At 37.7% G+C, this 144,179-nt stretch overlaps 2 protein-coding genes across 6 annotated transcripts; one reads left to right on the top strand and one right to left on the bottom strand.

Moving 5' to 3' along the window:
• Window positions 1–23,412: 23,412 nt before the first annotated feature.
• Window positions 23,413–120,877, top strand: KCTD8 (potassium channel tetramerization domain containing 8). 2 transcript variants are annotated; one of them, XM_063401858.1, is made up of 2 exons: window positions 23,413–24,309; window positions 119,563–120,877. In XM_063401858.1, the coding sequence occupies exons 1-2, from the start codon at window positions 23,466–23,468 to the stop codon at window positions 120,021–120,023; spliced, it is 1,305 nt and encodes a 434-aa protein (XP_063257928.1). In that variant the 5' UTR covers window positions 23,413–23,465; the 3' UTR covers window positions 120,024–120,877. The 2 variants fall into 2 exon arrangements, with proteins under 2 accessions (XP_063257928.1, XP_063257929.1); XM_063401859.1 differs by lacking the exon at window positions 119,563–120,877 and adding an exon at window positions 24,823–26,787.
• On the bottom strand, window positions 33,552–59,422 carry LOC134552829 (uncharacterized). 4 transcript variants are annotated; one of them, XR_010080953.1, is made up of 3 exons: window positions 57,888–59,422; window positions 45,007–45,151; window positions 33,552–39,784 (listed from the first exon to the last, which is right to left on the bottom strand). XR_010080953.1 is itself a non-coding variant. In XM_063401860.1 (2 exons), the coding sequence occupies exons 1-2, from the start codon at window positions 58,724–58,726 to the stop codon at window positions 45,133–45,135; spliced, it is 858 nt and encodes a 285-aa protein (XP_063257930.1). In that variant the 5' UTR covers window positions 58,727–59,422; the 3' UTR covers window positions 43,818–45,132. The 4 variants fall into 4 exon arrangements, 1 of the variants encoding a protein (XP_063257930.1); XR_010080952.1 differs by having other exon boundaries at window positions 45,022–45,151; XR_010080954.1 differs by lacking the exon at window positions 33,552–39,784 and adding an exon at window positions 41,008–43,801.
• Window positions 120,878–144,179: the final 23,302 nt, after the last annotated feature.

Genomic DNA, 144,179 nt, shown 5'->3' with positions numbered 1-144,179 from the left:
CTTATTTTAAATATCTTGACTGGTTTTTTTTAATCTTTGCAGTAATTATATGAACTAAATGACAAACTGATATAAAAAATAATGCTTAAGGCAGAACTAAATAACCAACTAAATCTAGTTCAAGGAGTGAAAATATGTTTACAAAACATAACTGTTTTCTAATTCAAAATTATTTTGCTATCTATTCTTCCCTCCAGCAAAGAAGTACTGGGCATTGAATCTAGGTATTGAATTCTGCTCTGTTTCTGTTGCTTTCACAATTGTTCTTTAATGCAAAGCCTATGAAAGTACACACTTATCTTTCAGGAGATTAACAAAAAAAATATAACAAAAGGCAAAACCCAGTAATTGTGTAGCCATTTTGTTTTGCTGAGCAGAGCAGAATGGATTTGCTCCAAAGTGCTTTATAATTTGTGGTGTGTTTCACAAGAGTAGTATGTATCACCTTAACTACATAATAGGTAATGCTGTTGTATTGTGATGTTGTAGCTGTCAGCTTTTACATAACACCTGGCTTGTTGAGCACGTTGCTCCAAGTCATAAATTATTGGTGCTAAAAGAAATTAACAAATTAATTTTTGAATATTAGCAGAGCAGAACACATACCAAAATTGCTTTTTCTTTTTTCTTTTTTTCTTTCCTTCTACTGAGGAAATGGCATAGCAGGAACCAATCTAATGCTTATGCAGAACAGCATCTATTTTTAGTAAAGCAGTTTTCACTAGATATAATTTGGGCATTCTGAATAGAATATTTGAACCATTTAAAATTTAACTCCTCCCAGTTATGGAATAAAGCCCATTCTGTATTTGACAAAGGTGACTTTCTAACTTTAGGATATGATCTTGGTTTTGATCTGTTTTGCAACACCACAAATTATAAGTGACTCTTGCATAAGTAAACAAACAGGATATTACTTTCTGTATCCTATACAGCAAGAATACACAAAGAGAAGTCAAGTGACCCAAATGAATGCAGAATCATGTAACTTGTTTCATTAGGGTACAGTGGCCTCAAATATCTATGCATGGAGGAGGCATCCCAGCAAAGCATAGATATTTTCATGTTGCATTGTGTTATTGTTCTATGTATTCCACACCTGTTTTTTCCACACCAAAATTTAGTACACAGATAGTACAAAAGGAGTGATTAATGTTTGTCCACTGCAGGTTCAGCCTATTAACTTACCTATTTATTTGCCTGTATACACAGATTTTTTCATATGAAGCATGTGAAAGTAGTATCTAAGCAACAGACTGAACATTTCAGCTTTGTCCTGAGGACTCTATTCAGCATTTAGAATGGAACATAAATGCAGGCAAGATGTAATAGCTACGGGGAATTTAACCACTGTGTTATCTTACCTGGTTTGTGCTAAGCAGCTGTAAGCAGTGTGTTATTTAAATGGCTACTATTTCCACCCTGAGACAGCACTCTCCCTGTTGTTACCACTAAACTACCCCAGAGATACCTAAAGAAATGTTTGGAGAAAGATAATGCTGGAAGCAAAATAACCCAGGAGGGAAAAAAATTTGAAAAATCAGTGTTATACTTTGTTATAGTCCCTGCATGTGGTTGCAGGCATATGTGAGATTTAGCAGGATTTACTTTTCAGATATTCAAAGAAGGTAATAAGTTTTGAGAGCTTTGGATGTTATTTGAATCACTTTATATATTTCAAAGAGTTGCAGTATTTTTTCACCTGTAACTCAGTGCTTTTTGGAAGTGTTCTCACAATTTCTGTTTATTTGTGCCATTCCCCACCAAAACCTGAGAGAGTGGTCCTCAGCACCATTGCAGATTTGATTTTCTCACCTAGAAGGGTTATGTAGGAAAAAATGAGCACTTTCAGCAAGCCATCTATAGTGAGAAAGTAATTTGGATGACCCATCTTCAAAATGGAAGATTTATCTATGAGAGGACTCTAAAAGACTTGATGTGATGTGTTTGTCTGTATTTGCAAGCAAGAGTAATTGATGTCCTGGAAATTTTCACCTGATAAATTCCAATATGACTCTGGGACACTGGTAATTGTCTGGATTCTGTTTTAGCCACTAAGATACAAATTCTTCATTTCTACATATACTGTGAAGGACAGTACAGAAGTACACATACACTTCTGAATAGAATGTAGTTTGTTCAAAGGTTTCTGAGAGAAAAAGAATGACCAAAATTTTCATGGCCACAGTGTCACTCTTGTGTACAGGATTATACATAGAAATATATTTCAGCAAAGCATAGAATACTTGAAGATAGCTAAGAGAAATAAGATGTGGAAATTTAATCTTGAATATCTTGGCAAAGGTCTGCATATTTACTCTTCCTAATAATATCTTTGTTTATATTGACAAAGTTGGATTATAGCTATACCCTCTTGCAGTAATTAATACTTTTAAAAAAAGGTTTGATTCAGAGTTATTGCTGATCCTTGGCCATTCTCATATTCTCAGGTCAATGAAAACTGTGTTGTAGTTTCAGATATGCAAAATTAAGTGTGTTACTAGTAATTCTCATTTTATTTGAAATACAGATTACAATTGCTTTTGTCTTTTGAGTCCCTGTTACTATTTTCCATTTTTTTGATCAGAAAGAAGAAATCACTTAAAAGAGAGGTATTAAAACTGAAAAAAAACCAGAAAAAAGTAGAAATGAGAGGATGTCGCAAAAATCTTTAAACAAAAGCTTAAGATACCTGGCTAAAAAGTAAAAATAATAGGTTATTTGGGGGGGAAGGGGAGGGGGGGAGGGGGAGAAGTGTGGCAAAAAATATTATTGGTACAGGGCAAGAAAATACCAAGGAACTGATAAAAGAAAAAAAAAGGAGAACTAAATTGACTACATTTTCTTATCTTTTTGTTTTTTCTGGCAACTATATGCCAACATAACACTATTTTAGGATTTATATACAATTATTTTCCCATTTTTTTCACCTATAATTACATTTTAAGAATTTTAGTTTTGGATATTTGCTATAGTTCCTGCTAGTTGTGTTTGCTTCTTAAAGTCTTTTCTAATCTCCTGTGCTGTTGCCATATTTCTTTCTTTCTTTTCTATTTCATTATTTTCTCCAGTGTCTTTTTTTTTTTGGCTGGCCTCCACAGAAAATACTGCAGTATTTTTTTCATATTATTCTTGCCAGTATAACACTATCCTTGACTAAGACAAAAAAAACCAAGCTGCTGCTCAGGAGGTGGCTAGAAAACTGGCATAATACCAGTGGACATAATCCTGGCATGGGACAGACTAGACTAACCATAAACTTTTCTTAATATTGAACATCAAGTTTTTTTCTGGAAGTAGTAAGAGAAAGTGAGAGATTCCAAAATACTAAAATCTCTCACAATATTTTAATTGTGAAGGGCTTAAGAAATCCAGAGATATTCTATTCTAAACCACATGCTTCACTCTGTTCATTTTGCTTCTCATGTTGTTTTTATAAATAAGATAATGGCTTTAACTACTTCAGCTTAACCTTTCACTTTTTCTAGGTGGAGGAGAAGAGTTTCTGTGCCAGGGGCAAAGACAGCCTCTCTTAAGTAGGCTTTCTTCTGGAGAAAAAGCAGTGTGAGTCCTGGATCAGCACTAGAGTGCAGTGCACAAGGGGAAGCCTTCTGGCAGTACAGGTAAGGTAGAAGAAGGGCAGAGAAACTAATACCTTGGGGATTGGAGCATATTCATATATTTTCTTTTGTTTCTTGCTTTCCTGTCAAGATCAGCTGCTTTTTCTAAGCACTGACTTCAATACTGTATACCTGTGTGGAGGAGTCTGAGGGTTTTCTTCTTGCCCTTGTTTTATGAATCCATGGTATGTTTAGCCTTCAAGAAAAAGTATCTATGTATGTTTGGGTATGAATATTTAATTATTTCAATTATTGCTTCCAGTATTTTGAAACACACATTTCTGAAAGACTGCAGAGCTATCCTATATTTATTAGAAAGAAAAAATCCACTCTTATCCAAGGTCATGCTGTGTCAATCCCTCAGGAGACATCAAGCTCATTTGTTACTACAGAAGCCAGAAGAATACATGCTAGAACCCAGCACTGGCCCTGACACATTAAACAGTCTTAAAAAAAGTTCAACAAACCTTCAGACAGAGTAATCTGACACCTTAGATTTCTTCCTCCTTGGTCAGCTATCTATTCCTATGTAATTTAAATATAAACCAGCCATTTGATTAAAGACACTTATTAATTCAAGACTAGAAATTGTGGGAAAAAAACACAAATGGCCAACAAGCTAAGAGCGTTTGAAAAAGTGAAGCATTCATTCCAGACATGGAGCTAGTTTGCATTGCCATTTCTAACAAATAGTACTGAGCCTTTTATTTTCATATCTTGCTGCAAGTCTTTGCCAGCCTGCTTCTATTTCCCAAATAGCTTCTGCTTCCCTACATTTCCATCTGTACAGAAAGGGCATGGGCATAAACACTGATAAACAGTGAATGAAATCTTCCTTACCTCCCAGCTAAGGCAGAATACTGGCAGGCTGTATTTTTCTTTTCAGAAAGTATTATGCTAGGGATTTAGTTTTTTATTGTGATTTAAAAGGGATTTTTACCAGGAAGCTGGCAGCATCAAGCCTTTTCTGCTAGATGTGGCTCTGCTTTTTGATATATAGGCATGTGTCTTTTGGCTGCTGTAACAACCTTTCTCAGAATCAACGAAGAACCATTATGTATGGTTTCACCTTTTAATCACTGCAGTAGTGATTAAATAGATAATTAGCCTTGCAATTTTTTGCCTGAATTTTCTTCTGATTAAGAACAAGATGGAATATTGCCATTCATGTGCCTGTATGAAAGAGGGAACAAAAGAGCTGGACTTTCCTCCATGGAGCAGAGAAATACCTGACAGTAGTTACAAAATGGATTTCATGAGGGTGTTATTTCTGGTATTAAATAATCAAGAAACACTTGAATAGTTAGGATTTGGTGCAATCCTGAGTTCTTTTTCCCCTATACCATTACTATGCTGGTAACAACAGGTAGAAATTTATCTAAGTCTGCTGCAGAATTAACACAGTTATCCATTTACAGAAGAAATGAAGATTCTAAACTAGCAGAACTTCAGGACAACATAGGTATAAGGTGTGGATAAGGAATTATAGCTCTAGATAATAACAAATGGACAGTTTTAGAAATCAGTAGCAATAGATGAGTCACTGAAAACAACCACTTTGCATCTGTAGTTCTGTTTTCCATAGAAGGAAGTCTTCAATATGAGAACATTTTAATGAGGTATAGGTGTATCACATAATCAGAATTAAGTTGTTCCACATGATGAAAATACTAAGGAAAAAAAATTTTCCACATTGTATGTTAAATAAATACTATACAGTATTTAGCTAGTGTTCCTCTAAACCACAAGAGTATCTATTGATGAAAAAGGGTACATGTATATACTAGAAAACCTCCATTACATTACTGGGAACAAGGTTTTTCTATAACTAAATAATGTCATCACAACTAAGTTTACATAATTCTCATTAATGTCAATAGGAAGCTGATGCCTAGGGAGTAGACAATAGAATCCTTACACACTTATAAAAAACAGATTTGCAGCTGATTAATTAATAAAAAAGATTAAACTTGCTTTTATCCTCTGATCCTATGCAACATACTTGCAAATGCATATCCAATCTGTGCCTTGCATTCTCACGGGTCAGCATCTATTCCTGAGTCCTGAACCCTTTTGTAATGTAATATGTATGATGGCAGAAATCTAGGAAGAAGGGTAAATAAAGTTCTCCTCCATTTAACTGTTTGCCTTTCACTCTGTTTATCAGAGCTGCTCGAGTCTGGAGGTGCTTCCCCACATGTTCTTCAGCCACATTCATCCTCCAGGAGTCCCACGTTGAGCAGTGGAGGCACTCCAGAATGTTCAGTGAGTACCCACAAGAAAAGGAAGATGGGGCAGAACTGAAGTTAAAAAATTTAAGAAAATTATTTTCTCAGTAACTGCACCAAAGGAAAAACACACTGGGAAGCAGACTGCAAGAAAAAATTGTATGCTTTAATAATAGCAGCACAAATTAACAAGTACCTGGACTTTAACTCTGATTTGGAATGAAAACAAAATTGTGCTTGTAGCAAAGGGTTTAAATTGTCTGAAAGACAGATGCCTAAACTTTTGCTGTTGTTTGCCATGATCTTACAATATAACATGAACGAGAACAACATCAGCACTTCAAAGATACTATCATAGTGCTGTCCATTTTTCAAAACCATGGTGACTATAAATCTCCACACCAAAAATCCATGTGATTTTTGTGAATCAAGCTATCCTTTGGATGTGATTTGTAGTTATTGGGGATATACGAAAGTCACTTAAACAGAACTCTGGCATGCAAACTTTACCTTAGTTTGTCTGAATGGGACATTCTTCTGCAGCTGCCCAAGAGCAGAATGCATGAAGAGCATGTGAAGTTTGACAGTGTGGGCGATGGCACTTCATGAATTCTTACAAGATTTCAGCCTTTTACTGGTGAACCATCTGACTGCTGGGGTCAAAGAACCCAGAAGTGATCAAAATGCTCCAAAAGACAAAGAAAGAAGAAAACTCCTTCCACACAATTTTGCATGCCTCACTGTATGATGAAATACCAGACAAAGTAATCCCAAAGAGCATTAAAAGGTATCTGAGAAAGCTTTTGGCTTTTCAGACTTCCTGAGCATATGTTGGGCAGTTATCAGTCTGTTCTAAGAAAAGCAAATCTAACTTTCCTCTTATGGGGCAACTGTCCTTTCCATGCAGGTGCAAAAGGAAATGCCAAGACAGAGGAAGGATTTCCTTTCTTACAACAGCTTGCTCCAGTTTTTTAAGCAAAGAGGCAAGAGAAAGCATTTTCACCTGGTGCTTCTAAAGAATGCCTCCAGACACTTCCATAGAAAAGTGGGAGGACCCTGAAATTTAAAGAAGGGAAGACAGTAAGGGGACAAGGCAGGGAGTGACAGCAGATAAACTTGCAGAATGGGAGAACAGGTAAGATACTACAGAAGAAATGCAGAAAGGATCTTGCACATTATTTCAGACATCCTCCTGTTGTGTCACCATCTTACACCATTCAATTGTCACTTGATTGATGAATTTTATATTTGAACTTGATTGATAAATTGATATTTATCAATATTTTAAGAATGCATACAGGATCTGCTCTTTGGACAAAATATATTCAGTTCAGATTACTAAGTGACATATTTGGATTTTAATTAGTTTGCCCACTCTTTTGTACAGTACAATATATCTACAATAATGAAATTTTCATTTTTAAGTGTTTATGAAAAACAATATGGTAAACTAGGATTTTTTTTTAAGAAATTATCAGAAAAAGAAAATATAAAATGATTTAATCACCAAATCTGGAAGACAAATTTTATCTAAAATACATATTTATTTCCAGATATTAAGCCCCATGTCAAAATATTATGATGCACACAAAGCAAAGTTTTGCAGACATTATAGTTGGGGTCCTCCCATTAGAACAGCTGGTCCACAATTCTCAGTAACTCACTAGACACTAATTAAATCCAGTTTTTAATTTTTATTAAGTCCTTTTCCTGTACTATCTTAAAATCTTCCAAAATGCAGGAAACTGTGGTGAAATTACAATAATATCTAAATATGGTAAAGACAGTTTTGCTTCCTAGTTCACCATATGTCATGGGTTGGCACTGGTCAGATGTTAATGCACCTATGAATATATGTTTTCTCTCTAACAACTCCCGTGGGATGTGATCAGGAACAGAGCAGAGCAGGCTTAAATCTTGAAAACAAAAAAAACCCACCAAAACTTTATTAATTACATAAGAACAGGGACAGAAATACTCTTAAACACACACAGAGACAGAAATAAAAACTTCTTAGAACATTTCTTCTCCCAGTTTTTTACCTCCCCACCCATCACTTTTCACAGACTAACCTTTGGGTTTTAAATCAAACAATCACCACTCAAAAAAAACTAATCTTCAATTCAGCAAGGGAGAGAGGAGTCTCTCTCGCACCACAAACTGTTCTTCAGAAAACAGGGGTCTACCCCTTATGTGTTTCTATGTCACCCATAGCACCGCCCGGAGAAGTCTGCTAGGGTGACTCTCTTTTTTTCCTATGTCCAGCGCTCTCACCGCTGTCTCATAGGCCAAAACTACATACAGGGCTTTTTAAGGATGCTGCATGCCGAGCTCTCCCCTTTTTACCCAGGGGCCGGGGTTCCAGGAGCAGGTTTCCCCTGAGGGCAGAGGGCGCCACCTCACCCTCCCCCTCTCTTCTCTGCTCGCTCTACTCTTCAAGTGCCAGTCACTGTAGCAAAAGCAAGGGCAGCTGCATCCACCCAAAAATGCAGTTTATGTTCAAAAGAGACTCAAGTTCAGTCCATGGCTGACATTATGCAAGAAAAGTCCAGCTCTAAGGCTACTCCTCTCATTCTTTGCCCATCAGGTTCCTTCTAATCGTGCTTTATCACCTCGGTCCCAGGCCGCTTCCTTCTCTTTTTTTTTCTAAAATCACCAGTCATGAGAATCAATGTCTAAGAAAAGTTTCTTTCTGCCAAGCAAGGGTTAACAGTTTCTAGCTTTCGGCAGGGCTGCAGGCTCAAGGCACTCCCAGGCTGGGCAAATCCCACGTGGCTGGGCACCTTCTCCCGGGGGGGGAGGTGGAGGGGTGTGAGCACACACAGAAGGCACTTCCACAGTTTTCTACCCCTCTATCCTGGACGGGGCAGCTCAGTTCTAGTCCTGTCCATTCTCTTCTCCCCCTGGGCCCCAGCTTACTTTAGTTCCACCGCGTGGTTGTCCTGAGCCTGGCTACGTGGCTTCCCCCTCCCCCACTCAGCCCAGAGCTGAGCAGGGGAGAGGAGATGTTTCCACTGCTGAAACTGGAACCCAAAAGAGGCCGAACCCCCTAGACTCCTGCTTTTAACTCTTTGTGTCCTCAGAGGCGTGTCCAAACCTCTGAGTGACCAATCCAGGTGCTAGCAGAAAAGCTGATCACTGATTGGACTGCCCACATCCCCCTGGAAAAAATTCACCTCCCCCCTAACCACGACACCATAACATTGGTTTATACAGCAAGAATAAAGAAGATGGACCCATACATTGTATTTTCTATCTGATTTTCTAGAACTTCATTTAATGAGATGTGCTAAATAAATTGGACTGAAAAGGGCATTTTTTCTGTTTACGCGTTGGACTTCCACTTTGAAGAAGAACCTGTGGGTTGGCTTGGTGTGCTTTTTCTTTTTTCTTTTTGTTTTTTTTTCCAAATGGTGTTGTAAAAGCAGATCGGGCAAACTGGGTCAGTTAGGACTTTGAAGTTAAATACTCCAGGAAGTACTTTATTTTCATTTAACAGCCCTTCGGATCTGTATAAATATCCCCACTTAGTGACATGATGTTGTTTTAGATGTCTTACCTTGATAGTATTCCAGAATATGCTTAAATTAATCCTGACCACGTGTTTGTAGTTTTCAAAGCCAGTCTAGTTGGGTTTTGTAATTAGACCCTCCAAGGTAGCAGGAAGATTGTTCTTTGGCTCCTTGGTTAGCAGCTGTGCACCCAGCTGGGCGTGTTTGTTGTAAATGAGGACAACTCCTCCAATTTCCATTCTCGGCATGATCGTGCTTGGCTTCAGTCTCTGTTTCTGGACGTCACTGAAGATAAACATTCAAGGCAGTTTCATTGTTGCCTCATAAAGATTTGTTTGAAATAATGTACCATAATGATATATTTCTAATCAGGCTATTTAGCATTATCAAACAAACTTTTAAAATATGAATCATAATTTGTCATTTGAATATAAATGTAACCTAACTGTCTGTATAATGAGTCTATGCAGTATAGCAACTGAATATGAAATTCAATATTTGCCTAAAGCATGCAGGTGATAACAATACAATGGGACACAGTTGACCCATGGAGAAAGCATTTCACTGCTCATTTAAAGAAAAAAAAAATGCTTGCATTCAATCTCATTATAAAAACTGGGAAATGTGTTCTATGGCATTATTCACAAAATGCACAGCATTTTATTGTCTCACACCTAATTTGGAAGGTTTAAGTGAGATTTAAGGAGTACACAGGTCCAGTACTGCCTCTTAATATGAAAATGTCATCATTAATAGCAATAGATCAGATATAAACCTCTATTTTAAAAAAAGTTATAATTTACATTTAAAACTAGTTTTTCCTAAAGTCTCTGGAATATGTTTTTGTAGAAGTAGAGGTTTTTGTTTCAGATATTTTTACATGTACAAAAAAATGAGTCCTCTCTACTCTCCTTTCTGTTTGATTCTCTAACAGAAAATCTTGCCCTCTGCACCTCCTAGCACTTTCACTGGTTTTTTTTTTGTTTGTTTATTGTTTTGTTGTGGTTTTTTTTTTTGCATGATTCATTTAGCTTTTTGTCTCACATATTTCATCCAAGTATAACAAATCCCCTCAAGCCAGCGATGGTCTAGAAAATGCTGAGGATGGGAAAGCAAGTTATTTCATATCAGGTTAGAGCCTTTGGATTATTGGTTTGTATTATAATATTGATTTTGCCTACTTAGACTTTTTTTTAATTTACATCTACTTAGATTTCTTTTAAATTAGAGTTCTAGTTGATATAAACTCTAGATTTCTCAGGCAAAATCCCATCAGCGTAAATGAGAATTCTGGAGCTGATTTCAGGGAAGCTAGGCTTTCACTTGATTTCTTTGCTTTTTAAGTTTCTAAGGTATAAATTTCTGTTCTCTTGATCTAATTTGCTCCTTTTCTGTTTCTACACAGTCATACAGATCAGTGGAATACAAAGGTGCTTTCTTCCAAGGTGATTTCCATGCTACTGAAAGCAATCACTTTCTTCCCTCCAAATATACCTCCAAATGATCAGGTAGTCTCAATCAATTATTTAGGAAGTTTTACCACTCATCAATATGAAAATATATTGGTGTACTGCTCTGTTAGGAACATATCTGATCCAACACATAATTTATTATGTCTCCTCAAGAGTCAGCTCTGGATAGTGTCCATTAAGTTGTATGTCCTGAGCCCATTATCATCACTGAGCTAATACAGGTAACACTAAACATAACCATAAGAAAACTAAACTAAAAAGCTTTCAAGGAAAAAAAAAAAAAGGTATTTTGTTTCTACCACTTTCTAAGTTTAAAGGTGTTGGTCCTTTGGATAAAATCGTTAAAATGTAGTGCTGTGTGCTCTTAGGAAGGACACTCTCAACTACAGAAAATAGGAATTTAGCACTATCATCAAATTTTCTTTTAATGTAGTAAAAATCCTTGGATGGCAGCCAGCCTCTTTACCTGATACAAAACCAGCCTCTACGATTACCTATGTAGTAGAAATCTAATAATATGTTACAACATAGTGCCTAAAAGATGAGCAAACTGGCTAAGAACAAACCCTCCACACATACAAAGTTGGGTCCCACTCATTTCTTGTTTGTTATTACTGATGAAGTTGTGCTTTTTCTCCCAGAGATAAACATGGTCCCATAGGCCAAATTCTCCTATGATTTACAGGCAATGCAGACTCTGAGCTAACTAATTAGAGTATGCTCCTTTACCTTATTGTGCCTTAGAAAAATTCCCTTTTTCTATCATGCATCTTAGGATATATTCCACTTTGGGAAGGCAATGTTGCTCTTGTGCATGCCAGCAAAACCTGTCATCAGGTAGGCAGATACAAATTAAACCAAGAAAAAACATGGAAATATTCATGTAGGTCACTATTGATGTAGGTCACTGTCTGAAAAAATAATCCACAAAACTGTACTGATTTTTTTTTCTGCCTCCATCCCCAATTCAGTTACTGCAACAGAACTGAGGGCCTTAGCTGATAATTTCTCATTATAAAAAGCTCTGAGATTATAAAACTAGATGACTGTTGTGAGGAAGATAGATCTTATATTCAGCTAAGGTGGTGATTTCAAACTTTTCTGATTAGCATCACCTGCAAGGGGTTATGTCCTAATATTTAGTAAACTTCAACCTCATAACAGTAATTTTGCTGTGTTGACCCCAGGAGCTGAGAGCACACAGGCTGTCAGTGACAGGTCTAAGATGCATTTGCAATATACACAAAGAATAAATAAATTAAGTATTAAAAAAAGAGTAAGACTTCAGAAATATGATCCTTCAAATCCCAATTTCCAGCAGATGAAAAAGGAGCAACATAATGTTTCATGATTTATAATGTGAAGTGTGCTTCATAAAACTGGAACCAATGTTAAGACAAAGTTCATTAGTCAAATCTAAAATTAGTTGGCCATGTTTTAAATTCTGTGTTAATGCTTTATTAGTGCTGATATTTATATTACATTTATTACCTGCTTGAAGCACTAAGTCTCTTTAGTATGTTCAATAATTGAAATATCTTTGTATTCCTTAGTACCTCAAGCCATTGAATTTTAATTATTAGCTCCTCAAACACATTGGTTTGATGCTTAATAGGACTCATCTCTGTTTCACCTCAATTTTTACTTTTAATTTCACTTTTATGCTTGACATCTTCCATGCTTTCTCTCTCCATATTTGTGGGATTTCTCATTCTCAGCAGTATTTATGTTAAAACTATTTTGAAACTTATGATGTAGGAAAATAGTGGCTGTGTTATATTGCATATATATACATATATACTACCAGCTTCATTTCTTCCACTTGAGTCTCTCAAATCTATGACTAGGTTAAGAAAATCTCTCGTTACTCCTACAGCTCTCTTGACCTTTCCATATGCATTTTAATTTACTCAGTCGTTTCACACTTGAGCTCTTGTTTTGGGAGAAGGCAAAATATGACACATTGGTGTAACCAGTTTATTGTCTGAGAGCAATTGAGATTCAATAGTTAATGACACTTCAGCCTTAGGAATGACCAGGTCACAACTGTTTTTCAGTCAAGTAACAAGCAAGTCAATGACTATACAAAAACCAGCCATGGGAGAGAATCCATAAGGGAATGTTTTGACTCCTCTCTGCCTTTTCTCATAGCATGGATTGGACCAGCTGGAAGAAAACCCCAAACTTTTCCTCTACACATTGAATTTTCTGGCTCATTTAAGTTGGTATTACAACATTTTTTTACCCTTCTCCTTGGCTCCAAAGTAAAAAGGGATGAAGTGGTCTCATTCCTTATGGCTGCTGCTCATAAGAAAGGCAAAGGTTTCCCATTTCACAAACTTTTCATTTCACATTTCTGCTGATTTCATCTAATCTGTGTCTGTTATTTTTAACAGCCCAGATAATGTAATCTTCAAGCCAGATTTAAGTTGTGCCCATAATAGTCTACTTCTTCTCATATGACTGGCTCTTTCACTCTCCTATCTACTTGGTTAAACATATTTCCATTTTTATATATTCATTTTAACATACTTTTATTACTGAGCTTACATTATTGTATATTAATGTCCATCAATTCCCCATTAATCTGCTATATAGCACACTTCCACCACAAAAAGCCCACCTAAACCCTTGCTAACATTTACTTTTTTTGTTTTCATCCTCTCTATGTGCGTATTTGTTAGAGGCCACATTAAGGTAAGACTTCAGTTTGCTTGGATAGGGTCAGCTGACTATAAGATATTATTCTAGCATTACAATACCTAAGAAATTAAGAGTTACTGATGCACTCAGTTTCTAGAAGTCTTTCCTCCCCATTTGATATATTAAATGACAAGGGGTCAGCAGCTATTGAGTCTCACAAGTCTCACAAGAGACAGAGAAGTTGAATCACATGGAATGGTTTGGGCTGGAAGAGACCTTAAATATAATCTATTTCCTCATAAGTCTGTCAAGGTCCCTTTCCTCCAGCATGTGGACTGCATGACTCAGCTTAGTGCTGTCATGAGGATGCACTCAATCCCACTGTCCATGTAACCAACAAAGATGTTAAGTAGTGCTAGTCCCAGTGCTGACCCCTGAGGAACTCACATCACTGGCTCCCACTTGGATTTTGAGCCTTTTAATGCAACCCTTTGAGCGTGACCATCCAACCAATTCCTAATCAGTCAAGTGCTCCACCCATCAAATCCACATATCTCCAGTTTAAAGACAGGAATGTTGTGCAGGACAGTGTCAAATGCTTTGCAAAAGTCCAGGAAGATGATGCCAGTTGCACTTTCCTTATACACCAACACTGTTACCCTGCTTTAGGAAGCCATCAGATTTGCCAGGAACAATTTGCCCTTACTGAAGCCATGCTGGCTGTGACCAATCCCTCATTATTTCCAAGTGCCTTAGCACAGTTTCCAGGAGGATCTGCTCCATGATCTTGCAGGGCAAGAGAGGGTGTCACACTCTCTGTCAATAACCAGCTGGAGTGCATGGTGCTTCACCTGGGGGTGGATGAGGAGCCAGGCAAAAGCTTATGCGTCAGGATGAACTACAGAGCAGGGACAGGTGACTTCCTAGTGGGAGTCTGCTACAGCCAAGACGGCTGCACAGCAAAGGGTGTAAGCAAGGACAGGTAGCCTTGGAGGGATACAGAGACTGCCCACCCAGCCAGCAATGAGGCTAGGAAAGATAATGCCCCGACAATATTAAATGTGACCAGGGCATCAAGGGCAACAAGAAAAGTTCCTATACTTATAGAAGTATTTACTTATACTTATGTCAGTGATAAAAGTAAGACTAGAGACCCATCACTACAATGATGGGTCTCAGCCACTGTTCCAGCCCTGATAGTTCTTTCTTGCTCTTACATCCAGGACAGCATCACCCCAGGCTAGCCCTTCCAGTACCTGTGTCATCCCTGACACCCTTCAGAAAACTCCCCAACGTCCTGTCCTTTGCAGCAGGTGCCAGGAGAACCAGTGCCCGTGACCAGAAATCCGGCTGTGCCAGGAACATTGCAGTTCTGTATCCACATATGGCGCTCTAATTCAAACAGAGAAACCAGGAATATGAGACTGGGCTAGCAAATCAAATATATTATTTCATTATTTCCTAGAAACATCGTGAAACAAACTAAGGCTGCTTTGTTGAGGCTTTTTTTTTTTTTTCCTTTTAATCCAGCAATAAAATGCAAGTGTCAGAAACCTCCTCTTCTGAAACTGACCTCCTTCCTGTCTGCAGCATAAATGTATTTAGGATCAGTTTCAGCTTATTTGGCATTGGGCCAGCCTGGCCATTCAGGATTTCAGAACTCATATGGTAGTCATGTACAGTAACTGTACTCCTCTCAGCTTTCATTTTGTGCAACCAAGTATGCCAAGCTTCTGCAGTATTGACTTCTTTCCATTTAAGATATAGTTATATCTTTAAAAAAGTCTGCCAATTACAACAGAGAATAGTTTCAAACTATCAACATGACAGTAAGGGAAAAAAATATGGTACAGCATTTGAACCAAAATGTCTTTAACTGTGTTTTGTGTCTATTTCTTGTCTATTTTCCTGATTTTTTTATTGTCTTCTAAAGTGTGGGAGGCAGACACCTCTATGAATTTTACTTTATTATTTTTTCCTTATGGCCTAATACTATTTTGATAATGATAACAATTTGGTTGGCTGTAAAATCAAATGCACCTTGTTATTAGTACTACTGACATTTTCATTCTCATATGTTAATTTACTGTGCTATTCTTTGGAGCTTTGTCACTTCCATATTTTTCCTTTTAAAGCTATCTTTAATTTATCATTATAACACCTTCTGCAGCCCTCTTTTGTGAATGCAGCCCCCTGCATGACAAAGAAATTCTACCTTTGTATTCTGATTTGGTTTTACAACAGAACATCAGGAAGAAAATATCAAGAACACAAAGAAAGAATAAAAATATATGGAAATGACAATCATATTTTATTATGCTATTTTGTCTCTTGAAAAGACAAACAAATAATCATATTTCATTATGCTATTTTGTCTCATGTGAATGACACGAGTAGACAGTAAGTTCTAAAACATTATGAATTATTGTTTTAAGCTTTATAGAAATACTATTATATACTAACAAAACAGCAGTATAACTGACACAGAAGCAAAGACTTAGTATAATCTCTTATCCTGCATTGCATGTGCATACTTTTTACATTAATCCTTATTCTCATCACAAGCAACAGGGCTCTTTATATACTGCAAAAGTGTTTATATGTCCACTGCCAAAATAGTACCTCCTGTTTAGACACCTCAGTCATATTAAATTTTGTGAGTCGGGAAAGGTTTTTGAATATTCTGTGATACATCTGGCCTTAAGTGTTTCACAGAATCAGAGCCTTGATGGACATGTCTTCTTCCTTTTGAACGTAGCCAACAGAAACATTGACATGCAATATAGAAAGATAGGATATTACCAGAATAATGACTTTTCTTGGTTTTGTGCATTTAGAAACTCAAGCATAAAATGAAACTGGAAAGCATTGTGTATTATATTTTCTTTGAAATTTTCCCCCTTAATGAAGAAGGAAAAGATTGTTATGATCATCTATTCCAAAATTAGACAACCTAGAGCAAACAGGAAAAATCTATACTGAATTTAGAGAAGCCATAATTCGCACTACTGTAGGGAGTTCCTGAAATAAACACTCTGCATTCATTTCTGTGTGCTAGACTGCAGATATATACCCACTCAGACACTAAGTGCCTACTTGTCAGAACTCCTGAACACTGCAAACACAAGCTGAAACCAAAAGGAGCTGTGATAGTGTAGACTCTATCAAAATACAGGAAAATCAAAATCTTTATTCACTAAACAGTTAGAGTCAGACTGTAGCTGCTCCAGCACAAGTGAATACCACTATACCTATGTCCTCACTACCTGAGGTTTCTGTATTTCATTTAACTTAGGTTCATAAAGAAGTGACAGCGAGAGAATATGAGATTCCCTGTTCTAATGACAGCAAAAAGGTGTGTAATTGCATAAAAACTGTTGCTATAGCAAGTGACCATATTATACATCTTAATATTGAGGAGCCAAATATGAAGGAAATACAGCCTAACTTCACTATAAGTAAACCATATGATACCATATATATATGTGTGTGTGTGTGTGTGTCTGTGTGTGTGTGCTTGTTCTGTCAAGCTGTTCATTTCAGCAGGCTCTGGTAAATTGCTGCTTGAGAACAGGAAAGAAATGAGCAACTGAGCAGAACATCAATAAGCAGTACTTCTATAGAAATGACTTCACATTGATCAACATTTAAAAGATGTTTTTTCAAAAAGATAAATGAATGAAGAAAGAAAAAAAAGCAGTACATTCAAATGCTAAATACAGCCTACAATGAGAAAAGTGAGAAAAATGTCATTGTCATACTTGGAATACACTTGCATAACTGTTCAGACTATTACACCTAATTAACAGCAAGTGAACAGATTCCTGCTATGGGGGTGTTTATAGGCAGAATATGTTAAATTCAGAGTTTGACACATTGAAGTTAGAATTTAGTCAGATTTAGGCTAGTGTAAATTTACATAGAAGACACATTTCTGCTCTAAAAAGGAACTACAAACTAAATATTTTTGGAAGGCTAATTCTGAATGCTAATCTTAATGATGAAAAAGAAATTGCACACTTTGCATGGAATAAATCTAAAGATATAAAATGTAAAATATAAGATATAAAATTATTCTTATGTAAAAAATACAGTTGAAATATTCTAACAAAGGTAGACTGGTTTATAATTCCTGGGGGTTGTTCTTTCTTTTAGTTTTGCTTTGGTATTGTTAGCATAGTGTAGGGAATACTCCAAAATGCTACAGTATGAAAGCACAGGCATCATTTTAACTTTCATAAGTGAAAAGTGACTCTATACCCATAGAACTTGTCAGGTAAAGCTAATGCAGCTCTTCTCATGAATAATTAAAACAAACCACTTCAGCCACAGTGTGATGGAGCTGACTTCACGGTGGTAACCTCTGTAAATACTGTGAGAAAACAGATAAATTAACTATTAGTGACTGAAACTTCCAGTCCTTCCAGTCCTTGGGAAGCTAAAGTTACTAAATTTTTTCTTGATTAACCTGGCTAACAAAACTTCTCACCAGGCCTTTTGTTTTTTGTTTTTTGTTTTTTTTTTCCTGAGAATGCATCATTTTTAAAACCTTAATAACTACTTGCTATGTTTCAAAGACAAATTAGAGCTATGAATTGCTATGGACTGTAAAATAAGTTCCCAGATTCACAGAATAAGGCCTGCAGGTTAATTTCTTCTGATTAAGGCCCAATATTGCAACTAAATAAGCTATAGTCCTTACCTAAATGTATACAATTCTGTTTAGGTCCTGAATGTACAAATTCCCACAGCACATCTACATGTATGAGCGCTTCTCTTTAACTCTGATAATTAACTATATAAATACAAACATTTCTAAATTCTTGTGGGACAGAACTCCAAACAGTTTGGAATAATAAAATGTTACATATTAATGCATCTAAGGTTTCAAAAGGATTGATCTTAGGACTGGAAGGAAAATGTGCTGAATGAGCTAATAAGGAACAAACATAACATATGTATTGAAGTGTTGACTGGTAGGTGGATGGAATAGACAGCTCAAAGTCTTAGAAAAATCAGTGCTTTGTGAAAAGAACAGGGCATATGCCTTTATTAATATTCAGCTCTTTATTAAAGTGATCAGCTCATTATTAAAATCATCAGCAGGATTGCAAAGTCCGAACGGAGTTTTCCACACTACTGCAGCCATCTGAAGGAGCAGGTGCTGTCCCAGTGGATGCTGAGTCCTTGTTCCCATAGAAACAGCTGGCAGTTCTCTCTGGTCAACCATCAGAAGGCAGAGCACTGGCAGTCAGCTCTTTGCCCTCAGGGAAAAGTTTCAAGAGTTTCCCATTCTCTGCATCAGTCAGCTCAGCTGGCCGGTTCCCATTCCATTCAGGCTCCTCACAGGTCATGGCCAATCTTCAAACCAGGCCAGGAGGTGCATCCACTCCCCGCTCAGCCAGGGCACTATCCAATTCTCTTCTGACGAATCCAGCTTCCTGTCCTGGGGTGCAGTTTCCCCAAAAAAGCCTCCCAGGATCCACGGGGGCGGCCCTGCCCTATCTGCATATCCAAATGCATATGCATTTGTCCTGGTCCTAGCCGAAGTTACTCTTGCTAAATGAGGTAGTTACAAAGGACAATAGGGCTATCTAGGTGTGGGCAGCTTCTTTTCACATTTCAATTAGGTAGGGAAAAGTTGCCAGGCAACTTTCCTTCAGGGCAGCTCTCCCTGCTCAGATTGTCTGGGGTGTGGGGGGGTGTTACTCTAGCCAGGAGAGGGTCAGTTGTGGGGTGGTTGTTTGTGGTTTTTTTTTTTTTTTTTTTTGTTTTTTTTTTTTTTTTCGTTCCTAACACTTTGGAACAATGTTTTGCTGCTAACAGAGAAACAAGTAAGATCTTAACAGGAAGAATTCTTAACAGGAAAATATTAATAACTGTGAAAATGACAGAAATTACAACCAAAAGGAAAGAAGGAATTGTGAAAGTGGCCAAGACTTGTAGGCTTATTGAGCTAGAGTACAGCAGTTTTGGAAATATGATTCTGCTAGCAGTTTTTCACACTATTGTCTACAATTTTAATATCATTTTTTGTGCTGATGATTGTTTGAAAGACAGCATAATGATCTTAAGTGCTTATTATGTGATTTCTGTAATTATTGCAGACCAGGTCATAGTAATAATCTGGGACTTCCTTTCAGGAACTCTTCCTTCCTTATCCTGCAACTCGGGACAAAGGACCAAAGGACTTCACCAGGAGCCTACCAGAAGAATTTTCTCCTTACATGAAAAGTTCATTTAATTTATTCCCTTACTGGCACTACAGAATTTTTTATAATTCTCTCTCTCTAAGGGAGTATCTGTTCTTTTACTACACATTATCCTTTACTTGGTTGTTCATTTTCATAGAGAAATAATATTTTTTCCAATTTAATTTGAAAAGTGGTTATGTATCCTTTATTTCATGTTATTCAATCACCTTGTATTGTATTAGTGAATGAGTTTTCTTTTTTTTAGATCATACCCAAGAGTGTCTTTAAAATAAGTCTCTCATGAAGAAAACTCTCAGCTCTCTCCTTCTCAGAAATGCTCTTTTATTTAACAACTTTACCAAATACAGTTTCAGAAGACATTAGTGTAGCATTTTTAAATGCAAAAAGTTACCTTTACCTGGGTAAATCAGTTCAAAACCTGATTTAGCTGTAAGCCAAGTAAATGTATTAATTCCTGATATCCTAATTTCCATTTCAGAACTGCCTGAGCAGCAGTAAATGCATACTTTTATCTACATGAATGTTTCATTAGAATGACCTTGTTGATCGACAAGATGATCTTCCTGACCCTCTTCTCTGTTTTCCCCCTCTCTCAGCATGGTCCTCTCAGGTTAGTCCAGATTCATCATGTGGAATGGTGGAACCAGCACACCAACTGACTCCAGGGCAGGAAGGACTACAGTGAAAGGAAGATTTTTATCTGAGGAACTTATCCTGACTGTGCCCCTCCAGGCTCCTTCCAAAAGGATTGTTGTTGCTGCTGCCTGCTGCTTGCACCAGTGTGCCTACCTAAGGGAATCTCCAACTAACATGAATTCTTCAGCCCAATCTCAAAACGCTCCAACAGATAAAGAAGCAAACCATGACAGATTTTCACTTGCATTTTTTTCCTTTGCTTTAAGCATCAAAAACCATTACATGTCTGAAGTTTAAGGATATTTTCTTATGTAGTTTAAGATATACTTTTTTCCATTGTACTGCCCTTAGACTTCACTCAAATAGCACTGCAGGATGCTGATTGTATACACAATGTAAGCCTGTAAGAAGATGGTTCCTACTCCACAGAGCACAAACAAGTTCTCTCTGTCTATTCTCACAAAAAATTACCTTTGGAGTTTACATAGGCTATTTTCATTAACTCAGACAAAGACATTGATGGGCCTAGCATATACTTATTCACAGAAGAAACCAGGAGCTGACCAAATAATAGGCAGCTTCAAGAGTTTAGTACAGAAGTGACTTTAACATTTTGTGTATGGATTTTTCAAGTCTCACAGTGGCTGTTGAGCCTAAGAAGAATTTAGCACAGATACTCCCTTCTTTCAATGATAATCCTGAGAAGAAATTCTTACTTCCATAAGTAATACATTAATATTTATTTTATGCATGACTTCTTTGCAAACTGACAAACTCTGGTAAATTCTGTGTGGCAAGTGATCTCACTCTATCTTGTCAAAGTATGTATTCTTAGATTAGACATCCCTGCAAACACAAGTCACTAAAGAGAATGTTTAAGACACAGTTCTGCTGCAGCTGTGGTCTTCTGGAGGCAATTATCCTCTTGCTAATGGCACCACTCTGACCATAGTTCAGAGTTCAGTGCTGCTCATAAGTGTGGTGCTACAGTGTCACAGCCATGCAATATTCTGGCATGAGTTGTCTTAGACATGGGCAAACTATTATTCCAAATTACACAGAAGACAGTGGACAGGAAATCTGTTCTCTTAGAAATCAGCAGAAATATTTCATCTGAGTCCTCAAGAGAAACAATATCCCCTGCAGAAATGAACAAGACAATGAAAACTGACTCCTCTCATATCCCAAGGAATTAAACTTACAGAACCTTATGGTAAAATTGTCAATAAACAATGATGCCCTGCTTTCTTGCCCAGCAGTTTGTATGTTTTTTCTGGCCTTTAAGACAATTTCAAACAAAATAAACAAGGAAAGGGACAAAATGTTACTTTGTTTCTTACAGTTATTTCTTTTCTCAAAACTATTAATTGGTTTCAGTAAGTGGTCAAGGAGGGGCACTGCAGAAATCTTTCCTGAAATCTTTCCTGCACATTTGTTTGCATTCCAGAATTCCTTTAAATTCCACAAAATTCTTATGTTTGAAGCACAACACATTTCGTTTTCTAGGAGTCTTTTCTCAGTTTAGCCATGTAAAAGCTAAAGGAGTTCTCTCTAGACACAGGTTTAGGGTTAGTCTACAGCAAACAAAGTGAGGAAAGTAGCACAATGGACAGATTCCTTCCACCCTGAAAGAGATATCTAAGACAAGCCAGATGAAGAGCTGCAGATCTGTATGTTACAGCTTTAAAGCAGAGAAGTCTTCACTAGTGGTTTAAAGACCCTGACGAAGCTTTGGATGACTAGTCATCCTGATCACAGCACACTAGTGAGGAAGTGACAGACCACAGCTATCTGCCTGCAAACTGGTGATTTTTACCCCCAGGCCTGAAGTCACTCCTGTTTAAGTGAAGAACACGTTGGGCTCCTGCCTATGTGGCACAATCAATGGTTGAACCCTTACCATTTATTGGATTATAAAAAAAACAAAGCTAAAATGTTCCCATGTATGAAACACTCAGCTTAAAAGTCACACTTAGATGTGGCACTGGTAGTCAGAGAAACACAGTCAGGTTTAGCCCTCGGTTTTTACTGGCAAATGCGATTGTACATTTCTCAGCCAATGCATGAGCACAAACCTGGGCTCTAACATATTCCGGCAGCACAGCCTGGAAATACATGCTTCAGAAATCTGGATGCAGGTGAGCTGTGGCTCTCACTAGAAACAAATAGAGAAAAATTAAAAGCTCTCCTGCTTAAATGGAGGTGCTTCACAACCAAGAATCCAGACACTAATGTTGCAAATTAGTGTCTGTTATCTGGATCCTAAAGGCAGCTGACTTTTTTTCTGCTCTGAATCACCCCAATCCCATTGTCAATCTAGAGAGCATGGTTAGCTTCTCTGAAAAATCAAGATCCCAGTGAGCCCTGCCACAGTGAAGCTTCTCAACATCAAACACAGCATTTGTGTCCCACCAGGACCCATTAGATTTGTGCCACCAGCACAGTTGAACGCTGCTTTCTTTTGTGCCCTCAATTAAATGCCCTCTTCACTCATATTAAAGGCATGCTGATAGAGGGAAAACGGGGAAAAATGCTGTCATAGGCATCCTGCTGGATGCTACTCTTGGAAGAAGACCATCATTACAGCACTGCAAGTGCCGACCGGAGCGACAAAGGCATTTGGTGGAAGCTGAGAGATTTTTAAGGGGGGGAGGGAAATAATTTCAAACCGAAGCCAGCCAGCCGAAGCGAGGGGAGGAGCCGGGCAGGGGCTTGGCTCTCCCCTGGGCCGAGCCTGGCAGCGCGGCAGCGCTTTGCCAAGTGGCAGCCGGCTCCGGCGGCCGCTCGGCCCCGAGGCCAGCGCGGCTGCGGCCCCGCGCCCCCGGGCGGAGCGGGCAGCGCCGAGGGCGCTCGGCTCGGCTCGGGTCGCGCCGGGCCAGCCCGCCCCGGAGCCCGGCCCAGGCCGTGCCACCGCCGGGGCAGCGAGCGGCGCCCGGGCCGGGGTCCTGCGCCGGAGGGCAGCGGAGCAGCGGCTCCGTCCAGGCGCTTCCGGGCGCGCCGGGCGGCGGGGGAAGGAGGAGGAGGAGGAGGAGGAGGAGGAAGGGAGGTGTGGGTGGAGGGGAGGGGAGGGAAGGAGGGGTGGAGGGAGGCCGGCTTTTTTAGGAGGGAGACCCTCCTTCGCGGCCGCCCGCTCGCAGCCATGGCTTTGAAGGAGGCGGGCGGCAGCATCCTGCCCATCAGCGACATGGTGTCGGGGCCGTCGGGCTCGCCGTTCCCCGAGGTGGTGGAGCTGAACGTGGGGGGCCAGGTGTACGTGACGAGGCACTCCACGCTGCTCAGCGTCCCGGACAGCACGCTGGCCACCATGTTCTCCCCGTGCCGGGGCGGCCCCGCGGCGGCCCGCCAGCTGCCCAGGGACAGCCGGGCGCGCTTCTTCATTGACCGCGACGGCTTCCTCTTCAGGTACGTGCTGGATTACCTGCGGGACAAGCAGCTGGCGCTGCCTGAGCACTTCCCCGAGAAGGAACGGCTCCTGCGGGAGGCCGAGTACTTCCAGCTGGGCGACCTGGTGAAGCTGCTGTCGCCCAAGGTCACCAAGCAGAGCTCGCTCAACGACGAGGGCTGCCAGAGCGACCTGGAGGATAGCAACTCGCAGGGCAGCAGCGACCGGCTTCAGCGGGCGGCGCTGGACAAGCGCTCGGGCTTCCTCACCGTGGGCTACCGCGGCTCCTACACCACGGTGCGGGACAACCAGGCGGACGCCAAGTTCCGCCGCGTCGCCCGCATCATGGTGTGCGGTAGGATCGCCCTGGCCAAGGAGGTCTTCGGAGAAACCCTCAACGAGAGCCGCGACCCCGACCGGCCCCCCGAGAAGTACACCTCCCGCTTCTACCTCAAATTCACCTACCTGGAGCAAGCCTTCGACCGGCTCTCCGAGGCGGGCTTCCACATGGTGGCTTGCAACTCCACCGGCACCGCCGCCTTCATCAACCAGTACAGGGACGACAAGATCTGGAGCAGCTACACGGAGTACATCTTCTTCAGTAAGTGCTGCCCGCGCCCCGCTCTCGGTCCCCGCCCTCGGCCCGGTGCGTGGCGGTGCTCCTAAAGCTCGGCTGCACCCCCAGAGCCCTCGCTGTCCCAAAGCAACACGTAGCTGGAGAGAAACGGGGGTGCCCCGTTCCCCTCGCTCCGCTCCGTCACCGCCACAGTTCAAATCTCATTCTGTGCGTTGTGGGGGCGGGACAGGAGTGCCCCGTCCGGAGCGCGGCGTGGGAGCGTTTCCCCGCACTCCGTGGGGCAGCCTGGGCTGATCCCGCCTTTCAGTGCCCGGAGGAGAGGCAGCCCCCGCGTGTCGGGGTGTCCCGGGGGAAGGGTCACTGGTCACGGGTCGGGGGCTGTGGCCTCGGGGGTGTCCCTGCCCCGCGGGGCGGGCGCGGTGCGCGGTGCGGGCGCGGCTCCGGCGCGGAGGTTGCGGTGCTCCCCGCCGGCGAGGCGGCGCAGAGGGCCCCGAGCAAGGAAGGGTTTTAATATTTTATCGCTGCATTTCCTTCAAGTGAGCGCACTGCGCCTGGGCACGGTCCCCGTGAGGATAGGGGCAGCGAGGGCACAGCCAACTTCCCAAGGAGCAAGAAAGAGTCTGGCTCCAAGGTGGACGAAAATTGGAAAAGAGAAAATAAACCACTCCATAGGCATTACACAGCTCCTAAGCAGCTTCGCTGGTTGGCTGTGGGTAGCCCTAAAGGTTTCGGGTCACTCGCAGATAGGAAAACCGGGCGATGACGAATGAGTTTCAATCTGGCAAAGTATGCTGTGCTATGTAGGGCACTGACTGAGCAGCGGGTTCGGGTAGTGAAACCGCAGCTGGATGGAGAACACCATCCCCTGGCAGAGCTTTGTCTTTGAAAGGCAGAGGCAGCCTTAAACATTACAGATGTGTTTGAGAGTCGAGCGAGCCGGCGGAAGAGAGAGGTGTTGTGCATTCACTTCTTGTCCTGCCCCTGTGTGGTCTCAAGCTCCCTGAGCAAAGAAGGGAGGAATTGGCAGAGCATCTGCCTGCCTCTGTGGTGAGGTGGGAAATGCAGCCTCTAACTTCACCAGTAAGGCGGCTGAACAGAAGCAACTTGTTTGCCCTGCAAAACTGGACTTAGGCACGGTATTTAATAGAGGAGGGAAATGTGAACGGTTTTCTACTGGGAGGAGAAATTTATTAGTTTATATTGCTCTATATTGTATAGGTGGTGACTTCCATTTGCTGAGCAGACTTGAGTACTCAGATCAATCTTTGAAACTGGATTAAAACAGATTTTGAAGATTCATTGCATAACTTACCAGTGGTCATATTTCAATAGGATATGCGAAAACTGAGCTCTAGAGGAGCTTCACATTCTCCTGGGTGGAATTCTGTCATGTATTTTATATGATTATTAAACCTTCTTTCTCAGAAAATTTGACATAATTATTTTCTAAATAGTAAAATTTTCTACTTGAAATAGTATGTACCATTTGCTTAGAAATAGATTTTTAGGTGCATAATTTTTTGTGTGCATTTGTGATGCTCATAGTGTCTTGGTTATTTTTTGTGTATATGTTAACATGAGGTTGCTGTATAGTACAGTCCTCTAATTCACATCAATGTTCCAAATTAATCCCCAGTGTAATACCACTGATTTATTTGGAATAATGCCAGGAATGAACTGAATGTTGTATGTCATGGTTTTTGTTTTGGTTTTTAGTCTTCAAGCTTCTGATGTTGTGAAAAATAAAATAGTTAATTACTTGAATCGATACAGTTAACTGAAAATTTATGATTTTGTTAAATTTTTAGGTGAGGGTTTTGTTTTTACTTCTAAATGCAAAAAAAAAAAATGGCTAAGATAAAAATGGGCTGGAAAGATGTTGAGCATATTTTAATTTTGGTTGCTTGTTATGCATTTAGAAACTTTTTTGTATAATGACTTTATACCTTATGACCAGACACATTTCTCTGAAATATTGCAAGGTGGAAACAACACTTAAGAAAATCACCAAAATTGGAAGAGAAACATGTGAAACAGTGCCTGAAGTAAATGCTTTAGGTTTTTTGCTGTCCTTTTTTTTTTCAGTCTGACTAAATGTCCAAGTGATGGAGACTGTTGATTAAACAACACTTTATTATAATAAATAATTATAATATGCCCTGAATGGATTGTGTATGTGCTGCTGCCTTGCCTGACAGCTGCACAAGGATCTAGCAAAGGGAGAGTGAACCTTGGAAGCGTTGTGCTCTGCACCAAGAGCAAGAAAAGGGATCAGGACTACTGGCTGTAAGCTCTCCAACAGCATTCACCAGGGCCCTGTTCCTTCCTTGCTCATCAGCAGAGCTGAATACACAAGGAGAAGAGCAGTCACTTTTCAATTTATTCCTTGCTGAATGTCCCCATGAACCCCAGGAAGGAAGCAGTTTTAGGTGGGAAGTTGCTCATTTCAAGAGCTCTCTTGTCCAACCCTGGACTGTGTTTTACATGCAAAAAAAAAAGTCAAGGAGAAAGACTTTAGGGAGCTTATTCCAGTTTTGGACAGTGCCTGAGACTTAATTTGGTGCAAGCGAAGAAGAAACCTAGTTTTATATCCCACTGGAAAAAGCTGTACCTGCATTTGCATTTGTTATTCACAGCATGAGCATCTGCAACCAGCAGCAACTGTATTATTTGTTGTTCTGTAAGTCCATAGCAGTCACATAAACTTCTTTTTCACCATTTCTCCTGAGGATTGTGGGCAATTCTGTTTCTTAGTAATAGTAGATAATAAAGGGATTGGAAACATACATGAGGATATATTCATTCTGTCCATTTTCTGAGGCCATTAGTAGTGAAATCAGTTTCTCCCCAAGAGCTACTAAAGAATGACAAAGATTTAATCTGTGGTTTGTGAAGCATATTTTAGGTCTGTTTCTAGGTTGTTTCAAACTTTGGTAGGTTTTTTGAGTTGAAATTATCATCTATCACTTTTCTAAAAAAAAATGAAATTACTTTATATTCTTAAACATTCTGGAAGATCAAATTCACCTGGGATAATGCATATATATTTAACTCATTTATGAACTGCTTAATATCTAAGGATAGAGGAGTAGTTGCAGACTAATTCTGATTGAGGAACCAGAGGTTGTTTGACACTGCTTAACAGGAAATAACACTTCAGCCTTTGGCAAGGTGTCATGACAAATCCAAAAGCAGATTTCCTTCTTAGTATGTATGAATCCTGTAAAGAAAAATTAAGTTCCTTGCCCCTAGTGGTGTTTTAACTATCATGTATGCAGTGACAGATTAATTTGTCTACACAGTTAGTACATGGCCAGAATTTAGCCTGTACCTTGCATTGGTGGCTCAGTTCTGAAAAGTGCTCATAAATCTGTTCCACATGTCCATTACAAATCCTGTCTGTCTCTTAATGGTCAGTTAAAGGAGCAAATTCCTACATGGTAGTGAAAAGGCTCTACTGGAGAGCACCACAAACTTTTTTTTTTGGTTCCATGTTATAAACACTGTCACCTTGGTACACATGAGGATGACTTGGGTCAGGTTAGTGTAATGTGAAATGCATATGCAGTTTGGGAAGGATGCTCAAACCCTTCTACTGCTTATTTTCACAATCCCACAGAGGATGACAGATTAATTAATTACCTGTTGATATGGAATAGGTTATGGCCTTCACAAAAGTTGCTTCTAAATAGGAGACCTTCCTTCTTGCTGTGGCTGCAAGCACTGAAACTTCTGTTAGCTGACATCTTTGTGAGAAAAGGGTGAAATTTACATGTGTAATGTTTTTGGGGGGGATTTTTTTTTTTTTTTTTGTGGCTCGTGGTATCTCTCAGTACTGTTGTGTAATGCAAGATTGCCTGTGCAGGCTATTACTAGTTTTTTTTCTTCTGTAGAATCTAATTAGTCCTAATGGATTTTACTTTTAACATCTGCTATGCAATGTGACTTAGGGGTCTTGAGAGTATTGTGCTCAGCTGAAAGCTTACTGTGCTGAAATGACATCTTTATTATAAGAAGAATACAGTAATATTTCCTGAGAACTTTGACATGCTTGCTATGTTGACACTCCTGTTTCACATATGACAGTTTATGTTTTCTTTTTCTTTGGTTTTTGTTTTGTAATGGGTGACATTAGCATGGATTTATGGTGCTTATTTTCCACTTGAAGTCACAGCACTCTGAGATTACATTGAATGTTGTGGAAATTGTCATAAACAAGTGATAATAATTTTGTAATCAGATGGGGAATAAGCAGTTGGAAGCAATGAAGTTTTAGGAGGCAATATGGTATTTTGAAAAAAAAAAACCTGAAAAGAAATGATACCAGCAACTCCCTCAAAAAAACCCACCCAACAACAGCAACGAAACCTAACCAACATTGATTGTGCCATTGCATGTAAAGTACTTTGAGGTGTTAGTTGCTCTGTAAGTGTCAAATCCAGTTCAGCATCCCAGTGGGATAGTGAGGGGTTGGTGTATTGGCAGATAACCCTGAACTGCTCTTTCTGGGGCAGGGTGGTGTGAGAGCCATCGTGCAGGTGGTTACTGTGACCATGTCAAGCTGTTCTCCATCCATCGCTGCATCTTTGGTAGAGTTTTTAATGTGTGAGGTGTATCTGTGCTACTCTTTCTAATCTGGAATAAATATATGTAAGACATTGAGGAGAAAGAGGAGACCAAGAAAAAAAAGAGAAGGGTATTACATCTCTGTGACACATGGAGATAAGTTTGGACAACTTTCTTTGAACCTGAACCAGAGCCTTGAAGATTAGAGTACAAATTTTTGGTGCTGCAAGATGATGTGAAGAATTAAATCAGTGTCATGAGCACAGTGTAGAAAAACTTCAGATTTCTAAAAGTTTCAAGATCTAGACATGTTGTTTCTGACAGGACTATTGAGCAAAGCCCTTTAAAGAGATTTTATAGGCAGTCCTTTGACTTTGGAAAACTGACACAGAACTTTAGGATGTTCTATCTTATGATTTCAGCTCAACTCTTAATGCAGCTTAAAATTGAATAATAGACTGCTCCTCATCTTGTCATTCTTCCAAAATATATGTTCCTGAATGCAATGGGATGAATCAATGTGTGCAGTCATAATTAATAATATAAGAATATTACTCTTATGCTGCCACTTGATATAACGTGTGATAATCTAGTCTACTGAAACTGGTATTCTGATGTTAGTCATCATTTCAACCAATAGACTTCATCTCAGAATTATTTTAAAACATGAGATTAAAAAGAACTTTGAACTGGTTTGACCTTTTAATAAAAAATCAAAATAACTGCATTCCTCTACAGCTGATATAAAGACACTGCTGAAGTGAAAAACTGTGCCAGGAACCTCTTGATTTTTTTTTTTATACTTCAATCAAAATATACATAACCCAATGATTTGTGATCACATTTTATCAATTGTGTCCAGTTTCTGGTCTTACTATGGTAAAATCATGTTTTTAAGTATTGTGGAGTCTTTTTAATATTTAGAGCTGAGTGTTGAAATGTTGTGTTTTATTTTAAAAATAGAATTAGAGATTAACTGAGAAAATCAACTATCCTGGATATTATAAACCAGGATCAATGCTAAATAAAGAATAAGCAAGAATTGATGGAAGCAGCTGTTATTTCTGATGTCAGGAAATGGAAACACAATGGTTTTGATATTATCCCAGACTGGTATTTCTTGTGGATTACTTGGGGAAAAAAGTGACAGTGTTAGAAAAGCTGACTTTGCTGGATCTGTAATATTTTGCAGGAGAACCACTTCTTGGTGTCAGATCATTTCATAGATTTTCAAGGATTTATGACAGTAGTTGCAGGGAAATGTTTATTTTTCCACAGTAAGATGAGCAAATCATATTTTATTTTTTCTTTAGTGTCAACATGAAATTCTAGTTATCTGCTGTTCAAGCACAGAAGTTATGCATACAAAAGCTTTCCTTTTAACATTGTTCCAAGCAGATGATTTAAAATTAAAGCATTACTGCTAATAAAATATATTTTGCAATGTTTGCTTTCTCGGTACAATATGGCTGGTATTTCACTATGGCTGGTCTTCTCCTTTGCTGCAAATACCACATTCATTACACTGGGGTGAGAATTTGTGTGGCTAACAAAAATTCACTGAGATTTGCACCAAAAGAGTGTTCATTAATTGTCACATTATCCCCTTTCTTGCCATAGTTCCACATCTAAACACAGGTCTCCAGAAATTAAGAACTGCTCAGGCAGCGCTGTTGGAGGTCCAAAGTAAGATCCTGTGGGTGTGAGAAGAGCAGAGGGGCAGGAAAAGCCCTCTTCTTGGTCCAGCTGAACACCAGCATTGCCTGGGCAAAGTGGCCAGAAGAAATTGGGCATGTTCTGGTGCATCACCAGCCTAAGGATGAGCTCAGAATACCCAGATGGGTCAAGAAGGACAGGGCCCAGGGTGGTGTGCATCCATCTCACCTGCTGGTGTCCTGAGCAGCTCGGGACTGGTGTGGTGCTTCGTGGAGCTTCAGCCAGCCCAGCCACTGCCCTGCGTTGTCTCAGCAGCTGGGCAGGTCCTGGGTGTCACACTCCACGGGAGCGGCAAAGCCCTGCTCTGCGTTTGCTCCCAGATTTTCCTTCAGATTTTCTATCTCCACTTTAGGAGTGCTTTACTGCTAGAGTCATGTAAGTAGTCTGTTACATAGTTCAGCTGGTGGGGTTGTGTTTGCAGGGCTTTTTCACACTACAGACTGCTTATTTGGTTGGTGGTTATTTGATTGTGATTGAAAAAAGGTTGGAGACACTATACCAGCTAAGATCCTAACCTAACAAACTGATGTTATTTTTATACCCAAGGGTAATTTTGTTTCACTTCTCTTTACAAGGCCTTTATTTCCTGAAGCATGTGGAGTACTAATGCCACTCAAATCACAGCTCTTTTATAAACCAAACCACTGGAAGTCCAGTGGAAAATCTTCAAGAAAAATTACTAGGCAAATTTCATTTTGCTTTAGCAAATCAAATGCTTCATGATAGATTTCCTGGGAGGTTGTTCGCTCCAGCTTGATCAAACTGCATGTTCTTTTTCAGAAGAAGTAATTTATACTCTACTTAGAATTCATATATTGAATAAATGCTAGGAGAAAAATGTCCTATGTGTAAAATACCATTCTCAGCAGAAATGAAGTACTTTCATTTAAATGTTTTGTATTATTTTTATTTTTTAGTTTTAAGCCAGTAATTGCACACTCTGCTTTTACCTCATATAAATTCAAGAATATCCAGTGAATTAATTACTTTTTTTTTTCCTTTAACCTAAATGGAACTAATCATATGTATAAGGACCAACAGTGTGTGAAACTCAGAATCAAGTTCCATTCAAAATTGCAGCTTCACTGGGACTGAAGCAACAAATAGCCTTGTGCTAGTCCCTTTCATAAAGGTGAAATTCAAACTACACAAGTGGTTATTTCATTTCATAACTGTTTTTAATAGACAAAATCCTGTCAGGAGTTAAGCAGTGATGATTTGTAATTTTTATGGCGACCTTAGAAACTAGTGCCTTTCCATTTTGGTTGCATTTTATTAGATTGTGATAGCTAAACTTATCATATTCATTACATTTTGACAGTGTAGCTTCAGAAGACAAACTAAAGGATGCATCTTTAAAGCTGCAAGGTGCTGCTCCATTCATATCATCACAGCTCTAAATACTTTGGAGACTTCACCAGCAAAATCACAGTGGTGTTAATGAGCTTCATGATTCTAGCAAGATGAACACAATGCTTTAAAATTTTTATGGAAATACTCTTTGTGAAATTACTTTTCTCTTGCCTTTCCTGGGGTTGCTCAGAAGAGGAGATAAGCCTTCGGAGATAAGGAGCAGTGTGTTTGCCCATTCTGTGTGCTATGGGGTCTGCCCGGCCTTAAGCAGCGTGAAGACTGCTCTGAGTTACGTTGCTGGTGCAATGATTCTTTGGCAGCTGGGTCAGAATAGTTGTGCCCTTTCTCATTGTTCCCAACACGCCTGAGCCCTGTGGCAGAGGCTCTGAGCAAGAGGTGCAGAGACAGGGGGACTCTGCCTCTGGGGACTGCCACCGCCTCTGGGTTGGCTTTGTACTGCTCCAGCCACATAAACTGTACCTGACCTGTTTTCTGTCCCAAAGACATGCACTTAGCAAATAAAGAAAACTAGACTGGCTTATAGAATAAAAAATAACAGGGCTTCCTTTTGAAGGGAGTGGTGCAACAGTTTTTAAAAAATTCTGTGAATATCTCAATCCAGAGACAGCAATTCAATTACAAGTGCAACTAGTCATGGCAACTGGTGCACTGAAATAGGTATTCTGCACCCTTCTTCAGGGATAGAAGGTGTGGGCTGGGAAACTGAGGGGAAAAATCAACATCATCATTGACTTTTATAAGTGAAAGTAAATATTCCAAGTCTTCACTTAGCATACATGCAGTTGTATTGTATTTAATACTTATAGAAATGTTGTCTTTGCATTAGCAGAAAGATATGATTCAGAAACGGAATCAGAGTATTTTTTTTCTTTTTTGTATAATCAAACAACACTAACCTTCAGATGCATTTGTATGTTTTCTCTATCATCCTTGCTGGGTTTTACCCTTTAGTAGTATTAACAAATATTCCCAAAGAGAGAAGTGCTACTGCTCAGGGACTCTTGTCACATATTGTTGTAAACATTCTCCTTCAACTTAAGTTAGTAGTGAAAATGTTCTATGTTTTATTGAATGTGGATGTTCAGAGGTTCTTTCAAGGGTTACAACTATGTCAGTGTATTCCATGGAAGTTACTGAAAGTGTACTATCATTCCAAAAGCTTTGTATCAGCGAATACTTTATATATGTCACAGGGATCTGTGAAACTGTTTATTTAATGATAGGAGCAAAAAGGCCCAGTATTGCATGTATTCATGATTATATAAATATTTTTCTGCAAAGGGGTTACTTTCATAGCCTCTTACTAACAGTTTAATTAAATGTGATTCCCCCTCTTTTGTTACTCAAATCATTGTTGAAACCACCATACCAGCAAAACTATGAAAGTAATGACAAATGTCTATTTGTATATACAGAAGTATTCTCTAACACTCTGGTTCTTAATCCAAGTTTTTTCATTCTTATTGAAACTCATGATACAAAATAATATGAAAATCAACTACAGAAGGGCTGGAAGGCAGATAAAATAAATCAGTAAAATTGAGTGCCAACAGTTTAATCAGTGTAATGTGTAGATAATACAGTGGAGAAAGATTAAAACTAAACAACACTTTTTGCCTTTTTTTTTTTTTTTTTTTAGTAAACACATTTTCTTTCCCTTTCTTCTTACAGTAACTCTTTTATAGGCAGTATTGTTCTTTTTGGACAGCTGTTACTATTTCTGTTGTTAATGGCTACTGTGGCTTTTGAGCAGTTCTGAAACAAAGCAAAGGCATGGCTACTCTTGCCTTTCCATCTATTTTTGTCTCTTTGCAGTGTTTGGTAATATAAATATCACTCATTCTGTCCTTCTAAAAATACCATTATACAGCTTTATACAAATGTGATCAATATTGCAGAAGCTACATGGACTTCAGGGAAGAAAAGAAAGAACAAAATAATTTAGCTATTTATGATGCAAGATGGAATGGGACTGTTGTTCAAGCAAGGTTGTTTCTGTCCTCTTTTAATTTCAAAATTTTGGCATCAAATCCCACACGTGCTTTTCTGCATGACTTACCCATTTGAAGTGCCACTTCTTTGCAGAAGGAATTTTCAGAATCTGTATGTGTAGTTAAACCTTATCATATTTAAAGAGTGAAACAAAAATCTTTACGGAATGGAGCTAAGACCACTGTAATTAGCAATCCAGCTTGGAATTTTTGCTTTCCCAAGAATTCAGTTTTCTGTTACCGATCCCTTAGAAAGCTGTGCTTGTTTACCTATCCTAATGTTGTCATAGCTTGCAAATACAAATTTATCATCTTCACACTGTCAGTTTGTTTCTGGGGATACAGGAAGTGAATATAACCTCTCTAAATCTTATGGACAGAGAGACACACAGTCTGTGTGGTTTTGTTCCCCCTAAAACATATGGAGTAGCAGATAATGACATCCTTTGCCCTCAAAATAACCCTATAAGTCGTTAGGATAGAAGGGACAAACTTTTCAGAATTGTTTGTTATTTAGATACTTGAAGATTATTGGAATTTTTTAAGTCATAACCTGCTAAGTTTATATCTTCATATGACTTTTATCTGTCTAGCAGTTCAGCCTCCAATCATAACAACACACATTTCTGCTCCTCTACTTTCAGTATTTATTTTTTCCACTTGTAGCTGAAGTAGTTTGGTGTCTAAATTGGTGGAATTATGCCCCTAAATAATTGCATCTGTGATCACATTTGATTACAGGAAGCAGAATGTGCTCATGGCAGAGGAGATTAGGTTAAATGCTGTCTGTCTAATCAGTTCCCCAGTGACTATCTCCTGGCAGTGCTTCCTTCCTAAATCCCATTTCTAGGGATGCCATGAATAAAAACTGCATGGCCTGTGCAAGTCCATGGCTTTACAAGATGGTTTTGCTTTTCTGATTTGAGGAGTCTGACGTGGACTTAGGAGCAAGGCTGAACATTGGTCACCCTTGCCAAAAGCATGTGTGGGGCTCGTGGTGCTTTTGGGTGGACTTGGCAAGGTGGCTGCAAGGCCACGGGGAGCTGGAGAGGGGGCTGGAGAGTGTCTGTTCTGCTGTCTTGGGGTCTGCCATCCCCAGGGGTACAGCTGGAATGTGTCCTGGGCAGCTGGGGAAACCCAGTGGGTCTGTCAGGGCTGGTGCAGCCCTGAGGGTGTCCCATGGGTATGTATATATATATGAGGCCATGTCTACCCTGTGTGAATACCAGCAAATAAGCCAAGAGCTGCATCCTCCAAGGACCTCTGGCCAGGTGCCATAATCACAGGTCTGCTTCAGTGCTAGAGCAATCAGTCAAGGTGGGGCATTCCACAGTTTAAAAACCTGTTATAGCACAAAATACATGACCAATAGCTCCTTGAGTTATTTCTATGCAGGAAAACCAAAGGGTTCTTGGTCAAAGGCACCAGTAAGAGCAGAGTTGCATCTAACTAATATTTATGCAATGGTATGGCACACCCTTTGTGTTCCTGCAACCATGCTGCTGAAGCAGCTTAAATTCAATAGTAAACTCAAACTTTGTGTAGTTAATCTAAATATTCTTTGTCTGCAAAGTACAGAGGGACAAGAGCAGTTGTTATAAGCAATAGGTAACTTGAAATTAAAAAAAAATGTGACAAGTTATTTGCTTTTTAGACTATGGCAAAATGTTTCATTTTTAATTAATATTAATGATGTATGCAAGACTTTTTGTATTGTCACGTGGGATGTATAAAGGTACAAAGGAGCCTGGCGTGGTTGCTTAGCTGTATTTTCTGAACACAGTAAAAATATTCTGAACATTGAGAAGATATCCTTTTTTTAAATATTTTAATACATGATTTTGAAATCAGGATTATCCTCTGTCATCATAGTGAGATTATTAGCAAAAATAGTTAACCTTTTTAATGAGCCATGTAATGAATCATGTTTGAGAATAATATGAGAGTAAAATTGGCCTCCAAATCAATGCTTTCAATCTTGAATGTATTTTCAGAAAATCCAGTCAAGTTCAGTGAAAATTTCCATCTGCATCTTGAGTACCAGGCAAGCAGCAGGGATAGAAAACCTTGAACTTAGACTGCTGATTTGGAAAATTTGGTTTTTCTTATCACCTCTGTGACTGGCACTAAACCTCACTTATTTCTTTCCTTCCTTATCCTGTGGTTATAGTGTAGGTTTAGCAATCCAAAAATTGATATTTTATCGAAGTTCACCTTGATTTCTAGCAGTGGTTAGCTCTCATTCATTAATTTGCTCAATTAAGTCAGTTTGTAACAGTGAAAGCAATGCTAGTAGAAGCTATTTGCTTCATTTTCAAGCAGTCACTTGATAATACTACTAGACAATTACTAGTGGTCCAGAGCATGTTGCCATAGCTTCTATTCAAAAAGGTATATGGTTTTAGGCTGTGGATCAGGAAATTGAGTGTTAAATGCTACATGTGGTAGGCATATAACACTCACCCTTCAAGCTTCCTAATAGATTTAAAAGTTCCTTGATAAAAGGCAAACCATTTCCTCCAGGAGGTGTTGGAACAGTGATGCTGTGCATGTTGTGCATCCTTTGAGGCTTTCAGGACTTGTCTGGATCAAGCCCTGCTAAGCTGATCCAACCTCATAACTGGCCGTGCTTTTGAGCAGGAGGTTGGACTACTCCAAAGTTATCTTGTGGTTCTCTTCTCTGATGTGATTTACATTGACATTGGCTATTTGAAAACACTTCTTGGAAAAGAAGTGAACTGCTGCAGGTAAGTAGAAGCTGGAAAGCTATAAATTCTGATTATTCTCAAAGTGAAAAACTTCAAACCTTTAGCTTTATGTTGTATTTTTACTTACATCAGTGTGTTGTATCAGAATGGAAAGAGTAGCTTCAGGATAATGTTTCTTACATGACTCTCTGACCCGAATTCAAGACCATAGAATGTTAAATAGGCCACAGTTAAGAACGTATCTGAAAAAGTAATCAAACTGCATATTGGATAGTACTCTGGTTGTTGATGATGTTGCTTGGAGAAAGAATTCTTACAAACTTAGAAAATCACCACTGTTTAAAACTTCAATCATTTTTGTTGTCATTCTTTAGAGAGATTCTGGTGCTCTCTCTCATAAAGGTGACAGACTGCCTTGCATTTCTTTGGGTTTCTCTCCATTTTGATGGTTTTAATCAGTGTTGAGTTCCTTTATTGTGACATATTTTTTTGCTGCTGTTTTTCAGCCTCTGTATTTTCCCCCTAGCACAGCTTGAATCAATTTATGTAGCAACTGCAAAAATGCTGAAGAGGATTATTTTGGTAGCCTTTTTCTTACTATTAAAAATAATAGTAAAGGAAATATGAGCAATGTGGAGTTACTTGTTAGCAATACACTGCGGAATGGGTGCATAGCATTAGTACAAGGTAGTTAATTATTAGGCTATTTCAACAGTTTAAATTTTTTTCCTTCTTGAAATTTTAATGTAAGAATAGAACATGAGGCACTAGTAACTAGGATTATTTAAAAAATGTTGGATATTCATCTTGCTTTTCTCACATTACTGAAAAGATGTCTGAAGTGATGTAACTGAAGGTTCTTTGTGCTGTTAAAAATTCCCTTATGACAACAAATTAAAACAGAAATATTGCTTGCTTTGACTGACACCTAATAGATAAATATAGATACGTGGTCATAGAGAAGCAGCATAATGAAAAAATCTTAAGTAGGTTCTTGTGTCAGTTGTAGATTGTCAAAATAACATCAATGTAATTGTGTCAGTTGTGCCCAGAGTAATATGTTTTCTTCTCAAAAGTTATTCCTTTAAGTGGGGCACATGTTGTTAAGGCATAGTGCATTTCCATCACTAGTTATTGCAATGGAGGGATTGGGCAGATTGGTACAGATACCCTTGTTATGAGCTCACCTACATCCACTTGGAGAACATCTGGATGTCTTGGTGGTGTCAGCTAGTCTGTCCCTCTACATCCACATTAAATATAAATCAAAACTCAAGTGACACGGTATTAAAGCCCCTTTGGCTTGTGTTGCGTGAACTTTCAGTCGTTGATGTAGCTTTGTATTCTATAGAGGGTTTTGTTCAGGATGATACAGAATATCTGTACCAGCCAAACATAAACCTGTCTTGCTACAGTTCTGGAAAGAAGTCGGCAACATTGTAACTCAAGTGTTTAAAATTCTCGATTGTAACAGGGGTAATACAGAGATTACTACAAACTGTAGAAATACTAAATAATATAAAGGTGTTTATAATCACTGGTCTTTATGAAGGCTCTACAGCTTTTGTAAATTTATCCTATCCATGCTCCATTGGCTCATGTCGTGTGTAGTTAACTTCATCCGTACAAAGCTGGTCCAAGTGAAACAGGTCAAATCCTTTGCACGTTCACTGAACAATTGTAGGTAATTCCACAGGACATAAAACAGAGGAAACTGGGACTGGAATGGACAGGAATGTTTAGGAGGCAAGAGAAAATCTTTGGCTAGTACACAAAATGACAAAATCCAAAAATTTCTGATTCTCTGGTCTTGCAGATTGCTATGTTGCAATTCTTTCCATATGACATGATTTAGAGAATCAAGTCTTGAAACTGTAAATTTGCAGTAAAATATGTGGCAATAAAGAAAAAGCTGTTTTCTACCAAGAGATTCCTACCATTAAATACTGTAGAATTTTAGTTTCACAGAGTTACTCCAAACGAGGTACTGGGACTAAGGGCTCTGCTGAGTTTGTCTGACATGACACAGTACCATCTAATGGAATCCACTGCAGCCTATCAGGTCAGGGATTTTCCTTAAAAGGGAGGGCTTCTGTGCTTTACCATGAAGTGGAATGATGAATGTTATGAATATCATGAGTGGGTATTCAAAATTGATGCAAGTCAATAGAATTTCATCTGCCTTTTTGTAAATACTCTCTTTTATTTATTTATTATTATTATTTTCTTTTTTTTTTCCTTTCTATTTTTCCTCTTTCTTTGTTATATTGATTTTCCACACTAGATGGCAGTGCCTTAGCACTAGTGCATGACAGGGGAATTGAATCAATTTATCCAGGGGGGAAGAAATCCTTCTGTTTCTTGTTTCCTTCTACATACATAGCTTAAAGAATTGCAGGTGGGAGACTGGATTTTGATGAGCTACATATGGATGGGCAAAGAAAAATGCAAATTTTTCCCCTTTTTCTTTGTACAAATGGAAGTCTATTCAAGCTGATCGATCCAGGCTTGCATTGGCTGGATGTGCGATGAACTGGGGTTGTCTTTCAGTGCTGTCCCCAAGGAATTGTATTCGTAGAAACTTTAAGTGAAAAGCTGTATTGAGTTAGAGCTGAGAGTGCAGCCAGACTCTGAGCAGATTGCCTCACAGTTTTGAGCCATATGTTGTCTATACTGAGAAGTCAGTGAGAGAAAACACAGCTTCCTTCTCTTTCCAAGAAAACCAGGTGCTGGAGGAGTGGTGGTGGAGAGCTGAGAGGTGCTGGGGTGCACCTAGATATTGCTGTGTTCGTGCTGGAATACTGCCTGGGCTCATAATTCCACCTATGAGCTGGGATACAATCCTGGATGTTAGTTGAAAGGTTGGGAGTTTGCTGACTTGAAGTATTTTAACTAAAAGGTGGTTGGAACGAGGATTGAGGGGACACCATGATTACAAACAAAAGGGCTCCGGAAGAGTAAATGTGGCAGTAAAAGGTGAAGGCTAAAAGCTGGAAGTTTGTAGCTGGAGTTCAATTTTAAATTAGGAAACAATGTTTAAAATTTATGGACGAGGTACTTGAAAACAAAGGGTTTTTAAAACAAGCAGGTGTCTCGATTGTTCATATTTTCGACCTTCTTGGAAGAAAACCTCCAGTAAATCCTCTGAAAAGAGAAGACAGGAGTTTTTAAAACAATAAATACTGAGATACTCTGCAGTGAAGACAGAAGAAATAGACATATCATTATCAGGAGAAATTAAATGCCTTAAAATACAGGAGTAAGGAAAAAAAAAAAAAAAGACACCTGACAGAGGATTGATTGTGTGAGAAATAGCTGAAAGAAAGAAAATATATAAGCACCTGAAAAAATCCCAAAAAATTAGAAGGTCAAAAGTTGTCAAAGGCACTTCTTCTTTGTAAAATTTATGAAGAGTATTCTCATTGTATGGTTTGTTCAAAAATAATATGGTTTCAAGTTTCAGTCCAATTTATACTTCACAAAGGTAAATTTAATGCAATACCTTACCCTTTTTCATTGGAGTTAAACATTTAAGAATGTGGAAGGCTCTTGCCTGAGGCTGGGAAGCATACTGCCATGAATAAATTTTCTTAAAGAAAATTTAACTTAACTTGGTGTCTTCTGGGACCTCACTGCATGCAGCTTCTGCTTTATTTATTCAGTTTTACTTTTTGCTACATCACTCCTGAATGAGCTGGATAAAACCAAATTGAAATACAGGAAAACAATTTTTCTCTTACTTTTTTACTGGCTCTGTCATAGCTGAAATTTCATTAATACTGCTGGAAGGAAGGCAGGCCACATAAATGTTTATCAGTCTTCTACTGCAGCATTCACAGAAACTGAATATTTTCCAAAATTTGCTGCTATTTGCTGTCACTTTTTGCATGTCACAGAAAGTGATAGTCCTGTCTATAATTTATTACAGAACTGCCACAGCAGAAGGTGCAGATGGCTAACTATCTAACTATAAAATGCAATTCAGATTATATTTGATAGTACTGCTTATATGATTCCTTGCTAGTTAAGGGAAGCAACAAATGGTTCTAAGTTGGAATTTGGTGTCTTGGGCAGTTATGTGAGAGGTAGAAGTTTCCAGTTCTTGAAATCAGAGAGAACAAATGATTGAATATAGACTTCCCATCTGCCAGATGAGTTTTCTAACTGCCAGGTTAGATTGTCAAGAGAGGTACCTATTAATTTTGCAGCAGGGATTTTTTTCTTTCTGAATTTGAATATAAATATCTTCCCTCAGAGGTTTTCATAAAACAGAAACTTGCCTTCCAATTAGGCTACTCCAAATCAGTAGAAAGAATGACACAGATTTGTTTGAGAAAAAAAATATTTATATGGACAGTATTATGAAGAAGTCTGAACTTGGGGATGTTAGTTGTTGATTGTTTTTGTGCTGTCGTGGTTGGTTCTCTTTCAGCTTGTGGTGGATGGTAAAACTGTGATTTTCCCTTCGTACAAGGAGTTTGTCTTCCAGAGCACAAAGTTTTCAGGACTGGATTACAGGGAGTAGGGAGGCCTGCTGGATACCTGTAGCCATTCTGTAGCCATTTTCCCCTTCTTTTTTTAATCAGCTGTGCCCAACACTTTGAAAAACAGAAGGAACCTTTTTGCTCATGCAAGCTGAGAGAGGTTCACTCCAATAGAAGATTTTTTATCTTGCTCATAACTTCTGATTGAATCTGAAGAACAAATGAATGCCAGGATACTTCAAACCACCCAAATGACTTGTCTTTACTCATATTCATGATTTAATTGAAAGCAGAAGGTTTGTCTTCCAGAATTGGATTTTGTAGGCATAAGGATTACCCTTGTTTGTTAAATGTAAACACCTCTGATTAAAACTTCTACTTCCTAAAAAAATCATCATGCTCCTCTAGATTGGTTTCTTGGGTTTACTCTGGTCATGTTCCTGAAAAACAAACCCAAACAGAATGCCAAATCTATCCAGTTTTGATAATCAGGCATTCATGAGGAAAACATTCAAGGTGTTCTCTTTAGCTAGTGTTGCTTATGGGTTTGTACCACTGCTTCCCCATCCCACTATTTTGTTGGCCTCCTTCTGATTGTAAAAGTGTAACTTCACAGGAACAAGAGAGCTGCCACTCTTGCCAAATGAATGTTAACACTTCTCATTGCAACTTTTATGCCATCATCTTGGTCAAGTTTTGTGGATTGCACTTGAATTATTCCAACCGTTGCCTGAAAGATATTCCTCTGACTCACTGGACTTCGGAGAAGCATCTTAATCATAAATTCAATTTTGAATGGCTTTTCTTGTCAGATACTCTTGCAAAGTGCTCATTAAGTACTCCTGCTGTCTTCCTGATTTTTTCCTCTCCGTTACTTGGGCCTGTACAGCTTCTTTTCTTCTCTTGCCATTGCAGAATGATTTGCATTGGAAGTGACCTTAATGAGCAGAGACACCTTTCACTCAAGCAGGTTTCTCAGTGTCCCATTCAGTCTAGTCTTGAACACTTGCAAGGGTGGCACATCCACAACTGCTCTGTGCAACCTGCTCGAGTGCCTCACCATCCACACAGTGAAAAAAATTCTCCTCAATATCTCATCCTCATCTAAACCTACCCTCTTTTAATTTAAGACCATCCCTCCTAGTCCTATTATTACATGTTCTTGTAGAAAGTCCCTCTCCAGCTCTCCTGCAGGTCCCCTTGATGCACTGGAAGGTGCTATAAGGTCTCCCTGGAGCCTTCTCTTTTCCAGGCTGAACAACCCAAACTTTCTCAGCCTGTTCTTCTAGGAGAAGTGCTCCAGCCCCGTGATCAACTTGGTTCTAGACTTGTTCCAACAGGCAGTAAGACCACTAAAACCTCACTTGATAGACACTTAAAAGGGCATACTTTACATATTCTGAGTTAGATGCATGGGAGCAACACCAATAAGATACTCTGAAGAGGCCAAAACAACAAAAAAAACCCCCGTTACTGGCAACTTAGAAAATCAGAGAACTTTGGCAAAAGTTTTTGAGCAACATTCAATCAACTTAAAACATTCCACAAAACATTAGATTAGCCCATTCAACTTAGTAAACTCCAAGCCCATCTGACTTTAGGTTTCTCAAAATGTTACTCAAAATTCTGAGATGTAAATAGAAAAAGAAAAAGACAGAAAATAACAAACACTAGCTACCACTCATGATTCCAGTTGTGTTCAGCTAATAGAAATTCCAAGAGGAGGGAGGATCAAGATGTACAGGATGGCTTTTTGGGTTGTGAATGCACATTGCTGGGTCATGTTGGTCATACTCCTCTTCAGAGGCTTATAAATTAATTCTTTGTGCTTTCCACTCTGGTGCTGTTTTTCTTTTACATCTATTTTCTCAGTTTTGGGGGGTTTTGTGTGCATTTTGGTGTTTTTGTTACTGGTAATTAAAAAACTCTGTTTCCTCATACAATTTTTTGTGACTGGAATACATTGTTCTACCAGCAGTTTGAGACTGGGATTTTTGTATTTAGTCCACTCAATCACTTTTTTTTTTTTCATTCGTAGCAGAGTTAAAATCTTTAGAAGACATCAGCTTTGGTTATTTCTTAATTCTCTGTGTTTTCTCATTTCCATCATGGCACACATATGGAAAACAGCTAGATCTCTTTTTGGCATTCCTTAAGTGTTGCTTCTCATAGTCACATGCTGGTCTAAATAAATGCAAGTTCTCTGGATGGCACAATAGAAACTAGAGACTGGTATTTTCTTTATAAAATGCTATGCTTCCTTTTTATTCTTTCAATTCATAGGGTTTTTTTTAAATTGGGGCTGAATTACATAATTTCACTGTTTATGTTTTCTTAATTTACTTCATTTATGAGTAAAATTCTGCAGCATACTCAAAATCATTTACTACTTTTGTTTGCTGCTGTAGATACAAATCCTCAGTCCAGCTAAAAAAAGTGAGTTGTTTGGTAGAGAGAAGGTCCAATGCAACTGGAGAAGTGAGAAACCTCTTGTGTAGTCTGCAGAGCTCTGTGACTACGTTCTGCTGGGGGGTCTACAACAGTGGCCAGATGAGCATTTTTCAGGCTGTCATTTCAGCTGCCCTGGCTTGGTCACAGCCAGTACCCTTGGTCAGCAGCTTGTGCAGGCCCCTCGCTGATGCAAAAGGACACTTTCCCACCAGATGCAGCCACTTCTCTAAAAAATTTAAAAGAGAGATTATGGGCAGCAAGATACCTTGGGATATCCAAGTTCCCACCAATCCAGCTCTCTGGTGAATGTTTTCCTGCTGCACAGGAAGATGCCTGCACCAGGCAAGTCAGGTTTGGCCCTCTAGTTTCCCATGCAGGCTGTGGCTACTATTGAAATCTATGTGTAGGGGTCATTTTTGTTTATTTAGCAAATGCCTATATCCGTGAGATGCGGGGAAGTTTTGTCACATTTTTAATGTGGAGACCTGAGGATTGACACAGCATGCTACTCAAAAGTTGGTGCATGTGGTAAACTGGCTAGAACTGGCTAGCCTTGCACTGCGCAATAAAGCTTTATGCATTTTTGTTTCTTAAGACAGACACACATACAAAAAATAGGCAAATGATTAAATAACAGCTAATAAGATGTTGGAGTCTATATTTTTGTCCACTTTCTTGTTTTTTGCAGTTTTTAAACATTCTGCCTTATTTCAGAAAGTCAGCAGAATTTATGAAAGTGTACTGTCTAATGATAGGAGCAAAGGTTCTGAGGTAAGTGTCCTTCCCACTGTTAGAGGCAAGAACTTACAAAACTGAAATGTAATAATATCTGTGCTAATATTGCTACATCATTATGTAGTGAATTTTCTTATCTTTAAAAAAGCTTCTAAGAAATGAAAGGGAAAATGGCCAATTTTACTCAACTTGAAAGTTATTCTATTAAAAGGATTTTAAAAGCTATCCTAAAAATTAAGCATCTATTGGCTATTTCTATTACTTGTACTGTATCCCGTGGACTTGATTTTCCAGTTTTAGGTGTGTAATTTTAGTATTGCCTCATTGTCATTTTAGCTTTGTGAAATTTTATATTGCGGTGAGTGTTTATGGAAAATACTGTTCTCTACAAAGATGACAAGAGAACCATGGAGCATTAAAATTCAGGAAGAGTTGTCTGAGGGGGAAAGGAACATCATATTCAATCATGCTATTTCTTAAGAAGTCAACAACAAAAGACACAGGATATTTATCTGAAATGATCACAGCAGTGTATACAGACAGAAGGCAAAAACAGATCTGGCATTTTAATATAAATATCCAAAATGGCTGGTCCTGTGGAACTTGTTTACCACTATTAAAATTATTCCTTTTCTTCCTTTGGAAACTTGTTACAGTTCAGGTATGCATGTTGGCATTGGCTGTGCCATTCCCCACCTTTCTATTTCTGACCTTCAGATGCAGGGAGTAGCCTGGGGTGCTGCTGTTTCTCCTGGGGCAGGGATGGGCAAAGCAGGCTGGTGTCCGAGGAGGGGTTGTGAGACACTTCTTAGAGACAGAAAGTCAGAGCAGACATAGAAGGCTGAAAACAAGAGTAGGACAAGGTGAGAGAAAGCATTTTTATTTTCTAAATGGCTAAGAATGACTTAATTGATCAACTGCTAGTACAAAACCCAGAACACAGTGGAGTCACAAGTACATTCCTGTTGGACTTTGATGGACGTGCCTGATATTTATCATTTTGGGTCTTAGTGTATTCTCTTTCCTCTTTGACATTTAAAGTATCAGTGGAATTAAATCTTGTAAAATGAAACATCCACCCTAAAACATTCTCTTCCATTAGCTTTAATCTATACCTTTTAGTACCAGTGATTATTTATTTACTGTATCAGAGAGACCAACTATAGAATCTTTCAAAGCAGCTAGAGAAGATTTGTCTGACACAATGAAGAGACAAAACCCCAGTTCCTGCATGTTATTCCCAAATCACATTATAGATTTTCCTCTATTCTTAAACCACATATCATGTATTTTTCCTCCTTTTCATTTGCATTTTAAAACCATTTAAGTTGGAGGTGATGTTAATTTTTATTTGAAGCATTTGTCAAAAATCCTTAGGCAAGAGTTGCTGAATTTGTCCTCTGAGCATGTAATTCTCTTTTCCCTGACTGGAGGGTGGAACTTCTTTCTGAGTATGGTAGTTTTTAGGAAAATAAATAATGAATGCTACCTCACACCACCTCTCAGCTTACAAAAGATTTTGAATCTTCCTGAAAGACTTGTCTCAGTGGTGGATTTGGCAGTGTCAGGTTAACTTCATGATCTTAAAGGTCTTTTCCAATCAAATTGTTAAGTGATTTTATGACATTATTTGATTTTCTAGTAAATGAAAATGTGTTAAAAGAAAAAGGAAAAAAAAAACAACTAACTGCCTATTAAGTTTCCATAGTAACATGTATAGAGTATTTGCAAAAGTTTGATTTTGTTACATGGATCTATTCTGGTATGAATAGATCAGTCTGGCATAATGAATTTTGCTTCAGTTTTACTGGATTCTGACTTTTCATGGCAGTACAGGCAGCAGTCAGTGTCATGTGCAGGTGAAGGCAGTTTAATTTGTTGTCACAGAAGTTTTATTCATCTACTGTATTTATTTAATGGAAGAGCCTAATGAAGAGAGCTGCAGCCTTTAGCTTCATGTTGTTACAGTTCTGTTATGAAAAACATAGCTTAATATGTAAGGTTTGAAAACCTACTTCTTTTCCTTAACTGTTGGTGTTGCATATCTTTGTGTTTTAAAATTGCTAATATTTGCTGCCCAGGTGGTGACATAAGGAGGCTCCTGATTCTGTTCTTTGGAAGTGCAGTCCCTCTAAAGTAACAACTCTGAGGCTGGTACAATTCCTGCAAACACAGTAGTGAGCCACAAACCCACACATTCATGGTTGCTTGAGTAATTCTGCTGAGGAGGACTATGAAGGATTAGCTCCAATTGAGGTCTGCCACAAACCAGTCTCAGTCTGATTCATTTTTTGCTTTAAAGAGTATGTAAATTAATGGGATACAATAATAATTTTATTTCTGTGAACTAAAATATAATTGATCATATCATTATAATGTGGTCTGCAAAGATTAGAGATTCTCAGGTCTTTCTAGTGTGGCTGTGTGGGAATGGAGTGATAGATACTCCTCTTATCACAGGATAGGTCTTCCTTTCTGCAGGTTAGTAGTGAATCAATTTTATATATAATCCTTTTACATATCTCCTCTAACTCTCCTTTTATAGGAAGGCAATCAATTATACAGAATTGGGTGAGGTGGATTATTTCCTCTCTCAACCCTCATCTAGGAATACATTTTGTATCTTGTATTTTGTATGTATAGTAATGTATTTTGTATGTATAGGGTGAAGATAAAATAACAGATTTCTTCTAGTAACCCATTGAGAGACCTTTAACTTTTTCTTTTACTATTCTCTCTGTGCAACTTCCAGTTTTATTAGTTGGCTTGTAGGAAAGTAGGATACAAATGTGGGAGTGATGTTCCAGATTCTAAAGAGCTAATCTTTTGCCTTAGTAAGTAAGTGTACATCATCCTATATCAATTTAAATGTACATCTGCATGAATTTAAGAACCATCACTTCATTCACTATCACTACTTTTGTTGGTTGGAAAACATTTTAAAATGTCCAGCCTTTGCTTTAGTCAATTTATTCTTTTTAAGTTCTGGTACTACTTAGTTTACATAGGTCTTCTTCCATTAAAAGAACAATTAGATATTTTATGTGTTTTGGCTTGCTAGGATGCACAAGATATGATTTTGCATGTGCTGCTATTTGATTCCTCTGATCTCTAGTAAATTTATTTTCTGCATCTGATTCTGTTTAACTGTTCATTTTCTGAAGAAATAGAGAATTGTATAGATTACATTTAATGAGTTTGTATTGTTGCTGTGGCTTTTACATATTTTAGGATAACATTCATTATTTTTACAAAGCCAAATCATGCAGACATTATTTTATCTGATTAGATAGTCTTGTCTTTCACATGCCTTGTTTTCCTCAGATGAGAAATTTCTTGTCGCTAGCACAGCAATCAGTTCACTTGGTAGTAGTATTACATTTCACCCCATTACATTTCACACTACTTTGATTCTTTCATGATCTTCTGGTCCTAGCTGATTAACTTGTCTGAACCCTCTATTATTGGGAAGGTTTTTCTTGATCTCTTCTGTTTCTGGCTGTTTTTTCTTGTCTATAAGCTGCTGTGTCTTTTTACCACCATGTTGTAATCATGCTGCAACCCTCACAACCTACAGATACAGGGCAGTGTGGCCAGGTAAACGCAAAGACGCTCTTGTTTGGTTTTTGTTTGTTTGTTTGTTTTAGTATAAAATTCACAGAATCACAGAATGATTTAAGTTGTAAAAGACCTCCAAGAACATTGAATCCAACCTTTGACCTTTTCAACTAGACCATGGCACTAAGTGCTACATCCAGTCGTTTCTTGGACACCTGTAGGGATAGTGGCTTGGCCACATCCCTAAGCAGTCTATTCCAATCCTTAACAAACATTTTTGTTAAGAAATCTCTGTTGATATCCAATCTGAACCTCCTCTGGCTCAGCCTGAGTCCATGTCCTCTCAGTCTATTGCTGGCTGCCTGGAAGAAGAGACTGATCCCTGCCTCCTTTCAGGTAGTTGTAGAGAATGATAAAAATAGCTTTCTTTTCCAGCTTCCTCAGCTGCTCCTCACAAGCCTTGTGTTCCAGACCCCTCCCCAGCTCTGCTGCCCTTCTCTGGACTCTCTCCAGCACCTCAATGTCCTTCTTGTAGTGAGGGCCCAGAACTGGACACAGGATTTGAGGTGCAGCCTCACCAGTGCTGGGTACAGGGGACAGTCACTGCCCTGCTCCTGCTGGCCACACCATTGCTGACACAGGCCAGGATGCCATTGGCCTTCTCACCTGGGCACAGCTGTCCCAGCCAGGACCCCCAGGTCCTTTTCCACCAGGCAGCTTTCCAGCCACTCAGCCCCCAGCCTGTAGCACTGCAGGGGGTTGTTGTGACTCAGGTGAGGGACCCAGCACTTCCCTTTCTATAAACTATTTTTAACATGTGGTTTTAGTAGCTGCTTGAGTGGGATAGTCCAGATGCTTTTTCATATTGCTTTAGATCCACTGTCATACTGTGCAGATATTTTGACAGTCTTCACTGGGAATTTTTTGCATTATTTTTATAAGAATGTAAACCTATATTTGTAAAAAAACCCTATAAATTTAGTGTTGGGGAATAAATACATTTAAGAATAACTTTTTGACATCATATATATACGTGTGTGTGTGTGCGTGTAAACATACATATATCTGATCTCAACACCAAAGATTGCAAAAGAAATTTGGGAGGAAGGATTATGTGAATGGCAACAGAAAACCACTAACTGGCATTTTTTGGTTGTGCAGCAAAAACATCAATGTGTTATAACATACAGGCTCTACTTGTAGTGTTGTGTTTATTCCATCAGCATATAACACTGACAGGTGCGACAGCTGACATTCTCATTAATCTCACTTTATTTTATGTAGAATTACAAGCAAATGTTGATAAGAGCTGCTGACTATGGGATTTCAGAAGTTTCTTTTTGACTGTTCTAGTGCATAAACTGCTGAGTGATCTGTAGCTATTAAATCTCCTTGGTCTTTGAAATTGTCAGAACCACTATAGGAACAGTGTAAAAGACACTTTAAAAAAAAAATCCAAACAACTAAATACTGTAAAAGAAAATTCCTTACAATATGATTGTCATAAAAATCAAAATTTTTCCAATTTTGAGCGCAGTTTGGTTTTTCCTTGGGAAACATAGTTTTCTATTTTGATTTTTTTTTCATTAGACCAAATCCCTGATTTTGTATCTCAAGTGTTAATAGAAGGTAAGAGAAGCCATGATGAATACCAGAATGAGCTGTAGGTAAGATTAAGCTGAGAATAAAGAAGAGCAGAACACTCATCATTTATCACAACTTCCTAATTGACAATTATGTTAGTTATGGAAATCTTAAAATAAGTACAGTTTTTTGGGGTTTTTTTTTCAAGATAATTCCTTGGCTATACATAATTTGGAATAATCTCATAACTGAGCAGAGTGGCCTACTCTACATCTGTGTTATATTTGACTTTTAATCTGTTACCAAATAATGTGGGTTTTGTCAAAAAGAGAGCCTCCCACCTTGGTGCATACTAAAAGGCATGGAATGGTTATGTTGGGATTAGTGGTGTTGAAAGTAGAAGAAGTAGCTGTCAGGCTTTTGCCCTTTTCTAATGAAAACAGTGTTTCTTGTGTTCTAAGAATCTAGAAAGTGTCTAATATTGTTACTGATATATATATTTTTAATAGAGGGGTTTTTTTGGTGGTTTGTGTGTGTGGTTTTTTTTTGTTGTTGTTGTTTTCTTTGTTTATTTGGTTTTTTTTAAGGTTATAGAATCATAGAATAGTTTGGGTTGGAAAGGGTCTTTGAAGGGACATCTACTCCAACCCACCTGCAATCCAATCTACTCCAACCCTGTCCTGAGCAGGGACATCTTCAACCAAATCAGGTTGCTCAGAGCCTGTGCAACCTGACCTGGAAGGTTTCCAGGGGGCTGAGCATTGACCTCCTCTCTGGGCAGCCTGCTCCAGTGTTTCACCATCCTCATTGTAAAAAAAAAAAAATCTTTCTTATCTCTAATCCAATTTGACCCTTCTTCAGTGTAAAACAATTACCCTTGTCCTATCACAACAGGCCCTCCTAAAAGTTTATCCATGACACCATTGAAAACCATGCAGTTTGACTTGTAATCTCAATATAAGCTGAACACAGATACAAGGGTTTCCCCGGGTATTTGGATTTTTTCAATTTTTATACACTTATTTTTCTGTTACTGGTAACTAAGAATCTTTAATCATACCATTAAAGTGTGGCTTGAATAATTTGTTACTTTCGTGCTTTTCATGATTTAATATTTGCTGCTCTGTGGATAATTTTGTCCCTTAGCTTAATATGAAATTACTTTAATTATATCTTGAATTCTACTTTTTCTTCTTGATGCTAAAGATATCCATTAGAAAGGGATGCTACAATTCCGACAAGAATTAAGCAACAAATTTGATGCCTGCTGTGAGTGTTCAGAGAACTGCTCCCAGCTGTGATATTAATATTGCATTGTTTATCAGGAAGGTGACTTGCAGGGTTATTTCAAGTTAAAGGCCAGGGTTATCTCCCACTGAGATAACAGCAGCATATTTCTTTGTAGAAAATTATTGGTCTAATTATGTTTTTAACTGTGGTTTTATCTATGGTAGCCATGCAACTACATGTATCAGGGTAAAAATGATTTCTTATTATATATTCGGCTCTAAATTGTCCTGGATTCAAATACATTTTAAAATTTAAAATAATAGCCTGTTGCCTTTAACTTGGATATTGTTGTTACTGAACTTTATTGTTACTTTATTGTAGTGATTCAAGAAAATTAGCTGCATAGAATTCTTGAACATCTGAATATTTTGAAAGCAAAGTATGCTTTTCTGATGGGTTAAAGAATGGTACTTGAGTCCCAACAGGTACTAATTACATTATTTTTTAAAAATTAATAATTTGAAGGGTAAGTTATAAATTTAGTATGTGTTAGAGTGAAATGAGCACTCTAGGTTGTAGTCTGTCAGAATTCTGCATTTCCCAGGAGTAAATAAAAACATTAAAAGACTATTTGTTCAAAGTGGCAGAAGCTTCCACAGCAGTCTTCAGTCATATTGTGTGTTTCACAGTGGTTCCCAAAGTTTGTATTAAAAATGTTTTGAGATCCTATGATTGAAGCCAAACAGATTGGCTGACAGCCATGTCTGTCATCAGACAATGAAAGTGCAATTGTATGAGAAGGTAAAAAACAACAATAAGTCATTTCTCTTGGTGAGTATTAGTAATAATATTTCCAGACTTAGTCCCTCACAGTTGAAGATTTTAATGCACTTTAAATATATGATTTAGTGCTCATGTCATCTCCAGAACATGTGAGATTACCATTTCCTTTAAATGAAATGTAAGGCAATCAGAGAATAAAATAGAAATCTGCAAAGCATTTTTAAGGGCTACATAAAGCATATGAGAAACTGGAAATGGTAGTGCTTTGCAGAATCAAACCACAGGTAAGTAATTACATTAATAAATTTAAGTGTTTGAAATAGAAAAAAAAAAAAAAGAAAGAAGAAAAATACTTTTAGTCTTTTCAGTGCAAACTAGTTCTCCATGCTGAGCTTGTGTAAAAAATTGAAAACTTAACAGTAGCAAAATGACAAGCTAAAGCAACATCCACCATACAGGGTAAAGTCCTATGAGAAGTGTTATCTTATCTGAACAAGCAGCTAACACACTGAAGATGTCAAGCACTTGAACTTCATTCAGTAAACAGCATATGGCTAAGAAAAACTTTCCTTTGCTTGTTGTAGCCACTCTTAGAGGTGACATGTTTAACAAATGGGCTGAGCTCATCCAGGTACAGTCAGCTCTTGATTATCCATGGATAAATCTTCCAGACTCAGGGCTCAGTGTGCTGTTGATACAGAGACACCAGAGCTGGCTCTGCATGAGCTGGTTTCATTTCAGGAGGAGTGCAGGCATGCCCAGGCTGAGTGCACAGTATGTTCTTGACTGCTTGCCGGGTGCCAGCTGGGGGATTTCCCCCTCCACAGTCATCAGCAACACTGCCCTTTTCCCACTGCACCCTTGCAGTGTGTTCTTATGACCAAGTTTTACATTTGCATTATACATGAGTTTGAGTTACCCAGGTTATCCAACCCCTTCAGAGTCTGAGAGTGTATAATGAAGACCTGATGATTGCCTGCTGTTTTCTCTTAACTTTTTATGTACCAAAGTGCTAGGAAACTATATTAAAAGTAGGAATGAAATAAAAAATGGTAATTTCGAAGTTATAACTTACATATGACTTTAAAATTAGGCTTACTGCTGTATTTTAGTGATAGGATTCAGTATCTCTTCTAGACCCAAAGAGACGTTCCTACTACTATTTACTTAGATGTTTTGTTTGCCTTTTGCTTTTGGTACATGATGAAATTAAAGCATTCCTGCAATGTAGTTCTTCTGCACAAAATTCATGACTGTCCACTTCAGAACATTCCATGGAGTAAATGCACTCTGCAATAAACAGGAAGTAGTGTGAGATTTAAATTTCCTAGGGTTTTATTCACCTGTTTTTCACAAGTCCCATTTTGCGATATTTTCACATCTACATTCAGAATTTAAGACTTCTCATCAGTTGCTTTCAGTGCTTGACCATAACCTGTGGTGTATTTTGGAGTGCCAATTGTACACATATGTTCACATATGTAATTTTTGTCTGTGAACTATATTTAATACTAACAGAAGGCGTCATTGGCACTGTCAGACCAATTGATTCTCAAGCATAAAATCCAGTCTGTGTCTTGTGAGTTGACATTCTATTTATAGACTATAATAGACACAGTCATTTGGGAGTAGTCTAATGGAAATCTGCTTATGAGAAGTATTTATGTTGCTATTAAATGAAATTGTATATTTTACTAATATTATATTGGTTTTGAACTACCTTTTTGCTAAGGCAAACATTTCAAATGCTTAGCATGGCCATTGATGTTTGAGTTATAGTCCAGCATCTAAGATCTAACCAAGTTCATGGAAAAAGCTTTACATTTTTTGATTACTTTCATGATGGAAAGTGTGTCAAAATACTGCACAGGATGACTTTACCTATCAGCATAAAGCTTTGGAATCTTTCATACTCTTTCTGTAAAATGTCTATAATTGGAATTCTTGGTCAGTCAAAGGCATGATGTCTGTAATCATACGATGCCATTTGTTTCATCACTATCATCAACTGCCTCACAGAGAAATATGGAAGACTAATATTACAATCAGTGAAATCATGTGAAGTACATATCTGAAAGGTTAAAATCTACATTTTTACTATTTCTGCCGGGGAGCAGCTGAGCAAGAAAAAAAAAAAAAAAAAGAAGAGCGAGCATTTTGAAAAGTAATCTTTTCCTCTGGCCTTTCGTTCCACACAATATGCTAAAATGATAGCTGCTTTTGAAATACCAAGCACATTTTTCTTTGAAAGATTTCCAACTTTTTTCATCTAATATGTAATATCAAGCTCCTGTTGAAATGGAAATGAGCTGGTATCAGTATTTTTGCTTATTAGTCCACCTGTACTTCAACTCACCTGCATATGTCCCTCTGGACTTGGTTATAATGTGCAAGCTGGTCTTTTTGTTACAAGGCCAGGGCATTTTCTTATTAATATATGTAACTATTCTTGTGATATATTCCCAAAGGCTTTGAAAAGCCTTTCTCTATGTCTTTGAGCCAAATGGAAAATGTAATACTTCCAGAAAAATTTCAAAAGCTTTGATGTTGCTAATAGCACCATAGGTAGGATTTGTTTTTGAAACATATGGCAATAAAGATAAGTAGGTGTTCCATATTTAAATCTTTGGTTTTCAGGATTCCTCATTAACAACACACAACCACAAGTAAAGTTTCTGTCCTTATAATGATCTATTTGTCTTCGATTTCCTAGACGCTTCTGTCGTGATCTTTAGCAAATTACTGTATATAAAAAGGAGAACTGAATGAAGAAACAGATACTTCTTTTCTGAAAGCACTTCCCTGGTATTTCTCGCTCATACAACTGCTCAGATTTTAGACTTCTGACTCTTTGCTTCACAGCAGAACATGCTCTGCTCATTTTCCCCATGCTACTTTAGGCTGTTGCAGTTGTGACCTATTTTCACATTTGTTTCAAGCAGCTTTAGTATAAATAATAAGTTCACTTTAGCTGTGTGTTCACAAAGATTGTCTCTTGCTGCGTTGTTGAATCATCATCCTTCCCAGGCACAACCAGCTGCCTTTCATCTATGCCCATTTGTTTAATCTGCCTTTTCTCTTCCATCCCTGTTTACAGTCTGTCAGCATTAGTGACTACTCTCCTAGCTTCAGCCTTTCCATTCCCATGCGTTGTTGGTAAAAAATGTTTTGCTGTGTTTTGCACCTTCCTCTGCCCTTTCCTCCCATTAGGATCAATTTCCAAGCACTGTCCTCAACAGTACTCATCCAGCATGAGTATTTGCAACTTCTTGTTGCCTCTATATGTCTCTATGTTTTAAGATGGGAAATTAGATGTCTAAGATGCAATTAAAGTCCACACAAGCCAAGTGCTACATTTGATCATTAAGTGGCTGCTTCAGACAAGACCAGACAGGCTAATTTCACTGTATACAAGATGTACCTAAGAGAATTAGGCATCCATCTCTAATAATACCTCATCCCTTAGGAGCACCAAAATGCAGAAGCAGCTACGAGCCTGTAAAGCTTGCACAAAACATGTAGAAAGCAAGGGTGCAGCTCTCTGTCTCAGCAATTATGTAGTTAGGGTTGGACTATGTTCTTACTGATCATCTTCATCTTTTGGAGACTGCTCTAGCAGACTGGTGAGCTCCACACCATGAAGATATCACCAGAAGTGTACAGAACATGGCCAAGCTGATAGGAATAGGAGAAACAGGACAGAGAAAGAGGAAGAACAAGGCAGGATTGGAATAAGAACTCTAAGGATCCTGAACCATTTTCCCAGTCTTTAGGAGCAGCCCAGATAAAATTAATGCAGAAATAAATTTTATGAAAAGCTACCATCAATAGCAAGCCTTCCAAACAATGACATTTGTTCCTTATTTCTTGCACTTGCTCTCTGCACTTATATCTTCACCTTTAGTTGCAACTTCTCAAGCCTACTACGGGGTTCTGCGCAAATGACTTGATTTGCGATTGTCTGTTGTTTCTTTCTACTTAGGCAAGCGACAATTCTCTGCCTGCCAACAGCTGGTAAAGAGGAATGCATTTAACTCTGCTCATCCCTCCTGGCTTTGCAACTCTGTGGGCTGAAAACTGTATCTCTCACCAGTGCGTTTGGCAGAGGCCCCTTACTGAAAGAGAAGTGTGTGGGACTAGCAAGAGACAACATTCTCACCATCCGTGCCCTGAGTATTCCCACAGTCAACACAAGTGCAGAAGAAGAGTACAAATGATCTGGAAGTCTTTCATTCCTCAACACCAGATTATGTGAAGAAATTAGGTTTCCTAAAATTCTTTCCCTACACTCCTAGATTATTTGCAACTTGCAGTGCAGATGCTGACAGGTTTCCTGCAACAGTGAGAATAAAACCTCCCCATCTCTTGCCTGTCTGTCTTAGCCAGGAACTTGTCCATTGATGACAGAGTGTCTCGGCAGTAGATCTATAGAGCTGTTTTACTAGAGCAATTTAATGGTTAACCCACATACAATGAGGCCCAAACACAGGGTAATTCCATGCTCTACACCACCACTGAGATGGTCAGCAATTGTACAATTACTCACTGCATGAAAAAATATACATACCAGGTAAGTATAACTTCCCCTTTCCTGCCTTTACTACCTGGTCTGTCTATGAGGTTTCTGGGATAATCTTTAAATCCAGACTTTACTCTTTCATCTCTTTTTGTATTATCTCCCTACGAGCTGTGTAAACTTTCATTCTATTCACCAAAATTGTAGTCTCTCTTGTACATACACTTTCCTTCTCCTTATATGAAATACTCATCTCTACAACATGCACATGTAGCACATACCTGCAATATATCTACCTCCCTCAACTGGACAAGTTTTCTTGGAGACTGCAAGTCCCCCTGTACTGCAAGCACAGCAGCAGTGTGTCTTTCTTGAGTAACAAGAGTAAGGAGAGTTGGGCTGTGAATGGGGGCTGCTTGGTGGTGGAATAAAATCCCACACATTCAATGGAGACATAGGTGCAGTCTGTGTTGTAGTACTGCTGCTCAGAGATTGGCTTTGCTCAGCTGTGGGATCTGACAAGTCTTCTTGGCTGGTCTCCCTCAGCAGTTCTTTGTCAGGTACTTTTAACTGTCAACATCATTTATTCAGCCTGACTGATGGTCTTAGCTTAAATGAGTGAGAGTCCTAGCAAAGTCCTCAAGTTCATTAGAAATGATGGTCTGCTGCTGCATATGACAGGACCTGGTAACTTATTAGTCACACCAGACAAAAAGCAGAAACTGCTGCAGTAGTTGTTTGTGATCTTGACTCATTTCAAGTAAGTCTGCCACAGTCTAGGTGTTCTTTTTAGGAAAACACAGAGGCATCAACACAGATTTGAGACAACAGCTTCTTGGCTAGCACCTCACGTGTCACACAGAATAATCAGCTGAGTGATTCACTCATTTAACACTTTCTCCTGGATATGCTCTGAAACACAGGATTTTTGGAGTATGGTGTAACATGGCTAATGTTGATCAACAACCATCGCTTCAAGAATATAGTGATGTGTCAGGGGCTGGCTTCTGCCAGCTGCACCCACCTCTCTAGGCAGGACAACAACGCTGAGAGTTCTGAGATGAGGCTTTGTTCAGCTTTGAGCCATTCTCAAAAACAACTACTAGAAGACCTAGCAGTGACGCAAGGGACCACTCCAGCTGGAGATGTCAGCTAGAGCCCTCTCAGCACCACTTACTCAAATGTAGCTAGCAGGGCACTAATAACTATTTTCCATGTAATTTTAAATCTAGTTTCCTTTTTCTCTCTCTTTTTTTTTTTTTTCTTAACTTAACTTTACAAGTTAAACAACTATACCTTTTACAAATTATAAAGCACTCTTTAAATTAACTAACTCTTAAATCTAACATAAGTAAGTCTCAACAAAAGCTACAACTTGCATTAACCTTACAAAATCTATATGTAGTAAATCAATATAAATTCATTACTAATTAAACTTCTTAAAACTTAAATATGAACTTAAACTTAACTTAAACTTATCAGGGCCCAAATCTTAAAAACAAACCTTAAAATTATATGTTTAACAATAATTACCTTAAACTCAAATTAAATCACACATAAATCAATTTTAACAACATCAAAATGTAGAAACAACTCATCCTTACACAGAGTTAATAACTCTAGCTAAAAACTCATTTCTATTTCATTTTTTACTTTATCTTTTTCATGATAGGATGTATCTTTTTCACATTGCATTTCTCACACAGCGATGGATTCTTTCACAATAGAGGGACAGATGACTATTTTTCCTTCTTTTTCTGGTGTTTTCTTGCAATGTCTACATGTTGTATGTTTTGACCATCTCTGTTTAGCAATCCTGAAAGCTTCCTGGGTAATGGCATGACATAGGGTTGAGTTACGATGCTTGCTTATCTTCAAAGACGACACTGACAGGCTCTGCTCTCACCTCATGTTAAGAAGCAGCGATAGGGTGATAGAGTTCGTTGATGCCAACTGCAGGAGCACAAGAGCCTTTAATCGAGCTGGGTCTGGTTTCTCGGGGGTTGACATAGACGCATTTATTTTGGTTGTTTTTGCTTGTGATGACGTCAGCTCCTTTTCCTGTGAGGAGGAATCCAACACCGCCCTGCTTCTAGCACCGCCCCGAGATCCACCTCCTTGCTGCATCACTTGTGCCCTCCTTGTTCCGCCTTCGGCCCCGCCTGCCTTCTCGTCTTTCGCACCGCCTCCCGGGTCTGGCAGCTGAGCCACTTCCTGGTTGTCTTCATTTTGCCCGAGAGCTGGAGAAAGCATTTCCTGCCCACTCCCTGCGTAGCCGGCCAGAGACGAACAAAGGGAGGGGCAAAGCGGAGCTGCATTCTCACTTTCGGAATGCGTGGAATGCATGGAATTTCTACTGAAGCGCGTAGCTACCTTAGATGTTTTCTTTTTTTTTTTTTTTATCTTGGAGAGGGAAACAGAGGGACAGGGAGTCCGTTCCTCTCCAACTAAAATTACGGCCTTACTCTTTACAGCAAATGTTTGCAAGGTATTTATTGCTTTTTCCCAAATTACGCTTAACTCTGAACGTATCTTTGCTCTTTTTCCTAGTAAAACTACAGCGTCCCATATTAATCCTCCTTTTTCCTTCCATCCTGCTTCACTAAAAAGAAGCGATGGCCGCTTTGGCTTTCGTTCTTTCTGAACCCATAGGGCTAATTTTTCCATATTAGTTCTTATCTTTTCGCCCCTCTGGGAGGCACCGATGGCTCCACACTGAAAAACAGCAGCGTAATCTCTTGCCATCGTTTCTTTTTAAAGTCTTTTTTTGACTCCTTCTGCGATCGCTGCTTACCTTCTTTCCGTCAGCAGTGGGGGAGGGCACCGCGGACCTTCCAAGCGAAACCAGTCAGCAATCGCTCCCTGATCTGCCTTGCCAGCTCGGAACAGGTGTATGCAAGCACACGAATCACTTTCCAAGCACAAGGACTTTCCTGCATCTAAGCAAAAACTCCGCATTCAAGCGACAAAAACCCTCATTTAAGAGAAAATAAAAACCCTCATTTAAGAGAAAACACTGTCCCAGGTTCAGGTGCCACTATGTTGCCGGGAACAGTTAAAGATCGGGGACTAAAGAACGGGGTCTGACCCAATGTGGGTATATCACACTTTCTTCCCTTTATTCCTTGAGATGGCAGGTTAAATACAGACAGAATAGTTTACAAGAACAGGTGCATTCTGATAGGCAGTGAACATACAGAAGTATGTAAGCTATTGCAGTTTAAGGTAGCCACCGTGTCTTCCCAGTAACTGTTCCATGCTAGTAACACCCCTACCTTAACACATTCCCAGTACCAGATAACCTTATCTGGTACTACGTATGCTGGACGTACTAGGCCTACTAGGCCCTGGCCTGAGGCCTGGTCTGAGGCCCAGCTGTGGATAGCTCTGCCTTATGATCTAAGTTATCCTGTTCCTGCTACATAGTGACATGATTTTTTCTTCTGAATAATCTTTCAAAATTTTTTTTTTTCTTAATATTCAGAAAAACATGTTCTGGTGGTGGCTATGCAGTGGTCATTTCTAGGACCTGATTGGCCAAGGAGGGAAGTGAATATCCAGACCTGCTACAGGGGGAATGGCATGATCCAGCAGCATTTTGCAGTGTCACATCACAAGGATGGTGATTGAAGTACTGCATAGAGGAAGTGCAGACCCACTACATGTAGTTGAAGGAATGACCAATGTTGCAGCATTCAGAGATTCCTCAGAGCTCAGCAGCGGAAGCAGCAGTACCCTTATCAATGTGCTGAATTTGTAGAACTGAAATATCCAGTCAATGAAACAGAAATGTCTAGGCAGAACGCTGGCTATGATTTCATCTTATTCTTCCATACCTCAGGTGAAATAAGTGCCTATAATGGCAAACATGACTAGTTGAAAGAACAGCATATTTTGTTTTGGGAACAATTTCTCGTGTTTCAAAATTATTCTTGAATTCAGAGAAGTCTGAAATCAAATTCCATGATGCAGAAGCACTTATATTGAGTTGCTCAATGCATCTCAGGTATGCTGATCCCATTTCCAAGCACCCTGTTTCAGTGACTGGAGCAGCTCTTAAAGCTGTGAGAGCTTGATGCATGTTCTCAGGACTGCTGCTTCCTTCTCCAAGGAGCAGTGCCACACTCCTGCTGGTTCTGCTCATTCTTCTGCAGGATTACACCATTCCTACCAGAGCCCCAGAGCTGTATTTGTGGAGTGGGACATGTCTTGATGAAGAAGCCAGCAGCAAACAAGTGTGACTTCTGGTGGTTAGTAGTATGAGCGAAATCACCATCACAGGAAGGAGCTGTGTGTGATAGAATTTCTTCATGGGACAGAAACAATATTTTGCATATGCAGTAATGGCATCTTACCTGGATATTTATACCCCATATAATTTAAGTGGCCTTTTATGCATACATAAAATTTTCTGTCTTCTGCTTTCATTTCCATGATTATGTAGGAATCTGGTGTATTTTTCAGAGAGAAAATCAACAAATCCAACAGGACCACTATTGCCTCTTTCTTTACATTTGTCAATATTGAGATTTTTCTTTAGCTTTCTTTCTTTAGTCATTGCATCTCTTTAGAAACCAAACTGACAGCCTGGCATGGTGAGTGCTGACTTATGTTGTTTTGCTTTGTCCTTTTTACTGTTCACTTACCCGGTTGCTGGCCATATGTCATTTCTTTGCAGTTATGGCATTTTTGGCACTGGAGAGATTGTTTGCAATAGATAAATTTGCTGGTTACTAATTGCCTTTTGTGGTTCTTGAAACTTTACAGTATTTTTATAAATTATTGGGGAAAAAAAAAGTTGTTAATATTAGTGGCACATTTTTTAGATGCTTGGCTAACACCAGTAGGTTATTGCTACAGCTGAAGGCATGCTCTGCATGAAAACACTACAGAATTAAAAAAAGATACAAAAATTCACCTAAGGCAGTACACAATGTTACCTTAAGTGTATAAAAAACAGGGATCCTTACAATAAATTATGCAGATATCAAGTCTTGCCATTGGTGTTTCAAAACTGCATCCTGTTCCTAAATAACAATATTTTGGGAAGACTTTGCACATGCTTTGTTAAACTGTTGCTACAGAAAGCACCACCTGGGAACCACATACTTATGGCTGTTTGGAAATGCTCTAAATGCTCTAAAATAGTCAGTGGCATTTTCCTTTTAGAAGACTAAGAAGACTAAACTCAAGGTACTTGGCTGGTTTTACTTGCCTATATATGAAATTACAGTCCTAGTTGGGAATAGCTAATGGTTTCTGTTTCCAAGAGGTTTATAATAAATAAAATAGTTCTTGTGTGAAACTATGTTTATGAAAATTTACTTTCCATTCTATTTACTCAAACACTGTGTTGTTTTAGTATTGCTACAGCTCTCTTTTTCACTCAGAAAATGTGACCTTTTATGCAATGTTTTTCAAAATGTAAGTATGAACCAGCAGAATAGACAGAGAAATGGAAAGTACAAAGGAAATCTAAAGTTCAAAGCTTTCACAGAATGCCTCAAGGTTCTTGAAGCCTTTCAAGTAGAAAAGTATGAGGAAAATCAATTACTTTCTGGTGACAAAACATAATTAAGAAATAATAATGCATAACACAATATACAAAATCTAAACAAAAGTCAAAATATATTATTAATAGCTAAAATATTTATCCAGAAGCAATTTTTCAACCACACCCAAATAATTTGTTTTTTAGGTACACAGATACAATTTTAATGAATTGAAATAAACATTCCCAAGTGAAATTTTATGTCTTTGGAGCTATGATATTGTTGCATTTAGATCACATTTCACGTAAGACCTTCTTCACTTGTAATTTCAAGCTATCTCCAGGAGAGAAGGGCTTCCTCAAGCAAAATGGTGACTTGGGAAGACAAATGCTGTCACTTCAAACATTCCCCCTTCCTTCTCCTTTCCTCCACAGTGAGCCTGATGTCCCATGGTCTGGAATATTCCTTTGGTCAGTTGGGGTCACTTGTCCTGGCTGTGTCACCTCCCAGCCTCCCACACACCCCAGTCCCCTCACCAGTGTGGCCATAGCAGAAAAGCAGAAAAGGCCTTGGCTCTGTGTAAGCCCTGCTCAGCAATAACAAAGCCATCTCTATGCTGTCAAACCTGTGTTAGGCACAAATCCAAAACACAGGTCCACACCAGTGACTGTGAGGAAAATTAACTCCACCCCAGCCAAAACTAGCACACTCTATTTAAAGGCAATGACATGACCTCCTTTAGTGTTGTCTTGATTTCAGCTGGAGCTAAGTTCATGCTCTCAAAATTAAAACTTCATCTGAACAAAAATGTAATTTTTACTAGGTTTAAAATGTTTTAAGAGGTGATATAAAGCTAATTATAATGTTGCAATATAAAACGAGCTGTTTAACCATTTGTAAGAATCAGAGTTGGAGAGTATAAAATTAGGGTTAGCTGGCAGAAGATATCATGGTGAAATGAAGTACACATGGCCTTAAAGCTTATGCTACAAAAGAGAGGGTCATGAAGAATAGGTAAGATCAACGTTAAGGAGCAAATGTCCAGAAAACTATGGATTCTGATGATCCTATAGTGGTACTTCCTCTACTTGTATATAAATATGCAAAAATATTTGGTTGTTAATATTGGAAATGTAGATGCTGGTACACCAAAGCATGGAGCCTGAAAATAGATGTCAGGATTATTTAGGAAATAATTTTGCAAACTATTTAGTATATCTTGCCCAAAAGAAAATTGACCAGGAAAAGGTAGACGATTTTGTTGGCAAATCATAAAACGATTCATTTTAATGTCAACATTAAACTTTACCTATCTAAAATACTTTTGAAGTAACATATTCACAGATCCTTTGTAATATCTTTATGACTTGATCATTAAAATTTAAAATATGATAATTTTTTATGTTTAAACCAGAGGAAACTTGGAGACACCAAAGAACGTCATTTGGTGTCCTAAAAAAGAGCTGAGAAAATAATTCATAATTTATCTACAGGATTTTTTTTTTTTTCTCTCCTTCATGAATACTTCACATAGAACACTTCCCCAGTATCAAAATTCAGGCGTTCATAATTGGGTTAGGTTTAAGTTCATAATATTGAGCCAGCATGCTTTTTTTTGTTGTTAACTATTTTTGAATTTACAAATGCTTGACATGTTTGGACTGATAGCATACTTTTGACCCTTAGTTTTGACCCTCTACATCCATCTTCTAGAAGAAATAAGAGTAAATAACTTTTTTTTTTTTTTTTTGTGGAAATTAGCATCTCAGTCTTCAGTTGTCTCTGTAATTTCCTGTGTGGAGTTCTGAGGATCCCTAATACTGAAATTCTTTCATTGGAGAATGCTCATGTAAAATAGAATATATTATCATTTCCCCCCAAAATGAAATACTATAAGGTTTGTGACAATGAAAATGAGTGTTAAATGTAAATATTTATAAACTTAGAATAAGTTTGTTTATTGGTCAATGACAACGTGAAAAATAGAAGAAGAATTGATACTCAAAGGATGGAGATAGAAGTGCTTTCACAGAATACAGGAGAGATGGAATTTCCCACCTTCAGGTTTTCTTCATCTTATGAAAGATAATCCATCGTCTAAGATATTTATTCTTAAAGAGAAGTGGTGCTGATTTAAGCCTTGTGCTTGTAGATAAGTATCTGACCTTGAGAATGAGAAATAGTTGCCAAGTTCTAAATAATGTAGCTATGTACTTCAAGTTTTAAATGGCACTAAGATGGTGAAGGACATTAACATCATCTTAATAAGAAAAAAAATTATAACCCTCTCTGCATTTGATTGTAAAAATATTTTTAAACTCCAGTCTTATGTATGTAGTTATGTAAATTTTATGTGTCTTTTTTCAGACACCTACTTATACTTAGAAAACTAGGCACAGTGTTTGCTCCTGTGCTGTGTTTCCACTAGCACTGAGTATTTCTTTCTTCACTTAGCTACCAATCAGAGACTGATTTTTATTTGTTTGGTTCTAAATGCTCAAGGGCAAAGTGGAAAATAATTTTATCTTGCTTCAGCTAGCTGAAAATCTCTGCCTTCTGGGGCAGCCCATCTGTGCTGGAAGGCTTGCCCAGACCAGTAGTTTGCACTTTATGCTTTAATGATGAATGCAGCAGCAGCTCTTGCAAGAACCATTGCAACATAATCTAACCCTAGTGTTCTTCAACATGTTGATCTTAAAACATCAAATATGCTGTACAACTGGTGATCTGAAATAATAGTAACATGCAGGGCATTTGCTCCTTTGTGAAATGCTCTTCATTGAAAACTAAACCTGTTTTGAAAAAACCATCTCTGGAAATAGAAAACCAAGTGACTTTTGAAGAATTAGCTGTATGAAGCAAGTTAAGCAAGGTGTCCCCTCTTGTGGTTTAAAAAGATATTTTCCTATGAAAAGTGCGTACCTTGGCAACTGGATTCAGATGAGAAGATATTAACATGCAGAATATTAAGGGGTTGGAATGAACCTTAAAGATCATGCACTCTCCTCCTCCCTTTGCAGATGAAGTTAACAAGTTAATTTTGGGTAGATAGCTGAAAAAGTTGAAGTATCTCTTTCCACTATTTATTCTTGCCATAGTCATGCTTATAAGAGTGTAATGGAGATGGTACCAGTGTTTTATCCCAGCTCTCTGGTTACCAGAAGTTCCCTTGGGATCTTGGAATTCTCTGTTGTGCTACAGCCAGGTGTGAAGTGGTATCATGGAAACTTTAGTATGAGGGGCTGCAATTGACGGTCAGAAACTTCTCTGAACTCTCATTTGGTACTGAGCACAGTTAGTTTCACAGCTGGTTTAAATGAATAAATAAAATAAAACTTGTGATTGAAGTTTACAGGCTTGAAATATGGCTGATATTACTACAGTAGAGTATTAACCAAGCCTCTGTGCATGTGTTTTTGCCCTGCTATTGAAAACCTGTCCCTGAATACTTAGCTGATGGGATTGTGTGCAAAAGCTCCACTTATGACTCTGATTCTTTTGTTCTTTGGACCACTGTAACTTTACATTTGGTTCCTTTATTTCTTTGTTTGCATGTGGTGCTTAATATTGTCAGAACAATGCATTATTTACCCAAACATTTTCTTTGATGTAGGTGACAGATTATCCTATCGCTAAAGTAATACACAGTGCTTTGTATTCCTTCTGTTTTCAGCTGCCTGTTTTTGCTATGCCTTCTGTAACTAAAACCATAATGTTGTCAGTCTAATTATTCCATATACCTCTTTCCATTTGCTCTAATTTTTAAATGAAGGCACACGGAAACTTTGCTTTTCTAGGATTTTGTGACACCTCATTTCTTGTCCTGAGAGCCAAATTCACACTGTGAATAAGCCTATCTGCCAATAGTGAATTGCCTGTCATTCTATCTTGACTCTGTTTTCTGGCTTAATTGCTGTGAGTCAGCAGTAGGAAATTAGTAACATGCTCCATAACGAATGGAAGCTGTTTGTGAATATAGTCTTTTTCCAGTTCAGAGCGTTTGCAGCTATAAGTTGATTTTTATGCTTTATTTTATAGGGCTGTGCTTAGTTCCCCCTTTTTTTTTTCATTTTCAGAACTTAATAGCTTGTCATATATGAGAGGTCAAAATGAGGCAAGAGTTGTAATCTGTGAATAATCAGCCAAATGATCTTATATTTTGAAGTTTCTGAGATTTATAAACATGAGCTGTAATTCTGAAAACCTCATTATTTTCATGTCCAGCTTTTCCCATGTGAAGTGTTCTTGTGCAGTTTTGGAAATGATGCCATGTTATCCCGTATAGTCAGAGTCATCTTCCCAGACAAAGTTCCTATTCCAAAAAAAGTAATACATTACTTTATATGGTGACACACTGTTTTATATCACAAGGATTAAATGGATGACTCAGATGTGATCCTGAAGATTTATGTACACAATAAAATTTAGGCATTGGAGTAAATTTAGGTTTGCACATAAACCTTCCCAGAATTAAATAATAAAATTTAGGTGCTGATTGCCAAGCTGCAAAAGTGTTCCACTTGGTAAACTATATTTAACCATATGCCACCCCTTGATTTTTTTCATGCTTAGGGCAAAAACATTGATATTACCTTGAAATCATTCTTTCTTCTTTTCTCTATTTATACTTTAACTTTATTTAAGTTTTTGGGTGTCAAAGACAGAGAATCAAAGCAATTTGAATTTATTTGGTATGTTTTCACTCTAATTTAAGACCTTAAAGCTTTACATATTCAGAAAAGCAAAATGAACAGGTATTTATATTTAAATAAGATCTGAAGCTCTCAGGAAATGGTTCTTATCAGGTGGTTTATGCTAAGCATTAAAATAGGAATTTTAGAAAAAAAAGGATGAGAAAAATTGCACAATACTACATATAATAATAAGCTGCATTTTGTTCATCTCAGACATTTTATTGTCTATGAGTAAAATGTATAAATGTAGAAATTCTTCTTCTGGTACACTATTGGGTAAGAAATACTGTTGGATTTTTGAGCCATAAGGTCAACACAAGGGTTTTTCTGGCTGCTCCCTTTTTCTGGTAGTTTCAGTTCTTTGTGTCCCAGTTTTTCCATCTGTCCCAGTTTTTCCATCTGCAAAGTAGTTGTATTGATTCTGATTATTGTCAAGAAGTATTTTGATATCTTTTTATGAGATGATGTCTTTAAAAGCCACATAGAATTAGTATGCTAAAACATACATAAATATAACTCCTTATTAAAAAATCAAGTAATGTAACATTTTATTTACCCTAAATTTTGTGACAGTTTCCTTGATTTACCAAGAATCCTCATATGCCACTCCATTTTGGTATTCTTTCTCAAAAAATTACAATGAAACTCCTGGGTTCACCTTAGAATTCAGAGTTCAAGCTTTGTTTGTTGTTGTTACTACTGTTATGATTATTATTGTATTTTCAAGTGATTGCTGGCTTTTGTAAGGTAGAAAGAAATGATTGATAAGTTCACCTCAGCAGGATGAAATGAAGACAATAAATCCTTTTCCCTTTTTCTTTTCAAGGCTTTAAAGCCAATGTTATGATTGTGGGCTTATCTTCTGAATTTGAATGTTTGGAATTAGTATTATTTGTTTAAAACTTCTTTGTCTCCCTAGGCTAGCCATTAAGTACAGTTCACCTTTGTGGACTTATGTCCCCATATGTTTCATAAAAGAAATAAAACCTAAAAGTTCAGCTATTGACTAAGTCCACCTGTTAAAATATACTAGAATAGCTAAATCATTTATGGACACTGTATGGAGATATGAAATATTCCATAATGTTTTCACAATCCAAAATTGGCAAACCACCGTAGAAGAACAGTAGTTATTAGGGAGTAGATACAGAAACTCTTCAAGTTCACTTGAGTAGATGAGGAGGCATGTGTTCAGTGATGTCTCTCATTCTGAAAAATTGGCAAACTCTCTCTTAAGTTGCAACAAAGGTAGTAAAAAATTTAGAGCTGTTTTTTGTTTCTGAAAAATTGTCAGGTTATTAACCTTTCTTAGTGCTACAGTTCTGTGGCTTTCAGCCTCCCCCTGCTTTTTTGGCAGTGTAGTGAGCTGTGAGTGATACCAGCTACCTGTCACTCACTGAAAACCTTGGTGAAATTATGCTGGCTTGCTTGACAGCAACAAGAAGCAAAATGTAGCTGCAGGCATCTTTTTCTCTTATATGTCTCTTCCTTCTCTTTTTGCTTCTGGCTTTCCTCACTAAGGGGGTGGAGAACCTACTTGTGGTTTAGTGTTTATCCAAGAGGTCACTGTTGGAAAGTTCAAGCAGTCTGCCCCAAGCTGAAACAGTAAACCCTGCTGTGAAATTTTAAAGTTCTTACTAAACTGAAAATTACTTGAAAAGCAACCATATTCATATGGCTTCTGAAACTCAGGGGTTTCAGGAAGGTGTGTGTGCACACGGAAAGAGAGCTGGATATATAGAGAGAAGAGAACAATATTAAGAAGAGTTCTTGGAAGGGAAATCTAAAACTTATAATGTGGCATTCCAGAAACCCTGCTCAAAATCAAGATCATTATATAAAAGCACAGAGGAACTCAAGTTGTCACAAACTCCTGCAATGAGTGAAAAATGCAGAAAAACCAGCAGGTTCTGAAGTAAAAATAGGACTTTTCCAAATTAATTAAAATTTATTTGAATGTTCTGTTCTGTTAATGTCACAGAATCAGCTCATTTCATTCTAGAGATAAATGTGAAAATAAAATCTCCAGCTGACACAACACTGATCCTCCCAAGGATCCAAGGATCCTCCCAAGGATTCGTACCAAGGTGAATAGAACCCAGTTTCCTTCTCTTGGGACTTTAGTGCCATATTCAGTGCTTTGTAATGACATGTCATAGTATGTATCCTCTTACTCCAGCTGAGGTTCCATTCAAAGCATTTACTGTTTCACTGTTTGTCCTTGCCTAAATCAAAATGCATCCATTTGGTTCTGCTGCTCTTAATTGGTTTCTTTGACCTTCAGTTGCCTGCAAGTACCACAAATTCAGCTTTTTGTGATGATCATGTAGAAGACTGAGGCAAAGAAAAAGCTGGTTTCATTTGCTGGCAATTAATATCAGGCTATTCATGCATGCAATAAATTTCTCTTTTTCATCTTCTGACTAATTATAAAGGTCTATTTTAACTTCAAAGTCTAGGGCATCTTCATAGACAGAGTTCACATCCTCACAGGCAGTGTTCAGCAGTGCTGAGGGAATGATCCCAGGGCTTCCCTTGAGCCTCTCAAAAGAGTAAATCTTTACTAGAAAGAGAACGTTTATTTGTTTCCATTTCTGTGTAGGTACGTTTCTAACTTGAGAACTAGTCAGCATACATCAGAGCTGAGTGATGAATACACAAACAAGACATATATTACTTTGGAAAGTCTTGCAGCCACTAAAAAGAATAAAGTTCCATCTGCTGTCCACTGAAAGCAGGCCTTTGGGAATTATTTTAGAATAAAATACTAACATAATGGACAACAAACATACAATGCATCTATGTAATGTATCATAAAGAGGCATCATTCACTTCTTTAGAAAAACTATTGCAAGAGGAAATGGCTTTTTATAAAAGTGTTCATAATAACAAGTAAGTGTAGTATGTTTCATTTTTATTAATGAAATGTTTGGCATGTGTTGAGGAACTCTGCAGTAAGGTTGCTGTCATTGGGACATGATTTAGTATGCATTACTGGCTGGTACTATTACATATGTTTTTTCACTTTCTTCTTAATGTATAAGTTTTCAGCCTGCTGCTTGCTGCTAAACTTTGCATCTACAAATGGAACGAAAATCTGTTTCAGTCAAATGATTCATGTGTAGGAAAATGTCTGTTCTTTTTTACAATCTTTCTCTAATGCCAACTTGTAATTTCAAGATCTATGGAAATATTGCAAAGAACTTGTAACAACCCTAATTGAAAAAGGGTGATTTTAGCGGCCATTTCAGATAGTCAAGGTATTCTACATGGTAAGCTAAGGATTCTCCTTAACAGAAATTCCTAACCTTACTGCAAGTTGCAGTACAGGTAAAAATTAAATTAAAAATTTAAATCTCTATTACTATAAAAAAGATTTACCTATAAAATCATGTACTTCATTCCTTGGTCATCACTTTTTTAGAATGCACTGTAGAAGTTTTTTTACAAGAAACTGCAAACAATCCTGTGTGCACGTACTTTTATGTCCACTTACTTCAGCAGGTGTTTCCACATGGATGTGGAGACAATGATGAACCAAGAAAAAGCTGTTTTTGCAGTTTCCTTCTCAATATGGCCCATAATCATTTTATCTTTCTTCACACAGTGAATTCACTTGTCTTTTTTAGGTTGTGAATTTGTAGTGCCTTCTATTCAGAATATTTTACTGTACAATTTCACAATTTCAGGGGAAAATAACTATTGTAGAATGTAATGCACATTTCTGGGAAGGGAAGAAGGGGAAATGTGGGAAAAGTCCTACAAGAATGCTCAGATGCTTGGAGACAGTTGATGATTGAGACACTGTTCACTGAAGGTTGCACACAGGGCACAGATAATTATCGTAATATCTTCATAGTATTTTGTTACAATACAAAGCTTGTAAATTAATTTGGATCACTAAATCTGCAGCCCAGAGCTATGGCTGGAGACTGTCACCAGTAGTTGATGTGACAATAAGGTGTTTGTTACCAGAGCACTCTTGTCTAGCATGAGCTCAAGTCTAGCAATGAGCACTTTCTTTTCTGCTATGGATGTCTAGATGTCTTGTTAGCATCCTGAAATCCAGAAGATTGAACTGATTGATTTAAAAGTGGATACATCAGGCAAAATATATGAAGGATTGTGCTTTCTAAACCAATTTTGGTAGGAAACCAAATAGTTGTATTTGAAATTAATGGGAATTAATGGGAAATTGATGATATTTGCTTGTTAAATAACACGTTATAAAATATGTATTTCATACCTACTCTGGAACCTTGTAAGAAAACCCCAAACTAGTGATAAATGAATTACAGGGAAGTTACACGTGCTCAGTAGCAGTATAACTGAGACCAGAAAGTGGCAATTTTTTAAAAGATTGCATATAATAACCTGTTAATTTATTAGGGTACTACAGTGTTATCTTTGTAGAAGGAACTATATCCACTTCACTGTTTACAGGATTCTCAGAACATTATGACCTAAACCTTGGGGTTCAGAACCATTACTCTTCAGTGCTGTGGTGGCATGTGAGCAGTTTAGGGCTGTTTTAGTGGCTGTACAGGCATCATGCCTTCACAGCTGACAGAATACCTGTTTAACACCACATCTGTCCTTCTAACCTCAGAAGTGCTGAGGGCTTTCCTCTACCTCATTAGCTGTGAATAATTTAAAGTTGCTGTCAGCTATCATAATTTAGAAGGATGAACCCTGTTCACACCAAAGCAAACACTGGGAGAATTCATGGAAACCTTTGCAGATGCTCTGTCAAAGCTTAACTGAGCTTCATATATAGAATGAGAGACAAAATTTTATATTTAGTATTAGCTTCATGTAATTCTCTTGTAATTATGCAAAAGCTCTTTTGTATCAAAACATCGTTACACTTATAATCATATGTAATAAGGTGTTCAAAACAAATTATGCTAGCAATGGAAGATGTTTCATCTATAGGGAAAAAAGCTTGATTGGATGGGAGAACACTGTACATAGTCACAAGTAGCTTGGATGAGTAATTTTTAAGTCAGATTCCTTTATTTTTTTGTTCTGCATCTCAGTGAATTCTGCAGGAGAGCTCATGGGAGGGTTTTTGAATGTAGATTTCTCCTAGCAGAAGTGGCTCAGAAGCATTTAGTACCAAGTAGTGCTGGCCTGTTGGGCAAACACTCTGATGATGCGTCTGGGAATGGCCTCTCCTGAGACTTGTTGCTTTGCTTGTATCTCCTTCCCAGCATCTGTTGGCCCAGGGTGGATGATGAGTTTATTATCATTTTGTGAGATGGGAAAGAGGAAATACAGGACAAATGTAATAAGAAGAAATATAAATACAAATGAGAACCTCCTTATCTTTTACTTTTTTGCCTTCATAGCTTCAAGTCACAGTATTTGATAACCTGCTGTGACATGTACCGTAGATTGGAGAAATGCTGAGCTGCTACAAGAAGGAGCCATATGCCAAGGGACATGTAAACACCCAGGCAGAGAGGGAAGTGTTCAGCTGGAAACTGTCTGCTACAATGATTGCTTTTAATGGAATGCAAAACTAGTATTTCTTTATCTTGAAGAATACAAAATAAGCCTGACTTTTAGGGACAAAGTGCACACCAGATATTTCATTTAAATATCATTATATAAAGTATGTTAATAGCAGAATTGCACATTAGCAGCACAATTTTAATTCCTCAGGTGCAATTAAGGGAAATTCATCTGCTTTGTATTTGAGGCCAAGACAAATAAAACAACTTCAGTTTTAATAATTGATTTGGTATTGTTAAGGAAACGTTTTCCCCCATGTTTTTATCTCCAATGTATTAGAGAATAAAAAGAATAGAAGTACAAAAATAAAACAGCTGTTTTTAACAGGCAGAAAGGAAAAGAGAAGCCAGTTGGACAGTCCCATTCACCACTGTGTTACCATGGATTTAGTCCATGGAAGCAGTTTTCCTGATCACAGCCACATAACAGTTAATGAGATTTAGAGGTCCTTTACTAGAACACTCCTTTAAGAATGCATTGGAACATTTTAGTTCATTATCTTCTTCAGCTGACAATGGTGCTATATATTTTTAATGGTATAGAATCAACATGTGGTATAACTGATGGTGGAAATCTTTCTGGCAATGCACCTTGAGTACAAATACACTAAAGCAATATGGCCAGGGACTCAGCTGAAAGAAATCACTAAAATCACTGTCTGTTGTTGAAAAACAAGTGCACAGAATACGAAAGGGCAGCATTAACCTTTTTTGTAGTTCTTAGTAAATGAGAAGTAATTAAAAAGTGATACACAGACACCTGTGGGATGCACAGGGAGTGGTTAGAGATGTGGTTAGAGATATAAGTAAAATTTAAAACACCTCCATGAATTAAAGCTTTACTGTTGTGATTTTTGTGTCAAAATATTATTATATATAGAAAATTTCCATTTGCATGTGAAAATTCTTGGGACTTGAGAATATTTTTTAGAATGTTTGTTGTTTTAAAATTCATATCAAAATCACATTACTTGTGTCTGTTATTCACTATACAGGAGAGGTCTATACAGGGGAATGTGTACATCTTAAATCTTAATTTCAGGATGTATTTTGGTAGGTACCTCTTGTAAACCATTCTCTGTCTTCTGTTCCTTCATTTCATTATTGATTCCAAGAGTTATGCCAAAAATATGGAGCAAAAACAGTCCAGGTAGTCTGTTCTCTTTTTTATTCCAGCAAAAGCATATCCAGCTAAATTGTCTGAAACATGAAAAAAAATTAATACATTTGGGAAACATACATCTGCAAATGGTTCATTGTTTCAAAAGAGGCTTGCCTGCATTTGCAGTGCATGTCTTTTCTAATGAATATTTAGCTCTGTGCTTTCAGCCAACCAAAGTGTCACAAAGTGTCAATCCACTCTGCCCATGAGAATAAAAGCACGAGGTAGCATTTTTCCCTCCTCTCAGCCAGTTGTGGCTCTGTTCATTCCCAACACAGGTTGTATGAACACATTTAGTTTGTTCCTTGTATGATTCAACCTACTATTCTTCTGAGGGTCTACAGGAGATAAATTTGTAATCAGCTAATTATGCATTATTTTTTTCTCTATAGTACAATTTTCATTCATTTTTCCTTAACGTTTTTCCATAGCTGACAGATGCTATGTGATTGTGAGATTAATTAATAAAAATGCTGCCCTAAAATAGCATCCCAGAGTGCCTTGCTCTCCTTTTCCTGGCTGTATTACACTTCGCTGTATTTTCTCCTTGTTTTATGTCTTTCTATTCATTGTATTTATATAATCAAATTGGTTTTGACATATAAAAGTGATACAGATGCAAGAGTCCATTCAGAAACAAACATACATTGTTGTTTTTCTTAAAAAGGTTTGAATATTTGTGGGTTTTCACTAGTCCTGTGTGAGGAAAAAGCTGTCCTATTACCAGCTTCAGTAAATTTTTGATGAATCTTTTGTGTAGGCAGTCCCAGAACCTCTGTCCTAAAAATGCCAAACCTGTTTTTACTGGTTGCTGTGGGAGGATTTTTTGCTGATCTGACCTGCCTCATTTGCCTTGAGGGTAAATACTATGCTAATATTTAGAAGTGATGAGCTCCCCCTTATTTCAGTTAGTCAGAAACCAAGAAATTGCCTCTTTCCTCATCTTCCAAATTTCCCTGTTTTAATGTACCTGGAAATTTACCTTTCTTTCTGATTCCTCTACAGAGGAACAAGCTAAAGGGGAAGGCCAGGCATATTCACACCTAACTGTTACAAGGAACAGTATTTTAACAAACCAAGTGTGCCAGTTTACTTCCCTTTTTTCTTTAGATTCCTTTGGAAAAATCCATGTCCTTTCAATGACCTCAGAAAAGCACAGTGTGCAGATAATATGCACCTTAAGGACCATCTGCTAAAAGAGACCAGAAAATTCACTTCCTTCTGCCCTTCCCAAGGATCTTTCAAGCAGTCCAGAACCTTCTCTCAGGGCAGGAATGCAGAAAGAACAGCTGTGTTCTTCAGTGTTGGAGCTGCTGTTCTTCCCAGATGGGTGCACAAGAGGAGCCAGGAGGATTTATTCCCTTCTGTAATTCCATGCAGCTAGGCACCATCTGACCCATAACTGCTTTTTAAAACATAGATGTAATGCAAATTTCTAAGCTGCCACATTTTTATTTGAACTATTCACGTGTCATCTGAAATATCTAAAAGCAACAGGCAATATGAGTCTGCACTAAAAGAAAAGAAAAATCTAGAAGCATTAAAATGGTGTCATCATGAATGCATCTTTCCCCACGAATTTTCTGATTACTTGTAATGATTAGCATGTCAGTCAGGCAGTCTTGGCCTCAGATTGCTCACAGTTCTTTAAAAAGGAGGAATCTTTTTTACCTATGCATAAAATTATTCACGTGATAAATAATTTTTGATGGGACTTTCCATGTTATCTCTCCATAGATAACAGTCATATTTTCTGCCTCAGAAGTAAGGAAGGTTGTAAAACTGAACAGAGGAGAACTTCCTGAATTAAAAATAAAGAATACATCCAATAGGTGGCTAAGGTTTTAAAAATTATTGGAGTTTTGGGTATTTATTATTAAATAAGTACTATAAACAGCATGACAAAACAGTTTCTTAAGTAGATATCAGTATAGTAGCATCACTATAATGCAGATAATTTTATCCTGTCATCCTAAATTCCTGGCATGTCATATGCTCCCAAACCTCTCCAAATACCTATTTGTTAATCCATTCAAGAAGAATAGGGAAACTTTGTTACTTTACAGCATTTTAGATGACTGACAAAACACAAATTCATAAAAAATATAAAGATTGCTCTGAGGTGATTTTTCCTAAGTGTTTGTGACAAGTATTGACAGGGACAAAACATGACTATAAATAGCTATATAATTCACAGGTTCCAGAAACAGCTTTATGTGAAGAATTACTATAGCTTAAAGGTTTTTTTTTTTTGGTCTCTACTTCATGAATACTTCTACCCTATTAAGAATTGAGAATAATATTTTGTGTAAACAGAGTAATAATAGCTACTTTTTTCTATTATATCATTGACAGACTAAAAGTCCATGAACATCCAAGTAATCTCAGACATTATGACACTGAAATCTAACTTTCCAAAATTTGAGATGTTACATAATTGCACATCAATTTCTAGCAGGTATGAGATATTTATTGGCAGTTTTATTTATGGAAAGAGAATGATTTCAGAGATTCTTTTGAAAGTACTTGTCTTGTAAAGAATTTCCTAAGTAGAGAACAGAAAAGGAAATGAGTAGATGTAAATCAAATGCATTGTAAGCAAAATCATCCCTTGCAGACATGATGTGTGTTCATGTTTCTGAAGATTTCCTTCTTGACTAATGTTGTACTGTCCATTTTGGACTCTTGAACAAAGATTTCTGCAAGAGTTACAGAAGATATAATCCTTTGTTATTTAAATTCAAGTGGTTGTTCCATTCAGAATGGATTCTGAATTTTCTACAAGTTCAGGTCTCTGAAGTGACATAAAATAGTAATTTTTGTAGCTCTTCTGTTGGGTTGCTTCCTGTCCCATAAGACTATGCTATGACTTGAATGTTTTTTCCATTTTTATTTTTAAATCAATAGGACAGTAAAAACAGTGGTTGGTAATTGATGCTTATGACCTGAAGACTTCGCTCTATTCAAAATCAGAACTGGTATTTTAATATTTTAAAAAACCCTCCAACAAACTGATTGATCAAAATTGCAGAACTAAGGTTTAAATATAACTACACCAAAAATACCAGTACTATAAACAAATACTTCTAAATGCCTGTCATGGTAATTTCAAAACACAGTTCAAACTTAAAATGTAATTGAAGTTACATTTTTTGGCTATATATTAATTTTTAAATTAACTTTATATTACTTTTCCTATTATTACAATGTTATTTCCTAAGCATTATTTTAATGGAAAAAAAGTTTAAACCTACATATATCTGTTTAAATCTTTTAATAGTTTTCCTATATATATGAGATGAAAAAATGTTCTTTTTAATTCTCATTTATGTTGCTAGATCTTCAATATAGTTCAGACGTGACATTTTACTCATCTGATAGAACAGAAGATTTACTTTTCATTAGTGTTATTCATAAGCAAATTGATTAAATCCTTTATTGACCCTCCTTTTAAATTTATTTTTGAGATTTCAGAAGCTTTAAAGAGTTGCAGCTCATTTTTATCTTTCAAGGTCAGATATATCTGACCTTTATTCTGTTTCATATTACTTTTAATTCTTTGATTCAAAGAATCCCTTATAGCAAAATACTGCCTTAACTTTTACATCCCTTCAGTCAAAGGTAGTATCTTCAAACTATATTGATAAGAAAGCAGAGGTCATTCCACAAAATTAATTTGTTCATTTTCATATTGTAATTATGTTAGATGCTCTGGTGCAGTGTTTCTATATTCTGCTTATTCATAATGAAGTGGGATTTGAAATAACCTGACATCCAAGAGTTTCTTAATCATACCTTACATTCCTAAGACAGTCCAACACTGGATTACTGATGCTAATTTTTCAAATTACTACCCACAGTTAAATTCTTTGATTGTTTTTTAGAGGATTATGACCTCTGACAGTATTTTGATGAATCTTCATTTGAAAACTATGATTTACTGCATAACAGGGAAGCCCCTTCCAAGTATTCCATTTCCTCTGTAGCTGTTGACAAGAATCAAGTTATACAATTTTATCTATCCTCTACCTTTCCTTGTTAGCAGTAAAAAAGTGGATAATACAGAGTGAATAAAAGCACTTGGGATCAACAAATCAAGTATTAATTTCGCTGCAGATACCTCTTCTGCTGTTGCACTATCTTTGAGTGGATCTGCACATACTCTCTGATGAGCCTTTATTTTTAGCCAGTAACTCCTTGTAGTTGTTAGCATTAGTTCAGTTCTCATTCTGCATTACAATTTTGTTCCACACACAGAACAAAACTTTGGTTCCAGGTTAGAAAAAAAGTATCTTTTAAAACTGCTCTCCTCTAACTTTTTATCTATAACCACTCTTTCAGTGTATTCTAGCAGGACAATCACATCATTATTGTTACTGTCTTTTGGTGAAATACAAAACCAGTATTCATTTCCCCATGGCTGCTTGTTCCTCCTCGGGCATCCTCAAGCTGTCACAGCTATGTGCTGCTGAGAACGGGAAGGGGAAAGCCAGTCTGCTGCTGGGTGTTGAGCCTAAAATCCAGCAGATAAAGTCTTCTAGGATGCTAAAATAGCCCAAAACAAAGTCCAGTGTGGTATTTAGTTATTGTAATAGGTATTTAGTTCAGCCTAGTTCAGTTTTGTGCATGACAAGAAGCAGTCTTGATTTGGTCTTGGGTCTGAATGTGTAATAGTGACCTTAGGGGTATTCAGTAGCCAGAGAGAATTTTTGGGATGAAGCTTTGGGTGGAAACTCTTCCACTGTGCTCAAGTCTCATTCTAGATGTCCACTTTAATGGGATAGAAAAACTCCTGAATCCAGTCCAGCTCGATCATTATGCACACTTTAAAACATTCTATTTGCAGGTGAGAGACAAGTATGAACAATTGACAGATCACTGGAAACAGGGCAAACAGCAGATCCAGGTGTGTTAGGGATTTCTGAGCATAGCCATTGTGATTGTCCTCCAAGCCCTCCACATCTGATGCTTTCTAGAATGTAGAGCAGCAGTGTCCTCAGCTTTTTTCCTGAGCATCTTGAGGGTGTACCTTCGTATTTCTCTTTCTGCAGGTGAGACTGGATCCCTCCCAACTGCTTGCAGAAGCTAACTTGCTGTGGTAAATGAAGTTTGTCTAGATTGTGGCCATTTGGGATGGTAGCCCAAATGAATCTGATTATAGGCTGACTTCTCAACATGGCCTTACCAAACCTGTCTGCTTTTAGAGGCTGTTGACTCAAATGTCCATTTAGCTACACGTCAAATCTGGAGTGGGAAAGGATTAACTCTGGAAAGCCATTTCATTTCCCATGTAACAGTGCAACATGGCACTTTTGGAACCTAATCCTTGCAGACATAAGTTTAAAAATTACTCAAGGGAAAGCCTTGGAATTGTTTATAAAACAGATACCGCAAATCATCTGCTTTGTTTTAAGAGCAGAGTTGCTGATTTTTTTTTTAATTCTTTGAAATTCAGCCTGATGGTTCCTGGAATTACTTGCAAATGAATTCCACTGTGGTTTAGTATCATCAGTGGGAAGAGGAGTGTTAAGCTGAACAAATCTCTTGCCATCTGGAATGTCACCCAAGCACCTGACAGTTCCATTCTGAGTCCCCTCAGGAAGCTTACAATTATATAAAATGTTTAATCAAAGCTGTTATGCCAAGTATAACTGCAAAGCTGACATCAACATAGGAAAAGTTAAATGGCTCCATATGAGCTGTTCTTTTCACTAGAATTTTTAAAAGATGGGAAGAAATGATAATGCCAACTTTGCTTCCTTTATCTGTGAGTTACCAAAACCACTCTTTTAGTAAACAGTGTCCTTTGGCTGTACAATGTTATTGTCACTTTTTTTTTTAAATTACAGAACTAATGCCCATAGATATATGGCTTTGTGTCATTAAAACAGAATGTTTTCTCGGTTGCCTAAAGATATGCTAATTTCTCCAGTTAATCAGGCAAAGGTGCTTTAAACCCAGCTGGCTTAATGTGCATATTTTTGGGTTTTGTTTCAGTTCTTTAACAGAAAAGACTGATACATTAGAAGCGGTGATTAAAAACTGAACACATCTGATGAGAAAATTCATGTAATCTGTATTTTAATAGAAAAATTATATTTGGGTATTAGAAATATCGTATCAAATTTGTGAGATAAGAAAAAATCCCATTTGTTTAAAAAGTTTTATGTAAAACAATTTAAAAGTATTTCTTATTTTTTTTAAAAAAATTATTTCTATGTAAGGTGAATTTGTATTTCTAAAACTGTTGGAATGTAGGCCTTGGGAACAACATTTTTCATATCAGCAAGTGATATTTTTTGATAAATTGAGTCGTAAAATTGTTTGTATAAACAGCCTTTCACTAACACTCAGTTTTAAAATTATTTACTAAGAAGAATGAAATAAAAAGGTTTTTTGAACTTCACTTTTTTTAAAGAAAAAAAGTAGCTGTAGATTTCCAAAGCAAAATATAAATTAGTGAAGAAAAATACTAGCTTAAGAGAAATGATCTTGTGGATTATTGTTCTTTATGAAATGGAATTTAATGAAGCATTTAACTTCACAACATATTACCTACTTCAGATTATTTAAAAATTACAACCATTTAATTAAAAATGTTTCAAGATAAATCCGAATCTTTTAAATACTTGCTAAAATAATTATAAAATATAGAATATGATTTCTGCATTTTCCTTATTTTTGTCTGCAGTGTATGTCACAAAATCTTATAATGTTGAAGTCCTGATCCGCCAGAGCAAGACTGAAAATGTGGAAAATCTTTTATGTCCAGTAATGTAGATAAATTTCAGCTAACCTTTTCAAAGAACTTATTATTTATATAGCTGTTTAAATAATTGCCTTTATGCAAATTTAAAATTGTGATAAATATGCCTTCAAATGGTGTTGTTATCAGCTGAGGTTTTGACTACTGTGTTTATCAAATAATTGTTAAAATATGGATATGAGAAATTCCAGTTCAGGATAATGAAGCTTCTCTGGTACTTTTGCATTTAAACATGCTTTGGCATTGGCAATGATTTTGAAGGTGTGAGAAAGGCATATAGATCTCATGTTCTCAAAGTCACTAAAGCTTAAATTCCTTAAACCTAAAGCTTTATTATGTTAACAGAGTTAAAAGACCATTTTGGCTCTTTGAAGAATATCAGGATATGCTTAAAGGACCTAGTCAGAGATAAATTCATAATCCCAAAGATCCCACAGATGAGCAGGTTCAAATACCTCTGCACCATCTGACACTTCCACAGATTCAGTTTCTTTTGTTGCCTCGAGGCATCCAGCTTGGCCTTTATAAGTGTACAGTGCTCACTGAATGTTGTCAGAGTTGTTGGCAGGAACCTCCCAAGGACATCGAGTCCAGCCTGCTGCCTGAAGCAGGACGGTCCCTGGCCTCACAGGAGGTCAGCCAGCTTTGTTTAGCTGAGTCTTGAAAACTGCAAAGGAAAGGGTTTCACAGCTTCTCTGAGCAGTGTGTGCAGTGTGAAAGTTTCTCCCAATGTCCAGCCTGAACCTCCCAACGTGTTGCTACAAGATTACATCATGTTATTCCATTAACTGTCTCTATCAGGAAGACTTTTGTTCCATCACATGGATACCCATGCATCAACTAGCTGTTAAAACTGTTAATCAATCTCTTCTCCTTTACAGGCCTTGGACAAGGTGGCAGGTATTGTTAAAATCCTTTCTCTCCACTAACCACTAACTAGCAGTGAAGGCATAGCACCATGACTGACTTTTGTAACTCCTTGAAGGAAGGCAAAGAATCCATACAGAATGAGCAGGAGATCCAGCAGTGACTCTGTTCCGTGGAATGTATTTTTTTGTTTGTTTGTTTTTGTTTGTTTGTCTTTTGGGGTTTTGTTTGTTTGTTTTTTGTTTTTGGTGGTTTTTTGTGGTTTTGTTTGTTTGTTTGTTTTGTTTTGTTTTGTTGTATCAGGAAAGGTTCACTGTTTTTGGGTAGTGAGGAAATCTTCCCATTTATCGAGAGGCAGTTTGGTTCAAGGGGGAAGGAGCTTGGCTAGATCCCCACCATGTGGTGGATGAAGTGTACCATCTCGGCAAATTTTGAACAGGAGATTGACATGAAATTGTCTAAGGCTTTACTCAGCTCCCTGGGAAATTACATTGTCCTAATTAGAGGTATACCAGATCTTCAGTTACCACCATGCATTTCTACCCACTCCATTTCTTTGATCAGGAGGCTGAAATTCCTGTTAAGCTCTTCTAACAGCAGGCTTATCCTGCTGCTTTAAGGGTTACTTTTATTTCAGTCAGTGTGAACTCTGAAGACAAACTAACAAATTTCAGAGCAGCTGGAGAAGGCATGTTAGGTACACCTGTACTAAAGAGGAAGAGGGCTGCATTAACAGGCTTTCAAAGAAACCTCTACACACTGAATGTACATTAGCACTTACCTGTCATGAAGCTACATTTGAGCGGTACCAACAGTAACAGAAGCTTTTAACTGCCAAGAATTCAAAACGTTAAGCTAGTTAATTAAGAGAGACAGAACAAAACAAAAAATATGTATGTGTTTCAAGTGTGAAAGTTTGTGTAGGAAAAGTAAAAAAATCTCAGAAAACTTAAGTGGCTCTTTGTGTCATTTTTTTAAACATAAAGCACCTGATTGCCATGCCAGTAAATATCTATTAAATGATGCAGAAAGTAAATGCTATTATTTCTCCCTTTCATGTCTCTATGCCCTTTCAGAAAGTCTCCAAAGACTTGTAAAGTCACCCATTCATCTTAATGAGATACTGCCAGGCAATAAGAACATTTCAGGAACATGGATACTGATAGAAACCTGGGATGTCACATGGCTTCCTTTCAGTGGGTCTTCTCATTTTCCCTACTTTAGTTTCATTTCTTATGAGGCTTGCTGGAAATTAGAGCATAAAGGTTTATATTTAGATAAACAATTGGGCAACACTACATTATTTCTTTTGCTGTTTTAATGCTTTATATGACTGCATGTGTTGGAGACAGGAAAAAAGAATTTGATTTATTTACCATTAAAAAGTCAAATAAAACACCTGAGACAATGTTCCTCAGTATTGCACAAAAAATCCTGGAGGAATTCTGGGAAAATCAGAATTTAAGTTACTCCATTTTCAATTGTATGATATCTTCATAGAACATCTTTTTGCTGACATTTTTACAAGACTATGTGAGCTCTGTAAGAGGCTCTAAATATTTTCATTAGTAAAAAAACTTCAATCACTAATCAGTTGTAAGCACCTTAGCTTACAACTGAAGTATGTTTGCAGGCTGCCACATCTTTACTGAGTGTTTTCATTCTTCACATTTCTCTCTTTCCATTCTCTTTTTTATTATGATGTTAATAACTATTTCCTCCTAATAAGCAATTATTTTTTATTCATAAAATACTAGAAATATGCTAGGCAATCACTAAAGTGATTTTACATCTGTCTCTAATTACTTTCATTTCCTATGCCCTTTCTTTTAACTATGATTTTAATCCTTCTCATTTAGCTCTACCACCTGCAACTGATTCCTTGAATTCTGTTCAATTTACTTCATAGCCTTATCATATTCCTTGACAGTCCTTTGTATAAAACATGCTGTCATTTAAATTATGAATGATTCTATTGCTTCTTTGTAGCACTTTTCTGAGTTTTACAGGGTACACCTTCAGGTAAAATAAGTTTGACCTTGTTTCATGTGATCAAACAGTAAGCAAGACTTTAACTGGAATTAAGATCAGCTTCATCTCTAATGCTGCCAACAGCAAGGTTACCCTGTCTGGATTGTTCCTTACAAAATAAGGTCAAAGAAGTCAATTTCTGAGTCAAATATTGAAACTTATTTTCTAAAAAGCTGTGGTGACATAGCAATTATAAGGAATTATTTGTTTATGTGTGTGTGTTTAAGGAAATAATGTCAAAAAAAGGAAACATCTCTGCCAGGCATTCATTTTCACCTAATCCTGCCAATTGATGGTGGTAGGAGTTGAATCAGCTTTTCTAGGCATGCTGGATTCAATCCTGCAAAGACACATCCCTGACATCCTAGGCTCAGTTGGGGTTTTTTAAGCATTTAAACCCTCTCATTATCTGAAATGGTTGTGTACCTATTTGATTCATATTTAGCACACCATTTGCCATTTAGCCATTTGTTTTAAGAGATGCAAGGACTTGATAGAGCAGTTCTTAGCTAAGCAAGCAGTTGTAATTACTATCCACTTTATTTAGTTAATATAATAGGACTTGTAAATTGGGGTTTATGTATGATGATTTTGCTGTCATAAACTTCAGACCCTGATAAGAACTTGAATTCATCTAAAACTTCCTTGGAAATTTTTGGGAATCCAGAGCCATATGGTGTTGCCATGAGGCTCTGTCCCTGGCTAGCCGACGTGCAGTTTCTCCCGCTTGCTAATGTAAACATTGGCATGTTTTCCTGTCTCCCATTGTTTACATTTTTCTAGTTGGGAGGAGAAAAGGTAATTGACAGTCTCCTGGACCAATGTGGTGTGGAGGTGGGAATTCCTTCCTCCAATCCACAGGCCTCATAGAAAAAGTATAAAAGTAGGTTTTTGTAAATAAACCGGGTCTCCTGCCCTGCATGCTCTGATGCACCCAGATCTGTGTCCCCAGTCTGTTTTCTGGTTAGGCCTCCACGGTGATAATATGGTATATATTGAAAAGCTTGAAAATCTTTAGGCCATGATTTTCAAGCAATGTACAGCTTTTAAAAAATATTACACAGTTCTATTCCATTGCATTAAGGATCAGTTACCTCTCCCAAGCTTGTACCAAGCTGGACACAGAAAATAGTGGTCCTCTTTTATCTTTTGCCTCCGTCCACTGTGCACATTTCTTAGGGAAAATCCCAAATTTTCAAGAATGTATCTTGCCTTGTCTTCATGGAATATTTTGCAATTTTAATATTACATCACCAAGTGGAAGAGGTTAAAAAGAAGTTATATAGGAAATCTTGCTAAAAAGGAAATGCAGTTTTAACAAAGGCTATCAGAGGCGGAGCTTGTTTAATACAATGAAGTAGTGTTAAACCTCATACTGCAGAGAAAATGTTTTAAGTATAGTATTCTCCCACTTTAGCATACAAATATTTGAAAATGCGTTGCAACCTACACTGAACATTGTATAAAGAAAAACATCAGAAGTAGTTAACACATTAAAAATATAACCCTTTAGGCCAAGAACTTCTAGAAACCCTGCGAGTTTTTCCATTTTAAGGATTAAGAGATTTTTCATTGCATGAAAGAATTCTTTTTTCAGGCCATCTGCCCCTATTGCTTTTTTGGGTTTGATTTGGCATCTAGACTAGTATCTCTGCTCCTGTAATTAGGATTTTAATATTTGTCATCTGGTTCCAGTAGATAAAGATAGAATTTTTCTGAAAATGATACTATTTTACAGGGGTGCTTATAAAACTTCTTACAAAATTAGGAGAAAAAAACTAAGACTTTAGTGCAGTAAAGCATATGAAGACTTTAGGGTTAACGTGTTGGTCTCCATCTATAGTTTTTGCTGTTGTTCAGTTGGGACTTCATCTTAATCCTCTGTGAAGAAATACTCACATAACTTCTCTGACATAAAAATCTTTACCACTGTGTATTTTGGTGTTGAAAATTGTACGGGTAGAGGTGCTGATTTTCAGAAGCTGTTCAAAAGCAGGTGGTGGTGACTCAGGTACTTGAGATGAGTAGAAGCTTGAGGCCCCTGCAAGATGCATTCAAGAGCCTTTAGTCTGCACACCCTATTGCAGGTGGTCTCTGTACAAGAGTAATTTCCCCTCTGAGGCCAGAGGTGGTAGATTTCAGGCTGATGCAGATGAAACCAGCTCAAGTTTTGAGCAAGCTCTGTTCCAAACATTGCTCATGTGGCGTTGCAACATGCGTTGAGCCTGGTTTAACAGGAATGCACACTCTTTCAGCAAAGCTCTTTATCTGGGACATGTGCTCCTCTCATGCCTCAGTTTCCTGCCTGGATTTGTCTCAAAACACAGGTGACAAGTGCTCTCTGTGTGTGCACAACTGTGCATCAGTAGGAAATTTGCCAGTCTGTCAGTGGTGGCTCTTGATCTCTTACAGAGAGGCTTCACATGAGAAAACTGGCAAAGTCATATAGCGTATTGAAAATCTATATCTAATGGTGTATTTCTATATTAACAAATTTATAGTGCTTTGGCTTTGCTGGAGGCCTGCAGATACCAATAGTTGGGGGTTCTTTTTGCCTTCTTTACAGGCAATGAACTCCAGAATCATCCATTCATTCCATTCATCATCAATGATTGTATTCATTATGAATATAATCCTGTCTAAGTTAATATAATCTAATATAATCCTGTCTAATGCCTGTTTTATTTTAATGGTTTGAGACTTTTGTGGGATTTTTTTTGTTCTTTCTCTTCAGGAAATTCTTTCCTTGTGTGTCTATATTGTTCCTTTAAAATGTTTTTCCTCTCATGCTACAGGAGAGGGTGTGAAATATTTCTCATTCCACTTGCAATAAAAATCCTTTTCAGACAGAATTCACAGACCCACCAGCTCTAACCAAATCATGCACTCTGTTAATCTTCCTCCTTAGAATGAAGTTGCTAAAAATTTGCCATAATATATTATTTGGGGAGAGATAAAAAGGGCAGTTATTAATTGAACTCTGTGATTACAGTACCTGTAACCATTAGGGCTTTTAATTATAAATGGCAAGACTGTCTGAAGTTTGTCACTTAATTACTTTTTCTATACCTTCTTTAAAGATAATAATAATAATGATAATAATTTATAGAAAGAAGTAAAATTCATTTCTTGAGCTGGAAAAATGCTTGATTATGTGAATATTGGATTAGAATTCAATTTTTTTAAATATAATTTGAATATGTATTGCCTGCATTGAGGTGGCAGCAGTAGGCATTCATGAAGAATCTGACTTAGGAGTGAAAATGTATTGGTGACCTGAAAGACTGTTCTGTGTTTGGGGTTGAAGTACAGTGGGTATCAGGAAAATGAAGTTGAGAGAGACCCTGGAAACACTGTTTCAGAGCTGTCTACCAAGTACTTGATCATTTGGTCCATAAATTATACATAATAATTTCCTTATTTAGAATATTATTTAGGAAAAAAAACCAATCAATTTGTCATTTGTTCTTCAAAACCTGCCCATACAAACTGGAACTAATGATTTTTTTTTTCCCCAAAAGACAGTAGATTGTACTGCCTGATCTGAGAGGATGCTTCCTTACTGCTTGAATAATAAGAACCAATTCAGTAGTACTGGGTTGGACTGGACAAATAGCTATTCCTCCTGAATGAATTCTCAAGAGAAAGCATAAAGCATTAATGAAAGTGAATTATTCATCTTTATGTTTTTTATTTACTTATGATAATTTAAACATTCTTTGTCAATTTTCATCTCTAAAGTGTAAATCAGTTTTGAATTAGTATGTTTTGATAAGAACATAAAACTTAATGCACCATCCTAGCAAACACTGCTTCTTGAGAGTTAAATCTCTCTGACAGCTCTTTTGCTTCTGACTGCAATAGAAGTTGGAATTTACTTCACAAAGTGTCATTTCAGAGACTTCAACCTAACTACTCCTCATTTATCAGCGCTCTGAAGTCAATAGTTGTCTCTTCCACACCAGAAAGAAGAGCAGGAGGAAATTCAGGATAAATTAATTTTTTTTCCTGCCTCTCAAACTGAACATGTTGAGATGATGCTGCAAGATTTATACCTCTCTTCTTTGCTCTAGTAAACTCAACACCATCAGTGCCTTCTTCCAGCAATAGGATTTATTTCTTTTGTAGTCTTGCTGTTGTTTGCCCTGGCTGCATGACAGGGTTTGTAGCTGTGAGGTTCACATCGTTGTCCAAGGAACTCTGGTGTGAGACTGGGCTCAGCTCTATGTGCAATTAAATGTCTAGTGGAATAGGGTCTTGGTAGCTTTAAGTTAAGTGAGCTAAAATGTGCTCCTACACCACAGTGCAGTCCCCACTGACTTTGGTATTGATCTCTAGCAGTGGCTTTCCCATAACCTTGCAGTGTTTAGCATCACCTGTATGTTAGGCAAAGTTGCTTGAGTCAGCCTGACAGCTCAGTCTGTAGGTCATGCTTGCTCTTAGGTTACATCAGGTAGAAAAGGTGGGGGTTTTTTTGTTTGGTTGGTTATTTGTTCTGATGGATGTATATTTGCAACTATAGCTAAAGAAACGTGTTCTCCTATTCTGGAGAGATTGTTCCATGACTGGAGCTCATGAGACTAAAAGAACAGGAAATTTAGAATTTGAAACTATGTGCAGAAAATTCAAACTCTGTTTTAGGTACTGCATTAATAATCTGATTTTGAAGAAGGCAAAATACCTTTAACTCTCACTTGTAGCCACTCTTCAGGAAGAGATTCAGTACTTGTTTCCCCATTCGTGTTCTTAGTTCCTGACAGCTTACTTGCTGTGAGTGAGCTCTGGCAACTGGTACAATAGTGGGGAGAAATAGAATTAAGCATTTTGGTGACTCCAAAAAGCATGAGATTATTGAGCTTGATTTCCCATCACTGCTGTGGTCTACAAGGTGACTGACGTTCTCTGACTCTTCATTAATAAATCCTGTTGAGTCCATGTCCACCATCAAGGACAAGCATATGGACAAGCATATTTCTTTTTCTTCAGAGGGTTACAAAGCTTCTCAGTTGGGATGACACAGTTGTCAGGTGAGGAAAAGGTTGTATTTCACACAGTTTCATCAAATAGGCTGCAAGTACTTCTGCATCTAAAGGAAACAGAAAACATGCTTGCTACTGCTGATTACTGGTACAATATAGTGGCAGGAATGAAATAGATAAGTGTGTATAAGTGAGTTCATTTGAAAAGAATTTTTAATTGCTTTGTTTTATATAAAGTGAAATAATTATTTCCAGAATATGCCTTTAGGATATGTTGGTGCTTTTCATGCTACTGAATTCAACTGTTATAATAAAGGACTTAGCATTTTTTGCCTTTCAGTCCAAACAAGTTTTATTATTTTGCTGTTTTCAGCATCCAGAATATAACTGTAGTAACTGTAAAATTCTTGAGGAGGAGACGAAATTATTATTACTAGACCCTAGATTTTTTTTTTCATAGATAGTATTCACTGTAAAATTTAGTAATTTAAGCTCACTAGGATTCATTTTATAAGTTTCTATTATCAGTTTATCAGCCCCTTAGAGAAGATTTAGTGGTTGCTATTATTAAATATTTTTTCTTGGTTTGTGCTGTGAGGAATGGAGATTTCCTCCTTCTTCCACTTAGCAGTGTTTTAAGCAAAGACTGTTGCTTTCTTTCCTATGGCTCACCACAGGGGGAATTTTTTTGCCTCGATGCATTAACCAGGATCTGCTAGACCCGGATTTAGTGCCTTCCTGTTGAAGATTTATCCTATCTGTGCTTATCTCAAGTTCCTGCTGTCATGGCTTATCCTTTGACAAGTTCCTATTGTGGCCTTGGCAGTGTTTTGAGACAGGCAACTGTGATCTTTAAGTACTTACAACCTTGTATATAGAACTTTGAAGTCATTGTTCACAGTCTGATTTGTGTCATCCAGCCTAAAAAACCTTATTCTGGTTTCTTGTACCCTACAATCAAAAAAACCCCACATCATTCTTTAAGCTTTAAAATCTTCTGAACTTCAGAAAGTACTAACCCTCAGAATTCTTTAGCTTCTTATAGGATCACTATATGGTCCTATAAGAAATTGATGTCTCATATCTACAAAACTCAAATCAGTATTCAGTCACAAATCACCAACTTTATGCCACACATGTTTAGTATCAATTTCTCATCATGGAATTTGACTGGATGCTGATACTAGTTAGATAGAAAAAAATGAATGAATATTCATCCCAAAGGAAAAGCACTTTCCTTCTGAACACTTATAGGTGTTAAATTTGGCTTAATTAGAACATACGCATATTATCTGGATGAAGAGTCAATGAATAAAAGAAATGAACTGCTATGTGTAACATTCAAAATGTTTCTAATAGGCACTGAATTCAGAGTAATTTATTTTCCATTTTCCAAATGGATGTTTATTGCCCATGTTCCTCTGTTAGTAAATAAATCACTTCACAGTGTAGTAGTAATGCCATAGAGGCTGTGATGCAGTGGCACATGGTATGATAGACAGCAAAAAAAGATACCTAAACTAGAGATACTTGGAATTCTTTTCTGAACAAAAAATTTCTGATGAAACACGGAAATGTAGGGGTAGGAAAATACATAATCTTCCTCATCTTTGTATTTATCAGGTATGGCTGCTACAAATGGTTTAATATTTTGATAGAAATTACAATTTGAAAGACGTTTTTTCTTCTATATAACTATTAGTTATTAGAAGTATCACTGCATTTAACTTCTTTATCTGAAGGAAAGTGTAAGGAAAGCACAGGTGATGGGGAGTATACAAATAGAAGTACAGAAAACTTTGAAGAAGACACAGTAACTCTGACCCTATATGTGAAGTTGTACAGGTCTTGAGGTACAAAAGTGTAATAAACCTATTACAGCACTCCTATATCTTCTACACTTTCCTGTGTTGTGTACTGGAAATGGAGACTAAAATAACCTGCTTCTCCCTGGTCTCCCCAAAAGTAAAATACATTCATTTTAAAGTTCAACGATTTTCCAGCAGCCCAACAAATGGTAAGAAGCTGCTGCTTTGGTGGCCAACTATGTTGTGAATCTCCATGAGAAGGTAGTCAAAGTAGTGAGTGAAATTCTCATTTCTTTCCCCTGTCCAAGCTCTTACACTAATGACACCTCTGGGTGCATCTTCTGCACTGGAAATGCAAAGTCCTGCGTGTGTGCACCTGCTGTCTGCCAAAGGTGGCCCTGATGCTGACTGGAGGTCACTGTGTCCCACTGGTTTTCACTGCAAGCTTGTAGCAAGGCTGCAGCCAAGGCAATAACCCTCACTATGTGGTTCAGAAGATCAGGCTAGACACAGGGGCATTGTGCACCCACCCTCCTCTCAAAACAAAGCTCTTTCTAAAAAAAATTTCAGTAAGTCATGTTCTAACACAGAAGGTGATTGGGAAGCATTAACTGTGATTGTGTGATTCAGGTAGCTGGGTAGCTTTGACAGCTCTTCTTTGGGTCATTTCTGGTTTTCCACAGGCTTCTTTCTAGAAGGATCCTATGTAAAAATCTTGATAGAGAAAATGTAATAAGTTATTATCAGTTTCGGGAAGTTGTTTGTATGATGTTTTTAGATGATTCCCATTCTATATAAGAAAAGTAGTGCCCCCCCTTGTACTGTTACTGCTTAGTTCAGAAAATCTAAAATTTCTTGCCACAATGATTCAGAATTTTGGCAACATGGGTAAAAGCAGTATGATAGGCCTTCAATCATTTAGTTTGAAATTCGTTAAATCCAATTGCAAAACTAACAAAAGAGCAGAAATTAGAATAAAGTCTATTGATGACTGCATCTTCACACTTCCTTGTTAAGCATTGTTTCACAGTTTGCAATGAACTACCTGTTGTCTCCTGTAATATCAAGAGATTCAAAGGTGTTCTTTTGGAAAAAGGAAATGGCAAGCTTCTTCCATGTATGAATGCCCAGGATATGTACTGATCTCTGCTCAGCTGCACAGCCCTGTGAGACTCTTCTGGAGTGCTGTGTTTTGTGGTGGGCTCTCCAATGCTAGAAAGACATGGACATACTGGAGACACAAAAATTATTAAAGGTTTAGAGCATGTGTTACATAGGAAGGCTCAGTGAGAGCTGGGACTTTTTAGTCTGGAAAATAAAAAACTCAGGAGTGAACTTGTCAATGTGTATAAATATCTTCGGGAAAAAGTAAAGAAGATGGAGCCAGATCCTTTCAAATCTGCCCAGTGACAGGATAAGGGCAATGAGCACAACTGGGAATAGAAGGAATTCTATTTATGCATACAAAACCCCCTGTTTATTGTGGGCATGTTAAACACTGAAATAGGTTGTCATGAGAGGTTGTGGAGTCTCCATCCTGGGAGGTACTCAAAAGTAGGCTGGGCACAGTCCCAGGAAACCTGCCGGGTTTGAGTGGGGGTTTGGGTTGGGTGATCCCCAGAAAACCATTCTAACCTCAGCAATCCTGTATGCTATCCTGTATCCTAACCCTAACCCTACTTTAGTCTTGCCAGGGATTATGAAGGTAAATTCTAAGGCTTAGCCAGACATCTGGGTCATACAGATGCACTTTTCATTCAATGTTGAGTTTTTTGTAACATAAACAGCTTTTCTTCTGTTACCAGAAAAGTCTTTAAAGGTATCAACACAGGTGATGTGAGAGGTAGATGCTGTTCGTTGTCCAAATGCAGACTCAGTGTCAGAAAACACAAAAAACCACTTTATTTATTTGGTTTTGTTCCTGTGATTATTAAAATATTCCATGTATGCATCAACAGAAGTGTAAGAGCAATTTTGGGTAACCATCATCAAAGTGCTTCCTCAGCTGGGTTACTTTATTCTGTATTGATCAGGTCTAGTTCTGTTTGTTTTGTTTTTTTCATTCTACACAAACAGCTTGAAACAAAATTTAAATGCCTAATTCTCCCTTAAATAACCAATTTCCACTAGACATTTGTAACAATTATTTTTTTTTAAATTAACGTAAGGTTGGTTTGTGAGAATCAAATTATACTTAATTCTTGTTCTGTAGCTTCATCAAAATTTCAGAGCAAGGTTGTTGTAGGAAACAAAGACTGATTTGGGTGAGAGTTTGATATTCTTTTCTCAAAATTTATAAAGCAAATTATTTATTTTACAAAATGTGGCAGTACTAGTAGTCTTTAATAAAACACAAAAACACATCAGCAAACCTAGGCTAGCTACTGTACATAATTTTAAACTGAGAAAATATGAAGCACTCTGTCACAGCAAAGTCAACTCTTCTGAACTGGAATTAGCTAATCAAACAAATCTTCAAGTTATTACCAAAAAATATCCTATGTCAATATATATTCTACATGAGTCTAAGGATGTGGCTGCATGTCTGCTTTGCAGTTACTAACTAAATGATTTTGAGAGTCCTTTCACTAAAGAATTTGAACAGTAAGTGCTTTAGTACTGCCAGAAGGGTATAATCTAGCATCTAAATTACATTCTAAAAGATAATAATAAAAAAATTCCAACACATAAATGTACATGGAGATTTAAACCTTTCTCAAATATTTATCCAATAGGGAAGCCCCACCAATTTTTACTCAGAAATTTATTGGAAAATAGACATTTAGCAGACCTTATTTATCAGAAAATGCCAGGGAAAGGCTCCAGACTTCCAAAACCTGCACAGTAGCAAAGAAATCACTGAGCAAATTTCCCCTTGCTGTGTGGACTCATTGGATGTTGTCACAGTAACAGTGCATTTAAACACAGCAAACATGCAGAGGTTGCATGGATATTCTACCATTTCTAAGAACTGAAAATAAAAGTTTCTGAATTTCTAAAATCAGAAAATATTAATCTTCAGATTAATAAAAAACAAAATTAAGAAGAATGAGCTGCTGAAGGCATAGTGGATCTTGGACACTCTTTACCTCCCACAGGACAGGCTGACACAGGGCAGTGGAGCACATCTTCAGCAAGTGCTGATGAAGCTTGTCTGATGCCAGAAGTGATACACTTGATGCATGTTAGTAGTGCCCTGGTGCTCAGGTGCAGCTCTGAAAATATGCCATGGATAATTCTTGATGTAACGTGTTAGCTGTCGGTAACTTGGACGGTCTCAAACTGAAGAGTGCCAGAGAGCCAGAGAGTGTTTTGTACCTAAGTTAAGAAAATAAACCCCTGCTCCTGGCTACCTACCTACCTACTGCTGAGCTAATTTCATAGAATACTGATATAAAATTACAAATAGCAAATGCAAAATAATGGTTACATCTACAAACACTTGGAGAACTTTTCCTCTCTTTCTTTCCACTATAAAATTTCACAAGGGCAGATTAGAAGCAGAAGTTTTAAAAAATATAGAATATCTTCCTGAAAGCCAAAAATCATAGAAACTTAGTCTTCAGCCTTCTGTTCTCATGAGTCCCATTCTATTTGTAATATGCAAACTGAATGCATGTCTCAAGGCATAATGCAAACTGTCATAGCATCACTTTTGAATAAGTGAATAAAGCATCACTTTTGAATAAAAGAAGACTATCTTTTGCTTTTTACACATGACAAGAGAAGGTCTGTCCTGTGGGAAATGGCACTTTGTGTCCATTCTATCCAAGTTTTCTCCAATCAATTTTAATAAAGAAAGAATTGACAACTATTGTGATTACGTTCCAAAAACAAAACAAAATAATTTAAAAAATCAGTTGTTACTTTCTGAGCAAATCTGAAAATAAGTTTTTTTGTATCATATGATTTCTATCATGCCTTGGCCTCCACCAAAAATTAACCCAAAACCTCCCCTTCTTTTGCTTCATGTGCTCTGTATTTCAGGTGCTTTTAAAGTTTTTTAAAATGCCACATGCTTTTTTCAGACATCTTTTTGATGAAGAGCTGGGAAGAGCCATGGAAAAATAAAATCTCATCATTGATCTCAGCAAAAAAAGCATAGCATAGTTTTTATTCCAACAGATGCACTAAATTCTGTTGTATTTTTGCTCTTCAGTACTGCAAGAACTACTGCTTTTATTTTCTCATCTTCATCTCCCCTTTTTCTGATTGTTCTGATGGTTTTGTGTGCTCAGCCAGCACTTGCTGCTCTTCTGCCCTGTCCTGCAAATGTGACCAGCAGTTCCTTTGCATTCCATTTTTCATGCACACCCTGTGAACTGTAGGTTTTAATCCAGTTGATGGAGTGTACAGGGCCAGCTCCATGGAGCCCTGCTGAAGGTGAAGCTGCAGTGTCCACGGTCTGCACAATGATTTTTACCAGTTTCCAGAATGGGGCTATGTGTAACCAGCCCACTTTTCCAGTCTAGTGCTTCCTTTCATTTGAGTATTTCTTAATACTTTTTTATGATACCAATAAGTGAGATCATTATGAAAACTTGAGTAGATCAACAGCACCTTTGTGTAATCTCTTAACCCTGTACTAATATTAGACATTGCTCTTTTTTCAAATCCTCTGTTTAACATGTCTGGGGTAGTTCTTAATTTACCCTAAAGATTAGCCTTGGTACACCAACATGAGTGTTTCCCAGCAGTCAGTTGACTTCTTTCTCAATTAATCTTTTACATGATTTATTGCTTGCTGAGAGAGCCTCATTAAATCTAATGAACTGGTGGTATGCATCTATAGGAATATTGACATTTTATCACCAATTAGGCTGTATTTCTTATTGTGCTCTTTGCTGGCTTTATATCACTTTACTTTACAGGATTAGAAAATGCTTCTTCCTCTGTTTTTCAACATATTTGTTTTCAATTAAGGTGTTGAGGTGTTTTATTTGGAAAATAGAAGCTCTACATGTCAGAAGATAAGTACAGGGTGTAAAGATGTATGTAATTGGAAGGCATAATCATCTTAAATATGCTTCTCCTTTTCTTTGCTTGCATTCTCTCTTTTTTTTCCAAAATACATCCCACAGTTTGATAAATTAAGCTCCTGTATGCAAATCTGCTTTCAAGCTAGAATTGCTTTCTTTGTTCCAAAGCATTTTGCAACAAGAAACTCCTGATGGTTTCAGCTGTAATATCTTGCTAAACTGTAATGCACACGTGTTGCATTTGGAGATACCACTGGAGAAATGACTGTCCCCTCACTTCTTGTCCCTAGTGTCTTGCACCAGTAGGTGTCTTGAGACTTCAGAAGAGTGGCTCTGTGGCACACTGCAGCACTGAAGGCACGGGAGGCTGGTGTGGAGATCTTCACCCAGTGTCAGAGCTACTGCAGGGTTATGTAATGCTTGTTCTGTCTCTGCATCTGGTCATTAGCAAAAAACACTATCAAAGCAGGCACAGGCAGAACTGCTTGTCCAACACCAGTTAGATTGTATGGGTTTGATCCCTGTGAACTATTTCTTGGGCTTCTCAGCACAGCAATAAAAGAAAGCTAAGCAGAAGTGAGTGCTAAGTCAATTTTGGCCATCTGTACTCTGTTCTTTGTACCAACTTAAAAAAACCTCAGCTGTTTCTGAGATGAAAGGCCCCCATTTACACACTAAACATCTCTTCATTCAAAACCACTGTGGCCATGTGCAACTGACCTTGTGAGAGCAGACCCTGACCCACAGTCTTGTTAAAGCTGTGCCCAAACACTGTCTGAAAAAGAACTTGTTGGCATTGCATATCACTGTTTAGGGAAGACTGCCGAAACACAGTGTCTGGCCAATCCTTGACCAGCAGAGTCTTCCATGAGTTTCTTGTATTTATTATTATGTATTTTTCTGTAAAGATTTTCTTTGCACAGTCCAGCCTGATGCTACAATTCAAAGATTTCTCTGTATTCCATTAATTTAGATTGTAGGCTGAAGAAAATCAACACTGAAATGTCTCTGCAGAGTAGTGGAATGTGGGACTGGGCTACATAAAATTTTGAAAAAGAAAAACAAGTCCAAGTTGATATTTTCAACAATTATAACAGCACTGATATCAGTAAAATCAAAGAAAACTCCTTTACTTGGGCACCATTTTGTATGCTATATCTAGTGTCCCAATACAAGTCATAATAGATAATCTGCACAATGTCTTTCCATAGTATATGATATGTCGCATTTATGTCACATTTTCTGCACACACTGTGATGCTAATTAATTAGGTGCTATACCTATCTACATTTTCTCTTAATTTTCAGTAAGTGTTAATGATGAAATTATAGACCATATAAAGTTATCACATTAAATATATTCTGTTGGGATAGAGTATTTGCTACATATCAGGAAACCTGCTCACCAAAAATATTATCTATGAACTACAGGATTATTGAACAAAACAGCTTCTAAAATATGAATTTAAAGTCTGCACTGTTGTTTACATTAGAAATACATGGTATCTCAGTGATAAAAGGAACATCTCTGATCTACAGTGTCAGAACCAAACAAAAGTGATATCTGTTGATGCAACACTGAAATCTTGTTTTATTAATAGATTTGTTTATCAGGCTGGGAATTGAGGAGCCAGAGATGCCAGCACATTATTTTCTTTACTGTTTCAGGGGGTAATAACCTCTACCAGAAGTGCAAAGAGAACAGCAGAGTTTGAACTTTAGATCTTTTGTCCCACTTCAGCAAAATCTATCAGAGGATGTCTGCCCTTGCTGCTTACATATGTCCCTTGAATTCTGTTCCTGTTGACGACTTTTGATGTAAGTCAGGTATCTGCCTTATAAATATATTACAAAAAAGACATATTTCTTTGGCTTCCAGAAGGATTTTAAGTCTTAAGTTTCCCTCTTGGAATCATAGCACAGGTGTATAAATATAAATGTATGTTTTTCAAGAGGAATATGGAAGAAACCTAAGAGGTTCTTCTTCAATGGACAGATATTTAGGGACTGGTGGCAGTGAATATTCTATTCTGCTGCTGAGACCTTCAAAGGAGAAAAGTATGTTACATGTCCCAAAAGTAAACACAGTATACTGCATTTTCTAAGCAGAGTGATTGATCCTTATTGCAGATAAGCTAAGGAAACAGGTTATTAACATAACCCCAAAAAACTTACCTTTCTAAAACAATAAAGGGTTTCATATGTGTATGAATAGACTTTATAACTGTAGCACTAATGACTCTGGATTACAATTACTTGTTTTTGTTTGAGACTTATAGGCAGCTCTATGAAACCTGTAGTGATGATGGAAATTAAATATACATTAAAAATACCATTACTGAATAATTCTAGCATAGTAAGTAGCCTGCTTCATAATATATTATTATTCTCATAATGGTTCAGCAACTTGTATCACAGATGCATTCGAAGAAGTAGCAGCAGCAGTGGAGATAGCAGCACAAACATCATGCTCCACTGCCTGCCCTGTGCTAAAGAAATTACAGTGTGGGAGGAAAGAACATAACATTGCAATTGCTGAGACTGACAGCCAAGGAAGTGATGAAGTCTTATGAAATCAACAGCATGTTGGGTACATACTCTCCAGTTATGATGACAGGGTTTCAGTAAAAGGTGGACCTGCTATCATTACACATAAACAGAGTTGTTAAGACAGTTTCCAAAAGATCAAGAGCAGTATATATAGTTGAAAATAGATAACAAAAATTCTTTGAATCTACCAGATCTTCTAACACAGTCTCATCCTGTCTCCTACCATTATAAAGTTTGTGCAGTATTTTTGTTTGGATTATTAATCTCATCTGCCTCCAAAATATTTTGCAGCCCTTTCTTGTCAGAATGGCCCACTGTCTTGATTCCACATGCTGTGCTGAGAGCTTGGCTGTTAATCACCATGTTTGTAGCACCATGTATACAATGCATGTGCTACTTCCAGCTGTAGAGCAAATTTCTGGGAAGACCTGCTGGGCAGGGGCTTTTTGCTTGTTTTTCTGGGCAGAATGCAGGATTTATAAAATTCTGGGTTTGTATAACTGACCAGCTTCATTGTGAGTCATGACAGAAAGCAGATTGCATTCATTTTTCTGTAAGCTGGTGCATTGCACTGTTATGTAGGCTGGGCAAAGGGAGGGGAGAGTGCTTCAACTGAGAGTGGACATGAGCTGCAAAGCTCCTAACTGTGCAAGTCCCAGAAAGATAATCTGTCAGCCCACAAATTGAATTGCAAAAGCAATTCAAGGAAAACCTGGTTTTGATTTTGTTCTTCCCTTTTGCCTTAATTTATCAAAAGATTTTGAGACGTACCTATAAGGAGATTATCTATGCAGATCCAACCCAAAGCTGTAGCTAATTTGGGGATCTCATCATAGATGTGGCCTGAAGGCAAATCCCAATTTACTGAGTTTGTACTATCTCAAGCAACCACATGTGTATAAACTTGCCAAGCTGCAAAACCTTGTTGTTCTGGCTTGTTAGAAAGCTTCTGAACTCATAATGGGTTAAAATCAACCTATTTTTATACCAACACTGCCACTTCTGTTTGCATTGCTTTTTCTTCTTTTGGGCTTTCAAACAAAAAAAAAATAAAAGAGGAGAAAAGCTAGAAGCACTTTCTTTAATTTGAATTGTCTTTCATAAGGTTGAGAAGCCATAATTATACACAGTATTCTGGGTCAGGTTTTACCTGTACCTTGCAGAGCAGTACAATTTTTCCTTCTAGGTATTCCTCACTTGTTATTTTCCAGAATTGCATACAACTTCTTCCTTAATAACTGTATTACTTTGTTCAGGGGAACTATGATCAATTAGCACAACAAATCCTTTGCTCTCCTGTTTCGACTCAGATGCTTAAAGAAGAAATTCTTGTGGATCATTTCCAAGATGCATTTTTGCACTGTGACCTTCTGTCCTGTTTCTATTATTTAGGCCTTCAGCATCACCTCATTTGATTTTTCCTCTGTAATATCTTACAACTTTGTGTCGCCACATTTCTGCAGCATGCTTCTTTGTGAAGGTCATTACTACAGATATTAAATGAGACTCCTCTCAAGTATGTTTCTGAACAAAAGAACCCACTTTTCTCTAGCTCAGTGATTCAATTTTCATCTTCACCTCCCATGTAGTCAAGTCTGAGACCACCTTTGTATTCCTGTATCAGTCCTCTTCTTGTCTGGCTTTTTGCAGATCATTACTGCACAAATTTCACAATACTTTTCAAATGAGTGAGAAAATGTGTTGCCATGAGTTTTTCCCAGTTTTGCTGAGCGTTCATATTAAAGGAGAAGTTCGTACCTTCTCACGCTCTTTTAATGTAAACATCAGCTATGTTCTATAAACATAGCCATTGTTTTTACATTCCCTGCCGGGACAAACAAGACTGTGTGACAGTCCCCTTCACCAATGTGATGTAGAAGTGAGAATTCCTTCCTCCAATCCACAAGCCTCATAGTAAAAGTATAAGAGTAAGTTTTTGTAAATAAACCAAGTCTTCTGCCCTGCTGCTGTTGTTGCACCCAGATCTGTGTCTCCAATCTGTTTTCCTAGTTAAGCCTCCACAGTGATAAAAATGTACTGATATCCTAGCAAAATGTTTATTGCTCAAAATTCATCCTTTCATGAAGCTGCAGATTCTATTCCTATCAAAGTATTTATAGCACATCTATTACCAAAATCCAGGAAACTGGTGGCAAGCAGAAAAATACATGTTTACCTATAAACCCCCTCAGAGGACTACTGCATTTAAACACTGAAAGTTTTTCCTTCAGGTATGTAGTTTTGCAAAGCATTTATGGATTCTTTGTACATAAATGCCCAGACAAGGAACAGATTATTTGTATTAAGTCTTGTGTAAAACAGAAAGAAAATTAAATTAAATAGTGAAATATCTTAATTAATTTTGTTTAATACTTGTTTATACAAAGCTACACATAGGGTAGTATTCATTTTACAATCAGAGTTAAAATAAGTTCTTTCAAAGAATACTTCAATAATAACACAAAACCAAAATGAAGGGTTTAAATTTTTTAGTCTATCTGGTATTTTTAAGTTCCATAACAAAATTTGTTAGTACCATTTTACAGCACAGAGAATAACTCTGCCATTCTTTTCTGTACAGTCCCAACTGAGGAACAGCTCTATTCTCCGTGACATTTTCTTTTTGGTTATTAAAAATAGAAAAGGACAGCTGCATACTTACATGTGCATTAACTTCATAAATTGTTAATCCTGAAAAGACATGCTGCTCACAGAGGGGGTAAGTTTAATGCTGCTGACTGCCATTCAGTGACGATCACTGTTTCTTTCATTTGAAGTCATGCACATCAGACAATACTTGCTTCACTATAAATTGAGCCCATTTTCAGGGCTTCCCTTGATACAAGCAAGAGTTTCATTTATTTCTAAAAAACACTCAAGTAAAAACAATAATCATAACGGACATGGTTGTCTAGCTTGTGTCCCTGAGCAGAAGGGAATGGGAAGCAGGTTTGCACACGTCTTGAAGGTCAGCATGGATGCTTCTCCTTAGAGAGTGTTACCTCCCATCTCCTCCCTGGGGGCTCTTGCCTTGGGTGGTGCTGTCCTGACACATCGAGCCGTGTGTCAACCATGAGCAGGATGTCTGTCCCCACCCTCATGGTCAGCCCTGCAGTGGCCCTCTTTGCAGGAAGAAATTCTCTACACGGATGTCCATCAAAGCAGGGTTGGACTGGCACCCCCCAGGGACATTAGGAACCTGCAGTGGCAGGCAGGGCAGAAAAGGAGCATGGCATGCTCTTGTGGATACTTATGTACTAGTTAAAGAAGAAGATTTTTGTGTGGATTTCATCCAGTGTTATTTTTGTTACCTTTGTTTCTGATCAGCTACTGCATATACCATTTCCAAACCTCTTTCACTTATTCACTTCCCTGCCATAAGCTTTTGCTTGTACTTTATCATTAAACTGAAATGCTTGATGTGCTCTAGTAAAGTCTCTATCAAAGAAACATGAGGAGGATAAACCTTGAAATTTTTCATTGCTTACATGACAGGAGAGTGGCAAATATCTCTAAGCTGTATTCCAGATAAGGTAAAATGGAAATCCACATCAAAAAGAGAAGATTTAGGCATATGTGGTTGAACTTAGATAGTTAAGTGCAGCATGTCATCCTAAGAAACTCAACTCAGCTATCACTTCACTCTGAAAACACTTGCAATCTCTAGCAGAATTTCCCAGTTTCCAGGCTTTTAGCTGTCCATATGTGTGTGCCTGGACTGCCTGCTGAGGTTGTTCCACAAGGCAGAAAATAATTCATCATCTAAAAATGATTAATCCTTTTCTAATAGCTGTTTTAAAAAACATATCTAAATAAAGAAATCATAAATAATGAACTGCAAGGGTAACACAATGGTTCCAGTACAGAATATATCCTAACAGAGATTTTCAATGATGGAAACATTTCCAGGTTTTTGGAAACCAAGAGGCTCTAGCAGATACTAATAGGGAGCTGAGAACCTCCAGGTCCAGCTGTAGCATTGTTGAATATAGGAGCATGTCTGCCTTGCACATATTCAGGTTCATGTATAGGAATAAAAAAGACAACACAACCTGAGTTTTGTTCTTCCATGTGAGTGTGATGAAAGACCAGAGCACCTTCATCAGCACTGCTGGCAGGAAACTGGATTCACAGCAGAGTACCTGTGTGCAGAATCTGAGCCATGCTATAAGAAACGTAACCATATGAATGCCAGAATGGAAATTCTCATTATTGAGGGCAACAATCACAGTAGGAAGTAAAGGAGCTGATGATTGTGAAATAATTGCTTGCCTCTACCTGGTGAGGAAGTGTCATTTTTTGTTATATATATATATTATATAATGTTTTGCCATTAGTAGAAATGTATTTCTGTATCTATACTTCTAGTACTGCATCTATATTAACCATAGATGCTGCATAATCCAGAGATACCCTTACTCTAACTACCTTATCATACACATTAAAATTACTCCAATTTTTTGTCCCTTTCTGCCTTCTATTCATTCATATAAAGACATTGAAATACCTTCAGACAAATATCATAAAAGGGATTTGTGGAACTGTTGTTTAAGTTGTGTCACAGACTACTCTAAAGTGATATAAGATGTGGAAAATATATTTAAAGCACTAGTTGTGTCCTCAAAAAAACGGCGTAACAACTTTTCAGTGAAAAGTATGTGTTTTATCAAAAGCTAAATTATTTTAAGTACATAGATATAAATTAAGTATTTTCTTAAAAAGAGAAAGGTAGTTTTAAGAAGAAAAACAGGTGATTTCCAAAAGTGTTGAAAGTTACTAAATAATTTTTTTAACTTACATGGATTTCCTCATTTATTTTACATTATTTTATAAAAATACAAGAATGTCACCTGCTGGAATGAAAAAACATATCTTAAAACAAAAGACAGAAGTTAAAACCCACCCTGAGCAAGAGAAGAAGCAATTGTCCTCTAGAACCTAATATATTTTTTAAAATGCAGTATCTCACCTATGGGTATGTGGAAAATAGGGTTATTTAATTCATGTTCTATAAATAATTATAGACTGGAAACTGTAATATATTGTATAAAGGTATGTGTGTCTGCTCAACCCGCACGTTTCACGGACTTCTGTAAAGCACCTCTCCTGATCTCCCTGGTCCAAAAATAGAAGGTGAGAACACGAGGCACTGATGAGACAATGAGTACCGATCAACCTACCCTTGCATACGTGCAGCGAAAATTACCTCAACAGCCAGGACTTACACCAGTCGAATGCTATGTGCAGAAGGGTCGTCACCCACTTCTACGGCTCAAAGCAGGGACTTACACTGATCGGGTGCTACCTGCAGAGGAATCATCACACACTTCTACGAAGGTTAAATTACTCAAAGCAAGGACTAACTCTGGACATTAGCATTTGAATGGGCCAGGGGACTCTTTCAGAATTTAGTATAAACAAACTTAATGGCCGGTGCTTAGTGGAAACAATGGGAGAAGGGCTGCCGAGGGTGAAATTAAGGGTATTTAAGTTAAGCCTCTAGGTGGGCAAGGTGTGAACCCAGCTAGAGACTCAGACTGCCAGGGTCCATGTCTCTGGGTCACCCTTGGCTCATTTTTTCCCGGGAGAAATTCTGTCAAGTAAGTGTCGCTGTTTGTGGGGTTTTGGTTTTTTTTTATTGCTTAAAATTCTGTAATTTGATTCCAAATTTTGTGATTTGAATTTTTAATAAACCAAATTATTGAATTTGGTAATAAATTGTCCTGGCATTTATAACAGGTAGATAATAAAAAAAAAATGTGTCTTTTCTGTTTTCTTATTATGAACATCTACTGAGGAGTGTACATTATAAACAATATCATTTACAGTAGGTTGAAAATTACTGTCAAAAATGGCATTAAGTTTTCTGTGAAGAATGGTCTTTGTTTCAATACAAGAAACAGTTGGGGGGAATTTGTGGCAGAAAGCACTTCATGACTGGTTCATAAAATCCAATTTAAAGTCTTTCACCAAAGAAACAAAACTTATTGCCAAGATTGTGCCTCTTCATTCATGTTAGTATAATTAGCAAAACCACATCCAGCTAGAGCAATGGGACAGCACCATAGTGCAAGCACCATTCCCACTCTGTGATCCCTTAAGCTTGGTTGTGGGGAAATAAAAGGCTATATCAAAGCTTTTTTCTGTCACTAAAAGTCCCTGCCTGTGCAAATTTCCCATCTGTGACCTTGCTTGGAATACAGGCAGCTCTGAAGTTCTGCCATTTGTGCACCCTAAGCATGACACAAAAGCTAGATCTGAAATGTGCAAGTTACAGCATCTTGTGAGAAGAATGTAGGACTCTATAACAGAATATTTTTCTTCCTTTTATTGACATTTGTTTACAGTTTTTAAGTCTAATTAAAAAAAATGGAAGGGAGAATTTAATAAACTTTTGACTGTAGAGTGAAAATCAGAAAAAGTCAATCAGAAGCATCTTGAAGAACTGAACTTGTAATCCCTGGGCTTTCTTTCATCTTTTCCACTAAGGATTTTGACTTTCTTTGCTCTACTAAATTTGTCAATCCATAGTAATACAATGACATACCACACACATTAACAGAGCAGAAATAGTAGTGAATATAAAAGGGGGGCATCTTCTACAGTCACATGAGATAAAACTGTTAGCTGGTTTGCAGTTTGGATTTTAATTTCTCTTGGTCCAGCTGTATTTTAACCCATAACCTCAAAGTAAATTTGGAATTTATTTTGTAAGAAACCAGCGCAATTTAACCTAATAAATTGTTTGCATCCAGTTGTCATATAATATTTTCAGCAGCAGGTCTTGAAGCATTTTACAGAAGGGATGACTTACATTTTACAGGTGGAGAAACTGGGGGAGTGAGACAGAAGAACCCTAACTTTAATATTGTCATTGAAAAGAAAAAGAAAATTACTTTTTCAGGCAAAAAACCAATTTGTGGAGAGTATCTGCCTTGAATTTTAAAGTCCAGTGTACATCTGAATAGGAAAGATACACTGTCATTGGTTAAGTTTGATTAAATTATTTTAGCTTATAAAGGAATCAAGACAGACAAAAAACAAGTATGTAGGAAGCAAAATATTACGCTACAAGAAGACTGAGGCCAGTGAATATAGCAAAAGAGGAGTATTTTGATCTTGGGTTCTTTTCTGGGGAATACTAAAGATCAGAAGGGCACAGATATCCCTTTCCCTAATTAATCACTGTACACATTGCACTTGGAAATCTGAGTCACTGAAGTTACATTCTTCACCCCTGCCAGTCCAAATGAATATACACTGGTCTTTATTGTCACCTCTGAATGGTGACAGAAAAGTACCACCTCGACTGCCATCACAAAGAGATTTCAGTTTGGTTGGTTGTCTTGTCTCACCGTTTCCTAAGAAGAACTCGTTTAATAAATTCAACCTCTAGAGAATTTTTTATCTGTTTGTGTATACATATAATACTTTAACATACAAATGATTTACAAGCTATTTTGCTTTTTACAGAGGAAAAATTAAGTGTTCTGTGCAAAGTGAATTCATTATGCCTTACATTTTGAGTAATTTTTTGGTTTTATTTAAATATGTACCATATAGATATCTTTTGTTTTCTGCATGTATATTCATATTTTCTGTACCTTTGAACGAATGCTTTGAATTATTCCATTAGGGTGATCTAGGAATTTGGATCTAAAAAAAAATGAGTTGTTATTATTGGTATGTGTTTACATGGTTTAGGATGGAATACCTCACACAATTTTGTGTTACCTTATTTTTTATGTACCAGACCTTAATGATAAAGTAGGTGAATGGCACTGCTATAGTTGAAATATGTCTCAAATATGCTTCATGCTGCATACACTGAAGTGACAAGGATCTCACTGATGACCAGCACTGTTACTTCAGGAAAGCTTACAGCAAATATTTCTGGTCTTTACACAGAATTCTTGCAGATTTCTGTCATCCCATGGACCAGCAAGGAAGGGCATAAACTATACAAATATGATCTGGAGAATATTCTGAATTGCTTATAGGGCAATATAATTAGAATATTAGAATTAGAATTATTAGAATAGAATATTAGAATATTTCACTGCGAATATTAGTGAATATTAGTGAATATTAGTGAATAGAATATTTCACTGTGAATATTCACTTAGAATATTTCACTGTGGACTCTTGCCCAGTTTATATATTCATTGCTAGTTCTTGGTAACCAAAAGTTAGAGAGTGCATTTCCCATTGTTTTGCACTTGCTTATTGCCTGTTACCATTCGATATCAGCCACCAAGGTGGATGATGTCTGAAATATTTCTTTAACATGAGACTTTTTCTAAGGCCAAAGCCAGTGCATGGTGTTTTGACAACTTCCTACTAGCATGTCTTATACACATTTCCTAAAGTCAGATTAATTTATTTTGCATGCCAGTAAGAAAGAAAAAAAAAAGAAAATTGAAACAGCTGGAAGGAAGAAAGGAAGATTTCCTATTTTTTTAAAGCAACTGACAGTATAATTGACAAAGTATGAGATGATACTCAGAAAAACAGAAATAAAAATTTTTGAGGAACACTGCTAGTGTAGTATCTGAAATTAATTGAATTGGGCAAGCAAGCCACAGACATGATGGTTAAACCTGTGGTTTTTATTGTTTGTTTTTTTTGTTTCTCTTGCTCGTATATACAGTTAGAACAAATTAACTGAGGCCACTGACAATCCCCAAAGAAGAGAGTTTGTACCAATAAGTTATGAATACACTTTCCTTCTGTCGTGGTTGCAAGGGAGGTGAATTTTTTTCCAGGGGGATGTGGGCAGTCCAATCAGTAATCAGCTTTTCTGCTGGCACCTAGATTGGTCACTCGGAGGTTTGGACACGCCTCTGAGGACACAAAGAGTTAAAAGCAGGAGTCTAGGGGGTTCGGCCTCTTTTTCAGATCCCGGTTTCAGCAGAGAGACGTGTCAGGCCTCCTTCCCCTGCCCAGCCACGAGGCTGGGTGGGGGAGGGGAAACACGTGGTCGGCTCAGGTAAGCCGGAGCCCCCGGGGGGGGGAGAAGAGAAGGGACAGGACTGGAACTGAGCTGCCCCGTCCAGGATGGAGGGGTGGAAAACTGTGGAAGTGCCTTCTGTGTGTGCTCACCCCCCCCCCCCCAAACTCCGGGAGAAGGTGCCCAGCCACGTGGAAGTTGTGGAGCCTGGGAGTGCCTGAGCCTGCACCCTGCCGAAGAAAAAAAAACTGTTAACCCTTGTGTAGCAGAAAGAAACTTTTCTTAGACATTGATTCTCATGACTGGTGGTTTCGGAGAGAGGGAAGCGGCCTGAGACTGAGATGATAAAGCACAATTGGAAGGAACCCGATGGAAGAATGAGAGGAGTAGCCTTCTGAGCTGGACTTCTCTTGCATAATGTCAGCCATGGACTGAACTTAAGTCTCTTTTGAACATAAACTGCATTTTTGGGTGGATGCAGCTGCCCTTGCTTTTGCTACAGTGACTGGCACTTGAAGAGTGGAGCGAGCAGAGAAAAGAGGAGGAGGGTGAGGTGGCGCCCTCTGCCCTCAGGGCAGACCTGCTCCTGGAACCCCGGCCCCTGGGTAAAAAGGGGAGAGCTCGGCATGCAGCATCCTTAAAAAGCCCTGTATGTAGTTTTGGCCTATGAGACAGCGGTGAGAGCGCTGGACATAGGAAAAAGAGAGAGTCACCCTGGCAGACTTCTCTGGGCGGTGCCACGGGTGACATGGGAACACATAAGGAGTAGACCTGTGTGTTCTGGAGAACAGTTTGTGGTGCCAGAGAGACTCCTCTCTCCCTTGCTGAATTGAAGATTAGTTTTTTTTTGAGTGGTGATTGTTTGATCTAAAACCCAAAGGTTGGTCTGTGAAAAGTGATGGGTGGGGAGGTAGAAACTGGGAGAAGAAATGTTCTAAGAAGTTTTTATTTCTGTCTCTGTGTGTGTTTAAGAGTATTTCTGTCCCTGTTCTTATGTAATTAATAAAGTTTTGGTGGGTTTTTTTTTTTGTTTTCAAGATTTAAGCCTGCTCTGCTCTGTTCCTGATCACATCCCACAGGAGTTGTTAGAGAAAAAACATATATTCATGGGTGCATTAACATCTACATTCCATGTATCCTTTTACTGCAAGTAAACTGTATTTGATGGGGGCATTATTGAGTGGATGTATTTAATCTGTGCGTGTGTCAGAAGAAGACAAGTAATATCTTTGTGCGTGTTTCCAATTGCCCTACGCCATCACTGAGAAGTGCGGTCCTTTCCCGTCAATACTCTTTCCCATCCCTCCCTCTGGTGCCTGTTGTTCTGGCACAAACATTTATATGGCCACATAGGGAGCCACATCTGACAGCTGAGAATTTAAAATGAATTTAGTAAAAAAAAAGAAATGTGAGGGGCTCAAAGAAGAGTGTTGTTTATCTGAGTGGAAAGAGATTCAGCTTCACATTGCCTAGAACTCTGATAAGGGCTTTGCCAAACACAGACCTGGTAGCTAAAAGACTATTTCACACTTGAGCAGATGCCCAACCAATATTAATATTACAAAGCAGAATGCAGCAGCCAGTAATGTGGTTGATTACAGACTGAAATTCCTGATTGACCAACAGATAAATATGTTCTTAGAAGAAAGGGGAAGATGAGCAATGGGAATGATAATAGCGGGCAACCTCAGAGGGATCCCCAGGGAATGGGGGCCTGTATCAGGGATAAACAGGGATATAGAAGTCAATATCCCTACCCAGCTCAACAGCTACTTTCTCTGAATGTTTTCTGAGGATATCAAATAGAATAGGAAATAGAACTGAGAATATAAACCCACAGGTTAAGCACTCATTTATAGTTTGTCCTGTGGATCATGGGAGGGAGATGCATTTGGGATGTGTTTCTATAATGTGGAGTGATTGTCTTTTTGTCGCTTCTGCCCTTTTAGAGTTTTTTTAAGTATGCTGTTAGCTTTTAATACTTTTTCCTTTTTGTTACTCAAGCCTGCATCTGAGGTGTAGAAAATGATTAAGAAAGAACAGCTTAAAAACACTGAACACGCTTGACACTGAGATTCCCTGGTACTGTCCAGTCTCCTAGGTGTTAAAAGAACAAAAAAGTACCTCTGCTTTTAGCTGAAAAGGATAGAGTAGAAACTGGAAGATGGGTCTGTGTTATGGAACTCTTCCAGTGATCAGCATTGACAAAGTAAAATTTCAGCCAGCACTAGTTAGGGGAAAGAAGCACCACAGTCTTAAGGGAAATTACAAGAGCAACATGATCAAATATCCTGCCTTTGATCATTCCCCTAGCTCCTTTTTGAGGTGTATTGAGAGTATCACTAGATAAGTCTTACTGACTTTCAAAGGCCAAATTTATAATTTGGTGGCATTTATTATCAATTAACTATTTCTTTTAGGGAAAATACTGCATCTAATAAGTAACTAATAAGCATTTGTCATGGTCAGAACAAAGTATTTTAGTTCTTAACTGATAACCAGTCAAAAATAATAAGTCAAAAAAGAGAAGATCAGAACTGAGCATGAACCAACTACAGTTTGTAAATGAATGAGAAGCACATCTGCCAGATGTTGTCAAGATGCTACTGAAATAAAGCAATTGGGCCTATTCACTGTAACAAGTAAAGTTATGAAAGAAGCATGCTTTTTATAAAAGCTGTAATCATTTGTCATGTATACCAATGCAGTCATTTCTGAGATTCTGCTTCAAGCATCAAAATTATTTTAAGTACCTACATTTTCAGATTTTGGGCAAGGGAAAAATATTTTTATAAGTGGACAGAGAAAAAAACCCAACCATTCTACATGTAAAATACTTTTATATCAAATTACATTCATTCTAAAATAGCCAAATCACTCAGTCAAACTGCTGCTAGAATAATATTTGTATTTTATTGCTATTACTCTGCTGTTAGTGGAGAGTGATATAACTCATGACCACCACTGAAGAATGTGATCATTTATCCAGACCTAACATGGAAAATGTGAACCATCTGGTTGAATCTGGAAGTTTGTGTTGCCTGCTAGGAAATTGGCAGGTGACTTTACAATATTCCTTTAGCTAGGATAGACTTTTTAATTTTGCTTCTAGGATTTTGCAGAAGATTGTACAATCAGCTAAATAGTGCTCTCTTCAAGGGTAATCAGGAGGTTTGACATCTTTGGCTGCAAAATGTTGACCTAATGATATAATCCAGAAATGGCTAATTTGTCATTCATAATACTTGGTGGGTAGATATTGGCAGTACTGGTTGTTTCCTGACTTTGAATCTTTTGCTACAGATTCAAACTTTCCCATTCCAAACTTTTTATTTTCTTCTTGTATGTCCAGCAGTGCTTTCATGTCCTAGCCATCTCTAACTTCACAAATAAAAATACCATTTCAATACTGCACTCTGTTTGCAGTTTGATATGAAAACCAGTGGTCTTTCCTGTCATCTAGGTTATCTGCCTAGAAAAGACATTTTGCAGAAACAAATTGCCTATGTCAGAATTTCCCTCTCTCTTGTTTAAGTACTATTTGGCCTAGCACAAAACTGAGCTGGAAAAGTAACAACTGAAAGAATGTGGGTTGGTTATTTGTCCAAAACAAGATTCAGGTGAAATATCTAATGAATTCAAGCTAGGCACAAAGAATTTATTATTTATTATTTATTATTCTGTCATTCCATATACCAAAAACAGTTCCCTCTCTATATATTAATTAATCTTTTTATGTCATGAATAATGTTAATATTTAAAATACAGCTTGACTGGAAAGAAGCAAAGAAATTTTCCACATTGTTTTATTTCACTCATTCTACTGCACCCTTTCTAGAAGTTAGTTTAACATCAAGTGGTAGTAAATGTGACAGTAAAATATTTTTATGTTGTTGTGTTCCTTTTTTTTTCTTTTGAGACAAAGCACTTATCACTTACAGGCATGTGGCCCTAGTCTGAAAGATGAATTGGTTCATTCACTTCAAGTACCACATAACCATTCACACACCATCAAGCTTAACACTATTAAAGGGTAATTTCCCCTGTGGGAGCTATGCCCAATACAGATGCTGTCACTACAGTGTCTTTTTATCTTTCCATGGCAGGTAAGGAGATTTAAATAAGAGGCTTCATCAAAAGTGCAATCACAGACATATTCTTCCTATTGAAATAGCCATGAAATAGGAAATAAACACTCCTAAAAATCTTAGTACTCCGAAACATTACCAAGAAAACTTCAGTGTACAGTTCACACTTTGAAATTTTGTAATGAAATCAAAACACGTGAGATGTCTCATGGGCTTGGCAGTAGAGGACAGAAAATATTGTTGGATAATTTGCATGTCCTATTAAATTCTGAATGGACACAGGTCCAAGTAATCAAGGAGTATATTTTTTTTGCCTTCATTTCTTATAATCATTATGATTTCTTTTTAATTTTCTCATAATTTCTTTAGTTTATTATTATGGGTTCTATATTCTGTCAAACTTGATAATTAAGTCTGTGGTATATTCATGTTTTTGCTCAAATATTTGGACTAAAGTTTTATCTGCAGTAGTTTTGCCTGGTTTCATGTAAAGATGAATTGTCTAGGGATGCAAATAAAAAAATGCTTTCTGAATAAGTATAGAAGAACAGAAAAGTTATAATTTTTTTCTTTTTTTTCTTTTCTTTAAGAAGGGACAGTATTTTTTATCTTATTTTAAATTGCTTTTCTGATAAGGTCTTTTTGTTTTCATTTACACTAGAATGAAAAGGCTTTATTTCTTTAGATTAATTTTGTGTAACTTAAGGTCACAGAGGATGTCGTCTTTGACTTAAATGGGATCAACAGTTACATCTAAAACTTCCTTTAAAATTTTTGCAGCTTTGGACTCACAGCTTAGAATCATCTTATTAGTAAAGCCAAACCAATTTATATGCCCTGTAGATACGGATTTGAAGTTTTTCCAGAACATAAGGCATGTTTGCAAACTGTTTTGGTAAAGTATGAGTAACCTAAGTACTATTTTTCATGTCAGGGAAGCCCTGCTGAGATTCACAAGCCTCCCTGTGGCAGTCTTGCTTGCAGGCCAAGATGCTTGGCTTTCTTAAATCACATAAAATTCAGGTTCTGCTCAAAGTACTGAAGGTGATATCTCAACAGCACTGGCCTTTTACCCAAGAGTTCAGAACTTAGCACAGTAATAAGTCAAAGCCTCATAGATACTAATTCTCCCTTATGCCTGAGGGAAGTCAACTTACTTCTTCCAAATGAATATTTTACCCTGAAGTAATTGAAAGTGAAAGTGAAAGGGATATTATTTTCAGGTTTTTTGAAGCTATTCTACTTTTCATTGACTATTGCCAAGACCCAGTTGGGTCAAAAACCATGAAAATGTGAGCATTTGGCTATCCATAGCAATGCGTCACTCATCTCAAAGGAAGAAGAAAATAGGAAAGGCTGAATTTCAATCCTCCTTTCTCAAAAATACTTTTCTATTATAGACTAAGCATTCTTTGGATCAAGCCTATAATTCAAGAAGTGGCTTGAAATTTTGTACCAGATGAAAACCAGTTTGGAAACGGAATGTTTTTGGTTTTTTTTTTACTTGAAGCAATTTGGTGCCACAAGCATAAGGACTCCTACACAAAATTTTATTCCACGGAAATTTCTATGCTGAGCTCTTCAATTTTTCCCATAAATGCAAGCTGTCTAGAGCAGAGCCTGTCAAGAGCACTTAGATATTTCTCACACTATATATTCAGTTATTAGTATTGTTTGGTATATTTATAATGGATGAATTTCATCCATGGTCAGAGGGACAGCCAAGAACTGCATACCACTTAATTCATGTGTAGGCCTGCATATTAGCCTTAAAATAGACATTTAATGGGACATAGCCTTCCTTTTCCCCTTCTCCCCTGTCCCCTAGAACTTAAGTTAGATGTAAATTGTGATAACTAAAATTAGTAGTGAAGTTTTATTGACAAACTATATGGAGTTAAGCCCACATAAACTCTTACTGCTAGGTCAAAGGAATGGATTTAACTTTGATTTTTGATAAATAGAACAGAGTGCAGTAGTCTGGAATTCCCTTGCAAATTTACCACCCATAAAGGTACAGTTTTAACCTACGGCTCTGGTGGTAAGAGTCCAGCTGAGTCCTGTGCAGGTTTCAAAGTCAATTCATATGTTGAGCTGAGCTCTTAAGAACAGGATTTTCTTCTAAAACTGGAAATACTATTAATATGCCACTGAAAATGTCAGGGGTTTAGAGCTATCCTTTCAGAGCTCTTAAAAGTAATCTTTTTTATAAATAAAGTGAAATTAGACATAAAAGGTAATCATTTATCATTGAAGTGTGATATTAAGTACTCAAAGTGATGGTAATGAAGTGCTCCCACAGTAGCCATAATCTGTCATCAGATTTCACAGGTGACTTCTCTCTAAGCTTTCAGTTTAGTGTAATACTTCCAGTCTTGGTGGAAGGTAATAAAAAACCTAGATACATTATACGAGTAAGTCATCAATGTGAGATTAAACAAGTATTTTTTTCTGTGATTGTATATTAATTATAGTTAATTTTAATTAGATTCTAAAGATTAAATAATAAAACACAATAGGTTTATTAAATTCACTCTTTCTATAAAGGTAATTTTGAGAGAGCAGGTGGAGGAGAAGTTCATTCAGAAGTTTAACACATCTGTGTTCCAGACTAAAGGTCCTGTGTAGCCTATAAAATAAGGACTTTTCACTATATGAAACAATGTGGAAAAAACTGCATTTTAACCAAAGTCATGCACAACTCACATACTGCAAAAATTATGAATCAAACTGCAAATAATATTGTTCAATTAGATATAATTTCTTCTGCAGCTACAAATAAAAATAACTCTTGTTCTCATTGCTATTATGTTCCAAACCATCCAATATGTCAGTTAAAACCTGCTGCCCTTCTATTTTCATTTTTTATTAAATTTACTAGAAACATGAAATTTATTTACTGTTTCAGTATTTTACATCATATTCTTGATAATAATTTTGCTGCAATTTTTTGAAGATGTTCTTGAAAGAAAAAATGTTCGTAAAGACATTTGTTGAAGTTCTCAATAAATAGAAAGTATTTACAAAATGTTTATTGCTTATGCAGGAGTTAGTTTTGTTTGTGGCTATATAATTTCAAATGAATTGATTTAGTTTATTTGATTATTTCATTAATTCAATAGACTGTATCAAGTAGAGCTTAGTTTGGATTTTTACGTACATTTAAAGAAACAGGAAAGTATGAAGATTAAATACCCTCAAGAACTTTTTTTCATTAAAATTACATAACAGACTCAAGATTTTGGGTTTGTTGGTTTGATTTTTTTAATTGGTTTAGGTTTTTACTTAAATTGAAAAAACAGGCTTTATTTTATAGTGCTAGTAAGGGAATTCATAAAAGTCAAATCAGTTCACTTATTTTATGCATATTTTCTGAAACATCAGTAAAAGATAGCATGTTTTCAGCATATTTCATCCTTCTTGATTGAGATGATGCATACTGAATACATAAAAAGTGTTGGGGTTTATTTTTCCCAAATGACCATTTTTATATCAGCTTCAACTCTTATCTATTTGTCTTGCATCCAGTTATGACCATTGTACTCCAAAGCTAAGATTTTCCATTATTCATTTCAACACAGTAGTTACTAAAATAGCTAACTGCAGCAGTCTATGCATATGTTTACAACTTTTTACATTTTGCAGTAAAAATAAACTGAATTATAAACAAAAAAATTATCTTTGAGACACTGTAGGAATAAAGTAGCTGAGTGAGGAAATTAATTCATCCATCTGGCACTGTGCATACAGAAAACCAGGTATTTGACCAAAGAAAGAGGAGAATCCTAAAGAATTATTTGGGTTGAAAGGGACCTTTAAAGGCCATCTAGTGCAATCCCATCTTGCAATGAAGGTTGGGCATATTCAACTACACTGACTTGCTCAGAATCCCATCCAGCCTGACTTTAAATGTTTCCAGGGATGGGGCATCAACCATCTCTCTGGGCAACCTGTTCCACTGCCTCATCACCCTCATTGCAAAAACTTCCTTTGTTATATCTAGTCTAAATGTACCCTCTTTTAGTTTAAAATCTTTTTTCTTTGTCAAATTGCAACAGGCCCTGCTAAAAAGCCTCTCCTCATCTATCTTTTAGTCCTTTAGGACTGGAAGGCTGCAAAAGGTGTCCCCAGAACCTTCAGTTCTTTAGGCTGAACAACCCTAACTCTCTCAGCCTGACTTCCTAGGAGAGGTGCTTCATCTCTCTGATCATCCTTGAGCTCTCCTCTGGACTTTATCTAACAGCTCCATGTCCTTCCTGTGCTGGGTCCCCAGAGCTGGATGCAGCACTCCAGGCAGGGTCTCAGCAGAGCAGAGGGGCACAATTCCCTCCCTGGCCCTGCTGCCCACGGTGCTCTGGATGCAGCCCAGGATACAGCTGACTTTCTGAGCTACAGACATGTTAAGATATGAGAGATGCCTCTTCCCAAATTAAAATGCATATGAGTCCATATGCCAAAATCAATAATAGAGATTTTATTTAACAGTAAATGTGAGCTAGAGAGACAGAAATAATTAAAAAACAGGGGAAAGGGGGGACAGGGTGGGGGGAGAGAGAGACAGAGATCGATCAAGCAGAAGGTAGTCATCACCCATAGATCCAGCATCATGTTGTTGGCTCTTCTTCACCCCGGACTTCTTGGTGGTGAGGGTGCCAAGGTGTTTACAAACTTTTTACTGTCTACACAGTTCTCTTATTCTACTGGTTAAATTATTTCCTCACTTCTAATGCTAATTAGTCCCATTCTAATGCTAATGAGTCCCATGCTCAGTCTTTCTCTCCTTTTGGGTTTCTGGGCCATGAGTTGGCAGTCGCAATCTCCCCCTGCCAGAACTTTCACCCTGTCAGAGCTGACTTCAACATAATTGCTGAGTTGGCTTGCCCTGTGGCCTGCAAATTCTGCATTGTCTTTGTCCATTGTTAGTAATACATTCTTCTCCTCAAGTCTTGTTAGCCTGCTCCTTAGTCTGAGGTAACATGAGGTAACACTTGGACAAGAGCACCACTTTTACCTTATCTCAAGTTCCCACTGTGGTGGCTTATCTTACAGTCCAAGCTCCAAGCATGTGACATGCATGAGTTACAGAGCTTGCCACGGTGGGAATTCTTGCCTGGATGCATTACCCAGGATGTGCTAACCAGATCTTTCTCCAGCAGGCCTGGAGCCAGCACCATCCTGTCACTCCATCCTGTGCTTATCTCTTGGCAAAGTCCTTCTGTGGTAACAGTGCTTGAATAAGATTTCTTTGTTGTACAAATGTGTAAGAAAATAAGTATACAAAAATTTAAATATAGATAAGCAGAATATGGTTATTTTATGTTTTTAATGTTTCCAGTGTGGTATTTTTCTCTGATGCAGCAGATAGAGCTAAAAGACTCTTTGAATAGTAATTCAGATTGCACTTTATAAATATCTGCAGCAACTTATGTAAATACATGTTACAATTTTCAACCAATAGTTTTTGGCCACTGGATGATTTGCTGTGGTGTTTGGTCTGTTCTTTCACTAACTGGAACTCTGATGCTCAGTTATTATTTGACCAGGAAGCCAGAGAGAATTTCTTCTGGTTTCTGTTTTGGTTGTTGTAACTGATAGAACCAGGTTTTCACTTGAAAGAATTAAGTTTTTAAGTTTCTAGATAGTTTTCCATGCATATTTTCTAGTGATTGAAAGTGATTCTTTTATTAGTTGGTTCTCTCAGGCTAAAATCTGTGCAGAGAGCAACACAGATGAGGAATAAATAGAGTCAAAGTAAATGTAAAATGCCTTCCTGATTAGAGAAATATCTTTGAGGTATTCTTTCAAGTCTATTAGACTTGGGAGTCTAGTAGCCACCTGTGCTGGTTTTGGCTAGGGTAGAGTTAATTTTCCTCTCAGTGGCTTGAACTGTGTTTTGGATTTGTGGTGAACACAGATATCAGAGGGATGGTTTCATTATTGGTGGGCAGGGCTTACACAGAGCCAAGGCCTCTTCCACATTTCATGCTGTGACACTGGTGAGGAGGTTGGGTTGCGTGGGAGACTGGGGGGAGACACAGCCAGGACAGGTGACACAAACTGACCAAAGGGATATCCCAGAGCATGGGACATCATGCTTAGTATATAAAGTGGGGAGAAGAAAGAGGAAGAGGGATGGACATTGGAAAATATGATGTTTGTCTTCCCAAGTCACCATTACACGTGATAGAGTCCTACTTTCCTGGAGGAGGCTGAATACCTGCCTGTCCTTGGGAGGCAGGGAATTAATTACTTGTTTTGCTTCACTCATGTGCACAGCTTTTGCTTTCCCTATTGAACTGTCTGTATCTCAACCCATGAGTTCTCTGGGTTTTACATTTCTAAATCTCTCCCAGATCTGCTTATGGGGTAGTGAGCAAGTGGCTGCCTGGTACTTGGTTGCTGGCTGGGGTTAAACCATGACACCACCATAGTAGAGGTGATGAGTAAGCCCAGGTAACAAGCTAGCTCACTTTCTAACTTTCTGTAAGAGATGCAGCCATGTAAGAGCATTAAAGGAAAAAGAAGTGGGAAGTTCAACGTCTACTGGAACTGCCTGGAGAAGTGCTGCATGGGAGCTGTTTGGAGAACTAGGCAGTGGAGAGGACAACTGGACATATCTTTGCAGAGGAATATGAGTTGGAGAGGACCGAGATGCAGTGACTCACTCAGCCTCTCCAAGTTGGGGAACCAGCAGCTGGTGGAGGTCCTGGAACAGGCAGGAGTAGGAGAGACAGGTTGTAAGTCAGTGATTTAGTTTAGTGTTACATGTGGACTTGGCAGTGTCAAGTCAGCAGTTAGACTTGATGATCTTAAAGGTTTTTTCCAGCCTAAATGATCCTATGATTCTATGTGCACAGTGGAAAAAATATACTTTCTCTGAACATTTAAGAACTATTCTGCACTCCTGGAAAGTAAGTAGTTTCATGTAGACTGAACTGCTTCAATGTCTTTGGTGTTATTCTGGAATGGCTGAGCAGGTACAGTAGAAAGTGTGGCAGCATAAAGAGCAATAAGGAGATGTTTTTTGAATTAGAAATGTAGGTAAATTTATCTGATAATCCCTGATGTTGAAAATTAAATCTTTTGTAGATCCTTTTGTATAAATTTTAAATTCTACTGGGTTTCAGCAGGCAGAAAATTCTGCAAGGAAAACCTCCCCTCTAGCAGAACTGTTGCTCCTGTTAATAACACACTACTGAGAAAGCAGTGCAGAGGCATGTAAGTAATTCTTTGTGAGGAAGGATTTGTTAATCTTTAAAAGGAGAGGTGTGGGAGAAACTTGTGTTTCGATTAAAGTCATTGTGAATTTAGGCGATTCAGTGGAGCATACAGAGCTCAGTGCTGTAAAATACTGAACCTCAGGGCTGTGATCCAAAAAAGCATTTAAATACCTGCCTATTGTCATGCTGTTGAATAATCTTATAGCGGGAAATATATCTTTTTATATTCTTGAAGATGTATTTCAGTATGCTCTTCAGAAGTAGATCCTTGGAACTTTCAGGGTTTGAGCTCATGAGAAGCAAGGAGTACCAATAAAGAACTAAGTACAAAGCAACCAACAAGGAATAACATCTTCATATATGAAGCTGCAGCAAAGAAATGGGCAGGAAAGAGACTTGAAGACTACTGAGTACTGCAAACAAAAAGCCTTAGTTTCTTAGTCATAGAGTGTGTTGTTATATTTGAAGAAGCCAAGATTGTAAACTAGATTAGATATTGATGTTAATCATGTTACTGAAAATCAGAGTAACAATACTGAAATCACTGTCTGATTAACTACTCAGTTTTATGATTGCATGCTGCAAAGCCAGAGTAGTTCCATAATGCCAACTGACTCTCAATTTAGCATATTCATATAATCGTTTGAGGTAGGAAATGAAATGCTAGATACAACAATAGAAGGAAGGCATGTAAATGGATTTAAGAAGGCGATTCATACTTCTGAAAGAGAAAGAGGAGGGAAATCACTGCAGCCATGTGTTAAATATTTGGGTTGAATATAAAAAAGTAGAAAATTGCTTCTGTTTTTCACTTTGCATAATGTAAGTACAAGCCCTGTAGGATTGCTGTCTCTCTTTGGTTCTTGATTATTCATGGGTTTCTTTAGATGGACTACAGAAATGGGACACAGCATCCTGGGATGCTGGCTAAATCAAAAGAAAAACAGGTTGTTGAATGCTGTTATTGTTAGACTAATCTTTATTTTCCTTTGTGTATCGCTTTGTTTTGTTTTCCTCCGTCTCATATAAAATACTGCAATCTTCTTAGGTTCCTTTGAGTCACAGAACTGCACTGTCAAAAGACCACTGGGGTGTTCATATTGCTTCTGCATTCTTTGTAATTGTAATTGCATTTCTAATTTGTAATTCTGAACAACAAAATGCTAAGTGAATCAAAAATCTTGCAACTCTGTCCCAGTGACCCAAGGTAGAACTGTCATACTCTGTGTTTTGGTACTGGAAAAGGTAATTAACTGATGCTGGTGGTGCCTTGAAAAACTGTTGGGATAATCTAGTTTTCATAAGATATTCAGATAACCAACCTGTTTGGATGCTTTCAGGATCTGTAGCAAACACATAACTGTCACTTAATCCCCACTCTACATTTTCATTTAGATCCTTAAACATCTTTGATTTTTTTTCCCTCTAGTCCAGTCCAATACTCCTTAAACTCCACAGATATTTCTGTCATCTTTAGATAGTGTCCTAAATTAAGATTGTGATGTTTATATGATGTCAGCATAGCATCATTTCACTTCACAGCTGGAGTTTTGAAATAAGTCTTCAAAACTGAAAATGCTTGTACAGATTTAGTGGCTACCACTTAATTTTCACATTCACATGCTGCTTTAGACTTCAAAGCAAAAATGATATATGGAGGGAATAAGAGCCTAGATCTGATTTTCAGGCGTGTGAATTGCTGAGCAGTGCCTGCCAAGAGGATGGTGGGCTGATCCCCTTGCCATGGCAGAGTGCCTCGTTATCCATAACTTCATAACCTGCTTTTCCCTGCCAGCCTGTGCAGTAGGAGGTGTACAGCTGAACTCTGAGCTTGCATCAAGTCTGGGTAACAACTGACACTAAGAAGAGCAGTGAAATCATTACAGGATAAAAAAACCCAAAACCTTAAAGACTGTCAGCAATGAGAGATCTCTCTGTTATCCTAGCTTTAATACTCCTTCTTCAGTCCAGGGCTTCTGCAGAGTTGACATCTGCAAAGCACAGTATCAGTAGACTGTTCAGGGAAGATGAATTTAGAGTTTCCAAAAAAATTAAAATCTAAGTCCTCGGAATATTTATATTCAAGTGAAGAGTTTTCAAATCATACAATAGTATTTCCCTTATACAACAAAATCTAATTTGTCATAATAAACTTCTTGCAGTGTAATAGGAAACTAGTTCATTTAAACTTGCATGCAAGGATTTCCAGTGCAGCTAATCTGTGAGCATCACACATGCTTCATTACCTGGATTCTGAGGCAGGCAGTGAAGTTATTGCTGTAAACATTTTTAGGAGTGGGAATTTTGAGGACCAGACCTTCAATTTGTGTACCAGTTGGGTATAGTTTTGTTGCCTACAAGGAAATGACACCAACTTTTGCCAGCTGAGACTCTGAATTGTGTTTTTCTAAATGGTATCTGATCAGTTTTCTGTGTAAAGCAGTGCTTGCTTAATATTTTTCTCTCCTGGTTTATACTAGGGCCCCCCCAGAGAACCGTTTCCCCCAAACAAGACCATGAGGAAAGGAAGCATGACAAAGTGCTGGACAAGGGCAGTGAAAGCGGGACTTCCTGTAACGAGCTGTCCACCTCAAGCTGTGACAGCCACTCGGAAGCGAGCACCCCTCAAGAGAACGCCACCAGCACCCAGCCATCCACAACCCACCAGCCAAACACTCTGACCTTGGACCGCCCGTCCAAGAAGGCCCCGGTGCAGTGGATGCCAGCACCAGACAAACGCAGGAACAGTGAACTCTTTCAAACTCTCATTAGCAAGTCTAGAGAAACAAACCTTTCCAAAAAGAAGGTGTGTGAGAAGCTGAGTGTTGAGGAAGAAATGAGAAAATGTATCCAAGATTTTAAAAAAATCCACATTCCAGATTACTTTCCAGAGCGTAAACGTCCCTGGCAGTCTGAACTCTTGCAGAAATATGGGTTATAGTAATCAACTCTTTCCTGACATATCTCTGAGGCATTTGATGTTTGTTACATTGCCTCTTACCTACTGATGTCATCCTCCTGGCCGACTCTGCCACCAGAGCTATTCCTGCTGCTTATTTCTTTCTGTGAACAGTGGATGTTGGATAGTACATGTTTTTCTTAAAATATATATATAGAAAAAGATAGAAACTTAAAAAATGCAAAAGGTGTCTCATCTAAACCACTTCCTAATAGCAAAGAAAAAGAATTGCATGGTCAAGAAAGATGGGTTTTGAACCACAGTCAGTTGAGCTTAATTATTGTTTTGGAACTTAACAAATAAAAATCTCAATCATCAGTTAACACCTCATTTTATGTCACCATTATCAATGACTCAGACTTGCTAAGGATGAAGAGAAACAGGGTTTAAAATTCAGCTGAACTGGTTTTGGAACTAATTCCCAACATTCTCTCAATGTTAATGCAATAAAGCAAATACCTATTTTGCATGAGCACAATATTACAAATAAATCACACAAGAACAAGAGGTTGTCTGTTGCTTGGAGAATTACTTGTTCGATAACAAGCCTATAAACGTAAAATGTCTAAGGGATTGAATTTACTTTGTTCTGGATCTGTGATTTTTTTTGTGTGTACAGTGTTCTGTATGTAAGGATGGTGTAAATATGCCTTATATTGTTTTATTATTGCACCAACAATGTTCATCTATTAGTGCTTGTCAGGATTATTTCTGTGAAATGCAAATTTATGGCAGATTGTGAAAACTGGTTTGATGGTCTGAAAGTTTTTGTTATGTTAGTTGTTAAAAATGGAGAAAAATAAAAGAGAGTTTAATGTATTTATTAAAAGAATCATCTGGTAGATTTTCTTGGCTGTTGTTATTGCCTCTCCTTTTTGAGTACAATCAAGCAAAGTTTTACTTTTTGTTCAATATTATGACTACTCTCCTGGAAATAAAGAAAACAAAACAAAAAAATATTTCAAGAGTGGGATAAAATATTTAGGGTAGTGCCATTTAATTGGAACTGCCATACAGGCCCTAAGAGAAAGAGAGTTATGCTAAGAAGCAGCACAGGATGAACTAAAAAATCGAGTGGTTTTACTAGCAGAGCGGAAAGCAGTTCCAATTTGACAAGTTCACAAAAATCAGCTTAGAAATAGAAGATTTAAAATACCACAGCAGAGTGTGCTATATTTACAAATTAAAAGTTTCTGTGAATAGTCAGCTCTGTATGGCAAACCTGTTAACTCAGATATGGGAAAATAAATTCCTTTCTCATTACAGAAACACCAAGACAACTGTGGTTCAGACAGCCACAGCTGAAATAGGTAAGGACTGCTGGAGTTCACAAAAGAGCTGCTGAGTTCTTACAGATTTCAAATTATTACTGTGAGCACACAAGTGTACACATACACATTTAGAAGAGTTAACCTCCATACATGTTCTGTAGCACTAACTGCACAGTGGTGTCAGAAGAGATGTTTTACATCTTATGGTAATTTTAAATGGTTTAGCTGAAGTAAAGAAGACTTTTTGTATTATAATTTGCAGGGTTATTACTGATACCTGTATTACTTTTTAGTCCTCTAAAAGGCCACTTTAAGAAATTTCTAGTTGTTTTTTAGAAGCAACTTCATTAACTGATTCTTTTCTTAACCTGTCAAGAAACAGTTGTTCTTCTATTCAGTTAATTAGTTGGCTTCAACATATTTTGACAACATTTTAATAACTTGAAGGACCGTACCTGAGATAAGTCTGGTCTGAACTGATGCAGACCAGTATGAGATCATCTGGCATCTCAGGTTTGCCTTTATGCTCCTTGCTTGCTTCTTCCTGCTCCAAAGGACTCATTCTTTACTTTGAAAGTTTATTGCTTCTTAGACAACTTTAGCATTTACTTTCTAGCTTTTCTAATCTTTGGCTTCCTAGACTTTACCAATTGTTGGTAAAGTGGTGAAATTTCCAACTGTTTAACCATGACTTATCCTCCAGTGGATACAATTCTAGTTTTACTTAGTCCAAAGTTTGACTAATATTGAGAGCTTTGCTTCTATTTGAGATTATACATTTTAGATGCAGACAGCATCTTGAGCATTCCTAGTAAGCCTTGCTGTTGAATTTGGAGTTTTGTTTTGCCTGCCTAATTATTCTCAGTATTCCAGGAAGTAACTGCCTGAGGTATGTTTAGGTGATTTTTGACCCGTTTGTTTTAATTTGTCAATATAAAAATATTTTTATGAGCTGTTTTTTTCTTTTATTATACTGCCTAAAATTTCTCAAAATATACTGATTCATTCTTGAGGAGAACAGAGTATTTTGTTGATAGGTATTTTAATACATGAGTACTGTAAGATTTTTGATAACCTCAACCACTTTCCTTGTTTTCATGAGGCAGGTGAGTGATGTGGCAGATGAATGACATTACTGTTACTTGGTAGCCACAGTGGCATCTTAAGACTAAGCAATTTGGTTGTGGAATTAGACAGTGTACACTGTCCTTCTTTCAGAGTGAAAATTCCAATGTGTTGTAGTGTGAGAGGGCAGAAACCACAGATCATGTGAATGCCTCAGCTGTATCCTCTAATTCCCGTCACACTTTTCATCCAGTTCACCCAGGTAGAGCTCCACCCCTATTTATATAGTTATTACTCTACGGTTTTCAGACAATTAGAGACAACACAAGCTGAGACATTCAGTGGACCAGGGGAGCTTGTGGGTGTTGAGATGGCTACGGTTGGTTGGAAGCTCACAGGTGTTACAAAAGAATTGTATATTGCACTTGGAGGGTTGGTTGTTTCCTATTGTCTTACATTCCTTTTATTTTCCCATGACAGCTGCTTTTCTTTCTTTCATTTTAGTCTTCTTTTTCTCTTCTTTTCACCTGTTCACTTTGTTATGCACTAGAATAGTCTGCCATTGGGATCTGTGTCTTTTATTGGGCTTTAGCAGAGATGGTCAGTACACGAAATATTCACTCCATTTGAAGCTTATGAAGATAATGTTTTTCTGGAAAACATAAACAAAAAACCCAAATCCAAATACTGATATTGGTCAATCCTAAATTATAGTCACAGAATTGTCTGGGTTGGAAGGGACCTTTTAAAGATCATTTAGTACACCCTCCTGCAATGATCACAGACATCTTCAACTAAATCAGGTTCCTTGGAGACCTGTTCAAGTCTCACCACCCTTATCATAAAAAATATCTTACTCACAACTAGTCTGAATCTACCCTCTTAGTTTAAAACCATTAAACCTTTTCCTTTCACAACAGGCCCTACTAAGTGTTTGTCCATATCTTTCTCATAAACTTGTATTTTCTTATTATCATATCTGTGTCGCTCCAGTTCAGAGGGGAGGATGTGGTGGAGACAGTGTCAAAGGCCTTACGTAAGTAGAGATAGATCTGTAGCTCTTCCCTGACCACTGATGCAGTCACTCCATCATAGGAGACCACTGCACTGTTCAGGCAGGGCTTTCCCTTGGTGAAGCTGTGCTGGCTGTCTGCCATAGCCCAGCTTCCAAGAGGATCTGTTCCATGATCTTCCCAGACACAGAAGTGAGGCTGACACGTCAGTAGTTCCCAGGGTCCTCCTTTCCATCCTTTTCAAAGATGGGTGCAAATTTGGTTTAGTGTAATTAAAGACTAGGTAGAGTTTAGTAAATAATTTAGTGGTAGGTTTAAGTGATAATTGCTTTCACAAAATTAATTTTAAATTTTAAATAAGGAAAAAATACAAAGAAGTCATTTAATGTGTTAATTAAGCAAGCACGTTTCTGGAAGGAAAGCACTTCTTGAAAAATAAAATCCTTGCCTCTGCAGATTTTCTTTCTAAATCAACACAATTCCTTTCAATAAGGTCTTATTTAGAATTCAACAAGGAATACATATCCCATTATGTTTTTCCAATGAGTTTAATTCTTAATATTTAACATGTTCAGAAATATAGAATGGTATAGTCTAGATTAAAGATTTGAAACTGACAAAAATAAAATCTTCCTTTGTAAGTAATCTCCCAACTAAGCTAATATTTCATTAGAAAAATGAATTAGAATCTGATGCCAAAGTAATGTTATTATTGCCCATATTTATTTGCTAGACAAGTGAATTTTAAGCCATCATCATAGATGCTGCATGCACCAGTTTTTATTGTTCTAAGTGAATGATGGGGACTGGAGATACAGTTTTGCTATACAGTGATGCTTACATTTTAAAACGTGTGAACAAAGATCAGAGTGACATGCTGGATAGTCTATTACTGAAGGATTATTCCATTAACAAAAATTTTTAAGTCTTAGAATAATTGAAATTAATTCTAAAATTGAATTTTAGAATTCATTTTGATTTCCTTTGAATGAATAAAATATGGTAAATTGCACAAAATGCATAATTTTATGGCCTCCTGTAAAAAAAATAGTGCTTATGCAATATCGTTTGACTTGCTAATGTTGTCTTTGTTCAAGTAATGATGTTTAAAAATATACTTCCTACTGGAGGTGGGAAACCCAAATTAGTAATGAGAGGGCAATGTTGGGTTCCTTTTATAAGTGACTCATGTCCTGAACCAGGCTCTTTGGGATGCTGAGAAATTATCAAGAAATCCTCAGGTTTCTGCAGGATTGCACCACTGGTGTGGCTCATCATAAAAATAACATTCACACATTAGTTCAGTTTATATATTACAGGCCAACAAGTAGTTTCTCATTTTCCAGGATCTGTTAGCTAGGAGGGGTTTTCAGCCTGCTTCATATTTTCCACTCTGCCCCTCTCTTTTTCATTGTTACCACGGGCATATCCATACAGTCACCTATTCAAGGGCTTATCCATTCCTTGCCTGAAGCACGTATTGAAATTCAGAGGAGACGAGACTGGAAACTGGTGGGGGAAGCTGGACACACTGGCAATGTTACTGGTTTCAATAACTTCAGCACTGCTGGCAAGAAGATGCCATAAAGCAAAAGCTGGAAGGCAAAGTCACATTGCTCTACAGCATGTGCTCTGTTTCAGACTGTCAGGTGGCACATTCCTTCAGCAAAGACCAGTCCTCCAGTGAAACAAGGCACAAAGACATTATGCACTGATAAATGAACCACTGGTGCTGTCGGTGTCCTGTTGGCCGCCTACACCTGCTGTGTGTTGGTACTGCAGCTAAACTGGACACCCCAGTTCAGAGAGGGTGGTGCTGGGCTGCACAAGGGGGGTGCAAATATGAGCTCTGAGAGCTCCTCCTTACACTGTACACCACTCATGGGGATATACAGCTTGTTGTAGGCTGCTGTGGTGAGTACTTGCCCTCATACCAGAACACCTTGCATCACTATCTGAAGTGGGATTCTTGTTTTATTCTGGTAGATCATTACTGTTTGCTCAGAAAACAGCCATTCAGTGTAACCAAATCCCAGAATTCTTATGTCTAGAACCACAGCAGAAGATGGCAATCTCTCCTGCTTTAGCACACTCTCCCTTCTTTGAAATTGGGCTTGTGACAGCATGAAATGGGGTTCTGAGAAAACAGAGTGCAAATGGTGCCCAGAAGAGAAACTCAGCACCGACTGTGTTCCCATCTGTTTGGAGCCTGGCACCCTGGCAATCCTTAGCTGCAGGCATTAGATTGGGTAAGGCACAATGAGGAAAAGCACAAATGGACTCAATACAGTTAGAAAAAGTATTTGAGAATTTTCTCCTCCCCTAAGGACTCTTACTCTTCTTACTGAGCCATCTCTTCTCCTCAGATAATAAGGAAAAGGAATTACGAAAAACAGTAATAGACCAGATGGATATAGTGGGAATATCCATGTCTCTGTGTTGTATTGCCTTTTAAAATTTCTTTTTCTTCACCATGTTAATGTTACTTTATGTTCTTTTATATACATAAAAGGGAAATGTAGGAATAGCTTGATGGAATTAGTTCTAGGACCCTAGTTCATATAATCCTTCACAGACATATTAGATGAAGTTCTAGCAGTGAGCATATTAAGTGTTTCAATTACAATACAGTGTAATTTTTAGCAAGCAGTCACCCCAGAACAGATGAGTACCAGTAACAAGAAGTAAATTAAATTTACATTAAAGGAATGGAAATCATAAATAGGCAATAAATAATCTTTCCAGATTCCAAAGCAACATTTAAATCTGAAATACTATCACAGTAACTCTTATCTGCTTATCATGGGTGCAATTCATTCTTTTAATACAGAGATCAATTGATAATGTGCTCCAAACTTAGATTGCTCCTGATATATTGCTGAAAGATTGTTTTCTTCATAAATATATAGTGTACGCCTTAAATGTAAAGTTTTGACAGCAGGCAACACCTGATAGAGTATTTTCATCCCTACTGATTTTCTAGTTTGTCCTAGGAGAAATTCTGAAAACTATCAATCAATGACCCTTAAAAGCTTTATTCCCTGTTTCTCTTCCCATTTAGGTGAATTGTGTGTTTCATGTGGTGTCATTTTTCCGTTGAAGGCAGCATTTGATTCAATGCAGCACAAAACAGTCACTGACAGTGTGCCCCTGAATTGTTCTGATTTATACCCACCCCTGATTTAAATTACATTAGTAAGTTTCTGACATGAGCAGTTGAGGTGACTGCTGAGTGATTGAACACCTGCCATACAGTCAAGAAATGAGCTTAAAGAAGCGAGGGAGAAAAGTAGCCCTCCATGCCACTGAGGATTTGAAGGCATCCCAAAGGATTGAAAGCCCCAGCCCCTCCGGGACATGTCATGATGCTTCTGTCTCTGTAGCATTGTATGTACCTAGTGTATCCTTTGCCAAGGACAAACTTGCTTTCACTGTCTTGCAGAACTAAGACCAGTCTTCAGGAAAAAAGTTGCTATTTCACAGGTTTTATGATGTCAGCCCTGAATGTCCTCATGGAAAAATTAAAGAGCACCTTTTTGCTCTCTGGGAAAAATGTAGGCTTGACTTCTATTTTTGTCACTAAAGTCACTAAATTTATGTGAACAGTTACCTGAAGCTTCCATGGCAATTTAAGTACTGTTGTTTCAAATATATCTCATGACTATTCTTGAACTTCTTCCAGCTGTTCAATAGTGTTTTGGGAAAGAGGATGCACATATTCTAGTTCTGGTAAGTTATAGAAGGACAGGGGTAGGAAAAAAAGATTATTCCCTTCCTGCAATGTCATGGGATGTTTCCATATATAGAATTATTGTTTTTATATTGCAAATTACATCACTTTTTTTTTTGTTTCTTTTATTTTTTTCCCCATCACTTTTTCCTGGAGATATACAGCCCAGATTTTAAATTATTTCTAACCAGGCAGCTTTCTTTGAATGTTCAGTCGTATTTTACTTTTCTCTATGTTTCTAATTACTTTTGAGTCCATCTTTCTTTTTTCTTTTAATCAAATGTCATGAACGTTCCATTTACTTTAACTTTGAGGATAGGGCAAACAAAACATATGAAAGAGATCTTCAAAGGCACACAGAGATCCCAAATTCACTGTGGCATTTAATGAGACTTGAGCATGTAACTCTTTCTTTTATTTCTGAAAAACTCATGTTCTCTCTGCAGTCATCCCCACGCCCTTCCCCTCATCTCAATAAGACCTATGATCATCTCTAACCACAGCTTCCTACTTCCACTCCAAATCAATTTGAATTAATTTTACAACTAAGCTTTCTTGACACTGAAATCAGGAATTATTATGCTGTCCCATTACTTTCATCCACTGATTCTGTAGTGTGTTTGAAAGGAATAATGAATCAAGTTTTTCTGACAAGAGCTATGTTTTAGTACTCATTGTGAGTCTGTCTGATTTCCACACAGTGGTAAACAGGAATTGTCTGAACCAATCTGTGATAGGCATCCCAGTGGGAGGCAAGTAATGATGCTGTTCAGTCAGGTACAGAAATGAGAACTCTTACACATACAAGTTTTCAATAAATTAGCTGCATATCACTGTTTCTGAAAAGCTACAGAAATTTTCCAGGGTCTTCTCTGTCCCTCAGTAAGTCTTCACACACAGTGAAACTGTCATGGATGAAAGAGGGAAATGAAGTCAAAAATAGGATAAAAAAATACTTCTCCATGGCTTTGAAAGTGATTTGAGTGGTTTCCTCCCATCTTCAAGTACCTGGGGAGCAATGCCATCTTTATGTGCTTTAAATTCATCATCCCCACATGATTACCCTGATGATCTGCTGATGGCCGTCCTGTGAACTGAGGCTCCAGGTCACTGAATTGCTCCCAGCTGGTACTCAGGAGCTGAGATCCTGCTTGAATTCATAGCAACCATCAAGGGCCTCATCTCCAGAGCCTCATCAATGCCCCACCTTAGGAAGCAAAGATGTAAGTTTATAGATCATGTCTTAACAATGGTGCAATATATTACTCCCACAAATATGGTTTTTGGATGTGTGCTACATCCCATCATGACCTTGACTGGAGAAAATTTCAGCAAAACTGCAATATTATGTGGGGTCCATGTCCAGAATTTTATCCTTTATTTACTGTAACCATTAAATGATCAAAGGATTCTTTTCAGCTGGTAAAATACCATGGTCTTAAGCTGTCAAATGCTTACACGATTATCCAGTTGATGCTTTCTCACAGGTTTGAAGATGTGTCATTTTCTTCAGACCCCTCAATCACCCACAAATATTCAATAAGGATGACTATTTATGCAGTAGGTATGTGCTGATTTACTTAATATCCCAGAATGTCTGTCATGATTTACTTTTATATTTATTTTGCATGAACAGCATGTTTAATGTGGTAAAGTTAAGCATAAAGACGTGTCTCCTGTCCCAAGACAACTGAAAATGGCAAACCAAGAACTGGGACCATTGAAAGGAGTGTAACATAAATGCAAAGAGATTGTAATTCCTATTGGTATTCCTTAGAATGTTTCTGTTTAAATTTTATTACAATGTGGGGTGTAATCACAGTCTCTTCCTATGCTTTTGTTTTTACATCAATGAAACCCCCTGTGAATTAAATCAAGTCATGTCTAGAGCACGCTTTTTTAGCACCAAATCTTCCTAATTACCCATCTTCCTTTTTGACACCTTCACATTTATAAGACTTATAAAATTATGCTGTATTGTTTGGTCATCAACAGTGTGATCAAATACCATGTGAATACAAAATAGAAAAAAAATCGCACCTATAACCAATTCCCCTACAGAAGATTTTGGTTGGTGTGTGATAGCTGAGAAGTTTTATCGTGTGCCACTAGGCAGCAAAGCTCCTGAATGGCCAAGGATGCTTCCTTACAGGCCTTGGCCCTGCAGCCTAATGTTTAAGTAAGATCCTATGCTTTGTCAGAGGTCTGTTCATAGGAATTGGGTTCTTGTCCATGGGTATCCAATTGCAAGATCAGTGCCTTGAAACTGAGCCCTTAATTTTATCATCTGTTCAAGTGCTAGCAGTGCAGAGCAATATTCTGATGCAGCTAGTAGCCAGGGAATCTTAGCTCATGGAAGAGGGGTAGATGGAAAAGCACCATGTTCCTCAGAAAGACTGGTCAAACAATTTTTAAAAGGAACACAACAGCTCCTCTACCTGTACAAATGGAGACCCAGATGTTTCCAGAGGTTCAAAGAAGAGTCTCTCCATCTTAAAGCCACACATCTGAATTCCCCAAGTCCATTCATCAGAAGTACTGCAGTAGGTAGCTGGAGGTGCACTTTTCTGCTCTTTGTAACAGATGTTCCACCCAAAGTTTCTCAAAGGAAAACCTGAAAAGGTGCTGCTCAGACTACAGAAGGCACTTGTCTGAAACAATTTGCTTACACATCACTGCCATTAATTGTTTCAACACCTAACATTGCAAGTCCACTTATGTTACCCAAGTGCAGTACTGCATGGTGGAAAAGGTGCATTCTCCTCTTTGGAGGATAAACCTATCTGCACCTTCTGTGCTGTTCTGTATGCAGTTCAGGTGGGAAAATGAGCTACTTTCTTTTAAAGTCTTTTGAAAGAGAGAACCATTTCTGGCAGCAGGGATATTTTCTGTCAGTTGCAGAGTGTATTTTCTCTAAGCCATCACAGCAAATTCCTATTTTCTTTCTCCTTTGACAGGCTCTATCTCCTGCATTGCACAGCATTGCTGAAAGCATTGCTTCCACCTGGGACTCTCAGTTTATGGTACACCACTGGAGGAGAGAAAACAACTACTGCTGCTCCCCCCATCACAGGAGAAAGTAGTTATAGCCTTTACCTCCTCTCAATCTCTCTCTTTACCTCTTATGTCTTACAAGGCTTAATGAAGCCAACTGCACAGTCTGCAGATTCAGCATGGAATTTGGGTTATTTGTTTACTGTTTTGTGTGTTTTTTCCCCTCTGTAAGCTTTCTTCTAGAGACACCAGCTGCAAATCTGGGCTGGAAGCCAACTTTGTCTCTCCTTGAATAAAAATAAGACAGAGCTGGTGGGAAGTGTGGAGAGGGCAGTGGAAGATCACACAGCAACTTATGTCAACCATGCGACAAAGCCCCAAGATGCTGCGAGGTGCTGCCCCAGAGGAGGAGCTTTAAACACCCGTGCAGACACGGGCACCTGCAGGTGTGCGGCCCCTCGCCAAGCACAGCCCAGCTGGGGATGGCAATAAACTGATCTCAGCTTCTCCTGAACTTACAGGGAGCAGAGCTGCAGGCTGAGAGGGCTTCCAGCCCCTGCACCAGCTGGGTCTGGCCTCTTCCTGCCCACCACAGTGCCTACGTGAGACAGTGGATGAGGAGGATCCTGGAGGGAGCAGAGGCAGGCACAGTATGCTCAGAAACCATGATTTTCCTAGGCTGAGGTGGGGATCATCAGCATATTCACTGTGGGGAAGCCAGGAGCACCTCTGTGCCTTTTGTGAGTGGCTGCAGAAAAGAAGCTTAAACTGGAGTCAAGGGCATGAAAAAAAGAAGTGGCTGCTCAGTAAGGTGAAGATAGAATGGGAAACAATGATTTCTTCCCCTACAAGCTGTGGAGGATAGAAATATGCCTTCCAAAGGAAATAAAGTTGAATAGTAGGGAAAGGAAGAGAGGCATTTCTGAGTCCTGCCAGCCTTGTCTTTCTCTCTTATTAATCCGCCCTTTCATAGAATGGATAACTGCTTCCCAGCACAGACCTTGCCTTTCCCCTCCTTCCCAGAGGCTTATGGTACTTTCTTCAACAGCTACTTTTTGACCAATTTCATTGCAATTGGACATAGATTCATAATGGGGAACAGCTGCTCAGCTCTGCTGAGCCATCCCTGGCACCATAATAGCTGTACCATTCACCTCATTAAAAAGAAAAATAAAAAGTAGGCTTTCAGGGAAATCCAGAGCAGCAAAGCGGTTCTAGAATGTGACAGATGTGACTATCCAGATGTTCTGCTGGATGAGCTGGGGATGGTTCCTGTCTACAAGACCTGGGACGTGACTGTTTGGTGTGTCCTCATGTTGCAGCATTTGGGTAGGTAGGCGATGATGGATGGGCAGATACCTGAAGGTTTAGGCAGCAGATTAGTTACAGTTTGACAGAAGTTCAGGATGCATGGACTGTAAACAAAACTGTCAGTCTGGCTCTTTATAAATCTCCTTCTGTGGACTGATGTCCCAGCCTCTGTCCATCTCCATCCCCAGGGAGGTGCACACTGCTCAGAGCTAGGGCTGTCCCTGTGCCCTGCTTGCTCTGCTCCCTGGCTGGGATGCTGGCACAAGTCCTGGCTGCCCATTCCTGCACTGCTGTTCCCCAGGGAGCCACCATGGTTCCTAACAGTGGGTATGCATACAGCAGCTGTTCAACTGGATGTGTTCTTAGGAAGAAAAATAAGATTGGAATACTTAAGTGATACAAAAATATAAAGGAATATTCAAAAAAATGCAGGAACAACAACAATGTCTCTGTCATTACAGTTGTAGTTGATTAAAAGTAATCTCTATCCTGTAAGTTTTCTATATTTTTCAGGTCAAGGAGCAGAAACTGTGCAAATATCTTCCTTGGACAGTTCTGCTTACTGCTCATTTCTACTTCCTTGCATTTGAAACAGCTCATAATAATTTTGTTTGGGACAAATAGGTTATGTGCTTCAACTAATACAGGACAGCAATGAAGCTCTAACTCTGTGTATTGGAAGCAATCACCCACAAAATATAGACCTTCTTCCAGAATACTATAGTCCAGAGGATGATAAAATGTCAGCATACTTCTGGAAATACCTGTTTGTCAGAGAAACAAAGCAAAACAAAAAATCCCTGCTGCTTCTCTGCCCCCTCCCCTTGAATTTATGTAACTGCTGACACTGACTTTTATAAGCAGTGGAGTTGGTAGAAGAAAAAATACAGGCCTTAAAAAGTCTTATCAACAGGGAGAGCATTAGGCATGTCCCTGGGGTTATGGAGGTTATTTCTATTGTAATAAATGAACAGTTTAGCAAACAAAATATAGTGTATATACATGTAATGAGCTCTAAATCCTAGAACCAACATTTGTTATTCACTGCCTGCTTACTTTTCTACGCACAAAATCTTATATCTTTGCTCATTTAGACACTACCAGAACAGCTGTCCATTCTATCAACAGAGAGGGGTTTTTAAAACTGGAGACAAAGCATCTTACACCCCTATTAGGCCTCTTTTACTGTCATTCCTTGTGAAGAGCCTTAGTGCAAATGAGAATCTGGCACCTTCCTCTTCATAAACACTGACATTAATTAGCAGGTTAAGATAGGAGGAGTCCTTTTGATGAGTAGCATAGAAGATAATTAATTAGAGTTGTAATTCAGCAGAAAAGTGTTAAATTTAAACTTCAGAAGAATTATAAAACTTAATGAATTGACCTGGAATGTGCTGAAATTTCTAGCAACTTCCTAATTGCCCTAAATTAAATGACCTAAAATCGTGATCAGACATTAAAAAAATTGGATTTGTTGACCTGACCTGTGAGTAGGCAGTAAATAACTGATAATAACTGATTGATAATAGATGTGTGTTCTGAGAGAAAGAATATGCCTATCTATAGAAAATACAAATGATTTATTTAATAATTCCTAGCCAATGAAGATTTCCATTTAAATCTGTTTCCATTCATTTCTAGGAAGACACAGAGGCTTCAGCAGGGGAGCTTCAAACAACATTTTAAATGAAGGAGTTCCCAATACAAGCATATAAATCAGGAAATGTCAAATAGACAGCTTTTTTTTGGCTGCTCTGCTTTCCTGCCTCACTTAACTCCTGCCTCTTTTGTGGTGTGCATGCTGGCCTGGCAAGCAGTCAGTCAGCTGTCACAGGTGCTTGAAGACATGGACTGATGAACATGCTCCATGTGGAATGCTTCTGATCTTCAGGGAGTTCTCTAACCTTACACCACATCTATAAAAGCAAGGACATTCAGTTTAGTGGATTATGAAGGTGGTATGGCTGAACCTGAGAGCACAAACAGAAGTCTTATGCAAGGTTCTTACAACCAAAAAAATTTCCCAAACCAAAAAAGCTTATTAAAATAATTAAAATAGAACCATAAACAGATTTTTTTAAAAAAAGGTGTTCTGCAGCTCAGCTTTGAGGAGCCCAACTTCACCCCCCATTTACTGCTATAAATGCCAATGGATGCCACTGGGCAGCAGAAGGGAATTTGAGCCAGTGTGTAAGTACTGTGGCAGGCTTAATCATTCCATATGTTTGTTTATTTTTTCATTTCCTCACCCACATATGGGCACAATATTCAGGCTTTACAGGAGGCAAAAAGAGCTGCATTCATAGCATCCTTGTGACTGCTCTTCACACTGGATATAATGCAAGAAGTTGATTTAAACACTGCCCCCCCGCCATACACATAATGTGTCCTGTAGCTAGTCATGAACTATTTGGGGAAGATTCTCAACATTTCTATGTGAAACATAAGAGCATTTCTGAAACTTTAGAGGACATGCTGAAATAATTTTCATTAGTGTCTGAAACATCCTAAGTGTCTGTTTCCTCACACTGATAGAAACTAAGCTGACTGCTCCTAAAACGCCAGCATGTTTCTTTTTCATTGCCATTCTCACTCTGCTGAAATCATGACAAGTGTTCACCACAGCAGTGAGTGCTGCCAAATGGCATAAGATCACTGGCACTACAGGAATAAAACTGAATGCAAATCTAAGGGATTGGAAAAGCTGCTTAGAGGCTCAGGTGGCTTTATTCAGTAAAAGCTAGAGCAAAGAGACCCTGCAATACTCCTTGGTAGGAACCTGGGCATCCTAGGGTGGAAACGCTGCAAACACTCTGAGTCAGTGCTGAAGTTCTGGGCAAGTTGCAGCGTTTGTCAGAATCAGAGAGTCATCTGCCTAATTAAGGATTGATTCTAAATTTTTACTTCCCCTTCATTATTATGCAGGGCAAGAGCATACTACAAACATTAGCATCCTGTTATTGGTTCATAACGTGGTGCCATTACTCTGTCCCAGCTGAAATTACCACTGTAATGGCTGTTGGCTTCCAATAACCTGCCCCAGTGTGAGATTCCACAAGGGAGACACAGTTTATGTGAGGTACCACTAAAAATGTCCCGTAATATGCATGAAAGACCAAATTGCACATAAAAGATTGAACACCATCTGAATGCAGAGCTTTTGCACTCTCTGCAACAGATGTTTTCCTTCATGCTGCCCAGGAAGGATATATCTTGGGGATAGTTTTAACACAAATATATAAAATTTTCTCTATAAACATTTTTTGGTGCCACTTGTGGTCTGTACTTTCACGTTGACTTCTCTTTAGTTTACACTCGGATGTGAATACATGGAAAAATGTAGGTCTCACTCTTTAGAGTACAAAGACATGCAGGTATCATCCTTTATGGAGCTGTTTCCCACTCTCCTTTCACATGCCATTGATCAGTGTGATCTCAGTTACCTGTGTGCAATTAAATTCAGTTCCTGTTGCCTGCAGTGTCTTCTCTGTCTGACACCAAAATATTGGAGTTCCCTCCTGTCCAGTGCTCACATCAGGCCTTACAACAGACATGCTCTGCTAAATAAACACCACACATGCTCCATTTCCCAACCAGCTCCTCTAAGGCTATTGCTATTTATTTGGAACTTCACCTTTTTTCAAAGTGTTATAATTATAATTCTCTGTTCGTGCTTTTCTCTATTTTCAGTTGCCATCATGCTTTAACTAAAATTTGACTGAATAATCCTAAAAATATATCTTGAAGGGTAAGCCTTATTTTAAAGCAAAAAATATCACTCAAACAGGAATATGCAATTCAGACTAACACTTCACACTTTTTGTTTATTCATATATAGAATATAGGCAACTAGCCAATCCATCAGGGGAAAACTTCCATTTATTTTTTCTTTTACCCCTCTCCCTCTGTGATCTGCATCTCACTCTTATGTCTTGTCAGCTTTCTTTCCTATTATTTTAAATGAAAAGGCAGACTTCTTTTTTAAATCCATGCATGATTTTTCATATTTGTTAATGCAAAACCCTATAGCATTTATTTTATTTTTCAGAAATCTTCTTCTCTCTCATTAAAAATCCATTTCTTTGCCATCCATCATTTTGAAAAACTTGCATACTTCATAGTATTAGGTAATGCTTTTTCCATTAACAGCAGTAACCTGCAGTCAGAAGTTCTCTGCTTTTACTTGCTTATTCCTATAAGCAAGGAGGAAAGATCGAAAAGTATGCTACCAAAAATCTCTGGTAAGGATTGGGGACCATTCCCACTAATACCCATATGATAAAGCTCTAATCTTTGGCTGAAAGTTGGACTGTGGATGAATGAAGGAGTATAAAGAGCCTATTAATGCAAATTGTGTTCTCCGTTTCTTAAAGGAGGGTCAAGAGTTTCCTATGAGTGCATCCTGACACACTGAATTAGCAAGTACTTTAACAGTGAGTCTTCTTGAGTTTTAATTACCATGCGGATTCCAGCAGATAGACAGATATCTAATGTATTTGTTGTATTGTTTTCCCCTTCTTTAGCAATAATATCTGAATTTGGTGATGCTCTTACTTGCCAGCTTTAACATTATCAAAATTACATGTCCTTATTTCTTTGGCAGATTTCTAATAATCTGATACGAAACATTGCTACAAAGTAAAGATTTTTTTGTTATTGCATTCAGGAAGTGGTGGGGAGGGAAGATGCCTATTTCCACAAAGTATTTTAAAAGTTTTAATTTTTTCATACATAGGGCAAATGGCTCTGACTGGAATAGCAATTTGTGTTTCAATGAACAATCAGCTAGCTTGTGCCACATTAAAATCAAAAGAAAATAAATGGAATATGAATGTAGCAGAAACACAAGCCATTTACCATAGCAAAATAATGTTTTATAGGAACTGTGACCTAAAATCATATTAAATTAGAATTAAATTATATTTCTTATGAGCTTGAACACATTTATGTTAGAAATTATTTAACTTTCCAAAGGTCTCTGAAAGGAAGCAAAATGGTTGAGGGAATATATTTCTTTTTTCTTGCTTTGTGATTAAAGTCATTAATAACATAAAATCAATCTGATTAATGAGGCATTGTCTTTGCAAATTTGTTTTCTACCCTGTTATTAAGGCAGCACAAGCTTCCAGAATTAGACTGAGCAAACTCTATGTCACTTCTGATAGAACAAATGAACAAGAGACATAAAAACTTTTTGTAATGACAATTTACCAAAAAAAGGCTGTAGACTACAATTTCAAACTAAGACCTTTAGGAATGAAATCTGACCTTAAGGTATCATGTAACTCAGAGATCCTAAGAGTAATGATCTGTCCGTTTCAAATTACAAATTTAACAAAATACTAATTTTGGGTTTTTTGCTGATTGAAATTAGTGGGGACAAGCACAGTAACCTCAGTAGGTTTTACATCAGATCTTTACCTTCTAATAAGACTTTGTCAATTTAGATAACAAGTTTTGGTGAAACAACAATAGTTTTAGATGGGAACACCTACCTTCTTTGAAAATAACTTGCAACACAAAGCTGAGTTTCTATCTTTATTACTTCTCTTTGTGCTAAGGCTGATGGAAACTGGTATCCTGATTTGATATGACAGTATTTGAGCTCTCAATTTTCTGCAGGACTCAGAATACTCTGAAAACAAACAAAATAATGGAATGATTAGTACAGTGGATCTCGTAGGTACTGGTAACTCTATTTAGCTGGTAAATTAGCTGGGGCTTCACAGCCAAGACTGCAACCAGGGCCCCGTTAGCTCTGCTGATTTCCATTTACTCATGATTCGAAAAGCCAGTTACTGAAACTGGGCATCTTCAAGAATGGAAGGCTCTTTATTTTCAACTTTTTGTAATTCTTTATCTTCTGTCCAAGTCTTCTTTTCCTGTCCTAGGACCAATGTTATTTCATAAGAAGCATCTTATTTTAATCTGTTATTTCTGAGAGATGCAGAAGAATATATATTTCACCTCAGCTGTCTATACTAAATTTTATCTAAAATTGTTCACCTGCCATGATATAAGAAAACTTGACTTCAAGCATCCTACTGCACAGGATGAACATCTGCTCTGTTGTCAGCTATTTCCTACATCAGATACTCAAATACATTGAGATTCAAAATAGTAATTTTTTAATGGTAAATACTGGCAAAACTATGAAGTTATGGTTTTTGTTAAATATTGGAAAATAATTAAACTGAAAGTAAAAAAAGAATCATTTTAAGTAAAATAAATTCCATTGAATTTATTTTAAATAATAAATTTCTTTAAATTCCATAAATTCCAGTAAAATAAATTCCATTGATTAAAAAATGCAGCCCAAACAAGCAGGAATTCTGTAGAAAAAAACAATTGCAGACTTGGGTGTTGTGTGTTTTGCCACAAGAGTTTCTTCCCCAGCCTTCCACAAGCCACTTGCCTAGGATGTCAGAAAGTTGCTGAGATTGCATTGCTGACATTTGAAACTCACATATTTCTGCAAGGCTTGAAACTCCCATGTGTTCTTTCTATTATTTTTTTCCTAGTGTGCCACCTCATATAGGATTACAATAAAATCCTTAATTACTTGGAGTCACAGTGCATTATGAAAATTCATCTTAAAAAGTACCGCAGGTAAAAGTCTCTTTTTTCTTAACCCGAAAGAGAGTTAAGAGAGCACTACAAAAAAAAAAAAAAAAAAAGAAAAAAAAGAAAAAAAAAAGGGAAAAAATAAACATATTAGATGTGTCATTCTTAATGCTTTGAATTTTTTCTGATGTAAACTTGCATGCTTTTGAGCCAAAGCAAGATAGTGCTTATGTTCCTGGTTTTATGAGGTCAACCTATAATGGCTTCAGCATGGATATGTGAGCAAAATGAGCTAATCATAAACCAACAGCAAAAAACTTTCAGTTTCATGATCTGTCAGTCGAAGAAAAACTTCACCTATTTAAGTTTAGAGCCAGAGAAAATAATTCAAAATAGCATATTTTAGGTAATGCTGTTAAGGTAAAGAAAAATAGCATGAAGACACTAAAATTAAAGCATATAATAAATAAATAATAAAGATGCAACTTCTTTGCTTAAAGATATAAGGCTGATCTTATTCTAGATTATTTTGTCTATAATACTCTATTGTACTATTTTACTATTATTATTTAATTTTTCTGTAGAGAACTCTCATTTTGAACAGCTGGTGAATTCTAGAATTAAATTTATTTTCAAGTATAATTTTTATAATATGAATATTTTCTCTTAGCATAAAAGGATTTTTTTTTGAAATTCTTTTTTGTGAAGCACTTAATTGCATATTTTGCTAGTTTTAATTCTTTGGTCTATCTAATACTGTACCTAACTCTTACCCAAAGAAGAAGAAAGAAATTGAGAAATGCAACAATAATATTGGAAGGAAATTGAGATGGTGTTTTCTGTCTTTCTTATGCAATCAATTTTCCTGACATTTCTGGATGTAGACTTTAGTAAAAGCAAGTATAAAGTAAATAACATAACATATAACATGACATAACATAAACACAAAATATTATAAAAATGCAAGATTAAATTTCTGTTCCAGAAGCCTGTTAAGAACATACCACAGAACTCGCCTATTACGTTATCTATCAAAGTGGTTGTATTGGAAGAAAGTTATTGAAAGTTTAACACCAGTTAGTGCAAAGCTAGCAATTTTCAGTTACACCTGGCATCTCAAAAAATATATACAAGCACCTTTGCTAGTCTTATCTGTATGCATACTATTTTTTCTTAGGATTGGTGTCACATCTGGGTCATTAATTTTTTTTTTAATTTGCATTTTTTTAGTAAATATTCATTATGCCTGAAGTTTTGAAATTTTGATAAGAAAAAATTTTAAATGGGAGATTTCTTGCTTCTGAGCTGAGAATGTGGTTCCCAGAAATATGTCTTTTCCCCATCTTCCCAACTCGCTCTTCCTCATGCACACATACATGCACTTGTTCTCTCCCAAAATAGCTGCAGAACTACATCTGACACTAGATTTTCTTTTTATACTTTCTGAAAAAACATTTGAAATGTACTATATATAAGTTCCTGAATGCTTTTCATTGTCTCTTGAATTCACCCTGATAGTGATGTTTTTATTTTTTATTATCTATGTCCTCAGGAGTAATAAGAGAAGATAAATCACTTCCAAGAGCCTTGAGTTCTCTGGTGCAGAATGTAATGTACTGCTTAAATACATTTTTAAAGTAAATGCTTTGACCACATAACATTTAGGAAAACATGCTGCAACCATCCAAAACTAAGATTCATTAAGAACTTGAGGACATGAAAAGATGGTCCAAAGAAGGGAAAGGGTTTCTAAGGTCGAAAGGTGATGACCAGAGGCAAAGTCATCCAGACCAGTGCTAACACGCCTGAAGCTGCTCTCGGTCCTCAAGAAGCAAGGCATTTTTCATGGGAGATGCTTTAGGAGCCTTTGGAAGGACTGGATACCATTAACTTGCAGGTACCCATTCGAGTGTACCCATTGTTACTCATGCTGAGATGCTGGCCTGTTTGGATCAGGAATGCTTCCAGCTGGAAGGATTGCTCAAGGCATGGGGTGCTGGGTAGAAATGATGTTGTGGCCACTGGCCTTTGTACTCTGCCCCAGTGAGCAACAGAGAGCAAGCCTGGCTCCCTCTGAAGTGTCCAAACAGAGGAAGGGCAAGAGGATTCATTCTCGCCTGTGGCATTTTCTGAATGCTCATCTGCTCTGAACTGAGAGAAAAGCCTTTCTGATTATAATTGTAGAAGCTGACATGCAGAGATGATATGCTGTTATTCTTCTGCTCCTCTGCACCTGAGAAATCACTACTGATGCAGATGCTGGCAGAGACGTACAAAGGATGGCAGGTTTTCAGCAGAGGGATATTCTGGTTGAAGTTAAAATACCTTTATTTCCTCAGGTCTTTAATTGGAAATAAAGGACCAGGTAATGATGATCTGCTTGAGTCAAGAGAGACTTGGAAGCAACTGCATGCTTTTTTGAACCCACAAAACTCAATGTGAGTGATAAGGTATTCTGAGGAATAAATAATCTTGTTAATTGGCCAGCCCCTTCCATGGGTAAGATAAAGGCTTTCAAGAAGGAATTCTGTTGAAGCCTGCTTTGAAGGACAGTTTTGGGCTTTGGCTGCTCATGACATGTTACCAGGGAATCTCTTCAGGAAATTGCCTTGCCATTTAGGGACACTTGTACACCCCCTGCAGAGATTAGAAAGCCTCTCTGTAGAAAATCCTGAGTTTAGAGCTAGTCCAAGAAAGACACAGAAGAATAAATTTGAGTTTTACATATATGTCTGTTTGTTTCTTTATTTATATAAAAATACATACTTCAGTTTTGCTCAGCCATAAACTCAGTCATTCACAGTGCTTCTCTTTGATATCAGGACCCCCAAATTCGCCATATTTTTGGGATGACTGCCATGTGTCTACCCATGCATTTGGACCTCCTCCCTGCCATGCCCACACCTGCTTGCTGAAAAGGCAGAGGGAAATATTTATTTGGGACCTAGCAGAGAGGTGCTCTCAGCCAGGTGGTGAAGGCTTACTTAAACATATGTAACCTTTTGTTTTAGACATCTAAAGGGTTACTAGAGGCTTCTTAAATTCTGTATGTCTGTATCTGCTTTGTAAAAAGTGTTTTTTTCAGAAATCTTCCTGGGGAGGACTCTCCACTACATAGATTTTTGAAAGGTGAAACACATATTTTTGTGAATCTGGGGATATTTTTTCCCCCATTTCTGTTACTAGCTTGAACAAATCTAGCAATCTGGGACTCAAGAGGTAAACAAGCAAAAGAACACTCCTTGGTCATTATCGCTACAACATATTTATTTTAAAAAAAAGCAGCCTAACATTTATGAGCAATACTGGGGATGCCCTCATTTTTGGAATGGCTCTGACATTATAACAACAGTAATCTGGTGTGAACCAGAACCATTAAAATGTCAAGGAACTGATTATCTTAGAAAGGCTGTGAGGGTAGATGTATTTTATCAGTTTTCTACAAAACAGATCAGAGGAAACAAAAATCCACCAGCTCTAGGAAGATTCATAGGACAAATGGGGCTCAGAGTACTTGCAGAATTCCTAATTATGAAAAAAATTTAGATCCCACCCTTTAAAGAGGTTTTGTTTTGTAAATTTTGTAAATCCTTAATATCCACAGTATATGGCTTAATATTCTAATTTAAAATGTGCAGAAATACACACACATGTATATGTTAAACATGTATATGTTTAACTTTAGTGACCATTATTGTAGATTTCTGATACAACTAATCTAAGCTTTTTAATGTACAGTTCACTGAGATAGAAAACATTACATTAAGTCTCGAAGAAATTTTTTATCAAAAAAATCATTGCTATTAATTGTGTCCTTTGCTTCAGGATAAGTATTTATGACAAAAAATATAATATCCTCAGTGCTGACTGTTGTCCTTGCAGAAATATATTATGATAACTTCATTTTAATATATTGTGGCATCTTGAGTATCTTAAATCAAGATGTATCTTAGTGTAAACTATGTATGAACAGCTCAACAGGATCACAACTAAACCCATCCAGTCTGGTACCCTGTGCTGGACAGTGGTTAGAAATAGGTGCCTCAAGAAACATTGTGGGAAACAGAGCATCCTCATCCTCACACCTCTTATTCTCACAACAGAGTGTTGGCAGCTGTGGGATTCCCTGGCCTAAGTGAAGGATCATTATGCTTAATAGGTGCTTGTACATCTATTCTCCAAGACAGCCCATTAAACAATTCATATATATATATATAGTTCTGCAATATCCTATAGCAACACACTTCCAAACATTGATAAGTTAATTTCTCATCTGTAAGCAGGATCCATGGCCCTGATTTAGGCACCTTGGCTTCCTTTTGCAAAATGCAAAAAAAAAAAAAAAATAAAAAAAAAAAAATTCAGGGATAGGCCCTCTTTTGAATCCAGGATTTCTATGCATGTCTTTGCCTTCTGTCAAATGGGAACTTTGCAATTCCTCTCCTGAGCCCTGAAGACTTAGGATAACAGGAAAGGAGAGGCATCTGAATACCTTAGGCCAAGAGGTGGCCAAGATCCTTCCAGGTTTAGGAGATTATGAGGCATCTCTTGACAGTTTTGTTACAATAGGCAAGAGTCTCTGAGGCCCTAACACCAAATCACTGGCATCTGGAATGAGCAGAGGGAGAGAGAAGATGCGTGTAAAAAGAAGGACCATGCTGTGTGGAAAGGGACAAACCAGGGGGCAAGTCCAGAGAATGGCCACCAGGTGATTGGAGGGATGGAGTTCCTCTCCTATTAGGAAAGGCTAAGACTATTGGGATTGTTCTGCCTGAAGAAAGGGAGCCTCCAGGGTGACTTAATTGTAGCCTTGCCTTCAAGAAAGATGGACAGCGACTATTTACAGGAGCATGTAGTGACAGGACAAGGGGGATTTGATTCAAACTGAAAGACAATAGATTTAGATTAGGTATTAGGAAAAAAATTCTTTACTGTGAGAGTGAAAAGGCACCAGAACAGGTTGCCCATAGAAGTTGTGGATGCCCCATCCCTGGAAATGTTCAAGGTCAGATTGGAAGGAGCTCTGTGCAACCTGGTCTAATGCAAGGTGTCCCTGCTTACCACAGGTGGGTTGGATATTCAAAGTCCTTCCAGGCCAAACCATTCTATGATTCTATGAGAAGCAGAGATTTGACTAGTGGAGACAGCATGCAGTTGGAGGACATTATCAACACTAAGTGGATGATGGCATTTATCTAGGCAAGCCAGGAGAGCAGAAAAGAGGCTTATGGAGTCTAGGGAAAATTCACATGCACTAGAAGGGCTGGAATTCTTTGACACAGAATTGAGGTCTGTGTACAGATCTTTGTCTAAAAGGTTAGAAAGTTTGGTTCAGTGTCTATAATAAATTCAAAGAATTGGGTTCATGACTAATATGACCATGTATTCTGGTGGACTAGTTGCACAACTGATACAAAATTGTACTTGAAATGGCTGTGTGCACAGCAGTTTATGTAATCTGCCAAGGGGATAGATAAAGGCACAATTAGGTAGCTGATATAAGGTATAAATGAAAGTGTGCTAAACTGAAAGTGTTAGTTAGGTGTGTAGCATTGAGTTAGTAAAAAAAGGAAACAATTCTATGCAAGTCATGAAAAGGTAAATTAATTTTGTAAATTCATTAGACTATCCTGGGGGAAGGGGTGCTCTAGTAATGGGGGGTTGTCTGCTTTCTTTTGGTCTTCTTTTCAAATGTTGAGACATCTGTTTTAGTCCATGACTTGCTTTGAAATTTGTATTTATAGCAAGCCTCTTCCATTCAGTTTTTGGTGGGGTTTGTTGGTTGGTTTTGGTTTATTTTTTACTTTTTTTAGTCTATCATTTTAATTGGAGTAACAATAATATAAAATGCAACATAAATTTTTGCAAAAGCTGTGAACGGATAAACTAAAACAAGACAGCCATCTAAAATACACAGAAGGTAAGGGTAGCTTCAATACTTCCCTAAAACCACTGGGGTATATTCACTGTAATGAGTCTTCCAGTATCAGTGACAATTCTGCATCTCAACTAGAGAGTAAAAATAGATCACTTAGTGTTCATCTTTCTTCTCATCAAGTTTTAAATAAACAAACAAGAAAACAACAATTGACTCCATTGTAAATCTTTTATAGAATCTGCACCTTTGTTAAGCAAGCTGCAAAGGAAAGCAATTGAATTTAAAATAGGTTTAAGAAAAGTAATTAAATTG

This window comes from Prinia subflava, chromosome 7, assembly GCF_021018805.1.
Source record: "Prinia subflava isolate CZ2003 ecotype Zambia chromosome 7, Cam_Psub_1.2, whole genome shotgun sequence".
In the NCBI taxonomy this organism is placed as follows: domain Eukaryota; kingdom Metazoa; phylum Chordata; class Aves; order Passeriformes; family Cisticolidae; genus Prinia; species Prinia subflava.
Note: the sequence above shows the minus strand (reverse complement) of the source record. Positions and strands in the feature narration are given on the sequence as shown.

Bases quoted from the DNA above. Each gene is read 5' to 3' on its own strand.
- LOC134552829 (XM_063401860.1), bottom strand. From the start codon at position 58,726: ATGGCAAGAGATTACGCTGCTGTTTTTCAGTGTGGAGCCATCGGTGCC.
- KCTD8 (XM_063401858.1), top strand. From the start codon at position 23,466: ATGGCTTTGAAGGAGGCGGGCGGCAGCATCCTGCCCATCAGCGACATG. The intron at 24,310-119,562 runs GTAAGTGCTGCC...GGTTTATACTAG, and splicing joins CACGGAGTACATCTTCTTCA to GGCCCCCCCAGAGAACCGTT.